At 42.3% G+C, this 124,950-nt stretch overlaps 5 protein-coding genes across 5 annotated transcripts; 1 reads left to right on the top strand and 4 right to left on the bottom strand.

The window, feature by feature from the left end:
* Nucleotides 1–9,953: 9,953 nt before the first annotated feature.
* cntd1 (cyclin N-terminal domain containing 1) lies at nt 9,954–19,517 on the bottom strand. The gene is made up of 3 exons (XM_038974631.1): nt 19,347–19,517; nt 17,176–17,338; nt 9,954–10,242 (listed from the first exon to the last, which is right to left on the bottom strand). The coding sequence occupies exons 1-3, from the start codon at nt 19,515–19,517 to the stop codon at nt 10,094–10,096; spliced, it is 483 nt and encodes a 160-aa protein (XP_038830559.1). The 3' UTR covers nt 9,954–10,093.
* A 1,289-nt stretch (nt 19,518–20,806) lies between these two features.
* On the top strand, nt 20,807–22,354 carry LOC120029792 (cytochrome c oxidase assembly factor 3 homolog, mitochondrial). Its single transcript, XM_038975065.1, has 2 exons — nt 20,807–21,050; nt 21,568–22,354. Exons 1-2 carry the CDS (start codon nt 20,852–20,854, stop codon nt 21,669–21,671), a joined length of 303 nt encoding a protein of 100 aa, XP_038830993.1. The 5' UTR covers nt 20,807–20,851; the 3' UTR covers nt 21,672–22,354.
* On the bottom strand, nt 22,294–88,924 carry wnk4a (WNK lysine deficient protein kinase 4a). Its single transcript, XM_038975064.1, has 20 exons — nt 88,835–88,924; nt 87,860–88,530; nt 50,254–50,426; nt 49,717–49,937; nt 49,208–49,365; nt 46,361–46,449; nt 45,960–46,179; nt 40,422–40,836; nt 37,149–37,306; nt 36,894–36,973; nt 35,492–35,627; nt 34,360–34,476; nt 33,210–33,383; nt 30,008–30,062; nt 29,651–29,794; nt 27,109–27,971; nt 26,916–27,012; nt 25,043–25,712; nt 24,548–24,857; nt 22,294–24,308 (listed from the first exon to the last, which is right to left on the bottom strand). Exons 2-20 carry the CDS (start codon nt 88,505–88,507, stop codon nt 24,306–24,308), a joined length of 4,731 nt encoding a protein of 1,576 aa, XP_038830992.1. The 5' UTR covers nt 88,508–88,530; nt 88,835–88,924; the 3' UTR covers nt 22,294–24,305.
* A 2,745-nt stretch (nt 88,925–91,669) lies between these two features.
* Nucleotides 91,670–95,627, bottom strand: vps25 (vacuolar protein sorting 25 homolog). Its single transcript, XM_038974814.1, has 6 exons — nt 95,526–95,627; nt 94,834–94,979; nt 94,069–94,122; nt 93,901–93,989; nt 92,777–92,852; nt 91,670–92,645 (listed from the first exon to the last, which is right to left on the bottom strand). The coding sequence occupies exons 1-6, from the start codon at nt 95,570–95,572 to the stop codon at nt 92,533–92,535; spliced, it is 525 nt and encodes a 174-aa protein (XP_038830742.1). The 5' UTR covers nt 95,573–95,627; the 3' UTR covers nt 91,670–92,532.
* Nucleotides 95,628–96,387: 760 nt separating this feature from the next.
* arhgap27 (Rho GTPase activating protein 27) lies at nt 96,388–107,406 on the bottom strand. Its single transcript, XM_038975325.1, has 17 exons — nt 107,239–107,406; nt 104,241–104,705; nt 103,474–103,713; nt 103,138–103,218; nt 102,868–102,993; nt 102,171–102,260; nt 101,248–101,315; nt 100,979–101,066; nt 100,750–100,851; nt 100,374–100,472; nt 100,094–100,202; nt 99,813–99,941; nt 99,524–99,622; nt 98,840–98,917; nt 98,589–98,720; nt 97,892–97,997; nt 96,388–97,729 (listed from the first exon to the last, which is right to left on the bottom strand). The coding sequence occupies exons 1-17, from the start codon at nt 107,311–107,313 to the stop codon at nt 97,552–97,554; spliced, it is 2,265 nt and encodes a 754-aa protein (XP_038831253.1). The 5' UTR covers nt 107,314–107,406; the 3' UTR covers nt 96,388–97,551.
* Between the last annotated feature and the right edge of the window lie 17,544 nt (nt 107,407–124,950).

The raw sequence follows: 124,950 nt of genomic DNA on the forward strand, positions 1-124,950 counted from the left end.
GAGCAGAACAAATATTTATTTTAATAATGGAGCATTTTCTAAATTCAAATACACCACCTGCAAAGATACATGTTTGGACAAATCCAGAATGAAGATAGTATCGGTAAGGTTGGTTAAATTCTCTGTGCTACACCAAACGGTGCCTAACCTGTAACTCCCAGTAATGGATACCAAAGATCTTTGGTTAAATCACATTATCTGGTGTAACAATCTATAACTACTCCTTACTATAAACTAGCCTACTGACATTATTATGCACAGCTCTTTGTCATGGTGTGATATATTTTTGTTTGGCTTGTAGTCAAGTGCAGAGACAAGCAGTACCTACTGAATAGAATATTACACAATACAATTACTTTCCTATGTATCCAACTGTAACTACATCTCATATTAGTAGCTGCCTGTTGAAGTTAAGACAATCCAGTCCAGCAGTTTGACAATAACTGATAACTCCCATTGTTAGAACCAGACCAGTGGTGTGGAATAATGCCAAGCATTGATTTTCACATGGAAATGCACATGCAAATTGGGATACTGTATCCATTTGTGGATGCAAACATGATACAATGTAACCTGTTGGCATTGACAACAATTTGCTTACACTGTACTGAACATTTGTTTTTGTAGGGGGTGGGGAGGGTGGCTACTGGCTACAGCTTTGGCAGGCAATTTCGATCAGGGTGGAGATATAATTTATGTGTCCGTTTAAAAAAATGGGATTTCACAAAGATTTAATTTAGCTTAATGTCAAGCCTACTGCCTAAGTAAGACAGATAACCCCTACAGTAGCCTTACCTTGCTTGACTCTCTCTCCAGCCTCACTAGCCGCTTCGCATCAGTCGCAGCAAATAGCCTGCCGACAACCGGTAGCCGCTGTAGAGAACTGCAGCCAGACGGTTTCTTTGAGATCCTCAAGCGAAATTGCTCGCTACAGCTGACGTTATCTTAGCCTACTACCACAACAGAGCGAATTAAAAAGCTACACCGCCTAGCCAAACATACTGAACTGAAATGTCTATGGACTTTCTATTTCCAATAGTCTAATTCGGTCATAATATAAGGACAAATAGGTCTAAAGGCCAAATAGAATACTGTCTACATGTTCACCCGCACGCGCCACTCGGAAGTAGCCAATCCCACCGCCGCAGGTAACTTCAACCGAGCAACTATAGTTGCCGGACCGATTCACAACAAAAAGTCATATGTGCCACAGCTGCAGTAGCCTATGTATGGATCGCTAGCACGCCTACCGGTGCAACCTCTGATTGACCAGAGCAGTGCACAGCAAGCTAGAAGCCGATGCATAAATCATGAGAATGGGAGGCACTAATGTCTAAACCGCTCATAATTATTCAAGAGGGGACAAGGTCGATGTCAATCAAAAACCTCGGCCCATTCCCCCCAGGATCAAAGCATTTGACATTTGATGTAAGGGAATTATGTTATAAAAATGCAGAGTCTGCAGGAGATTCACTCCAAGCTACCTGTTTTACTGCTAAACCTATAGGCAAGCCGCAAGTCAATAAACTATAGCTTAATATATTTGCTATAGGGCCGTAATAGGTCCTATAAATCATAGCCTACTGGTTCTTTCAAGTCAGGATGGAAATTTCTCTCTACATTTTATTGAGAAAAAACAGGGGGGGGGGGGGGGGTAACACATTGATCATTTTCTACTTAAAGGCTTCTCTAGATAGAAACATTGCTTATTGAACACTGTTGTTGTAAAAATATTGCATCAGCATGACATGATGCATATGCCTACATACTGGTACTGTATGTCAAATAAATTATATAGAATTTATTATTTTGTTGTAATTCCAAATGTGATCTGTAGGTGTAACTGGTGCACTAACTATAATGTGCACATACTATATAATGTGTCTGTGCTGTAGCGTACTATATTACAGTAGGATGGCTGAGGCTGCAGTATAGCAGTGATAAATGCCCCAGCCAGGTGTGTGCCCAGCCCAGGGCTGCAGGTTCAGTGTGGGTTTTGACAGAATCTATGTCCTAAATGGGACTCTATTCGCTAAATAGTGTACTACATTTTGACCAGAGCCCTATAGGCCCTGGTCAAAAGTAGTGCACTATAAAGGGCATAGGATGCCATTTGGGAAGCATCCAGAGAGAGGCAGGAGGAGAGATTAATTAGGGTTAAATTTGATTTGGAGCGATCAGCAGAGTCATGCAGAGCTGAAGCAGTGTTATGCCAGCGAGAGTGAAGTCTGGCCTCTGCATCCCCTACTAATCCACTGAAACTCCAGCACCTCTCTCTCACTGCATCCCAAATGGTACCATCTTCCCTATTTAGTGCACTGTTTTTGAGCCCTGGTCAAAAGTAGTGTACTAAACAGAGAATAGGATGCTATTGGGGATGAACCTCACTCTCTATGCCAAAGCAAAGTCTACCTCGCACACAGCAGCTCCACTGCACACACCTTCCCTCAGGTGCTTCAGGCAGCTGTAACCCCTCACACCGCTCCGCTCTGCACTCAGATGTTGTGCTGCCTGTGAGACTCCTGAAGGATCATGGGGTGCAGATTTCTCTATTCCCATGATCTCTCCATAGCATATCTGCTACTGAAGTTGGGGTAGGCAGGCATATTCTCAAGCTGTAAGGTTAGCACAACAACAATTTGACATGCAGTTAATTGTCCATTAAATGGGCAATCAGCAGTAGCTACATGATATGTACCCATTGATTCTTGAATAATATAACTTAGAAATGTCTCATGAGCTTAGTTCAACTGTCATACCCCATCAGAACCCAAAATATAAGCTTGTTTTACTCCAATGTTTATAAACAAAGTAATTGTAAACAAACACTATACAGCCTCTAAACATGGTTCAAACTATTATTTTGATATCATGGATGGTCAGTCCTTGCATTCATATCTCTGTACATGAATTTGAGAGTGGTTACATTTCTTTAGCCCCATCCCTCGGCTTTTTACCGAAACAGGGGCGGGAAGAAGCTATTGCGGGAAGAAGTTTGTATTGTATAAGGGTAAAGAGAAGGCCACCTCGAACTTGCACTGATATTATTGAAGTGATATTATTGAAGTAAGTAGAGATATGATAGTAGAGATGGTTTTTTTACATTCAAAAAAGGTCAAATGTTTTTCTTTCTGCCTCATAAGAAAACAGGGGGCAGGAAAACCAGCATGCAGGGAACTACTTGTGTGTATTACTTAGATTATTGTGTGAACTAGACTGTACTGTAGCCTATAGATGTGAGTGACCAGGTTGATAAGGCCTATGAATCTCATACACTGCATCAACAAAATCATGGAAACAGTAGCAGCATAGCAACCAGTTGCTAGGAAGATGCAAAAGGCAGGCCCCTAAAGAACTGACTTGCTTAGTTGGCAAGTGAGCCATAAAAAATCAATCCCCCAATGACTACCTACCATGTTTCCATGGTGACCATATGGGAAGTGATGGAGCTGTTTGGATGGGCTATGGGTATCCTATATTTACCAACATGAATGCGCTCAGATCTGACCTGTTGTATAATTTTTGGGAGACAAATTTCCACGAAAAAAATCCTGCATGCGCGCGACCGACACGCCCATACAACTCCACCTGAAGTTTTGTGAGCGTGCCTCATCTCTATGGAGACAAAGAGACGCATCAGAGGGAAAAACACAGAAGTTGGGGAATTAGCTAGCTACGTTAGCTATCTAGCGGCTCACTGACTGACTGAAAATGGATTCGATTAAATAGTAAGAGGAGATGATAATAATTTAGCTATTCTGGAATTAGTTAATAGGTTAACAGAATGGTAGAGCATTTGCATTTACTTAAGCATCTGCCACCACAATTCGACCGATCCACCTGTCTTAGCATACCTATTATATAACTAGCTAATATATTACATTATTATGGTGACGAACACGCCAACGAGTTAGCTAAGTTAGGTAACTAGCACATTTTTTGATATGTAAAATAGCTCCATGTGTAATCTTATAAATCAATAAACTTTACTTCAAATATTGACCATCTGTAACGTTGTATGTCAGGAGTCTTTGTCCACATAATGTATAGCTGGGAAAGACGCGCAGCTGAGAACCTCACCAATGCTGAACACATTTGTGAGGTGAAGAAGAGAGACCTTAAATATCAGGTAAGCTATGTTCCAAAGAGGTATTCCTAAATCTTATACATTAGCAGTTCTAAAATAATTTAAATGACATGAAGGTTTACAGGGCATAGACAATTGTATGATGGATGTTGTTCAAGTATGACCACAACAGATAACAGTGATAGCCTATGGTGTAGAGATTATAGCTGAATGAAAGTGATGATAATTAAGGCGATTATATGGAAATGAAGGTAATTATGTTGCAGGACCACCTACGCAGACGGGAACAGGAAAGGGCAGACGCAGAGGTGAGGAGGGAAGTACACAGAGTACGGACGCCTTCACCAACACCTCAGACAAATAGGTTCAAAGCCCGCAGGTATGAAAGACCATGGGCACAGGGAGCGCAAGACACCAAGAAGGTATTAACTCTTCACACTTCTACAGTTTTACAAGTGCCACATAACATTGTCTGTACATGTCATTGAAACAACATTGGTCCTGTATAGCTCCGTTTGTAGAGCATGGTGCTTGCAACACCAGGGTTATGGGTTTGATTCTCATGGGGGGCCAGTATGAGAAATGTATGCACTAACTACTAAGAGAGTCTGCAAAATGACTAAAGTAAAACGTCAACATCTCTACAGTTCATTGGTTGAGAGTGTAGCCTACTTTCCTCTTTATCCATCCTCTAATAGTTTCTCTCTGTCTTGCTGCCTGCAGTCCTCCAGCTCTGTGAAATCCACCAGATCAGAGATGAGAAACTCACAGAACAAAGGCTCAGTGTCCCGCTTTCCTGCCATCTCCAGCGGAACCCAGAGCAGTGTAACCCAAAGTAGAACAGCAGAACTGGCAACCACATCAAAGACATGGAGAAGAGCCATTGCCCCACTGGCATCCCACTGTAAGATTCTCACAATGCATTCTCTGCTGCATCCTCTTAGACCATGCCCCCCCCCCCTAGTAGTGCTAGGGGGAAAAACTATGTGCACGGGGGGGCAGGATCGAGTTTGGAAAACCCTGTCTTAGACAACGGACTTCCCTCACCAGTGGTTATGGGGTCCAATGACTACATTTACATGTTTTACCAAATTTATATACTTTCTTCTTTATGCTTTTTTCAAGGTAAGGAACAATCTCCACCATGTCACAAACACAGATCTGTGGCTATAAAAAACAGAGCCTGTAAGTTATCCACATGTGCAACTAAGTCAAACACTCTGAAACTAACACAAAGTCAAGACACACTGAGGGGGAAGAGAAAGATGGGGGCACCATCATGTGACCGTGCAGATAGTTCAAACATCTCTACAAGACACGATCTGGTCAAGAGGCCATTAGACAGCTGCTCCCTCCCACAGCCCCTGACCTCTTCTAGAAGGTCCTACACAGATTGGCCCCGTCTCCCCTCACTGCAGTACCACCGCTCCCCCAGCCCAGACGACCCAGAGCCCCATCCCTATCTCCAGCTGATCTCGGATCCCTTCCAGGGCTTTTCAGAGAGCAGTAGTATCACAGAGGAGTACGTACGCAGTGAGGACACCTACAGGGCTGAGCTCTGCTCCAGGAGTTTAGCTGACACCAGTCCTTTGTCTGTACCGGAGTCCCTCCCCTCGCAATGCCCCTCCAGCAGTGGCACCCTGGAAAGCAGCTCTCTCAGCCTCAGTGACTCCTTCACCGGCCCACTCAGCAGCTACTTCCGCACGCTGGGTGTTCTGTCCTCCGAGTCTGAGTCGGACGGGGAAGACGACAGCCATTCATGTCAGGATGCTGATAGAGAGAGCTACTACATCCCTGTGAGGTGGACTGCCTCTCAATCTCCCAGTGTCCGTACCGTCCGGAGTCCCAGGGGCCTGCAGTCCCAGCTGAGTATGGAGTCAACAAGCACCCCTGAAGATTCACCAAACAGTAGAGCTTCATACACTGGAGGAGGATATAGTCCCATGCCTTCACTGATGCAAGTAGGCCGACTGTCGATATCACCGTTGTCCATAACACCCTCTGTCACACAGAGAGCCAGCAGGGGGACTCTCACTACCCCGCAGCAGCTGTATGAACACCTCCCTGAGCTGGATCATCTCAGCCCCCTTAGCCCCAGGAGAGCTAACCCCATCTGGCTGGGCTCAGAGAGATGGCCGGTGCTGGAGGCCTCACCACCCAGGACCAGCTACACCCTGAGGCACTCCCAGCTGGTCAGCAGGATCCAGCAGGAGGAACCAGAGGAGGTCAGAGGAGAAGCTAGTAGTAGTGACAGTAGTACAGAGGACACTCCGTCCTCCAGCGAAGCCTCGCGCCATGGGACCTCTGGGCTGATGGATCACCTGACCATGGCCCTGATGGCCCTCCGTGACATCCGCAGGGAGGTGGCTCACATTCAGATGAGCAACGCACAGCAGGGTAGCGGTGCTATGGCAGCTCAGGAGGCTCAATCAGCACCGGCTACCAAACCAGAGACGTTACGCAAAATCAAAGAACGGTGAGAGGAGCTGGAGAATGGGACAAGTATTCTTTCCTTCTGTTATTGTCATTATGTCAGATGAGTATCCTCCATAAATATAGTTACTGGTCCCTTGATAAAGTTTGGCATGCACATTTATTTTGCTTACAGTTCTTTTATACAGATGTAGGATCTTAATTTGACCTACACTGAGTGTAAAAAACATTAAGAACAACTTTATAAAGTAGCATGAAATCATCCTATATTCTTCATCTCAATTGTAGTCTTCTAACCTCCACAGTCTGTTGGAGGAGTCGTCTGATGAGGAGGAAGGGGACCAGTGTCGTATCTGTCAGTGTGGTGCTGGCTCCCCGACGAACCCCCTGCTCACCCCCTGTCTCTGCTCCGGCAGCCTGCAGTACATCCACCACGACTGCCTGAAGAGGTGGATCCAGACTAAAATACAGTCAGGTCAGTTTAATGACTGATTTAATTGTTGAAATGAATCATGATGGTGTGGCTCTGAACTGATCGAAGGAATGAAGTGTGTGTGTGTGTGTGTGTGTGTGTGTGTGTGTGTGTGTGTGTGTGTGTGTGTGTGTGTGTGTGTGTGTGTGTGTGTGTGTGTGTGTGTGTGTGTGTGTTACCATGTGTTTCCAGGGACCACACTGTCTGCGGTCAAAACCTGTGAGTTGTGTAAGGGGAGCCTAACACTGCATCTGGACGACTTTGACATGGAGGAGTTTTACCAAAGGCATGGTCAGACACAGGTACACATCCCTTCTTTTGCATATCCCTATAGCATACTACCCAGCTATGCAATAACTGTATCATTCTGTTGTTGTGACTTATAATATAAATGCTTATCTGTGTGGTAGCAGGTTGACGTTTACGGTTATGAATCTTGCTCTGGAGGCAGAGCTGCGCAATTTCCGCTAGATGGGACAGCTGCAAAGTCAAAATTGGCTATATTGTTAAAATTAAATGAAAATGAAAATTTGCTTTTAGTTCATAATTTGACGTTAGGGTTAGGCATTTGGGTTAGCAGTGTGGTTAGGGTTAATGTTAGGGTTAGGTTTAAAATCTGATTTTATGACTTTGTGGCTGTGCCAGCTAGTGACCACTCTGCAGAGCTGCCTCCAGAACAAAATTCATGACGAAAAACGCTAACCTGCTGTGTGATATGGCATGCTAGTAGGAGTAAATATTAGTAGGTTGTTTATCTCATCCATATTCTCTTTTAACCTCCTCTGACTTCCCTGACGTCCCAGGTGGAGCAGACCAGTCCAGAGCTGTACATGTTGCTGACCCTTCAGCAGAGGTTCTCAGAGCTGCTGCAGGTGGCCCAGTCACGTAGCAACACCGTCTCTAGGGTAGGGAGGAACTGTTTCATGGTGATGGTGCTCATGCAGTGAGGGACTAACGTCCTGTTCCCCAATGGTACAGACTACTCCACAGCTATCCATTTATACATACAGTATCACAAGTTAATGCAGTTGTTACTCCTTCAGAAAGTAGATAGCCTATATCTATCTAAGCCTGTACATTTAAAGGTGAGGTATACAGTATAAGTGAGAGAGAGAGGGATTTAAAACAAGATGACTCACTAGGCTTCCCATAAATAATGGAGTATAACTAATTGGTACATTCATGATTAGCTGCTACAGTATGAGATAGATTGAAGGTCAGAAATGTTTCTTTATCTTAGATGGCTACCAGACTGTACCTGATTCAGAGAACAGCAGGGGCCAACAGTAGGTGACGACAGTGTTGATCATTTGGTGACAGAAATACTGTGCAAATCTAAATGGATCAACACTTGATAGCCAGAGTTCTTATATTGAGATGTCTGCAATTTACTAAATAATTGTCTTCTCTGTAAAATGGATTTGAGGAGTAAATCTGATTTTAAATAATTTGATTTGAAAGATTGTTAGGTTTAAAGGACAACTTTGATTGAAGAATGATTGATCAATGGAACCTGTTGTGTTTACGGGCCTTTTATTAAAAAAATATATCGACAAATTAAGATGTTTTATTGTCACATACACCGGATAGGTGCAGTGAAATGTGTCACACTCTCTGAATAGCTATCTACAGTTGAATAACAGCATTTGACTGGATGGTCTCTTGATTCTCCCTCAGGTTTGGAGGCTTCCTCTTCTTCCACGCACACTGAGGGCGAGAGCCAGCAGAGGGAGCCAGAGAGGCAATCACACGCCAGGGACACCTGACACCTTCACCCTTCTTCCTTCCTGTTTTTAAATCCTGGGTGAAGTGACGTTAATGATGAATTTATTATAACTTATTTCATGAAATGATTTTAACACACGATGCAGTGCATCTTATTCAATGGTACCATCTGGACAGAGGAGAAATAAACTTGACAGAAAGGTGGTGGGTATAATAAATACATTTATTCTTATCTATTTAAGTTAAATGAATTACTTATTACACTATTTATTACATTTCTATTATTAGGATTTTAACATCAGCTTTGCTTTTATATTGCACTATGTGTGTGTGTGTGTGTGTGTGTGTGTGTGTGTGTGTGTGTGTGTGTGTGTGTGTGTGTGTGTGTGTGTGTGTGTGTGTGTGTGTGTGTGTGTGTGTGTGTGTGTGTGTGTGTAATTTAACAGATATGACTTGATAGATGGAAGAAGGCTCTTTAATGCTGCTAATTGTTGGAACAGTAAACAGAGATAAACATCCAGAAAATAGAAGTTCAATTATTAAGGAAATCAACTAGAAAGTCAAACTCAGGGAGCTAGTTTTTATATCAGATGTTTGGTGTGAACCTTTCAATCTTTTTACATACACAGACACTGTAGTTTTACTGTACTGTTTTACTGTACAGTACTATACTGTCTATGTCTCAATGGCTTTCTTTCTTTCATAACTTCCTGTAGCTGAAGAAACTTACTTCATTGTCAAGTTTCAGACCAACGTAAAACAAATTAGCGTAAATAAAATCTTTCAATCGATGAATGTGTTGTTCGGACTCGACTCAAGTTGCTGTGACCATGGGAGAGTTGTTCTTGGTAATGTGCATCAGTGTAACATGTGTGAAATCACTGATGCTCTTCACTGAGATCCCTGTGATGTGACTCAGCTCCTCCACTACCTGGTGATCAATGGTTGGGCCGTTACTATTTCACTGAGCAGCATGCACTGTAGTAACCAAACACTAGCTTTTAGCTAAAGGTAATAATCCAACTTCAACATAATAGCTTAAACCTTACTAATAAGTATGGAAGAAATAAAAGTTAATAATATGACTGTTTACAAGAAGGATATATTATAGTAGCTGATCACCTGTTCCCAGTTAGTGACATTGAGGATGTATGCACCCACAGCAATGACACCAACACCAAGAAGCATGCAGTCTTCAGTCACCGACACAAAAGTCTTTCTGTTGGTTTTCACAGGGAACACATGCTTATTTATGGCTGTTACACTGCTGTTAACTAAACACACGGCCTAACATTGAGAGAGGAAAACTACGGCTGCCAATGGCCCTGGTCAAAAATAGAGCACTATAGGGAATAGGGTGCCTTTTGGGATGCAACCTACCTCTGTTCGTCAGATGGGCTCAGGCACTGGGTGGTGGCCTTGAGCAGGGAGTCATAGATGGCTGTCCTCTGGAGGTAGGTGAACTGGAGAACGTGTCTGCTGAGGTGATGCAGGTGCTCCACAGGGATAGAAGAGTCATTGTGCCCTGTAGGATATGGTGAGTAGTGAATAAATAGTTACATACCGGTAACACCAAGAGGCATTTAAAAAAATGTTTTTATTGAATATCCGAAACATACAATATACTTGCAGTGAAGCAGCTCAACAACTACACCATACCAGTCATCCAACGGACTCCCATTCAGAGCGACACACAGAAGCATCCAGGGTCAATGCCCTGCTCAAGGGCACGTTGACAGATCTCCCACCAGGACAAAAAAAGTTAACCCGAACCCTCCAAGATCACCCCACAGTTCCCCAATAGCTTTACCTCAAGCATTCGAGAACCCTCCCACAGTCAACCAACCCCCCATGAAGACATTTTTTTGCTCATATGATTTGAAAAACGAATCTTCAGGAGTAGTCAGCTGCATAAGTAAGTAAACTGAGATATGACTAAGGAGTTAATCAGGGCAATTTCTTCATAAATAGAAAGGTATTTACCTCTCCATGGTTGCAGGATCTTGTCTATTTTTACAAGTTTTCTATTGAAATTCATTGTGGAGAGCTTATTTATATATTTTGTGATATAAATACCAAGTATGTCTACTTCACCATCAGCCCATTATATACAGCTGAAGTCGGAAGTTTACATACACCTTAGCCAAATACATTTAAACTCAGTTTTTCACAATTCCTGACATTTATTCCTAGTAAAAATTCCCTGTCTTAGGTCAGTTAGGATCACCACTTTATTTTAAGAATGTGAAATGTCAGAATAATAGTAGAGAATGATTTATTTCAGCTTTTATATCTTTCATCACATTCCCAGTGGGTCAGAAGTTCACATACACTCAATTAGTATTTGGTAGCATTGCCTTTAAATTGTTTAACTTGGGTCAAATGTTTCGGGTAGCCTTCCACAAGCTTCCCAAAATAAGTTGGGTGAATTTTGTCCCATTCCTCCTGACAGAGCTTGTGTAACTGAGTCAGGTTTGTAGGCACACGCTTTTTCAGTTCTGCCCACAAATTTTCTATAGGATTGAGGTCAGGGCTTTGTGATGGCCACTCCAATACCTTGACTTTGTTGTCCTTAAGCCATTTTGCCACAACTTTGGAAGTATGCTTGGGGTCATTGTCCATTTGGAAGACCCATTTACGACCAAGCTTTAACTTCCTGACTGATGTCTTGAATGTTGCTTCAATATATCCACATAATTTTCCTCCCTCATGATGCCATATATTTTGTGAAGTGCACCAGTCCCTCCTGCAGAAAAGCACCCCCACAACATGATGCTGCCACCCCCGTGCTTCACGGTTGGGATGGTGTTCTTCGGCTTGCAAGCTACCCCCTTTTTCCTCCAAACATAACGATGGTCATTATGGCCAAACAGTTATATTTTTGTTTCATCAGACCAGAGGACATTTCTCCAAAAAGTACAATCTTTGTCCCCATGTGCAGGTGCAAACCGTTGTCTGGCTTTTTTTATGGTGGTTTTGGAGCAGTGGCTTCTTCCTTGCTAAGCGGCCTTTCAGGTTATGTCGATATAGGACTCGTTTTACTGTGGATATAGATACTTTTGTACCTGTTTCCTCCAGCATCTTCACAAGGTCTTTTGCTGTTGTTCTGGGATTGATTTGCACTTTTCGCACCAAAGTACGTTCATCTCTAGGAGACAGAACGCGTCTCCTTCTTGAGCGGTATGACGCTGCGTGGTCCCATGGTGTTTATACTTGCTTACTATTGTTTATACAGATGAATGTGGTACCTTCAGGCATTTGGAAATTGCTCCCAAGGATGAACCAGACTTGGTTGATTTCTTTTGATTTTCTCATGATGTCAAGAAAAGAGGCACTGAGTTTGAATGTAGGCCTTGAAATACATCCACAGGTACACCTCCAATTGACTCAAATTATGTGAATTAGCCTATCAGAAGCTTCTAAAGCCATGACATCATTTTCTGGAATTTTTCAAGCTGTTTAAAGGCACAGTCAACTTAGTGTATGTAAACTTCTGACCCATTGGAATTGTGATACAGTGAATTATAAGTGAAATAATCTGTCTGTAAACAATTGTTGGAAAAATTACTTGTGTCATGCACAAAGTACATGTCCTAACCAACTTGCCAAAACTATAGTTTGTTAACAAGAAATTTGTGGAGTGGTTGAAAAACAAGTTTTAATGACTCCAACCTAAGTGTATGTAAACTTCCGACTTCAACTGTAGGTAAACTGTAGGGTAATGTAAAAGTTGTATTTTTTAAAGATCCGAATACATAATATTGTGCACTAATCATAATTTGGTTTTAGTCCAGAGAGTACATAAAAGCTATCTAGATCTTCAATGAGACATTGCAGGGATCTAGCTTGCGGACTTAATATAAAACTTGAGTCATCGGCATACATGGACACCTTCGTTTTTAAGCCTTGGATTTATAATCCTCTAATGTTGTTATTGGATCTGATTTTAATAGCTTGCATTTCGATGGCCATAATGAATAGATATGGTGACAGCGGATACCCTTGTTTAACTCCTCTTGACAATTCAAAACTCTCTGAGAAGTAGCCATTATTTACTATTTTACACCTGGGATTGCTATACATTATTTTTACCCATTTTATAAGAGAATCACCTAATTTGAAAAAATCCAGGCATTTATAAATAAAATTCAGTCTTACTTTATCAAATGCCTTTTCAAAATCTGCTATAAATACCAGGCCTGTGTCACGCCCTGGCCATAGAGAGGCTTTTATTCTCTATTTTGGTTAGGCCAGGGTGTGACTAGGGTGGGCATTCTAGTTTCTTTATTTCTATGTTTTCTATTTCTTTGTGTTTGGCCGGGTGTGGTTCTCAATCAGAGACAGCTGTCTATCGTTGTCTCTGATTGAGAACCATACTTAGGTATCCCTTTTTCCACCTGTCTTTGTGGGAAGTTGACTTTGTTTAGGGCACATAGCCTTTAGCTTCACGGTTTGTTTATGTAGTGTTTATTGTTTTGTTCGGCGTCATTTTTAGTAATAAAAGGAAAATGTATGCTCACCACGCTGCACCTTGGTCCTCTTCTTTAATCGGCCGTGACAGCCTGGCTTCTTAGATGTTTCATGATGTTATATTATTTCTAGTAGTTGTCGTATATTATCTCCAATGTATCATCCATGTTAAAAACCTGTCTGATCAGGATGAACAATACCTGGTAAAACCTTTTTAATCCTGAGTGCTATGCATTTCACTAGTATTTTTGCATCACAACATTGAAGTGTAAGGAGCCTCCAGTTTTTTAGATAGACTGGGTCTTTATATTTGCCATCTGGGTCTTGTTTTAATAATTGAGAAATCAGACCTTTCTGCTGAGTACCTGAGAGACTACAATTTCTTTAGGAGTAGTTAAAACAATCTAACAATGGAGCTTTTAGTATATCAAAAAAGGCTTGATATACCTCTACCGGTAGGCCATCAAGCCCTGGGGTTTTTCCAGACTGAAAGTATTTAATAGCCTCAAAAAGTTCTTCCTCTGTAATTTGGCCTTCACACGGATCTTTCTGTACATTTGTTAATTTTCCATTTTTTATATTATTTGGAAATAATTCCTTACCGTAATCTTCATTCAGTTGGAGAGGATGGGATGGAAAAGAGAACATCTGCCTAAAATAATTAGCTTCCTCTTAAAATATAATCTCGGTGAATCATAGATGACTCCGTCTTCAGTAACGACTTTCCGCAAATTATTTTTGTTAGTGTTCCTGTATTGGCAATTCAGGAAGAATTTTGTGCATTTTTCTCCATATTCCATCCAGTTTACTTTATTTTTGTAATAGATTACATTAGATCGTTCTTGAATAAGTTCCTCAAGTTCTTTTTGTTTTTCCTCTAACTTATTTTGTATCTCTGTAGTATCATTTGTATTGCTATCTACCTGTACTATTAGTTCATGGATTTCCCTTGTTAGTCTTGTCTCTTTAGCCAGAAACTGCTTTTTTATTATTGATAAATATTGAATTGAATGACCTCTGAAGGTACATTTAAAAGGTATCCCAAACAATAAGGGGATTTGCGGAACCTATATTATACTGGAAAAATTCAGTTATATATTATTTTGTCTTAGTTAAAAATAAGTTGTCCTCCAGTAAACTTTGATTAAATTTCCAATATCCCCGTCCACGTGGAAAACCTATAAGAGTTATGTGAATGCCAATTAGATGATGATCCAATCGCATTCTGTCTCCTATTAAAACTTTTTTAACCTTTGATGCAAGAGAGAAAGAGACAAAGTAGTCAAGACGACTAGCTTGATGAGGGTGTCCTCCATGTATATCTCACTAGGTCGGGGTTTTTTAGTCTCCAAATATCCACTATTTCTAATGTGTCCATAATATTTGTGATTTCCTTAAGGGCACGGTGATGATAGTTTGTAGAGTGATTACCTTTACGGTCCATTGAGGTACTTAACACTGTGTTATAGTCTCCTACCATAATGATTTGATCATTTGTTGCCTGTAAGTTCAATAAATTGGTATAATTGTTTTTGAAGAAGTATGGATCATCCTGATTTGGACCATATAGATTAATGAGCCAAATCTCTTTTTCGGCCACTTTCATATTCAAAAAGATCAACCTTCCTTGCAAATCATTCCTGACTATTTGCACATTCAGATCGAAATTTTTGTTAATTAATATCATCACACCTTTTGAGTTCCTTTGTCCATGACAGAAAATTATTTCACCACCCCATTCCTTTTTCCACGCAACTTCATCTAAGGATGTAGAGTGAGTTTCCTGTAAACAGTATATGTTATATTCCTTTTCTTTTAGCCACGTAAAGACTGATCTTCTTTTTTTATAATCTGCTAAACTGTTACAATTATAACTGGCTATACTTATTTCACCCTACCATAACTAGATACTATTCTCAGTCTAAATTGACCATAATTAGTGCTTGTAAAGTCACTGCCATCAGAGATATTATGACGGTCAAAATTAGAGCATTCAAATGTCTGATATTTAGAATTCAAGAAATAGGTTCTAGCAATATTTGTTTTATTCCCTTGCCTGTTTGCCTGTGAGCCAATGCCACAGATGTTAGAAAAATGAGACAAGATATTATGTGTGTAGTAAATCTGAGTAGGTTGATGTGTATGATATTGGATGTGATTTAGTGAGTGTGTACGATGTCTGTATAAGAGTAAGACTATAATGTGTGCTGTCCAAATAAATAATAACTCCGCTATTTTGCATTGGTTGAGTGTCTATGTGTGTAACATGTAGTGTGTATAGCCTTAATATTGATGATAATTGTAATCCATATCGTATCACCGTCATAGCTGCATCATAATTACCTTTAACATCATTGAAAAACACATCCCAGCATTTCCATAGCAATTGACGTTCACATGATCATGAAAGAGACCTTGCATTACTCTTAAGACGGCTTCACTACAGTACAAATGTATTCCGTACAATATGTTATTATTCCCCAATGCCCCTATTCTGATATCTTCCCCTTGCTTGTTGTAAACATATATAAACTTGTAGACAAATACATAAAAAATATACACAAACAAGAAACATATTAAATTATAAAACAGTTCTCGACAATAGAGTGAGAGAAGAGAAAAGAGAGAAAGAGAGAGTGAGAGAAGAGAGAAAGATCAGGTGTGTGTGTGTATGTGTAAGTCCGTATATGTATGTGAGCATGTAATTGAGTACATGTGTGTTCATATCCACTTCATAGTGTTCAGATATTTTTACAGTTCCCATACTTTCTTTTTTTCGTACCCTGAAGTCCCTGTAGAATTTAGTACAGCCATGGTGTTATGGAGCTGTCTCGGAATAGCTGTCCATTTATAAAGAGTTTGTCCACAATGAGAAAGGCACGCTTACCCTTCTCCCTCTGTTGCCTTTGTACCGGATACAGTCTCTTACGACGTTCGTTTATCTCCCTTGGAAATTGGTAATTGAGACCGAATTTCGTCCCTTTAAGCTCCCTTCCCCTGCTTTGATCATCTCCTTTTGTTGGTAGTGTTCAAATTTTGCGATGATCGGTCGGGGACCCTTGGTCTTGTCGCTCCAAGTCTGTGTACTCGGTGGAAAGCCACCTTGTTTACAGTCTCTATAGGAAGTTTCAAGGCGGATTGCATGAATTCTCTGATCGCGCCCTCTGGATTATCGGATACGTCCTCAGGAACCCCCCCAAAAAAATTATTTTCACGCATGCTACAACTTTGTATGTCTAGTAGCGACTCCTTCATCACTGTTTTCCTGTTTTCCCTGAATAGACAATCCATGTTGGAATCGTGGATTTTTACCTTGGCTGTGAGTGCCTTGTTCTCTCCTTGGAGCGTGAGAATTTCACTATGGCTAAACTCCAAACTCCCCCTCAGCCCTGCTACCTCCTCACACAACTTTTCCAGAGGCATTTTACTTTATAAACCTTTTACAGCAGTGGGCTAAATCAGGGTCACAGAGTGATTCTTGGTAGTCTTAAACAAATCTATTTTGAAACAAAAGTATACACCTCACACAAATGGTTATGGGATTTTTTTTAAGAAGACCCCTGTACCATGTCAGATATAGAGATGAAATGTATTCAATTGTGAGTTTGCATCCCAATATTACACTTTATATACATTTATATATATATATTTTTTTTTAATGTAACCTTTATGTAACTAGGCAAGTCAGTTAAGAACACATTCTTATTTACAATGATGGCCTACCCAGAAGACAGAAGACTGGAATATAACAAAACTGTTTGACATAGAAACATTGGATTTATCAAGGTTTTTTTAAATCATATTTTTAAATGATATTAATAACGTTCTGCCCATGAGGCCAAAGAGGGCGCTTTTGGTCATTGCCTGTAGGAAATGGGTTCTACAGGCCAAAATAGGAATGTAGCATGTAATGTAGCACCTCATTACAGCAAAATGTCATGTCTCTTTTTATGGTTATCATAAGGACTACAGAATGTGAAATCCTTACCAAGCACCTCCAGGAGTATCTCAACATAAGTCAGAGGGTTGGGGGTGTTTATCCTGAAGTCAAGTGCTTTCAAGATCATCAGCTCCATGTCCATGATAGTTTGTTTGGAAATGCTGTGGCCCATCGAGTGAAGAAACTGCACTGCTGTGTTGTTGTCAACCACCTGGTAAAGTAAAAGGTGAGAAAAGTCTTATTGACATTATGAATGGTGATACAAATGGTGATCTACAGATTAGAGGTCGACCGATTAATCGGCATGGCATAGCTGATTAATTAGGGCCGATTTCAAATTTTCACAACAATCGGGAATTGGCATTTTTGGACGCCGATTATGGCCGATTACATTGCATTCCACGAGGAAACTGCGTGGCAGGCTGACCACCTGTTATGGGAATGCAGCAAGGAGCCAAGGTAAGTTGCTAGCTAGCATTAAATTTATCTTATAAAACAACAATCAATCTTCACATAATCACTAGTTAACTACACATGGTTGATGATATTACTAGGTTAACTAGCTTGTCCTGTGTTGCATATAATCAATGCGGTGCCTGTTCATTTATCCTCGAATCACAGCCTACTTCGCCAAACGGGGGAGGATTTAAGAAAAACGCATTCGCGAAAAAAGCACAATCGTTGCACAAATGTACCTAACCATAAACATCAATGCCTTTCTTAAAATCAATACACAGAAGTATATTTTTTTAAACCTGCATATTTAGTTAAAAGAAATTCATGTTAGCAGGCAATATTAACTAGGGTAATTGTGTCACGTCTCTTGCGTTCATTGCAGTTTGGGCCACCTGGCTTGTTGCGAACTAATTTGCCAGAATTTTACATAATTATGACATAACATTGAAGGTTGTGCAATATAACAGCAATATTTAGACTTAGGGTTGCCACCCATTCGATAAAATACGTAACGGTTCCGTGAATTTCACTGAAAGAATAAACGTTTTGTTTTCAAAATGATAGTTTCCGGATTTGACCATATTAATGACCAAAGACTCGTATTTCTGTGTTTATAATATTATAATTAAGTCTATGATTTGATATTTGATAGAGCAGTCTGACTGAGCGGTGGTAGGCAGCAGCAGGCTCGTGGGCATTCATTTAAACTTTACTGCGTTTGCCAGCAGCTCTTAGCAATGCTTGAATCACAGCGCTGTTTATGACTTCAAGCATATCAACTCCTGAGATTAGGCTGGCAATACTAAAGTGCCTATTAGAACATTCAATAGTCAAAGGTATTGTCACGATCGTCGTAACTTTGAGGAAGAGTGGACCAAGGCGCAGCGTGAGAGAAATACATCTTCTTTTATTTAGAGAAGACAAAACACGAAAAACGAACACTTTTACAAAACAAAACAACAAACGACCGTGAAGCTACAAACGTAAGTGCATACACAAGCTACAAACGTTAAACATAGACAATTACCCACACAAGTCTAATGCCTATGGCTGCCTAAAATATGGCTCCCAATCAGAGACAATGAATGACAGCTGTCTCTGAGAACCATTCAGGCAACCATAGACACACCTAGACACCTACACAACCCCATACACTCTACCAAAACCCCCTAGAAACTACAACCACCCAAGACGAGACAAATACACACAAACATCCCCCCTGTCACACCCTGACCTAACCAAAATACAGAAAACAAAGAGAACTAAGGCCAGGGCGTGACAGGTATATGAAATGCAAATGGTATAGATAGAAATAGTCGACGCGTCATAATTCCTAAAATAACTACAACCTAAAAGTTCTTAATTGGGAATATTGAAGAACTGGGAATATTGAGCCACCAGCTTTCATATGTTCTGAGCAAGGAACTTAAACGTTAGCTTTTTTACATGGCACATATTGTACTTTTACTTTCTTCTCCAACACTGTATTTTTGCATTATTTAAACCAAATTGAGCATGTTTCATTATTTATTTGAGACTAAATAGATTTTATTTATGTATTATATTAAGTTAAAATAAAAGTGTTCATTGTTCATTCAGTATTATTGTAATTGTCATTATTACAAATATAAATATATATATATATAAATTGCCAGATTAATCGGTAGCGGCTTTTTTTTGGTCCTCCAATAATCGGTATCGGCATTGAAAAATTATAATCGGTCAACCTCTACTACAGATGATAAAGGTTTCCCAAAACTCACAGCACTGTGCAAAGACAGTTTGCTTGCTATTTGCACACAAGAGAGGAGAATGAGATGGAACTTCTCACTCAGGTTCTCATAAACAAGGTCCTCGTAATTTCTTTTATGGACACCTGCTGCCCCTGCAGGTGTGTGTGGTGTTGAAAACAGATCCTCCAGGTGCTTTATCATAAACCTGTTAGCAGAAGATACTCATAAAATTGGTCTTATTTTTAATCACATTGACAGATAACTGATAGTTCCTATTTTCAAATCATGAATCCTACCTTTCAAGTAGTTCAACAGCATGATATCCAACCAAGGGGTCAAGTCTTAACTCTTCCGTGACAAGGAAAACGCATTCTGTGGGAAACAGAGCCAGAGGTTTTAGGCCTATCAGATTGGATTTCATGGCCTAGTCCTACGGTTCAAGTCTGTAAATGTTTTAGCTAGACAGTTTATTGTGGTAACTTTCGAGCATGGCACTTGCAACTCCAGGCAACCTGGCAAGTCAGTTTAAGAACAAATTCGTATTTACGGCCTACGCCGGCCAAACCGGACAACGCAATTGTGCACCGCCCTATGGCACTCCCAGTCACCACCGGATGTGATACAGCCCAGGATCGAACCAGGGTCTGTAGTGACACCTCTGGCACTGAGAGGTAGTGCCTTAGACCGCTGCGCCACTTGGGAGACAAAATGTTATGCTACTTGCTACTGTGTAGCAGAATAACTTAGTCCAATCGAAGCTAATATGAAAGATCCGACTCATCATCTCTTCTGTTTACGACGTGATTCAGTTGTTTATCAGTCGATCAGAAAATCAACAAAATAATAGCACATAACTTATAGCTAGTGTCCATGTACTTATGGATAATTCATATTTACATTCATTTTGACCCTAGTGGCCTCGTTTTTTTAATATTTGATATTAGATCGGTTTGGTCAACCTGTCACAGGTTACCTGTGAAGCCAAAATAACGTAATGTTACGTAACTTTAGCCTAAACAAACGTGGCGCCATTCGCATTTCCGGTGGCGTGTTCTTGTAATGGCCGTTGCCAAAGCACAGATAGAACAATGAGATAGTTGACCAAAGTTACGAACAACCGTTAGCCAGCAGCGAGCTAAAAACTTACCTGTCAATCTTTTGTCTTTAAAATCCCCACTGTAACGTGATAAATTGCTCAGTTTATCTTTGTTTCTGGTATTGAGATTTATGAGAAAGTCTGATAAAATATCAAAAGAAGCTTCACCAAACTTTAGGTTTTTGCTTTGGCTTGGCGAGAATAGGAATCTCTTCGCCATAGCTAACGTTACTAGCTAGCCAGAAATAAAATGGCAAGATAAAAATAAAAAAAACTTTGGATTTCGTTGTCCGCGGAGTTAATTTTTGAAAATGCAGTACTTTATTTTGCCATGAGATGGCGGTTGACACACTAAAAAAAACGAACCTTTCGCGTCGAAACCGGAAATGTCTGGGTGACCTATTATAGTGTTGCACAAGCAGATCAGGCTGTCGCAAAAATGGCTGACCAGAAACCGACAGTGGATCCCGAAGTCCCTTTTGCAAAGAGGATAGATCCAAACAAGGAGGATCTTACCAGGGACGAGTTCTACTTTATCAGACAAGTGGAGCTCGCGCAATGGAAGAAGAAATCGCAGCAACTCAGGGGGCGTAATATTGCAACAGGACTTGCTATCGGAGCCATTGTAATGGGTATTTGTATCCTTGCCAAACTCAGTCACAAAAGGTGAACTGCGTAACATGAGCTAATTTGCCACTAAACGGCATGATATAGCGATCCATTGTAATGTTGCCATAACTATTAGCAGTTAAAGTCAACCAGACATTATTCATGTATGTCCTTGAAGCTGTAAGTCATTGTAGATAGGTTATGAAATTCACGTTGTAGTGGTGAAGAACAGCATGACATGTGTTTGCATAACAGCCATGTACTGTAGCAAGCGAGTTAGCTAATTGGATAACTATGTAACGTTAGCTAGTAGCCAAGCAAGGATCTAACTAGAGTTAGCTAAGTAGCTCTCTCATCATGCCACTTTATTACAAGTTGCTACAGTGAAAGCTGGTGATGAGTGTAAAACATGTCTGCCATAAATGTATGTTGATGATGATGAAAACGTTCATCCTTGTGTTTATGTAGTTAAGCTCGACTATAGCTTCATACCCAGCACATACCTTGCCTCTGTCAACACATTTGCCTTGACTTTGCTCCTCCTAGATGGCTACACGTTTTACTCAGTGAAACAGGAGAAGATTATGGATGAGCTGGATGAGGAGGCCAAGGTCGCGAGAATGGGGGGGGCAAAGACAGGCGCCAACTGACTTGGCGATCAGATGGACTGAGCTCAGATCGACTGTGTGGTGTGCCACTGATCCTATCGCCTGTAGGCCTAATTGCACTGGAAGGGACTAATGCTGACAAATGCTGGTGCTACATCTTATTCCACTGCTAGCCACTGTCAAGGCAGCATCGAACCCTGTTTTGCCCTGGATATGTATACTTTTATGTGGTTGTGTTGCTGACTTAAGTGTCTTCATGGTGATTAAACATGCTTGTCTGTAGAAAGAATTATCTACTGCCCCCGATTACCCCCTTACCATTTCAGGATCCTGGGTCTTGTTCATTAGGCACCAAGCGGATGGCAACAGGAGGCAACATGTTTTTTAATGATTTCTGGTTTCTTAATGGTACCCCAATGAGTAGGCACCTATTCTCCTTCCTTTTCTTCCCAATGACTAGGCACTTGTGTAGAAATATTTGTATTCCCTTCAAATCAGCATCAAAGGATTTCTCCCAAAACTATAAAACTAATTCAACCTCATGTCTATCAGTAATGTTAATTCTACAGTGGCCTTGAAATAGGTGGGATTAGAAATATAACAGCTCAACTGGGACAAAGAAACATATTTATATTGAAATATATTTATGTTGATAAAGGATTGAGTTGTACATTTGTTATTATGTATTTGGTTTTTTCACAACAATAAATGACATCTTATAGCAAGGTCAGTGTAATGTTTCATACACTGATATTGCCACAGTAGTACGGAAGCGGAGAGGAACACTATCATTATTTCAACTCTATGTCAAAATATGATTTACAGAGTTTGTTGTAGCCACCAAAGCTACAGAGTAAAAATATAAAATAAGACATTGCAAGGAAAAGGCACAGATTGAGCATGGCAGGACAGCAGCTTTGTATGTTAAAGCAATACAATCAACCAACAATCATACATGCATTCAAAAATGTGGATTGTAATCACTTTTTCTTTCTTTAAATATAAATCTTGAGTATCATTGCAATAGAATTCCATATGTGTATTTAAGGCAATAGCTAATATGGGCTCACAGTTTAATTCATTTTTTAGGGTAGTCGTACTCTTCCCCACTTGTGCATATAAATATGCTACTTTACCAAAAAGTGTGATGAGTTACTACTAAAGTAGAATTTACTAAAGTGCATAGGGTGCCTGGTTTATTGCGCATTGCAGCAAGGTTTATCATTGTCAATGTGTTTGCACAAGAAAAGTAGCTTGCCAAAATGTCTTTGATTCATTTGTAAAAGTAATTTACAAATGCATTATTTCATATTTACACATTTACAATCATGGTGAGAACCAGTAGTCTAGACCTATGTTTAATTATTTTGGAAGAAAATATAATCTCAGCTAAAAAGTCAGGAGAGTTGAAAATCATCAACCATAAATTGCCTATTTTTTTTAAATTGATGTGGCTGATTTGGCAATACTTTCACTTGATTTGTTTTTAAAAGGAGTAGTTTTAGTCTTAGGTATTTGTCATTTATAGAGCTGTATTGTGCCTTGCTTCTTACTGTATAACCTTTTTATATTTCATATGAACACATATAATGTGAAATTCTGAAATATTCTGGAAAGACTGACACCTAAATGATTTCAGTGTTGTAGGTCTACCTATAGTACTGTATATGGTTGTTCGGAAAGCTACTTGTCATAGTGTTGCATTTTATTGATAAATGCTCACTATAATGTATATAAGGTACTGCCTACCATCTTTTAACATCTATGTTCACATCTTTCTACACATTGACAACAGTCGTCCTTCATAATGCTGTTGAATTCATCAGAAATATTGTTGCATCACTATTGTACATTGGAAAACAGGCAGAACTATAACAACATATCTGGACTTCTGTAGTCAGACTCTAGAGGGCAGTAGCGAGCTACAGTCAGCATCAACAGATTCCAAACACAGTCAAATGTGCAAAGAGGAGAGTGAATAATCTGAAATACAGCAAGAGTTACTGAGCTTCATCTCACTCCACTGCTCCCAATAAAAATGTGTGCGACAGTCAGATAAGCAGGAAAATAATGATCAACTGCCCCGGCCTCGATCCCATGATCCCAATATTGTAGCTGGAACAACCCTTACTGCTCTGTGGCTACAAGGCAGGACTACAGCTGATCATTAAGGCTCTATGTACAATGATCACACGTTTCTCACTAGCATTGCATAGTATGAAGAATGATGGTGCACTACTTGGGCTAGTACTATTGTGAGCCTTTTATACGCATTAGCTGAGGATTAGGCAGTTTTGAAACTTTTGACCATCTCATTTTAAACACTGTTCTGGTGGCGTCCTAGAACGGGTATGTTGCACTGAACCGTTGAATCTGGCAAGCTTCTCTTGGGGGTGACTGACAGCGGATGACAACAGTTCTGTTGTCCCTTCATAGCAGAGGGCTCAGCGACCTCTGACGGACCTGCGACCTATGATTAACCCTGTGACTATTGGATCAGCAGAGGAGCTTCCTGGTTTCTGGGGGATCTAGGTAAGTCTCCTCCAATGGGGGCCCAGATAAAGGGTTTAGAGGTGATGTCAGTTATTTCCTCCAGCAGGATGGGCATGATTATTTCAGTCACATTTTAGATGAGGTAGTCTGGGCTTATTCTACAGCAAGCATGGTTGAAGATTCTTACTGGTGAGAGAGGAGACAAGGAGATGCAATGATTAAATGTGTAGAGCATCATGCATTGCACATTAGGATTTCCAGATAAACTTAGATTTTAGACAGCAAAATAAATGTAAGATATGGGTCGTGATTCAATCAGAGGTGCGTTGTAGACAAGCACATTGCACTACCGACAACGCACCTCTAATTGAATCGTGGCCATGCTCTGTGTACAGTAAATAAAGACATAATGAGAGAACTCTAACCATTCTACTGACATCGGAAGCAAAGGTCACCCCTTTAGAGGGCTTCTCCGGAGAGCTGCTGCTGCTGTTGCTGCCACCCAGAGAGTTCCTCCTGATGATACCTTGGAGGGGGAGTATGTCCAGGCGCTGCAGGCTGTTTCTGCGGGAGGTGGAGGGGTAACTCCTCTCCTTAGAGATACGGCGTTGGCGACTGGAGAGCATGGCGGCAGGCGAGACAATCCCCGCAGGGGGAACCTTCCCCATCCTCTCATACAGCTCCTCAATCTCCCTCTTCTGGGTGGCCTGGAGACTCTGCACCTGCACCAAGTGTCTGAGAGAGAGAGAAAGAGAGAGAGAGAAACAGATAGGTGAGAACTCTGAGGACTTGTTTAAGTGATTTGGAATAGTTGAGATGCAAGTTGAGTTCAAAATAATCAAACTTGGATTCAAACCCTAAATCGATCTGGAATGAAAATGGGTAAATAACTGGAGAGATGCTGAAGGTGAAACACTCACTTCTCCCTCATCACCTGCAGCTCCTCCCGCATGTCCTCGTCCTCCGAGTCGTCACTGCTCATGTACGTGAAGTTGCGGCTGTAGCTCAGCCACAAGTGGTGCAGGGCCGAGTTGTAGGTAGGGCTCCCTGCACCTCCCTCCCACAGGCCACGCCCCTCTGAATCCACCACTGTGACGGACAGGCCGCTGTCTGCAGACGTACCCATCAGACTGAGGCTACACACTCTCCTCCTCCTCCTTCTTACTATCTGCTGCTCTTCCTTCTCCTCCTCATGCTCCTCGTCATCTTCTTCCCCCTCTTCTTCCTCCTCCTCTTCCTGCTGCTGCTCTTTGGTCCCGGCCCACCCTACCTGGACCTCACCGTCCTCCTCCACAGGGAGGTGTCGGTCTGGGGGGGAGAGAGTGAGGGAGGTGTTCAGGCTTGTATCTGCCCCCCCCTGCTCCTCTGTGCTGCTCTCGGAGGTGGTGGAGCTACCCACTGACTTGGGCCTGGTTCGGCCTGGGGAGGAGCTGCCCACTGACTTGGGCCTGGTTCGGCCTGGGGAGGAGCTGCCCACTGACTTGGGCCTGGTGGGGTTAGAGCCTTGTCCATCTGGTGCAGCAGGCATAGGGATCTCTATGCTAGGGGTGACCTGGAAACGACCCACTGTGACGGCAGCAGGCGGGGGATCTGTGGGGTGGAGGAGGTTTATGATTAATATCAACACAGTGATAATTATTATTTTTCACAATCTACAGTTTGTGTTTACATTCTGTTCCAGTATTGATATAATTTTCCATTGACATTGACTCGTACTTTCCAATTGATTCAAATGGATAATGTCGTCTCAATCTGAAATGTACTTTAAATGTCAAGCGTGCTGTTACGCGGATCTACCACGGATCGGATAGAATCCTGGCCTTAGTTTCATAACTTTCTGTCAGAAAAACCAATCCAACTGCCATATCTACTGCCAACATCTGGTTGTGTTCATGGTGCCATAAATGGGTGGGAAGCAAGAGCTAGCGGAGGTCTGGCACTAGGTGTAACTCTACTCTACACGGTCGGAAAACAGTTATTTTCTGCTGAATGTGGCCCTGGGATTTCTCAAAAACAGAGCCTGTTCTGTATGTCTGTTGAGCGAAATGGGCTGGGTTGGGTTGCTCGGGTACTGGAGCTGGGTGGGGTGGGGGTGTGAACACAGACAGGTGGGGAGGATGTGGGAGGAGAGGCCTGTAACGAGCGTAGAAGCCTTCTGATTGGTCATTTCTGCTGGGCAAAGCTTCCCACTGGTTACACACTGGTTGAATCAACGTTGTTTCCACGTAATTTCAATGAAATTACGTTCAACCAATGTGGAATAGACGTTGAATTGACGTCTGTACCCAGTGGGTTCTAACTGGTCAATACTGGTAGGCGGGGTATAATCACACCTACCTATTGGTCCCTTATTCAATGGAACATTCCATCCAGACATGTGGTTACGCAACAGATCCCGAGGCACTGCTAGTGCTTATAGGTGATAATGTCACCAAACACTGATGTGGACAGGATAAAACACAAAACAGAACTGAAAACAACAGGAAGAGCCAATTGGCCCTAACACAGTCATCAGGCCTTATTTAGACCAAATACAACATAAAACACTAGAGAAAGGGCCTCGTTGAGTGTCTGTGTATGTCTGGAGTGTGTGTGTTTTTGTATGTGTGTGTGTCTGGAGTGTGTACTCTGCATTTGTTTAGTGTGCTAACAGAAGCAACATAGGTCTGCCAGCGTCCTCCCCAACCCATCTCCTACCATCAACAGATCAACAGTAAGCTTAGGTAAGGGCCAGTACAATACAGAATACAGCTAGTGTAGAAGTAGAGAGGGGAAAGTCACTGTGAATCTTACCTGTGTAACTGGGGGATAGTCTGGGCTTGGGAGCACTGGCGTTCATCTCAGGCACCGTAGGTCTCGACATTGGTGTGGTTGAGCTGAACGATGATAACTTGGGAAAAGAGAAGGGGGAGGGGGGACAATACTTGTCAGAATGGCATTACTTCTCACTGTCAGACAGTCATGTATGGGCTGGTTGGTAACTTACTGTGCTCTCCGGGCTGTCTGGAGACGAAGGGGACAGATCAGACCCTGACGCACAGCTGGACACATCAGACTGGTCCTGAGGAACCATGTAGGACCCCTGGGAACTATTCTGTAAATGGCTTAGGGGGCTGGATGCTGCTTGCTGTGATACCATCTGTGGGCTGTTGTAGCCCATCGTGGGGGGAGATATGTGATTATGCTGCCAACCGGGGTGTCCATTTTGAGAGTACACAGGCACTGAGCCATCCCTCTGCATCTGTGGTGGAGTGTCTGGGCCCTGGTAGACACTGTGTTGCTGCCCTTGGCCAGGCGTCCCACCCTGGGTGTAAGGGAGCTCCACTGGAGCAGTCTGGTAGTGGGGGGAGTAGACGGACGAGTAGACCGACTGAGGGTGGGTTAGCTGGGGGTGGAAGCCTGCTATGGAGGGCATCCCCTGGTTAGCCAGGCTGTTGGCAGGGATGAAGGAGTGAGCCATGCTCATTGCCATGGAGATTACGTTGGCCAGGGAGAAGAGGGGCTGTGTATGGGAGGGCCACATGTTGGGGTTCTGGGGGTGAGGAGGGAGGGTCAGGGGGTTCCCCTCCCCGCTGTACTCAGAGGGGCTCGGAGCATCAGAGTGGGGGCCGCCGGGGGAGCCTGGGTCTGGGGAGAGGACGGAGGGGAACGTGGGGTTGCTGGCGACCCGTGTGAGGGGAGGATGGGACCCCACTGGTTTGGGGGCACCGGGGTTCACTGGGTAGGGGAAGGGGAAGTGTGTGTGGCCCATGAAGGGGGGCATGTGGTAGTACTGCTGGTGTTGCTGCTGCTGGGGGGGCTCTGAGGAGTACATGGAGGCTGGGTGGTGGTAGTGGTAGTGAGGAGAACCTGGAACATAGAAACAAAACAGAATAATACATGTTAGTTATTATTATTACATTCAAAACTTTTATTTCCTGAGAGGGAACTTCATGTGTGGTGACTGATTGGTAGACACAAAACAACATAACATTACCTAACTCAGAAACACGACTTATGTAAAAGGAACGCCTTACAAAACCTCAATGGGTTCGTTACAGTGTCCTCACACAAACCCTTATGCCAACGTCTCGAGAGACATTTACTAGCAGAATCCCCTAGGTTGTAAAAGAGTCAATTATATTATTGCTCCATCTCTCTCTCAGATTTTGGATTGTCTTGTCGTTCCTTCCGCCCCACTGCCAAGTGACATCAGACATTTAGAAAATAAATTCCTCATGTGCGGTATAAAGATGGATTCCATGGTAGGGTTTTGTCTAACAAAATCACTGTTTAAGAGAGCTAGGATGATGATTTCATTGCATAAAGGCCCTGATAGCCGGAGCAGTTGGTTGTATGTAGGGGCATGCGCTGTTATGTGGGCATGCGCTGTTATGTATGCATCCCAAATGGCACCCTATTTGCCCTGGTCAAAGTAATACACTATTTAGGGAATAGGGTGCCATTTGGGACTCATACTCATCTTGGCAGAGAAGAACACAAACCGGGCCCAACACCATCGTAAAACCCCTCCCTCCTCAGACCCCTTTCTTGGTATTGTCAGGAGATTTGCATGGCTCTGACTAACCATCCCTGCACCTCACACCCCAGGTCTGTGCCTCAGTGGTGCGGCGCCGGCCTTGCCCTAGGGCCTCTTGGGTAATTACTTCACTTGAAGAGCGCTTTTAGCCTCTTTTTGAGATGTGAATGCTCTCACTGTGAAGCATAAGCTTTTCTGGCCTAACTTGTACTACAGTATGATTCTCTGCAACATCTGTTTGCCAGCACACACACGCACACACACACTTTTCAAGAAAGTCTCCTCCAAAACTCCCACCACAAGAGAGGGAAGCATTTGAATTCAATTAAAGAACATACAACTGCCCCTCCACCCCCACTAGCTAAAGACTTCGTGGCCATCTGAAGGATATCTCCCTCCCTCCCCAGTTGTCTCTATTCTCTGCTGGACACAGCCACAGCACAGTCCGGTTTCGCAATGCCTTTTGGCCCCTCCACCTCATTTTTAGTTGCCTAACCTACAGTATATTTCTGTCTGCATTGACATGTTAGTGGCTTGTTTACTTCAGTGTCGGGAGTCGTGTTGGTTCATAACTGTAGAGCCATTGTTGAATTAAATGTCAAATCAATGAATGAAGAATGTTATGTCGTCCTAAAAAGTCCCTGAAGAGTTATCAATATCTCTGGCTAGTCTCCACTGTAGGGTTCTCAACTAAACTAAAGACTTGTGATGAATACACACGTTTTCAATTTCAGACTCTTCAAATGTCAAAACTAGTCCTTCCTCACTCCATTCATGTTCTAATTCCAAACAAATCCCTGTCTACATCCCAAATGGCACTCTATTCCCATAATAGTGCACTACTTTTGACCAGGCTCTGGTAGTAGTGCCTTAAAGGTAACAGGGTGCCATTTGTGAAGCAACCTCAGTCTACAACAGTTTTCTCTTTGTCAACAGTAAACAATGCCTCTTCACATGGGACCGTGGGGAGGAGGAAGAGGAGGAGAGGTGGGTCATTACAATACAGTACCTGAGGCGTTTTGGAAAGACTGGGAGCGTAATAGAGGTCTCCCTGCAGGTGAAGTCATGTCTGCTGGACTGAAGAAGTCTCCTCCACCAGTGGGCCCTAAGGGAGAGTCACATACCCCTACACTGGGGCCAGCCATGCTGAAGTCTGGGAGAACAGACAGACACAGTCAGACTCAGTCATTGAGATGGACATGCTCACCAGCAACAAAATGAAGGAAACTTATAGAGACAGACACATGCAGGTCTATTTGCCATGCAAACCCAATATAACATACATAGGCCAAGTGAGGCCCAGAAATATAACAAAGACCAAGCAGCAGAAAAGGAAGTTTAGAAGATTAAGGTTTGGGCATTTTACCAGGTAGAGAGTAGGAAGAGTGTGTCCGCTCCAGAATGTGACTGTGAAGATTAGGCTGGAATAGAGGACACAGATATACACCGTTATTATATCCACAGTATTAATTCATACACTACATTTATCATTGGTCTTCCCAAGGGGTTTGTTGTTGAGAAGTCAGTTGCATTTAGCCAGGGTAATTTTAATGATACGATCCATTTTAATAAGGACTCATTAAGGCAACCATTAACATCTATTTAGTGTTCTACTTCACTTTGGTCTAAATCTTTTAACCACCATAATCTGAACGAAAAACTAACTCTAAACCCTCCTAAACAGGAAACAAACCCTCTAGAGTCACAGCTCTATTTTATTTTCTTGAATTACTGCAGTGTAATGACTGGTCACGCGAACATGCAGTAACGACTAGGCAAAGACATAAATGTCCAGAGGTACACTTCGGTTCTTGTCTTCCATGAGGAGTTTTCTATCAACAAATAACTTCTCAGAACCCATCTGTGATGTTGTTAAGAATAGAATAATAGAAGAAGATATGCCTCTAACCTAAACCATAACCCTAGTACACAATCAGGACAGAGACAGACAAGTTCCAGAGTTGTGGTTACATTCTCTCAGACGGAACTCATTTTCTATGTTTTTTAAGGGGAAGAGGCCCGGGGTTTACATGGGACACAATTAGCCCAGAAAGGTATAAGGCCATAGGGGTTCTCAGTTAGAGATGTGGTCGGGTTAGCAGCCTGTTTTCAATCAAGTCCTGGTCCGGAGCCAGGAAGGAGAGATTTCCAGGACAGCCTGAGGTAATTATGTACCTAGGGGGTAGTGTATGTATGTATGTATGTATGTATGTATGTATGTATGTATGTATGTATGTATGTATGTATGTATGTATGTATGTATGTATGTATGTATGTATGTATGTATGTATGTATGTATGTATGTATGTATGTATGTATGTATGTATGTATGTATGTATGTATGTATGTATGTATGTATGTATGTATGTATGTATGTATGTATGTATGTATGTATGTATGTATGTATGTATGTATGTATGTATGTATGTATGTATGTATGTATGTATGTATGTATGTATGTATGTATGTATGTATGTATGTATGTATGTATGTATGTATGTATGTATGTATGTATGTATGTATGTATGTATGTATGTATGTATGTATGTATGTATGTATGTATGTATGTATGTATGTATGTATGTATGTATGTATGTATGTATGTATGTATGTATGTATGTATGTATGTATGTATGTATGTATGTATGTATGTATGTATGTATGTATGTATGTATGTATGTATGTATGTATGTATGTATGTATGTATGTATGTATGTGTGTATGTATGTATGTATGTATGTATGTATGTATGTATGTATGTATGTATGTATGTATGTATGTATGTATGTATGTATGTATGTATGTATGTATGTGTATATGTATGTATGTATGTGTATATGTATGTATGTATGTATGTGTACATGTATGTATGTATGTATATGTATGTATGTATGTATGTGTGTGTATGTGTATGTGTATGTGTATGTGTGTGTGTGTGTGTGTGTGTGTGTGTGTGTGTGTGTGTGTGTGTGTGTGTGTGTGTGTGTGTGTGTGTGTGTGTGTGTGTGTGTGTAGGAGGAGGAGTTACCGGTCCTCCCGACCCACATGAAACAACACATTGTTCTTCACTGTTCTCCTAGATCCATTTACTGGAAGGCTCAGCACAGCAGGCAGGTTGTGTTCTGAGGATAGGAACATGTCCTGGCAGTACAGACTCTTCTCTCCTGGCTGCCCCTATCTAGGTACATGTGCGTTCCAAATGGCACCCTATTCCCATTATAGAGCACTACTTTTGACCAGGGCCGATACACCCTTTCTCAGTAAACCACTCTGAACCTAAATAATGGTCTAGTTATATTATCTAGAGCTGGACTCTAGTCATAGACTAAGTCATAGACTGTTCTCTGTGCTACCGCACGGCAAGCAGTACCATTGCACCAAGTCTGGAACCAACAGGACACTGAACAGCTTCTACCCTCAAGCCATAAGACTGCTAAATAGTTAGTTAAATAGTTAACCAAATAGCTACCCGGACTATCTGTATTGCACTAACTATTTTGACTCATCACATACACTGCTGCTACTGCTTATTATCTATCCTGTTGCCTATTCACTTTATCCCTACCTATATGTACATATATACCTCAATAACCTCGTACCCCTGCACATCGACTCAGTACTGGTACCCTGCGTATATAGCCAAGTTATCGTTACTCATTGTGTATTTTATTCCTCGTGTTTTTGTCTTTATATTATTTTTACATTTTTCTTTCTGCATTGTTGGTAAGTAAGCATTTCACTATTAGTCTATACCTGTTGTTTACGAAGCATGTGACAAATAACATGTGATTTGATTTAGTGTACACACCGTAGGCATGGTGGTGCACTTCCACTAATGACGTCATAGGATTTATATGGGGGTTTAAGAGCTTTTTAGTACCACCATGTCCTGATTACAGTATTACTCCAGTTGCTTTTGTTCTGAGTACACCTTCTCCATTACTCCTTAACCCACATCTGTCTCTTAGGCATTTTCCCCACTAGGCACCTACTAAACACACTCTTCTACTATATTTATGACCTGCCCAGGATAAGCACAGCTGGGCGCATTGCATTTAAACTAATGTAATGTATAGCATACAAATGCCCCCTCACTGTATGACTTTATTACATAGCCTTAGCTCCCTATAGCTCACTATAGCTCCATAACTCCCTATAGCTCCCTATAGCTCCATAAAGCTCTCTATAGCTCCATAAAGCTCCATATAACTCCCTATAGCTCACTATAGCTCCTTAAAGCTCCCCATAGCTCCCCATAGCTCCTTAAAGCTCCCTATAGCTTGCTAATGCTCCATACATCTCCCTAAAGCTCCCTATAGCTCCCTATGCATTGACCACAAAAGGAAATTAAAAGATCCTCCACAATTGGATTCACATCCAATTCACATAAAATTCCTCCTCAATATATAATCACATAGCTAGTAGTACATACCACGATGACACCGAGTCTGTAAACATTTGAACATTTGAAAGTCAGTGAAATGGTTTTGATGATGTGGGAACCCAGAGCTTGTATTGGTACTGGTACTATTACTGGTATTGGTACTGGTACTGGTAGTGGTACTTACCTGGGACGCGGACAGTGAGTTGACCCCGTTGTGGTGTTGTGGGCGTGGTGCTCCGTGGCCGCCACCCACGTGGACCTTGTGCTCCTTCATCAGAGCCTCTGCCCTCTTGATGATGTCACCTATGCGCTGGATAAACCCCTCCTTCTCCGCTGGCAGGATGAACTCATTGTGAACCTGGATAATACAGACGCAATTAACACATTAATAACATATGAATAACAACATTTTTATAACATTAATAACCTAATAATAACACATTGATAACATATGTCTGTCTGTTTGTCTGCCTGCCTGTCTGCATGCCTGTATGTCTCTTTGTCCATCCTTCTGTCCATCCATCTGTCCTTCCATCTTCAGTTATTGTGTATTGCGTCATACGTGGCTTCTTGTCCAACCTTCATAATATGCTAATTTGTTGAAGCAGTCTGAGTCTATGTTGTGCAGATTCTGTGAATTGTGGGTTGGGTGGTTGGGTGGTGGGGTGTGGGGTGGTTGGGTGGTTGGGTGGTTGGGTGGTGGGGTGGTGGGGTGTGGTGAATGGCCTGGCTCTCCTGTCAGTATGTCTTAATTCAGCTCGTATAGTGCTGGTGTGCTGCACTAATAGGGGCATTTATGAGACCTGACCAGCTCTGTGCCAAGACTGGCCTAAACAAAAGCTCACTGTGTTTCATTCAGAATCGGAATAAACAGAACACTCAGTGAACGCAAAGTTCTGGAATCTACCACCAACAGAAGCCGAAAATACCACTACCTCATCATGCCTACGTGCTTTGTGTATCTCTACGCCAGAACCTCCCCAAGTTCGTAATCAAAATAAAATGAGACACACACATGTAAACTAAAATGGCACGTGTGTAAACTGCTTATCTCCTTGCCTCACAACCCCCTAACCAAGATAAATCTATATGACACAGAAACACAGAGACAAGAGTGTTTTAACTGGAAGTGGGACGTAGAGTCTGTGCTGCTGTGTGAGATAGAAGTAGATAGGAGTATCATTAAGATAAGCTGATAGTGCTTCATTTCTCCTGCATTTATTGGCTCTTCCTTCAGCATAATGAGTCTTTTACACGGAGATAATAATATGACTGTCGTTAAATAAATCCCTAAATGACCTAAGGCTATTCACACCCTAGAGGTGACAACAAACCATGACAGCTGCAATGTCCTCTGGGTTGTCTCCGTCCAGGTCGAACTTGAAGGTAACCATCTTGTCATTGTGAGTCTGCAGCTGACACTCCACCACCCGGTCGTCTTTGTCAGAGAGCTGCACATAGAGACACCATCCACCAGTGTTAGTTTGTTTATGTTATGTAGAATATAAAGACACTGGGGTAGCAGTAGAACAAAGATAAAGCACTCTCAGTGTGTGTGTGTGTGTGTGTGTGTGTGTGTGTGTGTGTGTGTGTGTGTGTGTGTGTGTGTGTGTGTGTGTGTGTGTGTGTGTGTGTGTGTGTGTGTGTGTGTGTGTGTGTGTGTGTGTGTGTGTGTGTGTGTGTGTGTGTGTGTATACGTGTATACGTGTACCTACTGTATGTGTATGAGGGTGAGCATGGTCTGTGTGGCTCAGTTGGTAGAGCATGGTACTTGCATCACCAGGGTTGTGGGTTTGATTCTCACAGGGGACCAGTACAAAAATGTATGGATAAGAGTGTCTGTTAAATGACTAAAATGTAAATGTTTGTTTCTGCTTCCCCAGGTGTTCTGGTCACAAGAGACATAGCAGGTGGAGGAAGAGCATACTGTACCACCAGCATAACCTCTAAGAGGATTACATAAACTGAATAACCACGTTTGTTTTGTATAACGACTGTGATAATGTAACTTCTGGTTACTTTTTAAAGGACATTCTACCCCAAAATGAATGAAAATGGAATTATGTTGACACCATCTGAAATATAATTTTCCCTTTAAAAGCATTACAACCTGTAGCCCAACTGATGCAGCATAGAGGCTTTGAATAAATACGCTGAATCATTGAAAAAAAATGCATAAAATGCTTAAAAGCGTGTCTCGGCAGAATAACCCCGCAAAAATAATTAAATGTAATCCTATTATTTTGAGTGGTGGCGACAATTTATTGGGCGCCGCTGCTAAATTATTATAGGGGAAACACTGCAAAGTATGCATATCCAAATGACACCCTATTGGTACCCTATTCCTCCACTATATAGGGAATAGTGTGCCATTTGGGATGGGCCCTAACTGTGGACTTGACAATTAGACTTGACAATCACTTGTATAGAATAGTCTTGATTGATTAATTGATTGATTTGTTTTACCCCAGTGATGCGCAGTCTTGAACGGGCCCTTCTCCGGAACAGCTTGCCAGCCGTGCGCCTGGCAGCAGTCTTGCCGCTCTTCTCTGATAGGCCCTCGTAGCCGTCACTCAAACCCGAGATCATGTCGGAGGCGTAGCTGTGAAGATGATTGGTGTGTTAGTGAATTTGTGTAATAACTGCCGTAACATTTATGAGTTAATACATGCTATGCTATTAGGAGGAATTAGAAATAACCATAACCACCTATCAAGTTTTAGGTCAGAAACAGAGCTAGACTGTTATACATGCCAAATATATATGCCAAATAAAGCCCAATGTGAGGATATATTAAACATCAGTGTGCTGTAATATGGGCCTACAGCAATTGGGACAAATCTCCTATAGAAAACAAGTACACAGTCATAGTAAAGGAACAACAAATCCACATATTCTGTTCAGCAGTGTAGTATTTTTATTATGAAAAAGTGAAAGTTGCACAGCCTGGGACATGCAGTACATTTTAAAAAGCTTAAATTCAGTCCTCTGGGTCTCTTAGTGGTCCCTGATTTATCCCTCCTCCATCCACTACTTCAGCAAAGATTTACAGACACTCTACTGGTTGGCAGGTTCCACTGAGCTTTCTAACCGTTCTCTAAAATCTGAAGTACTTTTGGGGAACTTCAGTTCACGGTGGACAAAACTGGTTGTTCACCCACTCAGGATGGAGGTAATGGGGAAATGGAAATGTTTTTGTTTACGTTCTTCTTGTTTATGACATACTTGTTTGGTTTTATGTGTTGGTGTTGGGTTTCAGTTTTTAAGTAGTGTTTTTGCTGACTAACTGTAAAAATGTATTTCCCACTTGGGAACAAAAGTATCATCTTTCTAATTGCTATGTATAGAATCATAAGTAGTGCATGCTGAAGATGTTTTGGAACACAAAATACCTTAGACAGAATGGGTACCAGATGACAACACACACAGGCACACACACGCACGCATTCACGCACGCACGCACACACAAACACCCCCTAGCCAGAAACATCTGATACTAAAGTAAAACAGACAGAAACCTCAAAGTCCATTGTGCTTCAATCACTAGACTGGGGAGAGGCTGTTGTTTCCCCCAGATCAGTCTGCTATTCGCACACACAGATGTGTACAGAGGCATAGGAAGCCTAGAGGTTAGAGGGTCAGGTGGGAACTTGGCAACTGGGGGTCTGTTTGTCTATTCCACTGCTGTTGGAAGCACATCCAAAAACAGATCAAGGCACTGACTGACCCTGTGCCTCTCAGCGAGTGTGTGTGTGTGTGTGTGTGTGTGTGTGTCTGGGGGTGATGGGAATGGCAGGAGATGAATGTCTCTTTCTAATAAAAATACACAATAAAGTATTTATTCTAGGGAAGAGGCTGAGGAGAGTACCTGTCCACAGGTGAGTTGAAGCCGCTGGGAGGGTGTCCTCCAGAGTGTCCATGCTCCGTATTACCCAATACTGCAATACTCTACAAACGGGAAAAGGAGAGGGCACAATTAAGCATTAGGCAACAGTCACAGAAACATAGTGAATAACGGTAATTCAAAAATAAGCAGGGACAGTTGAGGTAGAGTTGCTATTCGTCCCCTCTCTACTACTCTTACACTTGGATAACTAGCACACTATTTGTCCCATTCACTCACAGAGGGAAAGCGAAGGGCTGGGATGGGTTGGTGGTGAGGCTGTCCATTGAGGGCGGTAGTCCCAGTCCCGTTGAGGGTTGACCCGTTGAGGCTGACCGCTGTCTCCAGGGGGTCCTGGAGGCCAGAGGAGCTGAGATAGCCGTCTGTCTCACAGTCAGCTGTTACAACAAACACATGAAACATGAGCATGTGACTGACCAGGCAGGGCCGCATTCACTGACTGACTGACACACACACATACGCACGCACACACAAAATAACGCATTCACGCACATATACACACACATACAGACGCATGCACGCACGCACACTCTAAAAAATGCTGGGTTATTTGGATGACCCAACTGCTGGGTTGCAGGCATAGGGTCACTTAGTTGGATTGTTCTCTTTTAAAACAGAAAGGTTGGGTTGTTGATAGTTGGTAAAAAGCTGAGGGATGGGGCTGGAGAAATGTAACAACTCTCAAATTCTGGTTAAAACTTTTGATATCATGGATGGTCAGTCCTTATGTAAGGCTTGATCATCCATGATTTCAAAAGTTTTAACCAGTGTTTGTTAACATTTACTTTGTTTACAAACATTGTAGCAAAACAAGCTTATATTTTGGGTTCTGATGGAGTACGACAGTTGAACTGAACTCATGAGGCATTTCTAAGTTAAATTCTTCAAGAATCATTGGGTACATGTCATTATTTAAGTCCAAAAATGGATGTAGCAACTGCTGATTGCCCCTTTAAGGTTGAACAACTGGCACTTTTGTAGTGTTAATGAGGCTTACATAAGTGCATGAGTTCCACAAAAGCCTATGCATATCCCAGTGTTGGGATAGTTACCACTTTGTAACAATATATACAAAATAATGTTTAATGATTTTACATTGAACAAAAATATAAATGCAATATGTAAAATGTTGGTCCCATGTTTCATGAGCTGAAATAAAAGATCCCAGAAATGTTCCATATGCACAAAAAGCTTATTTCTCTCAAATTTTCTTCTTTGCCAAGATAATCCATCCACCTGACAGTTGTGGCATATCAAGAAGCTGATTAAACAGCATGATCATTACACAGCTGCCCCTTGTGCTGGGGACAATAAAAGGCCACTTTAAAATGTGCAGTTTTATCACGCAACACAATGCCACAGATGTCTCAAGTTTTGAGGGAGCATGCAGTTGGCTTGCTGACTGCAGGAATGTCCCCAGAGCTGTTACCAGAGAATGTAATGTTAATTTCTCCACCATAAACCACCTGCAATGTCGTTTTAGAGAATTTGGCCGTACGTCCAACCGGCCTCACAACCTCAGACCACGTGTAACCAGCCCAGGACCTTCACATCCGGCTTCTTCACCTGAGTCTGGGATCAGCCATCCGGACAGCTGTTGAAACTATGGGTTTCCACAACAGAAGAATTTCTGCACAAACTGTCAGAAACCGTCTCAGGGAAGCTCATCTGCGTGCTCGTCATTCTCACCAGGGTCTTGACCTGACTGCAGTTCGGCGTCGTAACTGACTTCAGTGGGCAAATGCTCACCTATGATGGCGACTGGCACGCTGGAGAAGTCTGCTCTTCACGGATGAATCCAGGTTTCAACTGTACCGGGCAGATGGCAGACAGCATGTATGGCGTCGTGTGGGCGAGTGGTTTGCTGAAGTCAACGTTATGAACAGAGTGCCCCATGTTGGCGGTGCGGTTATGGTATGGGCAGGCAGGCATAAACTATGGACAATGAACACAATTGCATTTTATCAATGGCAATTTGAATGCACAGAGATACTGTGACGAGATCCATTATCGTGCCATTCCTCTGCCGCCATCACCTTATGCTTCAGCATTATAATGCATAGCCTCATGTCGCAAGGATCTGTACACAATTCCTGGAAGATGAAAATGCCCCAGTTCTTCTATGGCCTGCATACTCACCAAACATGTCACCCATTGAGCATGTTTGGGATGCTCTGGATCAACGTGCACGACAGCGTGTTCCAGTTCCGGCCAATATCAAGCAACTGCGCACAGCCATTGAAGAGGAGTGGGACAACATTCCACAGGTTACAACCCAACCAACAGCCTGATCAACTCTATGCGAAGGAGATGTGTCGTGCTGCATGAGGCAAATGGTGGTCACACAAGATACTGACTGTTTTTCTGGCCCTGCCATTTTTTAAGGTATCTGTGACCAAGTCATGTGAAATCCATAGATTAGGGCCTAATTTATTTATTTCAATTGACTGATTTATTTATATGAACTGTAACTCAGTAAAATCTTTGAAATTGTTGCATGTTGTGTTTATATTTTTGTTCAGTGTACAAACATAATTAACAGGAATTACATTTACTCTCATGGCTGGCCAAAAATAACTACATGAAAGCCACGCCACTTCTGGGCCAGGCCTCCTGAAAATAACCTATGGATTACATTCATCCCAGAATGAAAGTGAATAAAAACCCAATTGATGGTTAAATTAACCCATGTTTGGGTAATCCCAACAACCCAACATGTTGGGTTATTCATGTAACCCAAATGGCTGAGTCAAAATAACCCAGCCTGTGTTCTGTCCAATATTTACCCACCTCTGGTTTACCAAATAACCCAAATTGGGTTGTTTTTAACCCAGCATTTTTGATTAGTGTGCACACACGGAGAGGACTCAGAGGATTCACTATTGATTAACACCATGGTGAGTACACAATGACAAATGTGGAAGAATGCTGCTCCAATATTTAAACTAGATTAACCTGGATTATTTGGGACCTGCAGTCAAAGAGAGTTTTAATAGTCTTCCTGCTGGTCACTAGAAAACATAAAACATTTGAGGACAATCGTACGCACGCACGCACACGCACACGCACACACACACACACACACGCACACACACTCGACTGGAGAGGTAAGACCATCTAGGACTGAATAATTAAGTTATCCTCAGGCTCACATTTCGTTCTCTCAGGGCCTAGTCAGGACCATTCAGCACAACAACAGTTACGAAATCAACAAATACTGCCAAATACTGCTATAATGGACATTGCTTTTATAACCTCAGAGGGCTATTAAAATTCCACACCAGGTGTCAAGGTTGACAATAGACCTTGTTGACCAGTGAGACTGTGACATGTGATACAGTCTAATTCTGTGTCTCAAATGGCACCCTATTCCCTATATAGTCCACTACTATGGCCCCTGGTTCAAAAGTAGTGCACTATATAGGGACTACGGTGCCATTAGGGACGCAGACACAGACGAAATCAGCTGCAGGTTAAGTTAAGTGTTCTCACAGTTGGCTGAGGAGCAGCTGGTGTGGTGGACCTGGAAGTGCTGATGCTGGTCTGCCTCTGGTTCCTCTGGTTCAGGGATGAAGCTGGCATTGATGCCCAAGTTTAGATAGCTATTGACAGGGGACAGGGTGTGTGTCAGAGGGTTCGGGGGGGTCTGACCCTGGCTCTGGGCAGGGGTGGGGGTCGGGTTGGGGACGACGATGGGGCACTGAGGAGTCTCCAACATTGATGGAGACCTGTTGATTTTCGGGGAGGGCGGCTGCAGTGCAGGCTCAGGCTCCTCCTCAATGGCCTGCTTCTTCTTCTCTGCAAGGAGGCGCAGTTTCTCCCGTTGGCGCTTGATGGCATTGACACGGTCCCGGATGGCCTTGGCCACCAGCTTGAAGTCGGCCTCACACACGAAGCCCAGCACCACCTGGGAGACAGACAAGGAAGGGACATATCAAAGTCAGGGCACAATAGTGTGACAAACAGGGAACATTTCACGGCCCATGAACCAGCACTGTCTGTGAAAAGAGGTCTGATGCACTTCCTAACCGTGCTTTTCTGTACTGTACATATGTAGGATCTTAATTTGAGCCCATTTGCTACAGCATGAAAATAATCCTGCAGCAACAGGAAATGTGAATTATGTGGATTACGTTGATAATTTTTTTGGAAGGGAAAATCTCAGAATCTTCAGAAGCCTTTTAAAACCTTGAATAAACCACACGTTTTACATTTTGTGCAGGAAAGTTCTCCTGCAACAGGGTGATCCAATTAAGATCCTACATCTGTACATCACACAACATGAAATGAAAAGACGACAAGCTCATCACGGCTGTGTATGCCTTGTCTGAGCCAGTGGGTGGCCAGTAGCCTAGTGGTTAAGAGCATTGGGCCAGCAACTGAAAGGACGCTGGTTTGAAAACCTGACCGACTAGGTGAAAAATCTGTTGATGTGCCCTTGAGCAAGGCACGAGTGTGTGTCAGTAGGTTTTTGCTCCACCCTTCTACTTGATTTACTCAAATGTAAATTTAGAAAGGCTCATAGGGCAGGAGCCTACCTCCTGTTTCTGTAGCATGAGACAGCTTGATGTACGTAAGTACACATATACGTATGTGTAATGTCCATCATTAGGAGAAAAAGAGGAGGACCAAGGTGCAGCGTGGTACTTGAACAAAGAACAAAAAACAATAAACCGACGAAACAGTCCCGTATGGTGACAACACAAACACAGGAACAATCACCCACAACCCACAATTACAAAACAGGCTACCTAAATATGGCTCCCAATCAGAGACAACGACTGACACCTGCCTCTGATTGAGAACCATATCAGGCCAAACTCATAGAAATAGACAAACTAGACATACAACATAGAATGCCCACTCATATCACACCCTGACCAAACAAAACATAGAAACAAACAATGCAAACTATGGTCAGGGCGTGACAGTATGCTATCTTAATTTGACCAGTTTCTCACAGCAGTAAAATAATCCTGCAGCAACAGGACATGTGAATTATTATGTGGATTATAATAAATTGACATTCTTGCAGGGTTGATACCTTTTTTTGTTCAAGTCTGACAATTTAAAGGGGAAATTACAAACTTTAGAAGCCTTTTTAAAGCTTGAATACACTACAAGTCTGCATTTCCTGCTGTGCAGGAAAATCATCTGCAACAACAATGATCAAATTAAAATAGTAGACCTGTACACCCCCTGGACAGGATGCTAGTCTTATCATTTGCTGTGTAGATAATCAATATGTATTGAGCAGATGCTGTCTATGTATGGAGGGGCTGATCTGAGGCCCTTTGATATTCTTCAAGAATCAATGTAAAAGATACAGCTGTAAATCACAGAGTGGACCTTTAAAGGATGGCATTACATCCAAACCTGTCCCACTCAGAACACAGTGTTCCAGTCTCAGACCGGCGGGGAAGACAAGGACTGCGTCCCAAATGGCACCCTTTTTCCTATATAGGGCACGGTGTCTCCGGGATTTTGCTCCACCCTTGTAATGAATTAAGGTCACTAATAAGTAAGGAACTCCCCTCACATGATTGTCCAGGTCTTAATTGAAAGGAAAAAACAAAAACCCGCAGACACTCGGCCCTCCGTGGAATGAGTTTGGACCCCTGATATAGGGAATAGGGTACCATTTGGGATGTACCGAAAGTTGGTCATTTGCCTCCCTCCTCTCTCACCCTCGCTCAACACCTTGTCAGATTACGCTGTTAGATTCCCATAACCCAGATTATATGTCCTGGAGCAGGGTTTCCCAAACTCGGTCCTGCCCCCCCCCCCGATGCATGTTTAGATTTTTGCCCTAGCACTACTTATAATAATCAAAGCTTGATGATGAGTTGGTTATTTGAATAAGCTGTGTAGTGCTAGGGTAAAAAGTGTGCACCCAGGGGGGGCCCCAGGACCAAGTTAGGAAAACCCAGTTCTGGATGATAATAAATGGGATCTTGATGAAAAGGCTACATGTATGGAATTGTGGCTGGTGGCCAGGCCGGGTCCTTCTCATTAAAAGTGACCTCTGCTAAAGGGGCTGGAGGACACACGTGCTATGTCCCAAATAGCACCCTAGTGTGTGGGTCCTGGTAAAAAGTTGTGCACTATACAGGGAATAGGGTGCCATTTGGGACCAAGCCAAGGAGAAGCTGCTTCGTAATGCGTCCTGTACGAGAGACAGCCATTATATTATTAAAGCCCTGACCTCCGCTATCTTCCTGAGCCACGCTCTCCTCTCACATTTCTAGCGCTGATGATTAAACGCTGACCTGTGCCCTTGACAGACTGTCTGCAGCCGGATCCACTTCACTTCATGGGCTAAGCATATGTCAGTGTGTGTCCACAATTGTAATCGAATCATAAACTATGTTGTATTAGATTCCTTGTGTTTGCTGGTTGGGGTCTGTTGCAAATAGCAGTGGTGTAAAGTACTTAAGTAAAAAATACTTTAAAGTACTATTTAAGTAGTTTTTTGGGGTATCTGTACTCCTAAAGAAAAGAATGTACTTTTTACTCTATACATTTTCCCTGACACCCAAAAGTACTCGTTACATTTTGAATGCTTAGCAGGATAGGAAAAAAATCGCACACTTATCAAGAGAACATCCCTGGTCATCCCTACTGCCTCTGATCTGGCGGAGTCACTGAACACAAATGCTTTGTTTGTAAATATGTCTGTGTTGGAGCGTGCCCCTGGCTATCCGTCAATAAAAAAAATCTGAAAATGGTGCCGACTGGTTTGCTTAATATGAGGAATTTGAAATTATTTATACTTTTACTTTTGATACTTAAGTACATTTTAAATCAAATACCTTTAGACTTTTACTCAAGTATTATTTTACTGGGTGACTTTCACTTTTTCTATTAAGGTGTCTTTACTTTTACTCAAGTATGACAATTGGGTACTTTTTCCACCACTGGCAAATAGAATATCTATATCATCAGAATCCATACAGGATATTCCATCTTCAACTCATCCTGTACTCATTATCACCACTGTATGGTTTGCTATCTATACATACAGTCTGGATATGTGAGTGTAACTTTTTTGTTTGTCTCTAAAAATAAGAATGGCTGTGTTTTCACCTGGTGCAACACCGACACTCCAACAATATGTAAGCTGATTCTACTACCTACTTGCATAATAGCTATAGTATTACACCTAAGTTGTTTCCACTGGTCCTTAGCTTGTGAGAGCCACAACTGGAAACCCTTCTTTTAATCATTAATGTAGAGGAAGTAAAGGTAAAAGAGGCCATGATGTTAGGTAACTGCGAAGGTCAAGTGTTGTGGGAATATACCCAGCCTACAGTGGTAGGTCATATAGCTTTCCCACACAGCCTATTACTGAAACAGAGATCAACTCATGAGTGGTACCAAAGGGAGTGGATATAGTATACCAATCTTACCGTATATAAATCTCAGCTTTATCATTTACTGTTTTCAATGCTCTGCTGAGAGCTCTGCTCTGAGTAAGACTTACAACGTATGTGAAAATTTGATCATATTACTCCAGTGCTAGCCTCCCTACACTGGCTTCCTGTTAAGGCAAGGGCTGATTTCAAGGTTTTACTGCTAACCTACAAAGCATTACATGGGGTTGCTCCTACCTATCTTTCCGATTTGGTCCTGCCATACATACCTACACGTATGCTACGGTCACAAGACGCAGGCCTCCTAATTGTCCCTAGAATTTCTAAGCAAACAGCCAGCTGGAGGCAGTGCTTTCTCCTATAGAGCTCCATTTTTATGGAATGGTCTGCCTACCCATGTGAGAGACGCAGACTCGGTCTCAACCTTTAAGTCTTTACTGAAGACTCATCTCTTCAGTGGGTCATATGATTGAGTGTAGTCTGGCCCAGGAGTGTGAATGTGAACGGAAAGGCTCTGGAGCAACGTACCGCCCTTGCTGTCTCTGCCTGGTCGGTTCCCCTCTCTCCACTGGGATTCTCTGCCTCTAACCCTATTACAGGGGCTGAGTCACTGGCTTACTGGTGCTCTTTCATGCCGTCCCTAGGAGGGGTGCGTTACTTGAGTGGGTTGAGTCACCGACGTGATCTTCCTGTCTGGGTTGGCGCCCCCCCTTGGGTTGTGCCGTGGCAGAGATCTTTGTGGGCTATACTCGGCCTTGTCTCAGGATGGTAAGTTGGTGGTTGAAGTTATCCCTCTAGTGGTGTGGGGGCTGTGCTTTGGCAAAGTGGGTGGGGTTATATCGGATGGGGCCACAGTGTCTCCTGACCCCTCCTGTCTCAGCCTCCAGTATTTATGCTGAAGTAGTTTATGCGTCGGGGGGCTAGGGTCAGTTTGTTATATCTGGAGTACTTCTCATGTCTTATCCGGTGTCCTGTGTGAATTTAAGTATGCTCTCTCTCATTCTCTCTTTCTTTCTCTCTTTCTTTCTCTCTCTCAGATGACCTGAGCCCTAGGACCATGCCTCAGGACTACCTGACATGATGACTCCTTGCTGTCCCCAGTCCACCTGGCCGTGCTGCTGCTCCAGTTTCAACTGTTCTGCCTACGGCTATGGAACCCTGACCTGTTCACCGGACGTGCTACCTGTCCCAAACCTGCTGTTTTCAACTCGCTAGAGACAGCAGGAGCGGTAGACATACTCTGAATGATCGGCTATGAAAAGCCAACTGACATTTACTCCTGAGGTGCTGACTTGCTGCACCCTCAACAACTACTGTGATTATTATTATTTGACCATGTTGGTCATTTATGAACATTTGAACATCTTGGCCATGTTCTGTTATAATCTCCACCCGGCACAGCCAGAAGAGGACTGGCCACCCCTCATAGCCTGGTTCCTCTCTAGGTTTCTTCCTAGGTTTTGGCCTTTCTAGGGAGTTTTTCCTAGCCACCGTGCTTCTACACCTGCATTGCTTGCTGTTTGGGGTTTTAGGCTGGGTTTCTGTACAGCACTTTGAGATATCAGCTGATGTAAGAAGGGCTATATAAATTTGATTTGATTTGATATTACATGCAGTATGGCAAATAAACTTGCAACTTGAAATGTGAGCTGCTCACCATCTCCTGCGCCACCTCCTCTGGCACGTCCTTGTAGAGTTCAAACAGGAACTCAATGGCGTTGTTGTCCTTGTACTTCCCGTGGAGTTTCTTGGTGTCGTCCATCCGGAGCCACAGCTTCAGGCCTGACTTCACCGTGTCGTCCTCCTCAGCCAACTCAACATGGACGCCGTTGTTCTCCTGGAAGAATGTGTGCTCTAGCAGGTCCTGGATGGTGTACCTGATGTAAAGGAATAACACAACTATTAAATTCAATCAGTTCCTTTTCATTTGACACATTAATTGAACACCAAAGGATTTGATGTATAGTTCTTAGCAGAAGGAGCAGAATTTCATTTCACCATTTGTGTAATGCCTCATATGTTTTATGTAATGTAAGGATATTATGAGAAGCCCAATACCTTTCATCTTTGTCCATCCGGATACATCCTTCGATGATCTCTTTGAGCTCTGGGACCTTGACTTTGTAAAAACTGTCTGGTTTCATCCCCTGTGAGGAGAAGCAATCTGGTTAACATTGGTTATTTATCTGCTTGGTTTAAAATGTAAGGTAACATATGGTAACCAATGGTAACCTAGGGGACATAAGAGTAACATAGGAGAATGTATAGATAGGGTCAAAGTATGTGCTTTCTCAGATGTTGCCTCACAGAAACATGTAAGACATTCCTCCCTCATGATAAGTGAACTCACAACAGTGATTGGGGAGAGAGAGAGAGAGAGAGAGAGAGAGAGAGAGAGAGAGAGAGAGAGAGAGAGAGAGAGAGAGAGAGAGAGAGAGAGAGAGAGAGAGAGAGAGAGAGAGAGAGAGAGAGAGAGAGAGAGAGAGAGAGAGAGAGAGAGAGAGAGAGAGAGAGAGAGAGAGAGAGAGAGAGAGAGAGAGAGAGAGAGAGAGAGAGAGAGAGAGAGAGAGAGAGAGAGAGAGAGAGAGAGAGAGAGAGAGAGAGAGAGAGACGGGGGGCAAGGAAATGGGAAAGACCAAATAGTCTGTTTATCTGTTCGTGTTAGTGTTGTCCTTTTAAATGGCAGTGTGGCTACAAAAAGAATACAGACCTCTGTCTCTCATCAGTGCAGCGCAGTGAGCAGTCCATTATGGGTCTGCAACTGTTTCAATCTCCCTGAGTCAACGCTGATAAGAGAATGGAGCAAATCCCCTCATGTTTTAAACATCCAAGGTTAACATCACAGCTGTCCTAATGTTACCCCATGTTTATTCTAACATTAAAATAAAACCGTTGGGTAAATAAAGGTTGTTGGTTGGTTAGCTGGTATACATTGTTGTAATTGTGCAACAATGTGGACTTGTTATGTTTGCGATTTGCCAAGTGGCAGACACAGGCCTGCATTTTCCTTGTTAGCCTATTTATTCTGAGACAGAGGATCGAGCTGTAAAGGACCCTTTTCTCTAAATCGCTTCAACTCTTACAAACACTTGATTACAAGAATGGACAACAAAGGACACTGCCCTTCAATTGGCCTCCACTATAATTATAATATCCCTATGGCTTATCAATTTAACAAAGGAACAGACAGTATACAAGCAAGCAAACCAATTGAGTATTCTCTTTTGATCTGACTCTGTTCGAATGCACTGCATACTTCCACAGTGGTCATAATGTCTCTGCTTGTGAAAGTAAAAGTGTATTATTATAAAACCTGCACTTATGACCCATACACACTCTCTCAGACCCACTCTATAGCCTCTACAAGGCTCTGTTTGCTCTGCTGTCTGTCTCAAGAAAGAGTGAGAGAGAGAGAGAGAGAGCGAGAGAGAGAGAGAGAGAGAGAGAGAGAGAGAGAGAGAGAGAGAGAGAGAGAGAGAGAGAGAGAGAGAGAGAGAGAGAGAAAGGCGCTGTTTGTGTAGAATGCAGACGTCATTTTCAAAACACATCATTCTACCATCGCCTGCCCAAACCCACTGTGGCGTCACCACCTTGTATGCTCCAGCCCAAAGCCCAAGAACACAGCTCTCAATGTAGAGGTTCCTGTCATTACTGACTCCCTCTCTGAGTAGTAAACACCTCTGTCAGGGAGAAGCTTGGCCTTTCATCGAGTTACTTACTTCTGGATTGCGTTAATAAGGTTTTGAGAGTAGTATGCGCCCAAATGGCACCCTATTCCCTATACAGTGCACTACCTTTGACCAGACCCATATAGGGAATAGGGTGTCATTTTAGACATAGCCACATAGTTTGCGCCAGTTCAGGGAACAGAACCTAAAACTGGAAAATAACAAAAAAATTCTTGGAACGGAATCAGAACCGGGAACGAAAGTGATCTATACTGTTCCGGAACAAAACCGTTATTTTAAAAGCATGGGAACCATATAATAATGCTATTTTATGTTCCGGGTATTTTTTTACAGTCCCACAAAAAAACGCAACAAAGCGCCTATGCAAAGCCCTCACTCTGTCACTCAGAAATGTATTCCAGTGTTTGCCTGCCAGCTGGAAATCTTTGGCAGTCTGTGTGTGCTCAGACCACTCCCGGACAGTCCTAGCAAAATTCTTGCTTGAAAAAATGCTCTTTCCTAAGAAGCTATTTTTGTTTCTATTTGACCATTTTAATTGAAGAAAATCATAGCAAGGTACTTAATTGTTACCCCAAAATGATTTGATATTGAGATAAAAACGACTGCATTGGATTTGTAACAAAAACATTTAAAAAATGGTGCTTTCATAATTTCACGTGGGGTCACTTTGTTTCTGAGGAGTGGAGTCTAACATAAAAACTTCATCCCGAAATCTACAGATGTAGGATCTTAATTTGATCACTATTTTGTTGCTGCAGATGAGTTTTGTGATTTACATAAATTAACTGAAAACCTACACTAACACACGCTCATTTTGACCAGGTAATAGCCTAACCACCGATCAAGCAACATTATAGACTAAGCATTCAAATCCTGTTGATGGAGGATTATTTTGATGCGACAATACAGGCCAAATTAAGATCCTACATCTGCAGGACATCCAGAAGGTTGTTTTGTCACTTCCATTGTGCAAGGGGAGGAAAGCAAACGTGTGCACAATTACGCTATTGAAGAACACTGCAAGGAGAGAGGAGACTCTGTGTGGGACTATGGTCCTGTGTGGCTCAGTTGGTAGAGCATGGTGTTTGCATTTGCACCACCAGGGTGTTGAGTTTTGAACCCTCAGGGCCACCCATACGAAAATGTATACATGCACTACTTACTGTAAGTCGCTTTGGATAAATGGGTCTGCCTAATTGCATATATTCCCACTTACGCTGGTGACTTTACGGTAGATCTGCGCTGCGTTCTGGCACTCGGAGTAGGGATACTCTGATGTGGCCATCTCCAGGATACACATCCCAAAGGCATAGACATCCACAGCCTCATCATACTTCTCCTCATACATCTCTGGAGCCATGAACTCTGGGGTACCTGGAGGAAAGGAGAGAGACAAGTCAATACCAATCACAAGAAAACATACACACACACACACCGACAAACAGATTTACACAAACAAATCTTCTGTAGGCGACAGACATTTGATTACACTGGACATGCATCATAGGGTTGGGATCTGTGGCAGAGTGATCTAATAATGAGCATCTAGAAAGGGCACTCAAAGTCAATGGTCCTAAACTAGAAAAAAATAAAACTTGAAATGAATCCCTAAAACTTGATGACCCCAGTTGGGTGAACCCCATAGCGACAACACCTGACCTTAAACACTCCCCAACATATAATTACATATAGAACTAAATAAAAGTATAGGCTCTCTGTGCTCACCAATGACACTTTTAGCGAAGGAGGCTCTTTTGAGTGTGGCCAGGCCCAGATCTCCAATCTTGACGGAGCCGGTGGGGCCGGTGATGAAGATGTTGTCACACTTGAGGTCCCTGTGGATGATGGGAGGTGTGCGGGTGTGGAGGAAGTGGAGCCCCTTCAGGATCTGACGGCTCCAGCGCTGCAGTAGCTTCAGCTTCATCTCCTTAAACCTCTTCAGGTACCTGCAGGTAAACACAGGCTATTAGGATGAATTACCTAAAGAGGCTCATATACTAACTGTTTTCCTTCCTTACCTACAGTACAGGCCAGACCAGAGAAGACTATCAGGAACCCATCTTTAAGTCTACATGGAAAACTATTTTGATCAATCCTTGTTTTCTATGAAGATTCTATGATCATGATAAAAGATAGAAAATATTAAAACGCTAAGAATTTGTGAGAATAAATTTGTAGAGGAAATGGAGCAAAAAAGGCACAACAGTCTCCTCTACTACAACGAGTATTGGGGCCAGGTGGGGGCAGGAAGGACAAGCTCACGTTTTGAGGGTGCCTGACGTCATGAGCTCAGTGACCAAAAGAATGCACTTGAGGCCCTTGGAGTTGTCCTTCCAGGAGTCGTAGAAGCGGACAATGTTTGGGTGCTGCAGACCCTTCAGCATCTCCACCTCCTCACTGAACCTCTGCCGCTCCACCTTGGTCAGCTTACGCGTCTGCACGGAACACAAAATAGATATATTCTAGAATGATTACATACACAGTCAGATTTCCATTCTATTGGCAGAGCATATTGCAGGGAACACACACAACACACTCCATCCATCAGGCCTGACTTTGTGACTATAGTTTATTATCAAGACTCAATACAGAATTTATAAGCTTATCAAGCTGTGTTGAAAAATATGTAAATGTGTGTGTCCTAGAGCTAGAGGAAGAGAAAAACAGAACCACTGACATTTTTACCGTAGTTGGTCATTCATCTTGCTGAACCAGATTCCAGTGTTACATAATTATATTTTTCCATAGAAACTTTAACTGTGACTTCTACACATTTTAAGAGGAGGTTTCCAAAAGCTGTGAGTAATTGAACCAAACACAGTGTAATCACGGTGGGTAGGTGGGTGAATAAAACCTGTTTTGTGCAGAGTGAGGTACACTGTTAAAATAGAAAGACTCAAAACTCTGAAACCAGGAAAAGTAGTTCACCTAAGCTGAGATCTGGTGTTTCTGGAGGGTGTTTGAATGTAAACTTAATGTAAGTGTTATGATACACTGAATAGATATCAAAACAGAATGGAAGTACTCTGAAACACCCAAAGTGGCTCTTCAATCTGAATCATTGTGTTTTTAGGAGAGCGTTCTGAAAACACTTGTTGATGTTTCAGTGCATGTAAAAGGCAGCAACAAAACACAAAAGTAATGTTTTAGCAGACTGTGTCTCTCATATTATCAAATGGTTTTAAATTGCAAATTGTTAATAGCATAAATATTGATTGATTATAAATAACAATTTAATTTTCAGTAAATATTTTTAAGAAAACACTGGGAATTGAATAATTTTCTTAGAGCAGACTTTGGCAGTAAATATAGGCTACAGCTGCCAGGAAACTTTGTGAGATTATAAATAATGTTACAATCAAAATGTTTAGGGCTATGTAGGTTATAGCAGAGGCAGCATGAGTTATAAAGTGTGCCCTCATCACTGGTATTCATGTGAGAAAGTGGATGTGAACATTTTAGCCATTTAGCAGATGCTCTTATCCAGAGGAATTAGGGTTAAGTGCATTGCTCAAGGTTACATTCTCACCTAGTCAGCTCTGGGATTCAACCCAGCAACCTGTCTGTTAATGCCCCAACACTCTTAACCACTAGGCTACCTGCCACATTTTTTTCTGTGTTTTGTTTAGACAGATTAGAAACAGGAGGAGACAGAGACAGAGAATGAGTTAAAGTTGGACAGGCAAAAGCAGGAATTGAACCCCTGACTGTTGGGACAGCAAAATGCCAAAATTATTTGGAATTTTACCCACTTAACCACACACCATGTGAGGAACTTAAATATATCAGAAGACAAATGTTTAGATGATTAAAGGCAAAATGTGAACTTCAAACATTGTGCTGATGTACTGTTCAGAATTCCCCCAGCCTGGGGCATGGAGGTGGAGAGATGGAACTCGTGGCAGGTGTGCCCTCTAGCAAACTCTATGGTCAAGTATAAAAACAGTCCTTCACAAACTCAGAGAGGTGAGAGCACACCAAGTGCTCAGATGAACTAGTCAACAAACAAACAAATCCAAGAAAGTATGCGTCAATGAATACGTGAGTATACAATGTTATCACATTGAAGAAGGAAACCAAAAAGGAATCCACTCAATAAGAAAATGTGTTTTGTGTAGCATTTTGGCTGCTAATGATAATAGTCCAAGTAAAACAGTTCTTTTGATCCATTGATCAGCTTTCTTGATGCCTCAAGAAGTTAATTGACACGTCATTGTTTGCACCTTTCGTGCACTTGTGTTTTATGCAAATGAAGGCCTGCTTTTTAGTTAATACTGCTGGCTTGTTTGCCTACAAGATTTACGAGTTGTATCTGCTCTGATGTATACCCTACATGCTGCACTACATAGCCACTGTCATTTTAGCCTGCTCTAGCTTTGGCCTACCACAACACATGTTATTGCATTCCACTTTTGACATTAATATTGTCATCTTGTTGCTAGATTTGCATTGCTTAATTACTTATTCTATCCACTGGCTGGCCGATCCTAACTAAAGCCAATGCATACTAATGCCAACTGAACTGTCAATCATCATCTAGCTCAACTGTATTGTGATTCAATTCATCTGAACAACCTTCCATACCATTCAACATCATCTGAATATAAAGACTCAGGTCAGAAACATTAGCATAATGGACGAACGGTGGATCGCATTAAGCATTTCACTGTAACGTGAATTGTATTCGTTGTATTTGGCGCATGTGACAAATGCAATTTCATTTGATTAAGCCCTTAGCTGAAGTTTTGCACAAGTTTTGTATGTGTGCTACTGCTAACATTAGCAGTCATTGCCTGAAATATTGTTTTTATGGATGTGAAATATTATGGCATATTAGTTGAATTTGAGGAATAACATGAGAAATACCTTACAGATCTATAAACTGTCTTACTTTATCAATATAAACATCTGAAAGACCTGTTCATGTTTTGTGATTTGATAATTAGCAAATAAAAGATACAACTTTTGATGCTTCAATCATGTCTCAAATACTTTTTTTACTCATGAATTATTATCCTGGACCAACTTTTGTGTGCTTTGTTAGAGCATAAAACGTTTGACCTTTTGGAATTACCAATGAGGAGTTTACCAGTACATGATATAAGAGCAGGGAATATACATTAAGGGGAGGGACTCCCATTTTACAGTATTTGGAAACTGCAGAAAAATGGATCTAATTCTGCACTAGACAGGATTCAAAACACAATCCTAGTGTTTGGGAGCTTTAGGGAGAGGAAACAATACTAAAAGAGGGACCTAACTCTGCACTATACAGGACTCTAAACACCATAGGGTTTTCAACCTTTTCCAGGTCTTATGTGGTGTTACAACACGTCATATTTCAGAAACACCTCAGGATGAATGTTTCAGTACATCTTAAATCTGTTCTAATACCCTGACAACCACGTGTTTCAATACTCCAGCAAATTTTTGTCTCCTTTAAGGTGGTGGCAGCTCAGTTGCCACTAGTTTTAGTGTTATAAAGCACTTCATTTTAAAAGTGTATGAATGGTTTGATTGAGTCTCTAGTGTAGTGCTGCCGGGAGGCTGCAGTGGGTGGATAGCTGTTTGGAAAACACCAGAGAGACCTCTAGACTTCTACAACCATGAATCCTGCATTGAGGCTGTTCTGGGAAAAACTGAGGGTATGTTTATGTTTACAATTGACTGACCACGACTCCTTCCTCCCCTTTAGAGAAGGGGGCTGCCACTCATGTTACCAGGCCCTGTCTGCCTCCAATGGCACCGTATTCCCTTTTATAGTGCACTACTTTTGACCACGGCACAAGGCCCTGGTCAAAAGTAGTGCACTATATAAGGAATAGGGTGCCATTTGGGATGCACACCCTATCAACACTGGGAGCACACGATCTCAGAGAGGGAGGCATGCAAGGGGAGCCCCAAAAAAGCTATTCCCACACCAACCGACGTCCATCAATTGCCAAACACTAATTCAATTAGAAGATTGATTCCAACATGGTGCCTCTGTTTTCAACACAGACCACTTAGGACTTTTGACCAATGATTTTGTATGTATTTATGTGGCGAATTGGTGTGACAGGAGTATGATGTGACTACAGGTGATACATTCTAGGACATGTATGTTAGGATTACAGTAATTGATGGGAGACAGCTTCAGTGTCCTTGATGGTAAATTCTGAGTAAACTGATGGCATTAAATAATGATCCCACTGATCTGATTGGGTGTTTCCCCTGCCTCTGTTTTTATACCGATGAGACCCACTGCATGGTACAGACTGTCATTGAGTTGCAGCTGCAGAAGTCTGTGTACATGCACCTTCATTTGTGTGTGCATACAGTACATGTGTGTCTCTATGTTAGGACAAGTGTGTTTCAACCTGACTGGCCTGTTTATCTCGAAGATCCCTCTACAGAACAGCGCACTGTAGTGTGTATGTGCATTTAGCCTCATGGCTAACACTGTCCACTTGGAAGCCTTGGCAGCTCCTTAAACCACTGAGTTTACCAGAGAGCTCACTCACTATACCACATGGCAAGCACAACACATTCAAATACAGAATACAGAGAATACATTTAGGCAACTTCAGATGCTTTCCTGGAAGAGCCAATGTCTTATTCAGGTCTTCCTAAACTAAAGCCTGCAAGAGCCTGAAAAAATGTTCTGCTTGCTTCCAAAGGCGTCCTGTAACGTGTGTCTGATTACGGACTGATTATGTTGACTCATTCAAAAGCTGTATCCAATGAACACCTATTGAATTTGGGATCGTTTTTTTTTCATAAAATGTGTTATAAATTAAATGTATTCATGTTATTATTACTCACATAGAACAAATGTCAGGAATAATAAGGAATACCAGAATGTGAGTAAGTAAAAGTGAAAAAATCAACTGTGCTGACTTTCTGCTATCATTTTCTGCTATCACGGGATAGGTTTGTTGTGTGATGGACTAATTTCACAGTGATATAATGATACATTTTAAGCATGAACACATGTATACAAACTACAGATAATTATGTACGATGAGTTGATGTGCCTTGTGTGAAAGTAAGACAATTTATGTTGTCAAATCCACTTAAACATGATGGGTCATCACATGCTTTCCAGATTCAGTTAATAGCACATCTTTAATATGGTTGGATTTAACACCGATACAATACAAGTGACAGACTAGCCACTTAACTTGGTCTGAACATAAATAAAAACCAACAGTAAGCGATCACACATGCTATGTTGTCTTAATGAGAAACCTTGGCTGGTCTGGAACAATATAGTATAGTGGGGCCTCTGCTATTTCCTAGAGAGAGATTACAGCACTGACAGAGAATGCCACTTGGGTGGATATCATACAAGGTCTTATCCTGTTTTTCCACTGCTGTTCACTGCTGTATCAACTCAATGACAAAACACAGACAAACACCTCATAGATGTTGCACATTAAGATATGCAACATAACCAAATACATCATGTTGTGCCATATTTATATGGCCTATGACAATGCATTAAATTGTAACATTGATCTAATCGAGTGTTTTTTTAACTTTAGTTTATTTGGTAAATATTTTCTTACATTTTTCTTGAACTGCACTGTTGGTTTAAGGGCTTGTGAGTAAGCATTTCATGCTAAGGTCTACACATGTTGTATTCGGCGCAGGTGACAAAGTTTGATTTGATCTGGTTTATTTCCTTTCCTGAATACAGTAAGTCTACACATCTCCCAAATGTATTGTTGTACTGCAGGTGTCACGTTCCTGACCTTATTTCCTTTATTTTGTCTTTGTTTAGTATGGTCAGGACGTGAGCTGGGTGGGCATTCTATGTTATGTGTTTCTATGTTTAGGTTCATTGTTAATTAGCCTGATATGGTTCTCAATCAGGGGCAGGTGTTTTACGTTTCCTCTGATTGAGAACCATATTAAGGTAGGCTGTTCACACCGTTTGTTTGTGGGTGATTGTTCCTGTGTCAGTGTTTGCGCCACACGGGACTGTTTCGTTTGTTAGTTTGTTCCTGTTCGTGCGTTCTTCGTTGTCTGTAAGTTCTCATGTTCAGGTCTGTTTACGTTGTTTATTGTTTTGTAGTTTGTTAAGAGTTTTTCCGTCTTCGTCTTTCTTCAAATAAATCATCATGTATTCTACCCAAGCTGCGTTTTGGTCCGATCCATGCTCCTCCTCAGACGAGGAGGAGAACGAACGTTACAGCAGGGGTGTAAAAATTGAATTGGGGTCGCTAAATGTCTCCTCTCTCTATGTTTGGCTAGAGAATATCAGAGAAGAGGCGAAGCTAGAGGGTCCACTCCCGTCACAATCTGTCCATGTGGGAATAGAGCGTTATTCAATGCATTTCTATTGGCTTATTGGACTTAATAAGCAGACCGCCTGCCTTTCCGCTTTGCGAAAATGACTCCCATTGTTATTGCGTAGAAAAGACCATCTCATCATTAAATACAGTGTCTCTGAGAATCTGTATTCATAGCCACTGAGAGGAGGGAGGAGAGGGAGGTGTGTGTATGTTGATTTGGGGTCTGGATGGATGGATGGATGGAAGGGCTGCAGGAACTATTAAGGCCCTGTGCCAACTCCCTCCACAGTTACATAAGCAGTGTTGATGGTTGGACCGTTGGTATTAAGAACTTCCTGGCTGTCAGCAGCACCCCTATTATGCAAACTGGGAGACGGATGGACAACAAGTGTCAGCCAACCCAGCACTAAAAGAGGCGTAGACTCTATGGCTTTACTTCAAAGGACAGGAAAGAAAGATCATGTAACACTGTCCTCATATAACATCCAAAATCCCAAACAAAGATGTAACAGCACTGCTGTGATATCCATGCTGTGTGTGTGTGTGCAGTATATGGAAGATGAGGTTATTATCAAGGGAGAGAGAGGAAGAGAGAGAGCGAGAGGAAGACGAAGAGAGAGAGCAAAAGCGAAACATCACAGCATGTTTGGTCTAGAATGAATGCAGTACCAGTGCTGTGGCTATCTTCTTTACGTGTCTTTCACCCATTACTACAATATGTATAGGCCATACATAATCCCCAGAGGCTCCTTTTTCCCCCTTTATTTAACTAGGCAAGTCAGTTAAGAACAAATTCTTATTTACAATGATGGCCTAGGAACAGTGGGTTAACAACCTTGTTCAGGGGCAGAACAACAGATTTTTACCTTGTCAGCTCAGGGATTCAATCTAGCAACCTTTTGGTTACTGGCCCAACACTCTAACCACTAGGCTACCTGCCGCCCCATACAGATAGAGATTTCATACACAATGTTGATAGCATCAGAAACAACAAAGTACCCTAACCATCAGGGGTTAAATGGCCTCTGTTCTGACTAGCACCCATCTTGAACGTTGGGTGACATCTGACATGTCAAGCTGGGGATTGAGGCTAAAGGGAGAGCAGAAGTTGGTTGACACGAGCTCACATGCCTTTGATATCCCTGGTCAGGAAACACCCCGAGAGACAGACCGCGCAGTGTGAGGAACTGAGGTACCAGTGTACACTTTCCAAGAAAAACCTGACTTGCTCTCTGAATGGAGCGGGGGAGAGAGGGGAGGTTAGGTGGTTAGGGAGGTTAGCCATTAATCTAATAAGAAATCCAGATTCAGCCCGCCCTCTCTCTCACCGGGCTAGCACTCTGAAAACTTCTGCTTTAGTGGCACCTAAAGCAATTAACTACACAAGCAAAAGACCAATGGACCCAGATTCAAGATTTCTGTCCTTATGTGCATCCCAAATGACACCCTATTCCCTATAAAGTAGTACACTAAATAGGGAAAAGGGTGCCAGAGGGGAACTATTTAGGCTACCGTTGACCTGGACATTTGGCCTTGTTTGGAGGTTTTACTATATATTAGGCTAGTGTGTGAAAGGAAAAACTGTACTTGTGCCTGACTGACTATCCTTGGAACTGAATAAATTGTGTCATAAAACACTATCTTTTAGAGCCATCCATTCATTCTTCAAGACAAAGCCAGCAACTCCTATTCCCTCTGTAGGTCACTACTTTTGACCAAGGCCTCGGCCAAAAGTAGTGCGCTATTAGGGAATAGGGTGTCATTTGGGACGCAGTCATACAGATCTTAATTTGATCATCCTGTTGAATAAGAACTTATTTATTTGTGGGGCAAGAGTTGCTAAGATGTTTGTGTTGTAAGTCTCATGGAAGTCATGCTTCAAATAAATAGTGAGCAGTAAGTACACGAGTTAGTCATGTCTATCCTGGAACAAGTCAGGATTTCTCAGAGATGTGGAAACCATTTACCATCTAGTGTGGGAAGGATTCCTCAAGTCTACTGTCTCTATATCCTCCTGGGTAAGTTCTGAGTGGGGCTGATGCTGCCCTGATGATCACTCTGACCTGTGAGGTAACTGGGTCAGCATCCAAAACGGAACCCTATTCCCTATATAATGTACTACTTTTGACCAGGGCCCGCCGCATAGGGCTCTGGTCAAAAGTAGTGCACTAAATAGGGAATAGGGTGCCATTTGGGACACACTCTTTGTCTGACCTTAGGGTTACTATCTCTGATAGAAGTAAAGGGAGAGGACGTTCTGCATACCATCTAGTCTGATAACGCTAAGAGGGGAGGAAGCTTGTAAAGTCCCAAAGGTAATTAATCTGGGTTTTATTGCCCAAAAAGACCGCAGGTTTCTATTACTACTTGCTGAGTGAACATTCTCTAATTCTGTCACGTCTGCTCCCGCTCTTCCCCCCCTGGCGCTTAAGGGCGCCAGGCTGCCCTGCATCACGCACTCCTTCCATCTATTACGCACACCTGCCATCCCTAGTCACGCACATCAGCAATATTGGACTCACCTGGACTCACTCATCTGTTTATTTCCTCCCCTTTATTTGTCAGTTCCCTTGCTCTGTTCCCCACTGCTGTATTGATTGTTTTTTGTCTTTGTTTTCTTGTATGTTGTTCCTGTCTCGTTCCATGTCCGTTCTATATTAAATGTTTGACTCCCCGTACCTGCTTCGTCTCTCCATCATCATCCATGTGACACATCTATTCATTTTGACCCTGCTTGACCCTGAATGAAATAGATCATACAGCAAAAATGTTAACATTGTTGCTACTGTTTTTACAGGGTCAGACCAGGGTAGATAAAAGTGTTGTGTATAAATGTAATGCCATCCAAGGGGAAATGACCAGAGAGAACAAACACTTTGTCCGGAACTGCCTTCCCATGAAACACAGACAGACAGACAGACAGACAGACAGACAGACAGACAGACAGACAGACAGACAGACAGACAGACAGACAGACAGACAGACAGACAGACAGACAGACAGACAGACAGACAGACAGACAGACAGACAGACAGACAGACAGACAGACAGACAGACAGACAGACAGACAGACAGACAGACAGACAGACAGACAGACAGACAGACAGACAGATAGATAGATAGATAGATAGATAGATAGATAGATAGATAGATAGATAGATAGATAGATAACAAGTACAGCCTGCAGAGGTTACTCTTATTAAACAGACAGCAGTGCTGCAGCTATGTCCTCTGCAGCTATGTAACCTGATGAAAACAGAGTCTTTGTCCCTTGACCAGAGCCCTAAAGTGGTGCACTTTAATAGGGAATAGGGTGCCATTTGGGACACACACTGAGGGTGGAATGGAGAAGGCTGGTTATGCTTCATAGTAGCCTATAGGCATTATAAATCACCCAATGACTCTTCTATCTGCTCCTAGACATGAAAAAACCTAATGATACACTTCAACATGATGATGTAATCCTATCGAACAGCTGAGAGAACAAATGACGGCCTTTATGCATAGTTGCATATTACCCTCTGTAGTTACTGAGAACACATTTTATTTTACAATAACAACCTGGAATTCACAGCCTTGTCTCCAGCCACATCCTTCCCTCTACAGTACTTCGCACAAACTTATGAAATCTGAAGGAGCCCATACATACTTGGCAAACACAGGAAGAACATTTTAGCAAATACAATTATTTTCCATCCTAAAAAAAACTGTGAATGTGTACCACTGGTTGTTAGAAGCCTATTTCCACTGGCTTGAGAGACCGAATTTCACGAGGCTAATGTGTCAGAATTCAATAAATAGGTTACGTATTATGTGAGGTTTCTTACACCTCTGGAGCTAGGTAAGCAACACAGGTTTTGCTGTTCAGTGTATTGGAGCAGAAAACTTAACAGGCTGTCAAGTTCCTTCAAGGTTATGTCTTACACCAGTCGTAAAGGAACTGGGAGGAACACAGAGCTCTTAAACTGGGCTTAAAGGAGTCTCTTGCCTTGCACTGGCCAGGTAACAGTGGGCCCGTTTCAAATGGCACCCTATTCCCTATACAGGGCACTTCTTTTGACCAGAGCCCCATAGGCTCTAATCAAAAGTAATGCACTATGTAGGGAATAGGGTGCCATTTGGGATGCAAACTAAGTCTCCTGCATGACACTGAGCCATTACTTCCAAAAGTAGTGAGTACATGTTGTTTTGCCTGGTATAATAAATCCATTCTCTGTTCATATATAATGTGAGCAAGGTATATCCCAGTGATTACAGAGGGCTGAATAACAGACACAGCATAGCCCAAAAATCAGGCCACTCAGTTGCCTTTTTCCACGAAAGTGTGATGTCTAATGTTGTACTACCCATTAGTAGTGTCCATTAGATTAGCAAGAGGCAAGTACATTTATCGTATAGCAAACCAGGAAAGCCCACTGTGTGTACACAAAGATGCCCTACTAATCATGAATGCTACCAGGTTTACAGCAAGCAGTACCCTGTAATCAAATCAGAGGAGTTGGTAGGAGGAGATATAGGAGGATGGGCTCACTGTAATAGCTGGAATGGAATTAATGGAACGGAGTCAAACATGTGGTTTCCATATGTTAAATCTGTTTGACCCAATTCCTTTTAAGCTGTCAGGTAGCCTAGTGGTTAGAGCGTTGGTCCATTAACTGAAATGTTGCTGGCACGAATCCCAGAGGTGAAAAATCTGTCAATGTGCCCTTGAGCAAGGAGCTTGACCCTAATTGTTCCTGTACGTCACTCTGGAAAAGAGCATCTGGTAAATGTATTTATGCCATTACAATAAGCTAGTCCTCCTATAGCTCCTCCCACCAGCCTCCTCTGAATCAAATATTATAAAAAATATATTTATATTATCTATTGGGTACTTTCTAAGAACAAGGATGTATGTATGTACAATATTTGTGAGGGACCAAGAAATAGTCTGAGAATAAGATTTAGAACCATGGTGTCTGGCATTCTTTAGTGCAGGTAATTCGCCTTACCACATGTGGAAATGTCCATATTCCACAGTCAAGATGTGTGGTACTCTACCATACAGATGTAGAATCTTCATTTGAGCCAGTTTGCTACCGCCGGCAAATAATCATGCAGCAACTGGAAATGTGAATTATTATGTCGATTATAATTAATTGCCATTTTTGCAGGGGTTGATACATTCTCCGTAAGGGAAAATCAAGTCTGACATTTCTATTGGAAATTATACTTCAGAAGCCTTTTTAAACATCAAATACACTGTTTAACAATGCAACAGGGTGATCAAATTAAGATCTGTATCTCTGCCTCCCAAAAGGCACTCTATTCCCTACATAGTGCACTACTTTTGACCGAGGCATTAGGGAATAGGGTGCAATTTGGGACACTACCTCAGTTCTATTTATCACTTTTACTAAGGGGTAATGTTACAGAGAGAGGACAACACTGTATTGTCCGGTGCCAAGCAGGGATATAGTTAACAACATGATGGTATGCAAGAGGAGAGGAGAGCCCTTCATAGTGCCCTTCAGAGCCACAGGAAGGAAGCCAACCACCTGAATGATTAATAAACCAACACTGGATACCTTGATGCCTGGGGATTCAACTCTATCCAATGACGTCGCCATCCAATGAGATAGTGGCAATAACTACTAGCATTGTGTCAACATGGACATGATATATTTTACTTTGGGCAACATTTGTTTAGATGTCCAGTTGTCCACCTTTCCACACTCTATCTGGGTTACTTTCTTTAAAAAGAGCAAGGTTGGGTTGTTGATGCTGGGTTATTTATGCTGGATTATTGAGATATGACCCAGAGCGTCAGATCAGAAGACTGAAGAAGTGGATTAGCAGGGGTGTGGCTTTCAGATAGTTATTTTTGGCCACCCGTGAGAGTAAACATATTTCCGGTTAATCTGTTCTGTTGTATTGTTATCACATGTTAATGTTGAACACTGACACGTTTGTAACTTTAATGAGGCTTATTAAGATAGTTACCATTTTGTTACAATAGATAACATTATACATTTTATATAAAAATTTCTCATGCACAAAACTATTGAAGTAAAATGTACATTTGCAGTGTAAAAATTTAACATGATGAACAGGAAATATATTTCCTCTCACATGTGGTCAAAAATAACTATCTGAAATCCACATCCCTAATAATCCACATCTCCAAAAATAACCTAAAGATTGCATTAAAGAGCAACTGAACACGCCGATTGGTACGTGTGTTTTTCTGTTGCTCATTAGAAAAACAAGGTTTCAGTCTTGAAGGTGTGTTTCCTGTCTGATTCCGCATTTTGTTAACAACATTTGTCCCCCATGAGACACCGTAGAAGCGGAAGCCTATTTCACTTCCTCAAAATCCTCAGAATGAATATATGATCATGTACAGTGCCAGTCAAAAGTTTGGACACACCTACTCATTCAAGGGTTTTTCCTTATTTTTACTATTTTCTACATTGTAGAACAGTGAAGACATCAAACCTATGAAATAACACGTATGATATCATGTAGTAACCAAAAAAGTGTTAACAAGTCAAAATATATTTTATATTTGAAATTCTTCAAAGTAGCCACCCTTTGCCTTGAGGACAGCTTTACACACTCTTGGCATTCTCTCAACCAGCTTCACCTGGAATGATTTTCCAATAGTCTTGAAGGAGTTCCCACATATGCTGAGCACTTATTGGCTGCTTTTCCTTCACTCTGCAGTCCAACTCATCCCAAACCATCTCAACTGGGTTGAGGTCGGGTGATTGTAGAGGCCAGGTCATCTGATGCAGCACTCCATCACTCTCCTTCTTGGTCAAATAGCCCTTACACAGCCTGGAGGTGTGTTTTGGGTCATTGTCCTGTTGAACAACAAATGATAGTCCCACTAAGTGCAAACCAGATGGGATGGTGTATCGCTGCAGAATGCTGTGGTAGCGATGCTGGTTAAGTGTGTCTGTCCAAAGGACAGATTTCCACAGGTTTAATGTCCAGTGCTCGTGTTTCTTGGCCCAAGCAAGTCTCTTCTTATTATTGATGTACTTTAGTAGTGGTTTCTTTGCAGCAATACAACCATGAAGGCCTGATTCACGCAGTCTCCTCTGAACAGTTGATGTTACTTGAACTCTGTGAAGCATTTATTTGGGCTGCAATCTGAGGTGCAGTTAACTCTAATGAACTTCTCCTCTGCAGCAGAGGTAACTCAGGGTCTTCCTTTCCTGTGGCGGTTATCATGACAGCCAGTTTCATCATAGAGCTTGATGGTTTTGGAACTGTACTTGAAGAAACTTTCAAAGTTCTTGAAATTTTCTGGAATGACTGACCTTCATTGTCTTAAAGTAATGATGGACTGTACTTTCTCTTTGCTTATTTGAGCTGTTCTTGCCATAATATAGACCAAATAAGGTTATCTTCTGTATACCACCCCTACCTTGTCACAACACAACTGATTGCCTCAAACGCATTAAGAAGGAAAGAAATTCTACAAATTAACTTTTAACAAGGCACACCTGTTCATTGAAATGCATTTCAGGTGACTGCCTCATGAAGCTGGTTGAGAGCTTGCCAAAATTGAGCAAAGCTGTCATTTTTTGAAATATATTTTTTTATTTCACCTTTATTTAACCAGGTAGGCCAGTTGAGAACAAGTTCTCATTTACAACTGCGACCTGGCCAAGATAAAGCAAAGCAGTGCGACACAAACAACACAGAGTTACAAATGAGATAAACAAACAAAGTCAATAACACAACAGAAAAATATATATACAGTGTGTGCAAATGTAGTAAGATTAGGGAGGTAAGGCAATAAATAGGCGATAGTGGTGAAATAATTACAATTTAGCAATTAAACACTGGAGTGATAGATGAGCAGAAGATGAATGTTCAAGTAGAGATACTGGGGTGAAAAGGAGCAACCAAAAATACAATATGGGGATGAGGTAGTTGGGTGGGCTATTTACAGATGGGCTGTGTACATGTGCAATGATCAGTAAGCTGCTCTGACAGATGATGCTTAAAGTTAGTGAGGGAGATATAAGACTCCAGCTTCAGTGATTTTTGCAATTCGTTCCAGTCATTGGCAGCAGAGAACTGGAAGGAAAGGCGGCCAAAGAGGAGTTGGCATTGGGGATGACCAGTGAAATATACCTGCTGGAGCGCGTGCTACGGGCGGGTGCTGCTATGGTGACCAGTGAGCTGAGATAAGGCGGGGCTTTACCTAGAAATTACTTATAGATGACCTGGAGCCAGTGGGTCTGGCGACAAATATGAAGCGAGGGCCAGCCAACGAGAGCATACAGGTCGCAGTGGTGGGTGGTATATGGGGCTTTGGTGACAAAACAGATGGCACTGTGATATACTACATCCAATTTGCTGAGTAGAGTGTTGGAGGCTATTTTGTAGATGACATCGCTGAAGTCAAGGATCGGTAGGATGGTCAGTTTTACGAGGGTATGTTTAGCAGCATGAGTGAAGAATGCTTTGTTGCGAAATAGGAAGCCGATTCTAGATTTAATTTTGGATTGGAGATGCTTGATATGAGTCTGGAAGGAGAGTTTACAGTCTAACCAGACACCTAGGTATTTGTAGTTGTCCACATATTCTAAGTCAGAACCGTCCAGAGTAGCGATGCTAGACGGGCAGGCGTGTGCGGGCAGCGATCGGTTGAAGAGCATGCAATTAGTTTTACTTGCATTTAAGAGCAGTTGGAGGCCACGGAAGGAGTGTTGTATGGCATTGAAGCTCGTCTGGAGGTTAGTTAGCACAGTGTCCAAAGAAGGGCCAGAAGTATACTGGTGTTGTCTGCGTACAGGTGGATCAGAGAATCACCAGCAGCAAGAGCGACATCATTGATGTATACAGAGAACAGAATCGGCCCAAGAATTGAACCCTGTGGCACCCCCATAGAGATTGCCAGAGGTCTGGCCAACAGGCCCTCCGATTCGACACACTAAACTTTATCGGAGAAGTAGTTGGTGAACTAGGCGAGGCAGTCATTTGAGAAACCAAGGCTGTTGAGTCTGCCGATAAGAATGCAGTGATTGACAGAGTCGAAAGTCTTGGCCAGGTTGATGAAGACGGCTGCACAGTGTTGTGTTTTATCGATGGCGGTTATGATATCGTTTAGGAACCTTGAGCGTGGCTGAGGTGCACCCATGACCCGCTCGGTAACCAGATTGCATATCGGAGAAGGTACGGTGGGATTCGAAATGGTCAGTGATCTGTTTGTTAACTTGGATTTCGAAGACTTTAGAAAGGCAGGTTAGGATAGATATAGGTCTGTAACAGTTTGGGTCTAGAGTGTCTCCCCCTTTGTAGAGGGGCATGACCGCGGCAGCTTTCAAAACTTTAGGAATCTCAGACGATACGACCGAGAGGTTGAACAGGCCAGTAATAGGGTTTGAATCAATTGTGGCAGATAACTTTAGAAAGAGAGGGTCCAGATTGTCTAGCCCAGCTGATTTATAGGGGTCCAGATTTTGCAGCTCTTTCAGAACATCAGCTGACTGGATTTGGGAGAAGCAGAAATGGGGGAGGCTCGGGCAGGTTGCTGTGGGGGGTGCAGAGCTGTTGACCGGGGTAGGGGTAGCCAGGTGGAAAGCATGGCCAGCCGTAGAAAAATGCTTATTGAAATTCTCGATTATCGTAGATTTATCGGTGGTGACAGTGTTTCCTAGCCTCAGTGCAGTGGACAGCTGGGAGGAGGTGCTCTTATTCTCCATGGACTTTACAGTGTCCCAGAACTTTTTGGAGTTTGTGCTACAGGATGCAAATTTCTGTTTGAAAAGCTAGCCTTTGCTTTCCTAACTGCCTGTGTATATTGGTTCCTAACTTCCCCGAAAAGTTGCATATCGCGGGGGCTATTCGATGCTAATGCAGAACGCCACAGGATGTTTTGTGCTGGTCAAGGGCAGTCAGGTCTGGAGTGAACCAAGGGCTATATCTGTTCTTAGTTCTACATTTTTTGAATGGGGCATGCTTATTTAAGATGGTGAGGAAGGCACTTTTAAAGAATAACCAGACATCCTCTACTGACGGAATGAGGTCAATATCCTTCCAGGATACCCGGGCCAGGTCAATTAGAAAGGTCTGCTCGCTGAAGTGTTTTAGGGAGTGTTTGACAGTGATGAGGGGTGGTCGTTTGGCCGCGGACCCATTACGGACGCAGGCAATGAGGCAGTGATCGCTGAGATCCTGGTTGAAGACAGCAGAGGTGTATTTAGAGGGCAGGTTGGTCAGGATGATATCTATGAGGGTGCCCGTGTTTACAGATTTAGGGTTGTATCTGGTAGGTTCCTTGATAATATATGTGAGATTGAGGGCATCTAGCTTAGATTTTAGGACAGCCGGGGTGTTAAGCATATCCCAGTTTAGGTCACCGAACAGTACAAACTCTGAAGATAAATGGGGCGAAATTAATTCACATATGGTGTCCAGGACACAGCTGGGGGCTGAGGGGGGTCTATAACAAGCGGCAACAGTGAGAGACTTATTTCTGGAAAGGTGGTATTTAAAAGTACAAGGTCGAACTGTTTGGGCACAGACCTGGATAGCATGACAGAACTCTGCAGACTATTTCTGCAGTAGATTGCAACTCCACCCCCTTTGGCAGTTCTATCTTGGCGGAAAATGTTGTAGTTGGGGATGGAAATTTTTGCATTTTTGGTGGCCTTCCTAAGCCAGGATTCAGACACCGCTAGGACATCAGGGTTGGTGAAGTGTGCTAAAGCAGTGAATAAAACAAACTTAGGGAGGAGGCTTCTTATGTTAACATGCATGAAGCCAAGGCTTTCACAGATACAGAAGTCAACAAATGATAGCGCCTGGGGAATAGGAGTGGAACTGGGGGCTACAGAGCCTTGGTTAACCTCTACACCAGAGGAAGAGAAGAGGAGTAGGATAAGGGTATGGCTAAAGGCTATAAGAACTGGTCGTCTAGTGCGTTGGGGTCAGAGAATAAAAGGAGCAGATTTCTGGGCGTGGTAGAATAGATTCAGGGCATAATATCCAGACAATGGTATGGTAAGATGTGAGTACAGTGGAGGTAAACCTAGGCGTTGAGTGACAATGAGAGAGGTTTCGTCTCTGGAGGCACTAGTTAAGCCTGGTGAGGTCTCCGCATGTGTGCGGGGTGGGACAAAAGAGCTATCTAAGGCATTTTGAGTGGGACTGAGGGCTCTACAGTGAAATAAAACAATAAGAACTAGCCAAGACAGCAGTAGACAAGGCATATTGACATTAGAGAGAGGCATGAAGCAAACACAGGTGTTGATCAGGAGAGCTAAGACAACAATGGGTAAATGGTGATGAATGGGCAGAGCGGGTCAGTTAGGTACATACAGGACCTGAGTTCGAGGCTGGGGCCGACAGGTAAACAAAATGAGGTACCGTGTTATTGAAACAGTCCAGGGGGCATCAGCTGTGTAGCCGAATGATCATAGGGTCAAAAGAGCAGCAATAGGTGAGTCAGGGTGCTGTTCGGTAGTCACTACTATGCTAGGAAAGCAGGGGACACAGCGTTCAGAAAAGCTAGCGGGCCAGGGCTAGTAGATGGTTCTTCGGAGACATCGTAACAGAATAGCCTGTTGAAACTACATCAGGCAACCACGTCGGCAGTCCAGTCGTGATGGATCGGCGGGGCTCCGTGTCGACAATAAAAGGTCCTGTCCAAATGGCAAAGGAGGAGTTGTAGCCCTAGAATTAGCTGGTATATGGGCCTAGCTTGAGGCTATCTCAAGGATAACTGGTGCTTGCTTCGGGACAGAGGCGTTAGCTAACAGTAGCCACTCGTTTGCAGCTAGCTAGCTGCGATGATCCAGTGTAACGATCCAGAACGGCAGGAATCCAGTGATTAGTAGAGAGAAGCAGCCCGATATGCTCTGGGTTGATATCGCACTGAGCAGACAGGCAGGTGTTGTCCGAGCTAGCTAAGGCTGGCTGGCTGGTGACCGAGAAAAAGGTGAAGACCGCTAGCAGCGGCTAACAAAGACTAGTAGCTAGTTAGCTGGCTAGCTCCTGATGGAAGTTCCAGTTATAAGGAATAGAAATAGCAGATCCGTACCACATTGGGTGAGGGGGGTTGCAAGAAAGTCTATTTAGTTCGTAGATAGAAAGTGAGATTAAGATATATACGAAGAAGACCGGCTATTTACACAGGATAAGACAAGGGATAAGACAAGGACAAACACACACGACCTACTGCTACGCCATCTTGGATGAGATCATCAAGGCAAAGGGTGGCTACTTTGAAGAATCTGAAATATAAAATATATTTTGAATTGTTTAACACTTTTTTAGTTACTGCTTGATTCCATATGTGTTCTTTAATAGTTGTGATATCTTCATTATTATTCTACAATGTAGAAAATAGTAAAAAAAAAGAAAAAGAAAAGAAAACCCTGGAATGAGTAGGTGTGTTCAAACTTTTGACTTGTACTGTAATTAATAAATGTTGAGGTTTTTGCAGAGGATGTTTTAGTTGCGCAATTATACTTAGCTAGATGTAAAATTGCGCAACTAAAACATCCTCTGCAAAAACATCAACATTTATTAATTACAGTACAAGTCAAAAGTTTGAACACTCCTACTCATTCCAGGGTTTTCTTTCTTTCTTTTCTTACTATTGTTTTTACTATGTTTGGTGCAGTATATCTCAAGTTGCGCAACATTTTGTCTTATGTCAACAAAGTTGGAGATGCTGCTATTCACCACGTTTGTGGAAAAATTGACATTGTCAAATCAAAACCCAACCTTAATTTACACATTGTGACGCATGAAGGTTCCAAACTTTGTTTTAGACGAGACTGACTATGACCAAGATTATCCTATTTAGACTTTGTAGTAAATTTTGACACTAGAATAACTGTTTCTGACTCATATCGATGCCACATAGGCCGATTTCAAAGGCAGATGCTGGGTTGCTTTTCAAAGGCAGTTGCTCAGATGCTGGCTTAACCCAGCATGAAAGTGAATAAAAACCAAACTGATGGTTAATTTAGCCCATGTTTGGGTATTCCCAACAACCCAACATGTTGGGTTCTTCATGCAACTCACCTGGCTGGGTCAAAATAACCCAGTGTGTGGTCTGTCCAATATTTACCCACCGCTGGTTAACCAAATGTCAAAAATTGGGTTGTTTTTAACCCAGCATTTTTTCGAGGAAAGTATGAGCAGGGGGGACTTTAGCAACCCTAAGGGGTGTCTTGCACTGTTAAAGTATTAGCTGTTGACTGAGAAAACACGTTTGAATGTTTGTTGTTCTGTTTGGCCATGCGATGTGAGGTGTTGGTCCCAAACAGGTTATAGCCATTAGTGTGTCCAACACTCATTATGCCATTAACCCATTCATCACTGTAGTCACAACATGTACTGCAAATTGACCGAGGGTTACCCGCAAGGTGGGGTTTTGCGGCACCCTTTCCCACTCGGCTGTGACTGAAGCACTGGGTTTGTTTTGGGAATGGTGACCTAGGCCCATCTAGCCCCCACACTCTTCCTGAGTAAACACACATGACCAAAACATTTGGTCTCAGAGCATTTTGTATTAATCTGTATGTAAAACCGAAACACTCCATTTGGTATGATATGTCATGTTTCGTATGGTATGTATTAATTTGTGGATGTCCATCCCCCATTTCGTATGGTATGTTACGAATTACAATTCATATTATATGTTACAAATTTACTAAACGTACAATATGTTACGAATTTGCAAATGTACAATATGTTACGAATATCAAAACGTATGGTACAGTATGTTACGAATTCCAGCAATGGTGGCAAGGTGGCTAATGTTAGCTAGCTGTCTAACGTTAGCTAGCTGTCTAACGTTACCTAGGCTAGGGGTTTGGGTTAAGGTTGGGTTAAGTTTAGGAGTTAGGTTGAAGGATTAAGGTTAGGAGAAGGGTTAGCTATAAGGGATAAGGTTAGGGGAATGGTTATCTAACATACTAAGTAGTTGCAAAGGAGCTAAAAAGTAGTAAGTAGTTACCCTACTTTCTTTTTTGCCTTAAGTAACCATCTGTCTTATGTAACCATATCAAACGTAACATATCATTCTAATATGAGTGTCCCGATTTAGAATTACTATGTTACGTCTAGTCTATGAGACCAGGCTGGACCACATGTTTACCCCCCAAAACAGCACCTCCTCGCTGCAAAAAAAGCCCATGGTACACAAGCGCCCACTGTCAAAACCACGGAGCTGTGGCGTGATGGTTTTTCCTAGAGCCTAAACCAGTTTTACCACTTATGTGGGCCTACAGCACCATGGCAGACGATGGATGGTTTTGATATGGATGGCCAGAAACTGAAGACAGATCAAAAGAATGAACATCAGTGACTTAAGTGGTAGGAGCAGGAGGGGGCAGCCAATCAAAAACCAGGATTAGGCCTATCTTTCAGAGATCGGGTAATAGGCACGGAAAAAAACATCCAGTACAGCTTAATTTGAAAAAGAGAGCAAAAGCAGAGCTAATCATCCATGGATATGTGGGTCACCAAACCATTTTTATTCAAATATTTTTATAGGCTGGAAAAGTTATGATATGGGTTCTGGCTCGTTGATTTGAATCCTAAAAAAAATATGAGTCCCACTAAAGTATTGATACACAGAGAGGGTTTCTTGTTATGGTGATGACTCAATAGGGGTGTGCCAATGCCAAGGCTACAGTCATGTCCGTAAAAGCAGTAAGAACAATAGCTAAATCATTACTACTGACAGATTAAGATATAGTCTTGGTCTGTTATGTTCCAATGAGTTTTCTATGAGCGGTCTTTCTGGTCTCCCATTGGTCAGAGCCAGGTTCTACCTCCAGATGAGAGGAAAGGCAACAACATGTAGGGGGTTAAACACTTAGCTAACACTCAAGTTCAAGTTTCAAGTTTTAATGTCACGTGCACATGTACAGTGAAATACCTTTCTTGCAAGCTCTAAACCCAACAGTGCAGTGATCAATATCAATGTAGCACTAAAAAATAACATAAGGTAGAACAAAAACACACTAGAAATAAAAATAAGAAATATGAAGAGCACAAGAAAGTAAGCATCTATATAACAGGGTCAGTTCTAATACCATATTTATAATGTGCAGGGATACTGGAGTAATAGAGGTAGATATGTATAGGGGATAGATGACTTGGCATCAGGATGTATGATAAACAGAGTAGCAGCAGCGTAAATTAAGATTGTATGTGAGTGTGTGTGAGTGTGCGTAGAGTCAGTATAAGTGTGGATGTTATATGTGTTTTTTTCGGTTAGAGTGGCGGAGGTGATGTTCCCTACCCTCACTACCTGGGGTTGGCCCGTCAGGAAGTCCAGGATCCAGTTGCAGAGGGAGGTGTTCAGTCCCAGGGTCCTAAACTTGGTGACGAGCTTGGAGGGGACAACGGTGTTGAAAGTTGAGCTGTAGTCAATGAACAGCGTTCTCACATAGGTATTCCTCGTATCTACGTGGGTGAGGGCAGAGTGGAGTGCAGTGCGTCGTCTATGGATCTGTTGGGGTGGTATGCAAATTGGAGTGGGTCTAGGGTGTCTGGGATGATGGAGTTGGTGTGTGCCATAACTAGCCTTTCAAACCACTTCATGACTACAGATGTGAGTGCTACAGGGAACAGAAATGATGGTAGTCATCTTAAAACATGTGGGGATTAGAACACTTAGCTAACACTCAACACAGCCATCAAGATGTTCTCTCCATTCGCTCATTCTCATTAACTGAAGCGGAACAATGACAGAAATTATAAAGGAAACGTTTAGAAATTATTTTTGAAAAAATATTATTGTCAATGGAATAGTCCTGTTTACTGGTATACTAGAAGGGATTAGGATAGGGCATAGGGTTTGCTGTAAATTATCTGAATAGGGGCATCGACAATAGGAATATTGATTACTTGATAGCTGAGAAACTTCAATGATGAGCTTACAGATGCAGTATGTCCATATCCTAACACTTACTGAAATACTAGCAACTATCTGATATTGTGTTCTATTTTCAGTACCAATTGCAAATGCTGCTAGAAGAGGGGTGTCAAACTCATTTTGCCCACGGGCCGCAATTCGTCTTCACCGAGGTCCAGAGGGCTGCATTGAAAATTAGTTACATTTCCTTGCAGTAAAAATGTGCAAAAATAGTCCTCAATCCATTGTTTCTGGAATTGTCAATGCTCCCTGTCTAGCTTTAATTTCGGTGATTATTAGCAAGCTGGACACAGAAAATAAACAGTATGAATGTAGGTTCATTATAATTTCTACACAGTTTCGATTTGGCTTTAGTTCTTTTAAATAATCCTCAATTTGTCCCCCCCCAAAAAAAGATATATACACTACCGTTAAAAAGTTTTAGAACACCTACTCATTCAAGGGTTTTCTTTATTTTTACTATTTTCTACATTGTAAAATAATAGTGAAGACATCAAATTTATGAGATAACACATATGGAATTACATAGTAACCAAAATAGTGTTAAACAAATCTAAATATATGTTTTATTTGAGATTCTTCAAATAGCCACCCTTTGCATTGATGACAGCTTTGTACACTCTTGGCATTCTCTCAACCAGCTTCATGACGAATGCTTTTCCAACAGTCTTGAAGGAGTTCCCACATATGCTGAGCACCTATTGGCGGCTTTTCCTTCACTCTGCGGTACGACTCATCCAAAACCATCTCAATTGGGTTGAGGTCGGGTGATTGTGGAGGCCAGGTCATCTGATGTAGCACTCCATAACTCTCCTTATTGGTCAAATAACCCTTACACAGCCTGGAGGTGTGTTTTGGGTCATTGTCCTGTTGAAAAACAAATTATAGTCCCACTAAGCGTGAAACCAGATGGAATGGCGTATCGCTGCAGAATGCTGTGGTAGCCATGCTGGTTAAGTGTGCCTTGAAATAAATCACAGACAGTGTCACCAGCAAAGCACCTCCACACCATCACACCTCCTCCTCCATACTTCACGGTGGGAACCACACATGCAGAGATCATCCATTCACCTACTCTGCGTCTCAAAAAGACACAGCGGCTGGAACCAAAAATTGCAAATTTGGACTCCACCAGACTAATATACATTGCTCGTGTTTCTTGGCCCAAGAAAGTCTCTTCTTACACTACGCTGACAGACACAGCAAACCTTTTTGCCACAGCTCGCATTGATGTGCCATCCTGGATGAACTGCACTACCTGTGCCACTTGTGTGGGTTGTAGACTCCGTCTCATGCTACCACTAGAGTGAGAGCACCGCCAGCATTCAAAAGTGACCAAAACATCAGCCAGGAAGCATAGGAACTGAGAAGTGGTCTGTGGTCACCACCTGCAGAATCACTCCTTTTTTGGGGGTGTCTTGCTAATTGCCTATAATTTCCACCTTTTGTCTATTCCATTTGCACAACAGCATGTGAAATTTATTGTCAATCAGTGTTGCTTCCTAAGTGGACAGTTTGATTTCACAGAAGTGTGATTGACTTGGAGTTACATTGTGTTGTTTAAGTGTTCCCTTTATTTTTTTGAGCAGTGTATATTTATTTTTACTCAAACCACCCACTGGTCAGATTGGACCCCCTCTCACGAGTCCACGGGCCTTATGTTTGACACCCCTGGCCTAAAATACCTCTCAAAACAAATTAAGCACATCTGAATAACCACAAGTTTTTTTTTGCCCATCTGGAAAACATAAATTGATCAGCCCCTCCTTTTCTACGAAGTGCACACACACACACATGTACACGCACGCACACACGTCTTGTGCACCGTTTTCTCTGAACCATGTAAAGCTAACACAAACAAACAGAGCTCCTGACTCACGTCAACATGATGTGTTGACATCTATACTGCACCATTGTGGGGCCCCTCCACTTTCCCCAGTGAGTCAATGAACCATGAGGTAGGTGCAGATAAGATGGATCCAGTTATATTGTGGGCTCTGAGAGGATAGACAGTGTTGATGTTGTCAGCAGCTAAACTAATAGGAGACACTCCGATACCATGCCTCTGTTTTGACACTGAACTGAACATTTGACACTGAACATTAACCACTCCGTCAGAGATAATGGACACACACACACACACACACACGCACATGCAGGTGCATGCACACAAATGCAGGTGCATGCACACACACACACACACACACACACACACACACACACACACACACACACACACACACACACACACACACACACACACACACAACATGCACACACACACTAATGCACACACAGATGCACACACACATTCGCAGGCCAGTGGCTGGATTACAATAGCATGATATAGAACAGTAGTAGTTATATGAAAACGAATGATTAGAGTTTTGTCCTTTTAACCATGATGCAACTCATCATGATTTTTTGAGCATTTCTTATACCAATAGACCAGGGGTGTCAAACTCATTCCACGGAGGGCCTAGTGTCTGCAGGTTTTTGGTTTTTCCTTTCAATAAAGCCCTAGACAACCAGGTGTGGGGAGTTCCTAACTAATTAGTGATGTTAATTCATCAATCAAGTACAAGGGAGGAGCGAAAACCCGCAGACACTCGGCCCCCCGTGGAATGAGTTTGACACCTGTGCAATAGACTATTCGAAGAGGGAAGCAAGCTCTTTTTTACTGAATGTTAATTACAGCAGCCCAATTGAACTCACGGGTGGTTTGAAAGAAGAGCGAACACGTGACGGCATTACATGCTGACCAGATCGGACACGACGCGTGCACGAGCATCTCAAAATACATTTAGAAATCCATGTTATTCAATTATTGCAACCACACTGCTCGCGCACGCCAACGAGCGTCTGCGTTGTCAAGGGCTAAAATAGACGTCATTCCTATTTCTGACGCAGATCGCGCTGCAATTCCTGCCTCTCCCATCTCCTCATTGGTTTATAGAAGCAGGTACCCACGTGTCATCTCCTCATTGGTTATACCCACGTGGGTGATTGAAAGACAAACTGTTATGCCGGTTGTCGTGGTAATACTATGAAAGTGTAGATGCCAATCACCATATAAGTTCAAATATGAAAAAGCCTGGAAGGAGGAGAGATGACTAGAAACGATTCGGTTGGCCGTTTTATGTGTGGATTAATTGTCGGAGTAGAGGACCTTGTCCATTTCAGGTAAAATAACAACTCAATGTTTATATCCCAGGACAAATTAGCTAGCAACAGCAAGCTAGCTAAATATGACAAATTAGCTAGCAAGTGCAAGCTAACTAGGAACCCAAACCGGCTGCGCGCGTGCGCCATTGTGCGCTATCGTGCATACATTTATTTTGTTCCCCTACACCAAACGCGATCACGACACGCAGGTTAAAATATCAAAACAAACTCTGAACCAATGACATTAATTTGGGGACAGGTCGCAAAGCATTAAACATGTATGGCAATTTAGCTAGTTAGCTTGCACTTGCTAGCTAATTTGTCCTATTTAGCTAGCTTGCTGTTGCTAACTAATTTGTCCTGGGATATAAACATTGAGTTGTTATTCTACTCCGACAATTAATCCACACATAAAACGGCAAACCGAATCGTTGGCAACACTAGAGAGAGAAAGAGGAGGTAGGCAAATAACATTTGGGGAGATATTATGAAAGGTATATATGCATCAGCCTACTAATTATACAAATATGCCCTATTATATTATAAAATTAAAATTAAATTCGCTAGCCTATACTTGTAACTTTGTATGTTCTCTTATGCTTTATCATTGTTTGAACGATGTGTGTAATTCCAGTCCATAAAATACAGTATAATACAAGTTTCATGTATTTACGCAAGAGAGCATATAGCTAGCTACATCTATGGACTTTTATGTTTTTCTGTTGTGCGTAATGTGCAGGAGCCTATATCGTATTGGATAACTGCACAATAATTTTGGCTTTTTGGGGCTTGGGCTCATAAAATGTATTTAATATATGGCTCATCAGGTTCAGGTAGCATCTGGTTTGAATTTTCATGGTGATCAAAGCTCTAATCAAATCCAGACATATTTATATGCTTTATAATGCTTTTGAATGACATTTCTGGTTTTGGCGGGAAATACCTGGTTACCTGGGAGAAAAGTGATTTATTCTCAGGATGGAACATTTGTAAAGTACGGGAAGATATTCAACCCTAGCATGCACCAAAAAGCAGAGCTTAAATGTTAACACCAGAGCTTCTATATTTTACACCTTCCAGAGCCCACTTTCACTGCTCTGTTACTGGTTCCAGCATTACCGGAGCCTAGGTGATGTGATTCTTCCCTCTCACTCTCCTGCTTTTCTTCTGCTTCACTGTTACAAAAGACACACATATAGTACGCCTGAGCACATAGGCTACATGACGATAACTCTCTTGCATCTGATAGTAAATGCTTTCCATATGCTTGACAATGTTGATTCGATTAGGGGAAGAATAATAAAGATGAATGATTTCACCCTTTCTTTTTCTTCACCATTTTTTGCATTACACACATGGCTTGCTTATAGGAGCCGTGGTAACTTATCACGGCCGTCGTAGGGAGGAGACCAAGACGCAGCGTGATAAGCGTACATTCTTCTTTATTTAAAGAATGAACACTGAACAAAACAAACAAAATAACAAAACGAACCGTGAAGCTAATATGGCTAGTGCAGACAGGCAACTAAACATAGAATAAGAACCCACAAAACCAAAAGGGAAAATGGCAACCTAAATATGATCCCCAATCAGAGACAACGATAAACAGCTGCCTCTGATTGGGAACCAATTCAGGCCACCAGAGACATACATATGCCTAGACTTACCAACACCCCTAGACATACAAAAAACCCTAGACGATACAAAACAAGCATACCCACCCTCGTCACACCCTGACCTAACCAAAATAATAAAGAAAAGATAGATAACTAAGGTCAGGGCGTGACATAACTGTAGAGTACTGCCTCCAGTTCAGCACGTGTCAGTCAGCTCGATACACCCAAGCTATAGACTTGAAATAGTTTCTTTGTATTTTTATTGATTAAGGATCCCCATTAGCTGCTGCCAAGGCACAGTTACTGTATATACAGTTTAAAATATTACATGACATTACAGTTCATAACACTTACAATACATTTAGTGTGTTCCCTCAGACCGCTACTCCACTATCACATATTTACATTACAGTGTGTGTAGAGTGCGTATCTTATCATGTGTATGTGTGTCTGTGCCTGTGTGTCTCTTCACAGTCCCAGCTGTTCCATAAGGTGTATTTTTATCCGTTTTTTCAAATCTGATTCTACTGCTTGCATCAGTTACCTGATGTGGGATAGAGCTCCATGTAGCCATGGCTCTATGTAGTACTGTGCACCTCCCATAGTCTGTTCTGGACTAGATGATTGTGAAGAGACCTTTGGTGGCATGTCTTGTGGTCTATGCATGGGTGTCCAAGCTGTAGAAAGTTTATCAGTAGAAAGATAACAGCATGGTACCACCCCTCTCTGGGGCTGTGTGTGACAAACAGCTGGAGGAGTACAAAACAGAATTCCAAGAAATAGTGCACTATTACCACTGTGTATGAAAGGAAACATGAATTGCAGTCATATACTAACAAATCTACACAGTTGCCTTAAAAGTTGCTAACTACATTTTATGAAGAGGTACTTTTTCAGACAAAGGGCTCTTTATCGGCCACACCTTTAAATGCGCACAATGCCTTATTTCCTTGGTATGTGTTTGTTATTCAACACCGTCCTCCTGCATCTGCATTAATAGGCTCAACGCGAGTCAAGATTTCAAACCTAATTTGTTTTGAGTACTGTGTGCTGTATTTTGTCGAACACACCCAAGTCAAGCCCTGTATTCTGAACAAGTCTCTTTACACATGGCAAGGGAAGACAAGACAGTTAGATTCAGGCATTTGTTGTTTGTCCCCAAGCATCATTAATGAGTCTGTGATGAAGGATTCCTGAATAAGGTTTTAAAGGTGGAACAGAAGAGTTTCAGTGCTGCCGCTCTTATTAATGTGTTATGAAGGGCAGAGGAACTGGACAGTGGGAGCGTATTCTTAAACAATAGCAGGTCTTACAGTCTGTTGTGCAATCCTTTTACTGGGTCCCTATTAGTGCACCAGACTTGAATGGTTCCGTGATGTTAACTGAGTTTCGTGGATGGAGCTGTAGTCTAGACTCATAGCTTCTAAGGCTCCATAATAAACCAAAACCAGAAACATCATAGGCCTACTCATTGTAGGAATAAAGGTGCTCTGATTAAAATCCATCATTGCAAGCATAGCTTCGCCGCAGCTCTTTATTGAAATCAAAGGAACTGAAAACACAATTTTGTAGCGCTTTGTAGAGTTCAGGACCCCATCAACATTAGGAAGCAGCTGGAACCATGGCGACCAACAAAACTATGGAATAGGAGGTGAATGCAATGAAAACATTGTGGCCTGCTTAGTTAACACAGACTCTTTCGCCCATGCAAAATGTGAGCCAACCTCTTCCTCTAGCAGTGAAAGGGACCATGTTAGGTGTCATGTCTTTTTCATTGGCCCGGCTGGCTGGCACATGGTTTCTTGAATCCCTGGTTGACACAGTAGTACAGTTTATTCTGGTTTACCTGTGGGTGAGGGTTGCTAGGTGATAGCTCCCATGTGGTGCTTCTCCCCAAAGCCATATTATCCTACACAGTTCCATTATATAAAAGAGTTAATACCTACTTTACAGAAGTAACACAAACAGGTCATCAAAATTTCATTCCCACATATCAAATTTACTGTTTATGCTACAAAACTAATTTGATAGAGGTTTTAGACTGGATAACTACTACCATATCGCCTGTATGGTCTACTAGATCATTCACCTACTTCAGAACTATATCATTATTTATCTCAGTGTAATTTTCACCCTTCATTATAACAACCATTTAATATTATCTTCACATTGTACAAATGGAATGTGTGCTGTAGTTCTAATAGTTCTAATCTTATTGATGACATAAGCCAAATATATGAACCAGGACAAGAAAGGTATGAAACCATGGCATGGGAGAGGAGGGGGTGTGCATTTAGAACTGTATTATTAATAGGGCTTTAGACTACTTCAACTGATCGTTTCTTACTTCAATAGAGCTTTCCTGCTTTCTGTCAGCCGTTGCCACTAACTGTCATCTGACTGTTTTTTGGGGGTTTGTCAATGCCCCTGCTGAGTAGCCATTGGAGAAGGAAGATGGTGGGAGATACTGATAAAAACTAAAGCAGTAATAAGGGGCGGAGCAATTAAGGTAGCTTCCCCCCGAGGTTAGTCTAACGTAGTGGTAACCACACCAACAACGGCCACCTTTAAAGCTCATTGGAGGTGATTAGAACAGATATAGCCCTTGGTTCACTCCAGACCTGACTGCCCTTGACCAGCACAAAAACATCCTGTGGTGGACTGCAATAGCATCGAATAGTCCCCGCGATATGCAACTGTTCAGGGAAGTCAGGAACCAATACACACAGTCAGTCAGGAAAGCAAAGGCTAGCTTTTTCAAACAGAAATTTGCATCCTGTAGCTCTAACTCCAAAAAGTTTTGGGACACTATAAAGTCCATGGAGAACAAGAGCACCTCCTACCAGCTGCCCACTGCACTGAGGCTAGGCGACACGGTCACCAACGATAAATCAATGATAATCGAAAATTTCAATAGCATTTCTCTACGGCTGGCCATGCTTTCCTCCTGGCTACTCCAACCCCGACCAACAGCTCCGCACCCCTCGCAGCTACTTGCCCGAGCCTCCTCCGCTTCTCCTTCACCCAAATCCAGATCGCAGATGTTCTGAAAGAGCTGCAAAACCTGGACCCGTACAAATCAGCTGGGCTAGACAATCTGGACCCTCCTCTCTTTCTAAAATTATCCGCCGCCATTGTTGCAACCCCTATTACCAGTCTGTTCAACCTCTCTTTCATTTCGTTCGAGATCCCTAAAGATTGGAAAGCTGCCGCGGTCATCCCCCTCTACAAAGGGGGTGACACTCTAGACCCAAACTGTTACAGACCTATATCCATCCTGCCCTGCCTTTCTAAAGTCTTTGAAAGCAAAGTTAATAAACAGATCACTGACCATTTCGAATCCCACCGTACCTTCTCCGCTGTGCAATCCGGTTTCCGAGCTGGTCACGGGTGCACCTCAGCCACGCTCAAGGTACTAAACAATATCATAACCGCCATCGATAAAAGACAGTACTGTGCAGCCGTCTTCAGCGACCTGGTCAAGGCTTTCGACACTGTCAATCACCATATTCTTATTGGCAGACTCAATAGCCTTGGTTTCTCAAATGACTGCCTTGCCTGGTTCACCAACTACTTCGTAGATAGAGTTCAGTGTGTAAAATCGGAGGGCCTGTTGTCCGGACCTCTGGCAGTCTCCATAGGGTTCAATTCTCGTGCCGACTGTTTTCTCTGTGTATATCAACGATGTCGCTCTTGCTGCGGGTGATTCCCTGATCCACCTCTACGCAGACAACACCATTCTGTATACTTCTGGCCCTTCTTTGGACACTGTGTTAACTAACCTCCAAACGAGCTTCAAACGAGCTTCAATGCCATACAAACAAGCTTCAATGCCATACAACACTCCTTCCGTGGCCTCCAACTGCTCTTAAACGCTAGCAAAACCAAATGCATGCATTTCAACCGTTCGCTGCCCGCACCCGCCCGCCCGACTAGCATCACTACTCTGGACGGTTCTGACCTAGAATACGTGGACAACTACAAACACCTAGGTGTCTGGCTAGACTGTAAACTCTCCTTCCAGACTCATATCAAACATCTCCAATCCAAAATCAAATCTAGAATCGGCTTTCTATTTCGCAACAAAGCCTCCTTCACTCACGCCGCCAAACTTACCCTAGTAAAACTGACTAGCCTACCGATCCTCGACTTCGGCGATGTCATCTACAAAATAGCTTCCAATACTCTACTCAGCAAATTGGATGCAGTCTATCACAGTGCCGTCCGTTTTGTTACCAAATCACCTTATACCACCCACCACTGCGACCTGTATGCTCTAGTCGGCTGGCCCTCGCTACATATTCGTCGCCAGACCCACTGGCTCCAGGTCATCTACAAGAGTATGCTAGGTAAAGCTCCGCCTTATCTCAGCTCACTGGTCACGATAACAACACCCACCCGTAGCACGCGCTCCAGCAGGTATATCTCACTGGTCATCCCCAAAGCCAACACCTCCTTCGGCCGCCTTTCCTTCCAGTTCTCTGCTGCCAGTGACTGGAACGAATTGCAAAAATCGCTGAAGCTGGAGACTTACATTTCCCTCACTAACTTTACACATCAGATATCTGAGCAGCTAACCGATCGCTGCAGCTGTACATAGTCCATCTGTAAATAGCCCACCCAATCTACCTACCTCATTCCCATATTGTTTTTATTTACTTTGCTGCTCTTTTGCACACCAATATCACTACTTACACACCACCATCTGCTCATCTTCATCTGCTCATCTATCACTCCAGTGTTAATCTGCTAAATTGTAATTACTTTGCTACTACGGCCTATTTATTGCCATACCTCCTCATGCCATTTGCACACACTGTATTTCTTTTCTTTCTATTGTGTTATTGACTGTACGCTTGTTTATTCCATGTAACTCTGTGTTGTTGTTTCTGTCGCACTGCTTTGCTTGATCTTGGCCAGGTCGCAGTTGTAAATGAGAACTTGTTCTCAACTAGCTCACCTGGTTAAATAAAGGTGAAATTTAAAAATTTTTTAAAAAAAGGGGCCTTAACCGCTCTAAAGCCTCCCTCCTGTATAAAGAGAGAGAGAGGAGAAACCAAACCGAACCACTGAACATGGCAGCTAGCCAGAGGAAGGCAGGTAATATACTGGCCTCTAAACAAAAATAAACTAAATTCTATTATGAGTAGGTGAAGAGAGGGGAATAAGAATCAGGTTAAAAAAACCTTGTCTACAGTACATCCAAAATGGCACCCTTATCCCTTTATAGTGCACTACATAGGGAATAGGGTGCCATTTTGGATGCACACCTTGGCTCCTGGACCTTTGCCTCCTGGGGGAGATCAGACTGGCTATTGTTAACTATGCCTTGGGCTCTGTAGCTCTGTAGCCACCACTCTCCTCCTCAGTGGCAGATCTATTTTTATGGGATGTGTTTCATACGTAAACAACACCTGGCCGATAGGCATGCATTTCTATACAAACAAAGTTTTTAAAAAACTTGATTTACCACAATACTTGGGAGTGGTAGCAAAATGACTCAGTAGCCCCTCTCTGTCTCTCGATTTAAAACAAAGGAACATTCAGCTGAGATAAAGGGGGGCCACAACTTTTCCCTATAAGAAGTCTTCCCTGACCCACTTCCGCTCAACATAAGGCAGTACGCTAAGAGTTCATAAAGAACTTAAGAATACACCTTTAAATCCTTGACTCATCTTGGCACCACACTGGAAGCTTTAGCTAGCTGCTTCCAAAGCGGAGCATATCTCTGTCATTGGCTCTGACTGCTGCTACTCAAGCTGTTGGGAAGCTGCATGCGTGTTGTATTAAACTGACAGACAGCCGCTTCTGCAAGTCATCATAATAGGGTTTTAAAACAGACTAGGAGGGAGGGGATGGTGGGAACTGGGAAGGGAAATCGCTGCTGGAGGAACTGCTCACAAAGCTACCCTTTCAAGAAGTGTGTGTGTGGAGGGGTTCAGACAGATACCATAAAAGGACCCTCAATACAAATGATTCTTACATAACAGTGAGTGAATAATCTAATAGCAGTCAGTCAGTAGGGGTCTCTTGTGGGATTGAGGATGTGTGGTTGAGAGAGGGAAGAATTCGTCATCTGTGACTTTCGGTAGTTAGTCTGCCTCAGTTCCTGGTTCACACGTGAGCGGGGCAGAGCGAGAGAGAGGCAGGGAGCTGGTGTGCTGGTGTCACTGGTTGTTAATGAAAACACAGTTTAGAGGGAATCATGGCAGACAGACAGACAGACAGGCAGGCAGGCAGGCAGGCAGGCAGGCAGGCAGGCAGGCAGGCAGGCAGGCAGGCAGGCAGGCAGGCAGGCAGGCAGGCAGGCAGGCAGGCAGACAGACAGACAGACAGACAGACAGACAGACAGACAGACAGACAGACAGACAGACAGACAGACAGACAGACAGACAGACAGACAGACAGACAGACAGACTGGCAGACTGGCAGACTGGCAGACAGACTGGCTCAGTTGGAGCAGCAGACCGTTGTCAGGTTGATATGCAAGAACGGCCCTGACCCACAGGAGCCAGCTCAAAGTCACAGAGATTATGGATTACAACCAATTTTTCAGAATGCTCTGGACTGAAGCTTTCATCACAGTGTGACCCATGAGTTGTTGGGGGATTGTGTACTGAGATTGTATGCCTATGAAGTATGAATTAGACCTATTCTTAAGTGAAGAGAGAACGTATAGGCCTAGGACTCTGAGGTGTCTATGTCCCACCTGGTCCACTGTCACCAAGACAGGAGCAGCTGGTGTCAGCAATGATCAAGCTATTTATCCCTAACCATTTAAGCAATTCACCATGAGAAAAAAGGTCTGATGACATCATGATCACTTTTGTTTCATGCACAGCAAATTCTCCAGTGTTAAATCAACAGTGAGAGTTTTAAATTAACAATGAAAGTGTGGACCCATATAGACACTGGAAAGTGTTAAATTAACACACTGCTTGGTGTAAAGCTTTATTTCCTAGAGTGCCTTGCCTTTTGAGTGAATTGTAGAGTTACCACCCATGACCGTATTTCTTAGTGACAGACACATGATTGTTGCATATACAGTAGCTGCCATGGCGCCCTAGTAGCAGCCTAAGCATAGAGCGCCAGTAAATCTGTACATATACTGAGTGTACAAAGCATTAGGAACACCTTCCTAATATTGAGTTGCACCCACTTTTGCTTTCAGAACAACCTCAATTCTTTGGGGCATGGACTCTACAAGGTGTCGAAAGCATTCCACAGGGATGCTGGCCCATGTTGACTCCAATGCTTCCCACAGTTGTGTCAAGTTGGCTGGATGTCCTTTGGGTGGTGGACCTCTCTTTATAGACACGGAAACTGTTGAGTGTGAAAAAGCCGCGTTGCAGTTCTTGACACACTCAAACTGGTGTGCCTGGCACCTACTACCATACCCCGTTCAAAGGCACTTAAATATTTTGTCTTGCCCATTCACCCTCTGAATGGCACACATACACAATCCATGTCTAAATTGTCTCAAGGCTTAAAAATACTGATTGAACCAGTCTCTTCCCCTTCATCTACACTGACTGAAGTGGATTTAACAGGTGACATCAATAAGGGATAATAGTTTTCACCTGGTCAGTCTGTCATGGAAAGAGCAGAAGGTTTTTGGCTTGCTAGCTAGCTAGCTGGCTAATGTTTTGTTTGAAAAATGCTTTTGGACACTTTTTTGTTTCACCTACCAATTCCTGATCTTTTGAGAACATAATTTGAGGAGTCGATTGAAGCGTGAGAGGAATGGAAAATAAAGGAATACAGCAGTGCTGAGGCAAAGGGCTCATAGTGACGACGACTGGCTTCTATTCTGAACTTTGTGTGGTGAGCTTTCTGGCGCCCAAAGCTGCTGAGGCGTCACCCAAGTTGGTGCTACACAGAGAGGAAGAGGAGAAGTCCAGTGGCTATAAGAGTCCGGCTGGTGCCCTGACTTTCCCTCTACAAGATCATCAGCAGACGCCATCACCATCATCTACTATCCTCTGACCAGCTCCCTACACTCAAGCCATAAACTGACCCTCACCATCTTCGGAGAAAGCAGCTTTGATGATATATTGATTGTTTTGTTTTTAAGTGCTTGAAGATTCTATGAAAAGTGCTGTAGAAATGTAATAAATTATTATTATTATTATTTTCAGTCCTACGGGCTTCACCAAGTGAGATCCTGAGCGAATATGTTATCATTAAAATGTAATTATTTAACCCGATACAATACATATTTCATAAGGCCTTATTTTGAGGGCCTACAGCAAAGGGAAAATGTGAGAGTGCGTAGATCCGCGAAGGAATTATATATAAAACGAGAAAAATATTCATGCTGTTTGTATGTGGCTGCTATGAAAGTGAACTGTGTTTGTGTGTGATCACGGGTGTATTCATTCCGCCTAAATAAATGGAAGCAAACAGAATGAAACAGGAATAAACATACCTGAATTTGTCCAATAGAAACTCTCGATGCAGGCAAGAGTGTGCATGGGGGTATTTAATGTGTCACTGTCTGTCACCTTGATTACTCCAATTTTTCTCTCGACCTGTGCACCTGCGTTGTAGACTTTCATTCATAGGCTAGGATGTAGCAACCTCATGATGGGTATAGGGAACATTTCAATAGGAATTAAATCAAACCAAATTACACGTCACTTTGCAAGCCAGCATAATGTGACAGGTTGCGTGAATAACCCAACATGTTGGGTTGTTCGGATTACCCAAGCATGGGTTAATTTAACCATCAATTGTTATTTTTATTCACTTTCATTCTGGGTTGACCATGCAGCTCGTTCTTTTTTAAAGTAATCCATAGATTATTTTCAGGAGGTGTGGCTTATAAGAGGTGTGGCTTTTAGATAGTTATTTTTGGACACCCGTGAGAGTAAATGTCATTCCAGTTGATCGTGTTAAGTTTGTACACGCAATGTTACATTTTCCTTGAATATTATTGCACATTATATAGTCTAATACAAAATATATTTTAAAAAGATTTACATACTGAAACAAAGGGGTTACTATTCCATTGGGGATATCACATTGGGATTTGTATAGGCTTTTAAGGAACTCATACACTTCTGAAAGCTCCATTAAAGCTACAAAAGAGTCAGCGTTCAACCGTAACATGTGATAACAATTCAACAGAACAGGTGCTCCGGAATGACATTTACTCTCATGTGTGGCCAAACATTACTTACTGAAAGCCACGCCCCTACTAAGCCAAGCTTCAATTCTTCCTTGTTCTCCCCAATTTCGTGATACTACGATCTTGTCTTATCGCTGCAACTCCCCAACGGGCTCGGGAGAGGCGAAGGTTGAGTCATGCGTCCTCCAAAACATGACCCACCAAACCGCACTTCTTAACACCCGCTCGCTTAACCAATGTCTCAGAGGAAACATGTTCAACTGATGACCGAAGTCAGCCTGCAGGTGCCCGACCCACCACAAGGAGTCACTAGAGCACAATGAGCCAAGTAAATACCCCCTAGTCAAACCCTCCCCTAACGACGCTGGGCCAATTGTGCGCCGCCCTATAGGATTCCCGGTCACAGACGGTTGTGACACAGCCAGGGATCAAACCGCAGGCTGTAGTGACACAGGGGCACTGGGATGCTGTGCCTTAAACCACTGCGCCACTCAGGAGGCCCAAGCTTCCAGTTTTCTGATCACCTGGGTCATATCTTAATAACCCAGCATCAACAAACATCAACATGCTCTTTTTAAAAAACAACCCAACTAAGTGATCCAATCCCTGCAACCCAGCAGTTGGGTCATACTAACCCTAACCCAGTATTTTTTTGAGCGTAAGCCCTGCCCTCAAAATAAGCCCTTATGAAATACATATTATATTGTGTTAAATTTGAATGATAACATATTCACTCTGCATCTCACTTGAAGTCCATAGGACTTAAAATGAATGTACGCAACCATAGCCGCGAGAAGGCCCAGTGCACTACTTTTGTGAAAAATGTGTGCACTGGCTACGTATGTATGCAACAAGCATGTCTCTGTCACTAACAAATTAATGAATGAAAGGCAAGGCATTCTGGGAAATATGCAAATAAATCTTTACACTAAGCAATGTGTTAATTCAATACTGTTCAGTGCCAAAGTAAATTTCCTGCAATTGTACACATTTTGCCATGGGGCAGAGTGAATCTTTTCCAATTTTATATCAAATTTCCTGCAAATCTAATGATTTTGCGATGGGGCATAGAAAAAAAAAATTACAGCTAATTTCCTGCAATTCTACACATTTTGCCATGACTTATGCCATGTTAATGATATCTGAGTGAGAGTGACTAACAAAATCAATGGGGACTCCATGGAGGTCAGGGCTCCTGGGCACGTGCCCTGCGTTACCGGTCGGTAATCGGCCATGTTTACTACAAATTTAGATAGCTGGCTAGACTAATTTATCAAACAAAAAATTGATAACTGACATGGCCAATTGAGTGACTGTCAGTGACTAACATAACAAGATAAACATTGCTGAGGAAAACCACATTTCGAACTTGCACCTTGTGTATTCTACTTTTCGAATTCTCAACAGTAAGTTTCAAAAAAAAAAATTGGGGTGGGGGGGCTCCCTAGCTGCCTGGGGCCCTAAGTGACTGTTTATGTCCTCCTGAGTGGCGCAGTGGTCTAAGGCACTGCTTCTCAGTGCTAGAGGTGTCACTACAGACCCTGGTTTGATTCCAGGCTGTATCACAACCAGCTGTGATTGGGAGTCCCATAGGGCAGGGCACAATTGGCCAAGCGTTGTTCGAGTTTGGCTGGGGTAGGCCATCATTGTAAATAAGAATTTGTTCTTAACTGACTTGCCCAGTAAAATGAAAAATATGCCTGGAGCTTGCCATGCTTTCAGTGTTGATTTAACACTGGGGAATTTGCTGTGTGACAATAAAGTGTCTGTCACTCACCTGCAACTCGCACCATGCCACTTCCACAGTAGTCTCTGTGTCCAGTCCTTTATAGACGGTCTTGAACGATCCCCTCCCAATCTCAATGTTGAATTTCAGGTATCTTCCATCAGGTGAGGTGGCCACAGCTTTGGTCTCAATGTCCTCCCTCTCCTCCTGTTCACATTTGCTTTCATACGGACTGCGTGACAACACTTTGTGTGCTTTATTTTGAACAAGCTCATTTTCTGAGTCCGAGCTGGCATCTTGTGTGTTGGGGCTCCGGAGCGAGCTCCAGTTGTTGTCCAGCGGGGTGACGGGGTCCGAGACTTGGGTACAGGGGGGCGTGCTGCCGGTAATGCTCGCGCCCGGGCTGGAGACGGATGGAGACGCCGGTGGAGTATCCGTTTTGTCGTCTTCTTCTACTCTGGCCTCGGTTAACGTTAAAATATTATCCGCTGACCAGGACAGAGCCTTTGATAGCGCCCCGCCATATAGTTGTGGGTCAATGTCCATGTTAATTTTGTGAAGCCCATAAGAGTTTCTCCTGGTCCCCAAATTGTAGGTCAGTGGCATCGACGGGACTCGACCAGATAAGCAGTCATCGTTTAGGTCGACAGAGAGGCTTGGGAAGCCGCGTCCAGCTATTTCAACCTCCGCTTGTGACATTGTAGCGGTTCTTATTCCAATTTCTGAGGATAGAAAATATATATTTTTAAACCCGAAATAATAAAATTAAACCGGGCCGCTACTTTACTAAGACAGCATGCTATTTTACACGTCTTTCAGCAATTGATGCTATTTTACATTGTAGCTTAGTTTAAACGTTCTAGACATTAGCCTACTTGTGGAAAATAATGGTAAAATGTACTTGTGGCACGTAGCCTATTAGAGTACCCGAGCTGTAAAAAAGTACTTGTGGCACATAGTTTACAAGACTATTTTTAAATATTTAGGTTACTATCAAAAAAACTATTCTCAATTGAAATAGCCTACCTCAAAATGTGTTCAAATTCGGAAAATTCACATAATACTTCTCAGATAACCCGGGAAAACCGGACCGTCCATCGTCGTTGTACGTGTGAGTTGTCAACCGTATCTCTAGTAAAGGCAAAGCCGCTGTCTGTATCAAGAGGGTTGTTCGGATCGTGCGCTCACAGACCCGTGTGCGCTTTCAACGACGCCCCCATAGACAGTCTTCTGTAGCCTACCTGGACAAGATCCTCTTCTTAAATAACTGACTTCATGAGATATAAATCCATTCGTGTGTATATAGCTTATTTTCTTTGGAATAGTTGGTAACACTATTTTCTTGTTCTGAATTAAGAGAATTAAGAGAGTGGACAATAAGCACGTCAATTACAAGACTGGTATCAATTCAATTTCATTTCAATTTAAGGGCTTTAAGCTGAACAAGACATTTGACAAGTAAACAGTTTGAATTGAATTCCTAACAGAAATTCCTAACAGACCCCAAACCTTAGCTCTTCTAGCTGCTACTTTTAATTAGCTCCCTACAGGAAACATGACTTGGATTATCTGGATTCGAGCTATGCCCTCACAGGCTCCCACAGTCCACCACATAGGCACAGACAGTGTGTTCTGGGCAAATTACAAGATGTGTTATTCTGTTAAGGTTGTTGTTGTTACAAACTGGATCAAACTGATAGCGCATATGACCAATTATGTATTCATAAACTTTGTTTGAACTCTATTTTCAAGAAGGAATGCATGAATGTGAGAGGGCACAACATGCTTCTGGCAACTCATTCTTCCCTCGTGCAGTTGTCCTTATTCAGTGAAAGAAAGTCAGAGTTATGGGATGTGTCCCAAACAGCAGTCTATTCCCTATAGTGCACTAATTTTGATCAGAGCACCACTATATAGAGAATACAGGGCCATTATGGATGCAGACAAAACATTGTGTGCCATGATGAGAGTGGGAGAGACAGAAAAGGGGGAAAGAGAATAAGGGAGAGCCTGTAGAGGGAGCTTGACTCTAGTCGGCTGAAACAAGACACTTGTTATCACTAAGGCCACAGTTAGCCACACCTGTCACACGGACATGCACTACAGGGAGTTATCAGCAAACACACACAACAAGACTCCCTCAGCTCAGCTGAACCAAGGACCAAGCCTATGGAGACATACCACGTTTCATTTTATTTAGCCTTTATTTAACTAGGCAAGTCCGTTAAGAACAAATTCTTATTTACAATGTCGGCCTACCCCGGCCAAACCCTAACCCGGACGACGCTGGGCAATTGTGTGCCACCCTAAAAATGGTTAAGTGTGTGTGTGAACTGTCAGCTAAGCTTCCTGCCATCCAGGACCTCTATACAAGGCGGTGTCAAAGGAAGGCCCTGAAAATTGTCAAAGACTCCAGCCAACCTAGTCATAGACTGTTCTCTCTGCTACTGCACGGCAAGCGGTACCGAAGCGCCAAGTCTTGGTCCAAGAGGCTTCTAAATAGCTTCTACCCCAAAACATGAGACTCCTGAACATCTAAACAAATGGCTACCCAGACTATTTGCATTGCCCCCCCCACCCCACCTTTACGCTGCTGCTACTCTCTGTTATTATCTATGCACAGTCACTTTAATAACTCTACCTACATGTACATATTACCTCGACTAACCGGTGCCCCTGCACATTGACTCTGTACCGGTATTTTTTGTATATAGCCTCTCTATTGTTATTTTACTGCTGCTCTTTAATTTTTGGTTACTTTCATTTATTTATTTTTTGCTATTTTTCTTAAAACTGCATTGTTGGTTAAGGGCTTGTAAGTAAGCATTTCACTACAACTATTGTATTCGGCACATGTGACAAATAACATTTGATTTGAATTTGTGAGGTTCTCCAACCCAGCTGGTGACTGTAATAAGTAGCTCACCAGAGTAACAGCCCAGTCAGCGTGTCTGTCTAGTGATTCCTGGGAAATTAGTAGCAATACGGTTGTGTAGGCTATATCTTGCTTGCAATAGCTTGGTTACCTAGAGTCTCTGGGCTTGTTCTGATCTACAAATCACTGAGCATCATAAATAACCACTCATTATTATTTGTAGATCAGTCAGTCAGTCTCAAACACAACCTTTAGTATTGTTTTAACAAAATATTAGAAGCTGCAATGTTCTTTCCTATATAAGACTGGTGCACGGCAAGCAGTACCGGTGCGCCAAGTCTAGGACCAAAAGGCTCCTCAACAGCTTCTACCCCCAAACCACAAGACTGCTGAACAATTAATAAATTCACCACCGGACAATTCCCTCCCCCCCACCCCTTTTGTAAACTGCGGCTACTCGCTGTTTATTATCTATGCATGGTCACTTTACCCCCGCCTACATGTACAAATTAGCTCAACTAACCTGTACCCCCGCACACTGACTCAGTACCGGTGCCCCCTGTATGTAGCCTCATTATTGTTATTCTTTTTGTGTTACTTTTTATTATTACTTTTTATTTTAGTCTACTTGGTATACTTTTTATTTTAGTCTATTTTGTAAATATTTTCTTAACTTTTCTTGAACTGCACTGTTGGTTAAGGGCTTGTAAGTATGCATTTCATGGTAAAGTCTACACTTGTTCTATTCGGCGCATGTGACAAATAAAGTTGATTTGATCATTCATAAAGGTGTAGTAAACGTGTAACTGTATTTATCTTTTGACACTAGGGGGCACTATAATACAACTAATGAATCCAAACTCCCCTGAGCTGAGATACTGTTACATGTTACCACTATTGACATTCATTTAATATACAAAATTGATTGCCACTTGTAATAACTCAAATTAGACCTTGACATGTACAGAATTGTCCTCAATCACAACTGCAAGTAGGACAACATCTCTCTCCTATTTATTTTCTTACAGTATTCCATTGGTTAAAAAAAAAGGAGGATGAATAGAATAGAGACAGTGTACAGGAGTGTCATAGGTTATGTACTAAGGGTTTACAGCAGTCAGTCTGTACATGAGACATCCAGCATCATTTTTACAGCTGAACTAAATCAGGATTCTATTATTCCCATGTGTGTCCTCTTCCGGGGGGTTTTAAAACTCCCCAAATGTCTCCAGGGTGTATTGACTGGGATTTCTTGAGGATCTTTGGAGGTAAAGAAGAACAGCAATACAGCAGAAGTCCATACCACCATCACACCTAATCGCTGCAAGTAGATTTGTTAATAACCAGGAGGTTAAGAATAAAAACAAGCTATAAATACAAAACAGAAGAAAATAGTAAGGGAAAGATACAGATTGTGGGGAAAGTCCCACATCAAACATCCCAGGTGACTACCATAGAAGTCGAAATAAAGTCACCTCCTAAACTGTTCCTGCAGATGGAATTTACTAGCGAGATTGGTTCCCTTCCAGTAAGAAAATGCTTTAAACTTAGGTGAACCAAATAAGGCAACTTCCTAAACCAAATAATGACTATTATTATCATCATCAACCACGTAGATTGGGTGCTGAGGTGCAAATAATAGCCTTTTAAACAGCGCAACCCTCATTAACCTGGTCCCAGATTTGGTTGCACTGTCTTGCACCTCCTTTGTCACGCCAATGACCACAGGGAGTTGGCAGGACAGCACAAACAGATCTGGGTCCAGGCAAGCAGTACTCTCACAGCCAATAAGGATAAAGGTTCCCAGTCTGAGTTGAGCACTTGATCAATCCCACAATGCAATGTCTCTTCAGAAGAACTTGACCCCCTTCCCGTCGTCCATGGAGATGACCTCTGCCTTGCCGTCCATCTGCAGGGCCTGCAGCGAACGAATCAGCATCCAGTCTTCCAGCCCATGGAATTCTGGGGAAAATGGGTTACATCTAATTACATTTGCTGTACAGCTCAACAGAAGGCATAAAATAGTGCAGATGTCTTTAGGTACTGATGAATAGAAGGAAATATGTCAGAAATGCACATATCTGTTCCTGTACCTTCGCTTTCTGTGTCGTCACCGTTGGCGAGCTCGTAGAGTGTAAACACTGTATTGACCATGCCGTTTTTAGAGACCTGAAATGATTGGGAACATGAGCTCCTTTCATCAAGAAGTATCAACAGAGTACAGATGACACAAGGATTTAGACTATTACTTGCTGGAAAACTACATCATATCTTCAATAATGATGCTACATTGCATGATTCTTCGAACAATGTAAAAGGAGCTATAGGCTACTGGGGGATTTGAGTGGTGTAAAGTACTTAAGTAAAAATACTTTAAAGTACTATTTTAAGAGGGCACACACGTTAATTGAAATGCACTCCAGGTGACTGCCTCATGAAGCTGGTTGAGAGAATGCAAAGAGTGTGCAAAGCTGTCATCAAGGCAAAAGGTGGCTACTTTGAAGAATCTCGAATATAAAATATATTTTGATTTGTTAACCACTGTTTTGGTTACTACATGATTCCATATGTGTTATTTTATAGTTTTGATGTCTAGACTATTATTCTAAAATTCCAAAAAGTATCCACAAAGTTCGTAGAAACATGTCAAACGTTTTTTAAGTAATTTTTTGGTGTATCTGTACTTTACTTTACTATTTATATTTTTGCCTACTTTTACTTCACTACATTCCTAAAGAAAATAATGTACTTTTTACTCCATACATTTTTCCGGACACCCAAAAGTACTCGTTACATTTTGACAGGAAAATGGTCCAATTCACTTATCAAGAGAACATGCCTGGACATCCCTACTGCCTCTGATCTGGCGGACTCACTAAACACAAATGCTTTGTTTGTAAATGATGTCTGAGTGTTGGTGTGCCCCTGGCTATCTGTAAAATATATATATATATTTAAAAATATATATTTGTGCCATCTGTTTTGCTTACTACTTTTACTTTTGATACTTAAGTATATTTTAACAATTCCATTTACTTTTGATACTTAAGTATATTTAAAACCAGATACTTTTAATCAAGTAGTATTTTACTGGGTGACTTTCACTTTTTCTATTAAGGTATCTTTACTTTTACTCAAGAATGACAATTGAGTACTTTTTCACCATTGCCTATATAGTGCATTACTTTAGACCAGGGCCCATAGCAGACCTACTCACCCACTGGTAAATCAGTTTCCCCCATTCCTCTGGCCTCCTCCACATGACTAGACACCGTGTCTTGTTCTTGTCTAACCATTCCAGGTTCCCTGCAAACAATATCCAGTTCAAATATTTTTGTCAGAATAATTATCAATATCCATCCTTCAATAAAAGCTACCCTGTTACCTTTTTTCCTCAATTCCTCAAAAACAATTAGTATGGCCTCCATTGATAGTTTTCCTGAAAGATCAGTTAAGGTTTCAGAGGAGAAACATTCAGTGGGTGTAATTTCAGAGAACATCCTTATTATATTTCCCTAGCCTCAAAGTCTTATTTATTTATCCCGTATTTTACCAGGTAAGTTGACTGAGAACACATTCTCATTTACAGCAACGACCTGGGGAATAGTTACAGGGGAGAGAGATGAATGTGCCAATTGGAAGCTGGGGTTTGATTAGGTGGCCATGAGGGCCAGATTGAGAATTTAGCCAGGACACCAGGGTTAACACCCCTACTCTTACGATAAGTGCCATGGGATCTTTAGTGACCACAAAGAGTCAGGACACCCGTTTAACATCCCATCCGAAAGACGGAACCCTACACAGGGCAATGTCCCCAATCACTGACCTGGTATATTTTATTAAGGGCAATGTCCCCAATCACTGCCCTGGGAAATTGGGATATTTTGTTTAGACCAGAGGAAAGAGTGCCTCCTACTAGCCCTCCAACACCACATCCAGCAGCATCTGGTCTCTCATCCTGGGACCAACCAGGACCAACTCTGCTTAGCTTCAGAGGCAAGCCAGCAGTGTGATGCAGGGTGGTGTGCAGCTGTGCAACAACAAATGACAGGACAGTAGAGCAAGAAATGGCCTCCTGTGATTTATTTGGTTTGAACTATGACATGCGTGTCAGTAAGTGAAACTCAGAACATGGTAGATAAAAGGATACTATCAATATTCTTGTGGTTGAACACAGGGCTCTCTTGGGCTTCCATGATGTCCAGAGTGTAGAGCTTGTGATGGCGGCAGTAGGACAGTGCGAGGGAGCACCAAGCTGCAAGCTGTTTCTGTCTGGTGTCAACATTGGGCTGTAACCTGTCAACCACCAAAAGCAACCATTACTGACATCGCACCAACTTATATTGATTGACATGTAAGTCAAGCGCTAGAAGTAGGTAGCTAGCTAATCACTCACTAACGGTTATCCAAGTTTAATTTTGTTTGAAAGAGATGTGAATAATACTCATAAACATTAGCTGCGAACACAACCACATCATACAGTATTTGTGCAAGTTAGCAAATTGAATGTACATTCAAGATAATTTACAGTAGCTAGCCACGGATTGCAATACATCATAACGTTAGCTAACTAGCTTGAATGATAAACTAAGTAGCTACAACGTCAATACGAATGACTATCTATCTAGCTAGCTAGCTACATGTTGAGAAAATCATTGCCATTGCTATCATGCATATGTTCGCCATGTGGCTAACGTTAGCTGATCCACATCACTAGCCAGCTAGCATCATTTTTTTTTTAAATAGGTCAACAATTAACTAACTTAATGCAATGGCATCCACACAATACAACATTTGTTATACGTGGGTATCACCATTTAGTTGTGAAAATTGTTAACTTACGTAAAAAACGGAGGAAAATTATATTGCCAGGGCCACTCAAAACTCATTGCAAAATGATGTAAACACAAGCTGAAACCCGGAAGTGCAACCTCTAAATCGTTCCCTACTAGAAAATCATATCACACCATAGAGATAGATAGAGGACTCATCATTGTATCTGTGCCATTATAGTTTCTAACCGCAGAGGCACAACATCGCGAGACTTCCCGGGAACGCTTGCAAAGCAGACCAGGGTGGGGTTTGGGGATAGAGAAGTCAATGAGAGAAGTGAAACATTCTTCCTTAGTTGTTCATTTTCTCGAAATCTAAAGGCACAGCCTAGATTCGAGCCAATGTCTTAAGTAGTTCGGCTCTAACCTCGTGAAAGTGACAAACTGACATGTTTACATTTCCGTCAAAAATAACTTTATATGGGAGTGCCTTTGATTTGACGGCCTGCACATGCGCAGTTCAGCGCGAGACGACCAAACACGCATGACATCGCCTATAAGTGTGATGGGGGATTTCCAATTGAGAAGCAATTTTAGGCTATCTTCATAGCCTCAATGACGCTGTCACAGACGCTATCTCCATTTTGAAATTGTACATTTTCTTCCCGATTGGCTGATCCCTTCTGATGACTCGGTTGGACGTGAACTCCAACAGGGTCACCAGGATCAGGCAATGAAGTTGGAAGTCCCACCCATTTGACTACATTAAAATGGTGGAAGCCCTCAATCGCGATGTCCATGCTTATACGGCCTTTTGGCCACTAGAGGCCTCTATCTTTCACACACATCAGTGGATAAGGGCCAGGCTAAGTTACTTTACGTAATTAACCATTTGAAACAATAAATGTTGACAAAACAGTGAGTCATGTTAGTTGACATGTTTTTACAAAGTTATTTTATTAAAGGAACACGTGCATTTTCAGTAATTTACAGCATAAATATGCTATTGATTTCTATGTACAGAAGAAGAAAAAAAATTATGCTTCTCACAACTTTCTAACTATTCATTTAGGTCTGGCCTTTTCCAACTCTATTAATGCTAACAAACTTAATGAAATAGCATAGCCATATGTCATTATCATTCTGTGTGTTCATTTACAATGAGGATTTGTTTAATTAATACTAAATGTGCCTATTTAAAAAGGGTGGCATCTGATTATCCAGTACAAAATCTAGAGAAGCTGTACAAGGGAAGTTGGTGTCTAATTCATAGCAGGTTGTGGGTAGTACATATTTGATATATTTCTATATTACAGTTACATAATGTACATTGACTGAATAAGACATTATTAGCATAACACAGGACTTCTAGGCTATTCAGAAACATGATATACAGTAACCTCAGATAAACATTTCAGTAACTTTTAAACATTTTGATTTCATCTTTAAAATGCCTCTAAAAGGGTTTGTTTGGTCGTGTGTAAAAACAAAGTATCAAAGCATCTTCAGGTTGCCTTGAGAATTGGGGTGTTAAGATAAAATCATGTTATTGTGAATTAAATTTTTTTACATGAAAGGAAGATTTCAAAGTAGGCCTATAGCAACAACAAATGTTTTGATACTTGACATAAGTGATGACATAAGGGTGTGTGTTATTTTACATAATAAGGAATGCAGTGAAGTGGTAGAAATTCAGAGAACAATCTGAATTGGCAAATGATTATCCAACTAAGATATTAGAATAAATGCAGTGCAAATATTTGACATTGCTTTCAACTAGGCCTAATGCAAGCAGCTCCTCTATGGCTGCTTCCCAATAATCTTTCCTTTCTCCTGAAGTGTGCACTTGTTCACTTCCCTTCATGATTTGAAAGGACATGACTGTTAGGCCTATATGTAAACTCCCTCTAGCCCATGCCTACACCAATCCAATGCTTTTAAATTTGTGGGGAATAGTGAATGAGTGCACACTTCAGAAAGAAAGAGAGACTATTTGGATGCACCCTCTGTCTGGTGGTGAGTGTGTGGTTTTTCTCCTACTGCAATATTACTTAAATTGACCACTGACCTCTGACTGACAGAGGCTTATGATTGTTTCAACTGGAATGGAAGATGTATTCGTATTCGTTCAGGACTAGCTCCACTATCTGGTTCTGGAAAACCATGTGCATGGCGATGTTGGCTGACTCCATCTCTGGCCGGAGCAGCGTGGGACCAAAGACGATAGCCACGTTCTGCACAGTCATACGGTTCTCTTCTCCATAGTTTATCACTCTGAGAGAGAGGGTGGATAGAGAGGGAGAGCCGAGAGAAGCAGAATACTATACGTTATCATAATATCATCAATAAAATTGGGCTCTGGTCAAAAACAGTACTCTTTATAGCAAATAGGGTGCCATTTGAAACACAAGCAAAATGTGATTGTGAAAGACCTACTTGCGTAAATGGCTGAAGAGGAGTTCCATGGTGTAATGGTTTGGCCGAGGGAGAGACTCCACCAGCTCTCGCATGTAAGACACTTTGAGGGTGTAATCAACAGTTCCTGAAAACAAGACATGATAGAACAATAAATGGTACACTAATGTATAGATTCAATGTATATCTCCAATAGTTCATAAAAAGGGAAGTGGGGGGCCTCCAAGTCGCCTAAGACACTGCATCGCAGTGCAAGCTGTGCCACTAGAGATCCTGGTTCGAGTCCAGGCTCTGTCGCTTGTCCTATCACGCTCTAGCGACTCCTGTGGCAGGCCGGGCGCATGCACTCTGACACGGTTTCCTCCGACACATTGGTGTGGCTGGCTTCCGGGTTAAGCAGGCATTGTGTCAAGAAGCAGCGTCGTGTTTCGGAGGACGCACGCATCTTAACCGTACGGGAGTTGCAGCGATGGGACAAGACTAACTACCAATTGAATACCACAAAATTGGGGGGGAAAAGGTGTAAAAAAACAACAAAAAAACAAAGGGAAGTGGGGTGGTAAACATGATTAGTCCTTCCTTGATAGTGAAGTAATAGCATAACTACACTGGGTAAGAAAACTGAGGTGCCACTGTGGGGCCAATACTTAACAGTTTCAGGCTATTCTACACTACGTGAGGTGACATTGTGGGTCACGGCCTCTGGCCTGCTGCTTACTTATGGCCTGGATGAAGTGGCTGAAGTGGCTGAAGGGGAAGAGGGGTTCAGGAAGCTCCCTGAAGAAAAGCTTCAGAGCCCCAGTGATGACGTGGATGTCCTCCCACTGGCCATCCTCCAGGTCCAGTTCCTCTGTGGAACAGAATCGCATCACACAACAGAGTCAAAGAACAGGACACACAAATACAGACACAGACACAAATGCATACACACACATACTCGCATACAGAAGGTAAAGAGATGGGCATTACCATGATCTGCCTTGAAGCGTAGTTTCTGAATGACAGCTAGGTTCCCACTGACTCTGTAGAGTCCATCCATGTCCAGACCTGTGAAGACAAACACACATCAGCATTGGGTTCAATCAACTACTGTGGTAACTTTTTTACTTTTACCGTATACATTGTGCTGAGTAATACACCGCTATTTCAATGTTACTGCTACAGTTGCTACAGTTGAATGCCAAATACATTTAAACTCAGTTTTTCACAATTTCTGACATTTAATCCTAGTAAAAAGTCCCTGTCTCAGGTCAGTTAGGATCACCACTTTATTTTAAGAATGTGAAATGTCAGAATAATAGTGGAGAATTATTTATTTCAGCTTTTATTTCTTTCATCACATTACCAGTGGGTCAGAAGTTTACATACACTCAATTAGTATTTGGTAGCATTGCCTTTAAATTGTTTAACTTGGGTCAAATGCTATCAGAAGCTTCTAAAGCCATGACATGATTTTCTGGAATTTTCCAAGCTGTTTAAAGGCAGTCAACTTAGTGTATGTAAACTTCTGACCCACTGGAATTGTGATGCAGTGAATTATAAGTGAAATACTCTGTCTGTAAACAATTGTTGGAAAATGTACTTGTGTCATGCACAAAGTAGATGTCCTTCAACTGTAACATAATCATCATCACTGTGATTACTAATCATTACCTCTCTTTTCCACTGCTCGGATACATTTCTCCACAAAGCTTGGGATAGTAGTTTTCTCCTGGGCACACAGTGCAGCCAGATGACAGCCAAACACATTGTCTGAGGGAAGGATGATGGATGTTAGTTTACCCGTATCACAACAGAAGATTTGTACAAACTCATTCAAATCTCAATCTCCCTGGATAAGTAACATAGTTGTGACAAATCCTGACAGTAAATGTAATGTAGCCTGATTTGGAGCAAGTTCGGCCTGTGTAGCATTGTAGGAATGAAGACCCTATGAGCCCACCTCGGATGTAACCCTTCTCCTTGACGGACTGCAGCGTGGGTCGTTTCAGGAGGAAATTGATCAGCTTGGTACGAACCTTCTTCTGATCTGTCTCTCCCCCAGAGGAGGTGGCCGTGCTCGGTCTGGAAGCTGGGGAGGAGGAGGGGGGGGGGGGTCAAGGAGATCGAAGAGGAGAAGGGGGTTAAACAGCCACGAAACATGAGCAATTTGACCTGGTGGAGGCTATTGCAGCTGAAACGTCTGCTATTTGAAGCAGGAATAGTGCAGTTGGGAGAACTTACACATCCTCCTCTTGTCCAGGGTGCCTGGTGACCTGTCATCTCTGTCTGTACCGGAGGACTTCTCACTGATGTCCCCGTCCTCCTCCTCAGATTGGTGGTGATCCTGGTCCTGCAATGTCATTGGCTAACATGCATGATGTTTGAATCAGCAGCCATTAAGTTAACCGTCCTAAATTGACCTTGATCAGGGAGTTTTTCTTATTTTTATTCAGTACATATTTTTCTCCATGCACGTTAAGGTGTGCAAGTTAATTTACTCCTAAACATTCAAGAAACTTACCAGCTGTCGAATGGTGTCGACTAGAACTTTGTGCCAGTCGTTGATGATACTCTCAGTGTCGTACTGTATCAGAAACTCAACACCATTTTTGTTTTTCAACTGAAGAGACAACATACAACAGAGGTTATTATGACTTTTACATTTGCTTTACAGTTTTATAGGGAGGGCAACAGTCTTAGACTAATGGAAAATATATTCTCACATGATGTTGCTTCCCAGAATCACTTATCCAATGGGCAGGAAATGGTGAATGTATAGTCAATTACATTTTTATTTAATAAATGGTACGCCCAAATGAATAATTATCTTTGATGTATTTAGTACAACTCCTAAAACACCTGTATTATGACTTCATAGCAACCAACTGTCAACTCACCTCTACAACGTTCTTTTTGCTGGATTTATCCCTGGGAGCCCAGCCAATCGTTGCACCTCGTAGCTCCACTGTGACCTCTGGTGTGATCTGATTGGTCTTGTTCTGTCGAGAGAGAAAGACATCATGGAGGACAGTTGATGAAAACTGACAGTACTGCATTCCATGAAATCAGACAGTGATGTAAGAGTTCTTTATCTGTGCAGGTAACAGTTGTGCACCTCTCACTCACCGAGGCTCCTGTGGCTGCAGACTTGGGGTCTTTGTGGAAGGTCAGAACCCCTCCGTGAAGAACCGTCCATGACTGGGCCCAGTTTTTCCTACAGGAAGGCCACTGAGTATGAGCTTTACTGTACTTCAGGGAATGTTGCAGTGTGGAAAATAATTTGGTAATGTAATGGATGACTATACATTCAAGTTCATGACTGATAATTCCATCACTTGCTTCCATGTCTTTCATGTCAGCAATTATGCCCAGACTTCGGATGAGGTCAGAATTACCTTACTCTTTTCCCGTTCTCTGACACTTTAGTTTTGTTGAGAATTCCAGCTTTTTCTAAACTCTGTACCTGAAAAAGGATCCAAACATAACATGCTTTTAATTATGCGAAGCCAAGTGTTCAAGTGAGACATAATTATTGATGCATTGATACAGTACAATCCTGTTAACCTCTACAAACAGAAATGCACCAAAAAGCGACAGGAGGACAGTATTTGACAACTGTGGCTAAACTCTGACAACAAGCTCCTCTGTAATAGCTTGATAACAGACACCTCTACCTCTATGTTTTATAATGAACAGCATGGATGGTATAAAACCACAGGCACATTTTAGACTATTGCATGCTCTCTTTCACTGTGTAGTGAGGTGTGATGAGGTGGTACGGCAGTTGGTGGCTCTGTCTGAGAGTTTCCCAAAGGTGTTGTGACGTCAGCTGCCCTCAACAGGGAAAAACTCATCTATTTATATACCAGGAAATATACCATTTCCCAAGTGACATCTGTTTTCCACTCTCTCAGGTGTAGCTATGCAACTACTATTCTGCTTACAAATTCATCAATATACAGGTACAACACACCCTTAGCCCTTAGATAGATAGCATGCGGATGGATACAATATTTATCAGGGCAGTGGTGAGATATTTTTTTTAAAACACATTGTGCCACTGAGGCTCTGATTGAAGGGGCTTCTTCTGAGTCTAAACCAATCAGCTTTCAGGAACAGAAACAAAACACCATTCAGAGGAAAGACAGGTCAGGTCAGAGTGGTCATAGCGCTCTAGCTGGGGCAACTTCACAGAAGTGTCATTTGAGTAAGAACAGAACTGTCATTTTCAGTCGACTCAGGGCTGATCTAACCTAATGAGGATCAGCAGACTGGGGAGGACAATAAAGGAGGACAGGAGAGGAGGAGGGGGACTCACGTGATGCTGCCCCATCTCTGGAGAGTTGTCTGCACTGGAACCCTCGCTGCCGTAGTCCGAGGCATTTCTTCTGTGATTCGGGAAGAACTTCTGACCAATAGGGGAATAAAGGACACTTTACTTCGTCACAATGTGACCAAAACGACATCCCATCTAAACAGAATTGTTTAATTCATATTCCATTATATCAATTGAGCATAGTTCCTGACTTCCTAGTGTCTGCAATCAGTTAATCTTACCACAGAGTACACAATCTACACTTTTATATGTGTGGTATAGACCACTGTATTGTTACGACAGCAAAGGTCACTGGCTGAACACAGTGATCCTAAGAATAGAAGTGAAACATAATAGGTGTTCCAGGTGCTTGGCTCTCTCTCGTTTAGGAAACAGTGTCAAAAGGGGCGCTGTATGCGAGCTGAGAGGGTCAGGTGTTCATATGGTGTTCCCAGTCACTTCACTCTAAACACTGCTGTCAGAGCCAGCTGACACTCCTACTGTAGCTCTTATAGCTCTATTGTGGTGGGCTCTGGCTAGGGGGATGTGAGATGTGTGTGTTTATTTGCGTGTGTGTGTGTGTGTGTGTGTGTGTGTGTGTGTGTGTGTGTGTGTGTGTGTGTGTGTGTGTGTGTGTGTGTGTGTGTGTGTGTGTGTGTGTGTGTGTGTGTGTGTGTGTGTGGGCACTAGCAACACTAACCCTTTCCTCCATGGTTGAGCTGAAGTGAGCTGGACCCATGGTGTGTCTCCAGTTCTTCATAGATAGAGACCCCCCGTCCAGCGCAACACCGTTTCCCACCTTAGACTGGCCTGATGCTACAGGCGCCTGGTGGGGTCAAATGATAGAGGAGAAACTCTATACAAGAAACTCCCAAATAAGTAATTCATAAGTTAGAAATTAGGCATTGATTACCTATCTAAATCTGTATGGTAGAATGAATTGCCATGGGTGTTTAATCTTGATCTCTACCTCAGGCAGGTTCCACTGGGATCTGGAGCCGTCTCTCAGGTAGTAGTACGTCTGTCCTCTGTCGTCCAATGATTTGATCCACTGTTACCACACACACACATGTCCAGTTAAATATCCATATTGCACTGCATCATCATGGAGAAAATGGACTGCATATACTGCGGTGGTATCTGACTGAACGCCACCCGAATCAGGTGGCCCGGTAATATTCCTTCAAGCTGAGTGGCATGGTTTCCCCCTAGATTTCATTCCTGGACAGTTCTCTCTTGAAAAGTCTATTTTTACCTCAATGAGACTAACCTGAATAAATAATGGATAAATAAAGGGTCTGTGTACCTGCTCAGGTGAGTGTTTGCTGGAGAACACCCATGTTCCATCAGGGTCTACATTGAGGTTCCAGCCAGTTGGGGCGCTCCTGTCCATGCTGGCCCTGGGGATGACCGCCTGGATCACATGGCTGGGGTTGTAGTCATTATGGAAGGAGTGAGGGTCCACTGGGGACAAAGCCAATGGCTTCTCTTCAAGGGATTCAGGTAGGTCAGCCTCGGCTGGGTAGTCCTCCTCAGGCAGGGGAGGCTGGACACACACACAGACGCACACATACATCATGCACACACACATGCGTGTGAACAGACACACACCCACAGACAGGACAGACAACACAGAGATACATACACACACACGTTGTGAGAATGTTACATTCAGTGTTCTCATTGTGCTGCTTCAAAACAGATCGAGACCAGGACAATGGATAACCTTCCTCCTAGGTTCCTTTCAGCTTTTCAAAGTTCCTAATTTCAACTAAGCAGTTTAAACAGCTTTTAGCTTATTCTTTCACATCTCTTTAGAATTGTGAAAACACAAGAATGCAGTTCGCAAAAAGTTCACAATGAGGTCAACGTGAGAATGCACAGAATGCATTGCCTAATAGTTTGAGGAAAATGACATCTATGAAAAATAACTGTCTGCTATGTACTGTAGGTGTAGGACTTAGCAGGAGCTTAACTTCATTAAAAAGATGAGTGTTGTATTATTTGTAGATTTCCCATGGGTGAAACTATAATAGACTAAGTAAGTGAGTGTCTAAGTGGAGCAGGCCTTACCGGCCCTTCCTCCAGAGAGCTGTGCCCACTCAGCGGCTCCATCAGAGGGGGATAGGGGCACTGTGGCTCTGGGGGCTCCCAAGACGTGTCCCCCGATACTGGGTTGTAGAAGTACTGGCGGCCGCTAGTCACATCCAAACACTGCTCCCAGTCAGCGGTCCATGCAGGGGGGGAGACAGAGGTGGAAGTGGGGGACTGAGAGGAGGGCGAGGGAGACGAACACACAGGCTCCTCAGCGAGAGCCTCAGGGTCTATGTGGGGGTTGTCCCAGGTGGTCTGCCCCGATTCAGGGTGGTAGTAGTACTCCTGTCCACTCTCCTGGTCAGTGTGCACCTCCCATCCCTCAGAGTCCAGGTAAGGAGGAGAGCAGGGAGGGGAGGAGGCCGAGGGAGGGGACTCAGAGACGTTTCTGTGGAGCTCCGCTACATTGACGTACACAGCGTTCTGGGCACTCTCATTGTCAACCTATGGGAAGAGCAGGGAATATGGGTCAGGGGTCATCTGGAAAAGTTTAGAACTACAGAGTGACGCCAAGCCTTGTCCCAGATCTGTTCATGTGTTGACAATAACCATAGGAGTTGGAAAAACAGCACAACCAGATCTGGGACGAGGCTGAGGTCAAGTGACACTCATTCTAGGCTGTCAGAATACTTAATGCAGCAGAGAGACAAACCTGTGAATAAAAAACTAACATCAACTTTAGTCTCACAGCTCTATAGACAGTTGGTTCTGAGTAGATAAAAGAAGCTGTGATATTTCTGGAGAGACAAAAAGCCACCTATAGCACTCAGAAAGAGGGTGACAGAAGTCTTTCTTCCGGTGCAGTCAGCTCAGAAAGTAAAATTAAAGCTAAACAGAAAGCATTGAGCTCCAGACCACAACCCACCGGCTCGTCTAAATTTACAGACACCCACTATTACCCAGTTACCCACAGACACAGACTCTGCATTGCCAAAAGTGGAGGTGCAACACTCGACAAACTAAAACTCTATGCCTACTTCACAGTCCGCCCAGGCATTACTGTGCGACATTGTCTTTCGTCTAAGGGTGGTGGTAATGTTCCAGAACAATAACAACTGTCCACAAACAAATATAGAAGGCCAATATTCAGGTTTCATTCAAAAGTTCGACAATGGTTACTAATCAACTACAGCAGGCGCACTTTCAATTCTCCACAATACAGAACTGAAAAAAAATAATAACTCACACTTTCACTGAATAAAATCAAATTCAACTGTTGACTGAATATAAGTTAATATTACATTTTATTCTTCCTCTTATCTGCGACCCACAGTTATAGAAACCCTTTTACAGTAGGAGGCAAAATATATCACCAGTATGTAAATATAGGCCTAGTCAAGACCAATACACATGGTTAGGTTAGTTAGCCTACATGTTAGTCTTGTTGTCATTGTTGTTGCAGACTGCCCCAAGAAATTGCCCCTCAGATAAATAAAGTTGTTTTAATTGTATTGAATAAATGAGTGAAGGAGAGAGATGTAAATGCCTAATGTACGTCTGTGTTCATCATTCCAGAAAACATTGGCACACTCACTTACTCCTGCTAAAATCAATGTTTTTCATTTATATTTTGGTCATTTAACCAGAGCGACTTACAGGAGCAATTAGGGTTAAGTGCCTTGCTCAAGGGCACAGACAGATTTTTCACCTAGTTGGCTTGGATATTCGAACCAGCAACTCTTAACCACTAGGCTACCTACTTCCGTTGAAATGACCCCCATCTAAAATAGACGATCTGATCCTACATTTTCAGAGGCCCGAGTCTAACCTGGAGTCTTTTCTTATCTGTTCCAGTGGCCTAAGTTTCACCTGCTGTATTCCAATGAGGGGGTGTCTGACTGACTTTATGATTCCTGGGACGTCCCTCTGGGAACCCTGATGGATATGTTGTCATCATCATGGCACTGTGAGAGGGACTGTTGATCTCTCCCTCCCTCTCCCATAGTCTATATTTACCAGGGACCTTGATCAGCTGTGCCTTCTGGTTGGAACTATCACACCAGGATCCTTTAGACTATGAAAACCTACCACTGGTTTGATGAACGGTGACAGGTCGGAAGCCTATTTATATGGGTCAAAGGTCGGAAGGCAGGTATGGATAGAAATTAGTACATTTGACTATTTTCCTCTGGTTAATAATAATACATTTTGTATCAGATATGGACTCGGTGTCCCATCTAGAGGTTTTTGGCCTGTCATTAGCATCATTATTGATCTCATTATCACCACAAGGTAATCTATACACATGACCAGGCAATTGAACCGAAAATAGATCAACAAAATACAGACAAGCGAGAGGAAATTAGAGAGTTGCATCATTGATCTCTCGCTGTGTTGATTCTGAAATGCCCCCTCCCCTGCCCACTGGAAAATACATCTACCCAGAGCAAACACCACACAGTAAACACACACTAGCCAGAAGTGAGAAAGTCGGTCTTTGTGTGGGCAAAATGTCAGTGTCACCAATAAACATAAACAACAGGCAAAACCCTCAATCTACCCATTTCATCAACACACACAGTAAGCACCTTACAGTAAATGTAATACCCATATGTGAGAAACTATGGTTTTGTGTTGGCAAATTTGTCAACTTACACCTGGCAAAACTCTAACGTCAAGAGTGCTTAATGGATCTATGCACTAACCATGCGGAAGGCGGCATTACTTGTGTTACTGAGCATGCTCTCTGGGGTTGACGTACACGGCAACAGAGGAAAACAAAGTTGAGCTGAAGCAATATATCCGCAGAAGGGTGAGACAAAGTAGACTAAACAGGAAGCAAGAAAGTGATAACAAGGTAGACGTAAACACTGTCAATGTTTTATATACACTGTACAACAAACCCAACACACTCTGATCTACATTCAGAACCAGACAATTTAGCCATAGATCCATCAAAACCAGTGCACTGACAGTTTTGGTGAGGCTGCATTGTTGCATTTAGAGACATACGCTATATAGTTTGTTCTGGACCTACCTGGTTTGCAATTGGTAGAGCCAAGCCCCCCCGGGTCTGATACCCATGCCGGGGCTTTGCATAAAGATCCACCATGTTTATGTAATCCTAATTAGTAGAGCCATTTAATACAGCTGACCAGAGCAGAGCTACACAGCTACACTAGCTACCACAGGACTGAACTGACAGGAGCAGAGGCAGGCAGGCACACACACCGTGCGCACACACACACCAATGACAGAGATGCCTCGGAAAGGAGAACTGCCTACTCTCTTACAATGACAGGGGGAGGGAGGGGTGTTTCAGATGGAGGGAGGCAGAGAGAGAGATAGAGAAACAGAGAGAGCGAGAGAGAGAGAGAGAGGGAGGAGGCAGATAGAGAGATAGAGAGATAGAGAAACAGAGAGAGCGAGAGAGGAGGCAGATAGAGAGATAGAGAAACAGAGAGAGTGAGAAAGAGAGAGAGAGAGAGAGAGAGGGAGGAGGCAGATAGAGAGAGGACAGGTCATTTTAACCCACTTCCTTGCTGTCTTAGCAATGATGGAAAAGGAAATGTTGGCATGGAAACAAAGCTTTAGGAGAGTGCATTCCTTTACTCAAGTGGTGAATTAGATTAATTAGCGAGGAAGCCAGGGCAGAACTAAGAGGATACTGAAAAAAAAAAACTCTGGGTTTAGCTAGTCCACTGTACTCACAAAGGTCATGGTATGACTGTTATAACTCTGGTTTGGGTTATATCTCCTTCTCTTTGTGAAGTAGTCTTTACATTAACATTAGAAATTCCTTAATCTCCCTGAAAGTAGCATTAACAGTAAGAATCTGACTACTACTATTGGTTTCCAAATCAAATGACAACAAATATTTAAGAATTGCTTGACAAATTTACATAGAAAAGTACAATTGTGCTCTGTGTAGAGGAGAAATGTACACATTTCAATGGACAATGTTGCTATAAAACTAGGAGGAACCCAGAGTAGCTGAAGCTCAGACTGCAGAGTAGGTGGGTGTTTGACTTGAGACAGGAAACTTTAGTGAAAGGACAGTTGCTCAACCATCACTTCCTTCCAGGGAGGATCAGACTGTTCACAGATCAGACTGCTGACTGTCTGAAGCCTTTGGCTGAAATGTAGTACCATAACATCCATACTAACACAACTAATAGTATCATAATACGTATCATACCACTGCAACAAATAGCATCATCATAATTCATCAACTAATAGTATCATAACACACAAAACCAACAGTACAGTGCCTTCAGAAAGTATTCAGACCCCTTGACTTTTTCCACATTTTGTTACTTTACAGCCTTATTCTGAAATTGATTAAATAAAAAAATCTCCACACAATAACCCAATGACATTTTTGCAAATGTATTAAAATTATAAAACAGAAATACCTTATTTACATAAGTATTCAGACCCTTTGCTATGAGACTCGAAATTAAGCTCAGGTGCATCCTGTTTCCATTGATCATCCTTGAGATGTTTCTACAACTTGATTGGAGTCCAACTGTGGTAAATTCAATTGATTGGACATGATTTGGAAAGGCACACAGTTGACAGTGCATGTCAGAGCAAAAACCAAGCCATGAGGTCAAAGGAATTGTCCGTAGAGCTCAGAGACAGGATTGTGTCAAGGCACAGATCTGGGGAACGGTACCAAAAAATGTCTGCAGCACTGAAGGTCCAAGAACACAGTGGCCTCCATCATTCTTAAATGGAAGAAGTTGGGAACCACCAGGACTCTTCCTAGAGCTGGTCGCCCGGCCAAACTGAGCAATCAGGGGAGAAGGGCCTTGGTCAGGGAGGTGACCAAGAACACAATGGTCACTCTGAAAGAGCTCTAGAGTTCCTCTGTGGAGATGTAGAACCTTCCAGAAGGACAACCATCTCTGCAGCACTCCACAAATCAGGCCTTTATGGTAGAGTGGCCAGACGGAACCCACTCCTCAGTAAAAGGCACATGACAGGCCGCTTGGAGTTTGCCAAAAGGCACATAAAGACTCTCAGACCATGAAAAACAAGATTCTCTGGTCTGATGAAACCAAGATTGAACTCTTTCGCCTGAATGCCAAGCGTCACATCTGGAGGAAACCTGGCACCATCCTTATGGTGAAGAATAGTGGTGGTAGCATCACGCTGTGGGGATGTTTTTCAGCGGCAGGGACTGGGAGACTAGTCAGGATCGAGGCAAAGATGAATAGCGCAAAGTACAGAGAGGTCCTTTATGAAAACCTGCTCCAGAGCACTCAGGACCTCAGACTGGGGTGAAGGTTCACCTTCCAACAGGACAATGACCCTAAGCACACAGCCAAGACAACGCAGGAGTGGTCTCTGAATGTCCTCGAGTGGCCCAGCCAGAGCCCGGACTTGAACCCGATCGAACATCTCTGTTGAGACCTGAAAATAGCTGTGCTGCGACGCTCCCCATCCAACCTGAGAGCTTGAGAGGATCTGCAGAGAAGAATGGGAGAAACTCCCCAAATACAGGTGTGCCAAGCTTGCAGCATCATACCCAAGAAGACTCAAGGCTGTAATTGCTGCCAAAGGTAGGTGCTTCAACAAAGTACTGAGTAAAGGCTATAACTACTTACAGTTGAAGTGAGAAGTTTACATACACCTAGGTTGGAGTCATTAAAACTAGTTATTCAACCACTCCACAAATGTCTTGTTAACAAACTATAGTTCTGACAAATCGGTTAGGACATCTATTTTGTGCATAACACAAGTAATTTTTCCAACAATTGTTTACAGACAGATTATTTAACTTATAATTCACTGTATCACAATTCCAGTTGGTCAGAAGTTTATATACACTAAGTTGACTGTGCCTTTAAACAGCTTAGACAATTCCAGAAAATGATGTCATGGCTTTAGAAGCTTCTGATAGGCTAATTGACATTATTTGAGTCAATTGGAGGTGTACCTGTGGATGTATTTCAAGGCCTACCTTCAAACTCAGGGCATCTCTGCTTGACATCATGGGAAAATCAAAATAAATCAGCCAAGACCCCAGAAAAAAATTGTAGACCTCCACAAGTCTGGTTCATCCTTGGGAGCAATTTCCAAATGCCTGAAGGTACCACGTTCATCTGTACAAACAATAGTATGCAAGTATAAACACCATGGGACCACGCAGCCGTCATACCGCTCAGGAAGGAGATGCGTTCTGTCTCCTAGAGATGAACGTATTTTGGTGCGAAAAGTTCAAATCAATCCCAAAACAACAGCAAAGGACCTTGTGAAGATGATGGAGGAAACAGGTACAAAAGTATCTATATCCACAGTAAAACAAGTCCTATATCGACATAACCTGAAAGGCCGCGAAGCAAGGAAGAAGCCACTGCTCCAAATCCGCCATAAAAAAGCCAGACTACGGTTTGCAAACTGCACATGGGGACAAAGATCATACTTTTTGGAGAAATGTCCTCTGGTCTGATGAAACAAAAATGGAATTGTTTGGCCATAATGACCATGGTTATGTTTGGATGAAAAAGGGGGATGCTTGCACGCCGAAGAACACCATCCCAACTAGAGGTTGACCGATTATGATTTTTCAACGCCGATACCGATTATTGGAGGACTCAAAAAAGCAGATGCCGATTAATCGGCCAATTTTTATTTATTTATTTGTAATAATGACAATTACAACAATACTGAATGAACACTTATTTTAACTTAATATAATACATCAATAAAATCAATTTAGCCTCAAATAAATAATGAAACATGTTCAATTTGGTTTAAATAATGCAAAAACAAAGTGTTGGAGAAGTAAAAGTGCAATATGTGCTATGTAAGAAAGCTAACGTTTAAGTTCCTTGCTCAGAACATGAGAACATATGAAAGCTGGTGGTTCCTTTTAACATGAGTCTTCAATATTCCCAGGCAAGAAGTTTTAGGTTGTAGTTATAGGAATTATAGGACTATTTCTCTCTATACGATTTGTATTTCATATACCTTTGACTATTGGATGTTCTTATAGGCACTTTAGTATTGCCAGTGTAAAAGTATAGCTTCCATCCCTCTCCTCGCCGCTACCTGGGCTCGAACCAGGAACACATCGATAACAGCCACCCTCGAAGCAGCGTTACCCATGCAGAGCAAGGGGAACAACTACTCCAAATCTCAGAGCGAGTGACGTTTGAAACGCTATTAGCGCGCACTTAGCTAACTAGCTAGCCATTTCACATCGGTTACACCAGCCTAATCTCGGGAGTTGATAGGCTTGAAGTCATAAACAGCGAAGAGCGGCTGGCAAAACGCACGAAAGTGCTGTTTGAATGAATGCTTACGAGCCTGCTGGTGCCTACCATCGCTCAGTCAGACTGCTCTATCAAATCATATACTTAATTATAACATTATAACACACAGAAATACGAGCCTTATGTCATTAATATGGTCGAATCCGGAAACTATCATCTCGAAAACAAAACGTTTATTCTTTCAGTGAAATACGGAACCGTTACGTATTTTATCTAACGGGTGGCATCCATAAGTCTAAATATTCCTGTTACATTGCACAACCTTCAATGTTATGTCATAATTACGTAAAATTCTGGCAAATTAGTTCGCAATGAGCCAGGCGGCCCAAACTGTTGCATATACTCTGACTCTGCGTGCAATGAACGCAAGAGAAGTGACACAATTTCACCTGGTTAATATTGCCTGCTAACCTGGATTTATTTTAGCTAAATATGCAGGTTTAAAAATATATACTTCTGTGTATTGATTTTAAGAAAGGTATTGATGTTTATGGTTAGGTACACGTTGGAGCAACGACAGTCCTTTTTCACGAATGCGCACTGCATCGATTATATGCAACGCAGAACACGCTAGATAAACTAGTAATATCATCAACCATGTGTAGTTATAACTAGTGATTATGATTGATTGATTGTTTTTTATAAGATAAGTTTAATGCTAGCTAGCAACTTACCTTGGCTTCTTACTGCATTCGCGTAACAGGCGGGCTCCTCGTGAGGCAGTTGGACTAGTTAACCGTAAGGTTGCAAGATTGAATCCCTGAGCTGATACGGTAAAAATCTGTCGTTCTGCCCCTGAACAAGGCAGTTAACCCACCGTTCCTAGGCCGTCATTGAAAATAAGAATGTGTTCTTAACTGACTTGCCTAGATAAATAAAGGTGTAAAAAAATCAAATTAATTCTTATTATTTTTTTTATATCGGCAAAATCGGCGTCCAAAATTACCGATTTCCGATTGTTATGAAAACTTGAAATCGGCCCTAATTAATCGGCCATTCCGATTAATCGGTCGACCTCTAATGCCAACAGTGAAGTATGGGTGAGGCAGCATCATGTTGTGGGGGTGCTTTGCTGCAGGAGGGACTGGTGCACTTCACAAAATAGATGGCCTCATGAGGAAGGAGAATTATGTGTACATATTGAAGCAACATCTCAAGACATCAGTCAGGAAGTTAAAGCTTGGTCGAAAATGTGTCTTCCAAATGGACATTGACCCCAAGCATACTTCCAAAGTTGTGGCAAAATGGCTTAAGGACAACAAAGTCAAGGTATTGGAGTGGCCATCACAAAGCCCTGACCTCAATCCTATAGAAAATTGGGCAGAACTGAAAAAGTGTGCGCGAGCAAGGAGGCCTACAAACCTGACTCAGTTACACCAGCTCTGTCAGGAGGAATGGGCCAAAATTCCTCCAACTTATTGTGGGAAGCTTGTGGAAGGCTACCCAAAACGTTTGACCCAAGTTAAACAATTTAAAGGCAATGCTACCAAATACTAATTGAGTGTATGTAAACTTCTGACCCACTGGGAATGTGATGAAGGAAATAAAAGCTGAAATAAATCCTTCTCTCTACTATTATTCTGATATTTCACATTCTTAAAGTGGTGATCCTAACTGACCTAAAACATGGAATTTTAACTAGGATTAAATGTCAGGAATTGTGAAAAACTGAGTTTAAATGTATTTGGCTAAGGTGTATGTAAACTTCAACTGTATGTAAATGTAATACTTCAGTTTTTATTTTGAATAAATTTCAAACATTTCTAAAAACCTGTTTTTGCTTTGTCACTATGGGGTATTGTGTGTAGATTGATGAGGAAAAAAATTAATGTAATCAATTTTTTAATAAGGCTGTAACCTAACAAAATGTGAAAAAGTCAAGGGGTCTGAATACTTTCCGAAGGCACTGTATCATGTAATACAGTTCCTGGAACATCCCAAATATTTCACCTCTATATTTGGTACCTGGGCACAAGGTGTTTTGCTATTCAAATGTGCCCGGGCCAGCAGCCTCACACTATGCTTATGCTATTACGTAAGCACAGAGGAGGCCTGTATTTCAGACTCACAAACAAGGACCTGAGTGGACGACACACTTCATTGATGCAGGCAGATAACTTAACAGGGGATATGGCCCATTCAAATTCAAGTAATTTAATTCATGATTTTTAAAAAGTTTGTAAAAGATCATACATCCTCTGTTTTGTGAGTGTTTCAAATTAAAATTCCAACCAAAAGAGTGAAAGAGAAGCACTGTGGAAGAGGAAACATTGTTATGTTGTTGAACTAGGAGATGATTGCAATGTTTTGCATAGTCTCTAATTGCCCTAAAGGAGAAAAATATGAAATTTCTCTCATACCCTAGCCTTGAGCAATGCTATGAATCAGCAATCTGCCTGATTACTTAACCGCTTTAGCAATCATCCAATCAAACAATAGGGAAGCAAATTGGGGCCCTAATCACACCACAAAAACAGTCGGCCTATTGAATGAGTCTGACTCCTCCCCCGTTACATCACTCCTCATGGCCTAGAATCCTGGATTACCCCAGAGAATGCTGTGTGGAATTCTAGTTCTACCTCCTACAATCTACATACAGCACACCAACCTTATCACTTCCCTACCCATCTCCTCAGGCCAGGCTGAGTGACGCTCTTCTGACTGCCACGAGGCAGAAAAACAGCTTCAGTAGGATCTGCAAGAAAACAGATCTCTAGAACATAGATATTCTAGAACATAGATGGTACATAGAGATGTATACAAAAGAGAAACAATATGGTAATGTCTGAATATACTGTGGTAACATTATAAGAGCCCAATAGTTAAAGATACGTGGTAACAACTGCTGACCAAGAATGCCTGCAATACTGTACACAGTAAAGCTACTTAGCTAAAATACATATTTACTTAAGGTAAGCAGATCTCAGGAGCTTTGATAGCCAAGTCCCAAACAGTTAACCCTATCATCACGAATATAGAATATGTAAAAAAATATATGTAAAAAAAACATGCATCAAGACGACATGAAAGACATTCCGGATCTAATATGATTACTTGACCAAGAAGACAAGATACTTGAGACATTGGCTGCGTTTAGACGGGCAGCCCCATTCTGATATTTTATTCCACTAATTGTTCTTTTGACGAGTCACATCAGGTCTTTTCACATCAGATCTTTTTCGGCACTGATCTGATTGGTCAAAAGACCAATTAGTGAGAAAAAAACATCAGAATTGGGTTGCCTGTGTAAATGCAGTTACTGAATAGTCTCATTACAGCTGAGGAGCAGTCAATGGGAGCCGCTAGAGGAGATACTACACAAGTACAGAGAAAAATTATGGCTTTCCACCTCCCACTCAAGTGGTGTGTGTGTGTTTACCAAAGCAATACATCAAGTGATGCATGAACATGAAGATAACACTATTACTATTCTTTTTCACATGAATAGTTTGTTTACAACAATAGTTAAGGAATTGCTGATTAATTGGATCATATAAGCAATGCATTCCTACATTCACTTTCATGTCAATTGAGTTCATTTTTATTTAACTAGGATAGTCCACTCCACTCGATAGTCCAACCATCATGACAGTCTCGGGATCATGACATTGCGTGTTAGCCTAAATGTTGGATTCATCTAAATGTATTCACCCATCCTTACTCTCAAATAACATCCCCATGATTTCAGTTAAGAAGCCATGCCTAGGATATGTCCAAGATGACCCCCTATTCGCTTTGTAGTGCACTGTTTTTGACCCTATGGTCTCTTGCAGTGCTAGAACTGTTGCTCTGGTTCACACACTAGTACCAATAAACCAAGACTAACCACTCACCACTACCAAGGCTAAATGACCACAATAAAACATAATATCCCTGAGCAGCACAGGTATAATTCAAGGACAAACACTTCAATTGAATCAGAAAACATCTCACTCACAGACAGTCCCAAATGGCACCCTATTTCCTTTAAAGTGCACTACTTTTGACCAGGGCCCATAGGGCTCTGGTCAACAGTAGTAAGCAAAGTAAAGTGCACCATATAGGGAATGGGGTGCCATTTGGCCAGTGTTGCTGCTGAGGAGGGGAACAATCAGACAATGGACTCACCTGTATGTCCTTCCCCTGAACAACACGCTACCCAGTGTTCTATTCTGTCAGAGAGCAGGAACAGTTTCCTGGCATGTGACTTTGGTCTGCAGAACAGAGCAACTTACAACAGCTGCTGTACTGTCTGTCTCTAGGTTATGTTGTGATCTGTTCAGACTCAGAGGCTGTCTGTTCAGGGTCCCCCAGTGCCTCTCGAAGTCCTAGTCCCAATCACAGCACGGGAGAATGGACACGCACACACAAAGGTTCACACACACAGTCAGCTGAAAGGACAGTACACCCTGCCAAAACCACAGAGGGGTTGAGATAGTGTATGTTGAGTCGAAAATACATTTTGGCATCTCTTTTACAAGATCTTTGGGACATTGGTCCTGTTGACACATGAAAACATTGGACCGACATCGACATGTCTAGTTTGGATGATCAAGGCTATAGACACAGCTCGCATTGATGTGCCATCCTGGATGAGCTGCACTACCTGAGCCACTTGTGTGGGTTGTAGACTCCGTCTCATGCTACCACTAGAGTGAGAGCACCGCCAGCATTCAAAAGTGACCAAAACACCCAAAAAAAAAAAAAAAAGTAATAAAAAAATAAAATAAAATAAAAATAAAAATAAAAATAAAAAGTGACCAAAACATCAGCCAGGAAGCATAGGAACTGAGAAGTGGTCTGTGGTCACCACCTGCAGAATCACTCCTTTATTGGGGGTGTCTTGCTAATTGCCTATAATTTCCACCTTTTGTCTATTCCATTTGCACAACAGCATGTGAAATTTATTGTCAATCAGTGTTGCTTCCTAAGTGGACAGTTTGATTTCACAGAAGTGTGATTGACTTGGAGTTACATTGTGTTGTTTAAGTGTTCCCTTTATTTTTTTGAGCAGTGTATATATATATTTTTTTACATATAACGATTTTTAGATTGCACTAACACATCCCTTAATCAACAGTGGATGGATCCCCATGCCAATAAGGGGCAGAACAGCCCTAGGTTCTGTCCCAAATGGAACCATATATTCCCTATATAGTGCACTAATTTTGACCATAGCCCTATGGGCCCTGGTCAAAAGTAATGCACCAAATAGGGAATAGGGTGCCCTTTGGAACACTACCCTTGTTGCTGTATAGCAGGGGTGCCACAGGACCATTCAATGCCACTCATCCAGAACAGTTTAGCCAACTAACCATATCAGATGAACCAAAGGTACAGTGGGGCAAAAAAGTATTTAGTCAGCCACCAATTGTGCAAGTTCTCCCACTTAAAAAGATGAGAGAGGCCTGTAATTTTCATCATAGGTACACTTCAACTATGACAGACAAAATGAGAAAAAAAATTCCAGAAAATTACATTGAAGGATTTTTAATGAATTTATTTGCAAATTATGGTGGAAAATAAGTATTTGGTCAATAACAAAAGTTTATCTCAATACTTAGTTATATACCCTTTGTTGGCAATGACAGAGGTCAAATGTTTTCTGTAAGTCTTCACAAGGTTTTCACACACTGTTGCTGGTATTTTGGCCCATTCCTCCATGCAGATCTCCTCTAGAGCAGTGATGTTTTGGGGCTGTTGCTGGGCAACACGGACTTTCAACTCCCTCCAAAGATTTTCTATGGGGTTGAGATCTGGAGACTGGCTAGGCCACTCCAGGACCTTGAAATGCTTCTTACGAAGCCACTCCTTCGTTGCCCGGGCGGTGTGTTTGGGATCATTGTCATGCTGAAAGACCCAGCCACGTTTCATCTTCAATGCCCTTGCTGATGGAAGGAGGTTTTCACTCAAAATCTCACGATACATGGCCCCATTCATTCTTTCCTTTACACGGATCAGTCGTCCTGGTCCCTTTGCAGAAAAACAGCCCCAAAGCATGATGTTTCCACCCCCATGCTTCACAGTAGGTATGGTGTTCTTTGGATGCAACTCAGCATTCTTTGTCCTCCAAACACGACGAGTTGAGTTTTTACCAAAAAGTTCTATTTTGGTTTCATCTGACCATATGACATTCTCCCAATCTTCTTCTGGATCATCCAAATGCTCTCTAGCAAACTTCAGACGGGCCTGGACATGTACTGGCTTAAGCAGGGGGACACGTCTGGCACTGCAGGATTTGAGTCCCTGGCGGCGTAGTGTGTTCCTGATGGTAGGCTTTGTTACTTTGGTCCCAGCTCTCTGCAGGTCATTCACTAGGTCCCCCCGTGTGGTTCTGGGATTTTTGCTCACCGTTCATGTGATCATTTTGACCCCACGGGGTGAGATCTTGCGTGGAGCCCCAGATCGAGGGAGATTATCAGTGGTCTTGTATGTCTTCCATTTCCTAATAATTGCTCCCACAGTTGATTTCTTCAAACCAAGCTGCTTACCTATTGCAGATTCACTCTTCCCAGCCTGGTGCAGGTCTACAATTTTGTTTCTGTTGTCCTTTGACAGCTCTTTGGTCTTGGCCATAGTGGAGTTTGGAGTGTGACTGTTTGAGGTTGTGGACAGGTGTCTTTTATACTGATAACAAGTTCAAACAGGTGCCATTAATACAGGTAACGAGTGGAGGACAGAGGAGCCTCTTAAAGAAGAAGTTACAGGTCTGTGAGAGCCAGAAATCTTGCTTGTTTGTAGGTGACCAAATACTTATTTTCCACCATAATTTGCAAATAAATTCATTAAAAATCTTACAATGTGATTTTCTGGATATTTTTTTCTCATTTTGTCTGTCATAGTTGAAGTGTACCTATGATGAAAATTACAGGCCTCTCTCATCTTTTTAAGTGGGAGAACTTGCACAATTGGTGGCTGACTAAATACTTTTTTGCCCCACTGTATGTACACTGAAAAAAAATATGCGCAACATGTAGTGTTGGTTTCATGAGCTTCAAATAAAAGATCCCCGAAATGTTCCAGACACACAAAAATAAAATTTCTCTCAAATGTTTTGCACAAATTTGTTTACATTCCTGTTCGTGAGCATTTCTTATTTGCCAAGATAGTCCATCCAACTAACAGGTGTGGCATATCAATAAGCTGATTAAACAGCATGATCATTGTACCAGGTGCTGGGAACAATAAAAGCCCACTAAAATGTGCAGTTTTGTCACACAACACAATGCCACAGATTTCTCAAGTTGAGGGAGCGTGCAATTGGCACACTGACTGCAGGAATGTCCATCAGAGCTTTTGCCAGATAATTGAATGTTAATTTCTCTACCATAAGCCGCCTCCAACGTCATTTTAGAGAACTTGGCAGTACGTCCAACCGGCCTCACAACTACATACCAAGTGTATGGCGTCATGTGGGTGAGCAGTTTGCTGATGTCAACGTTGTGAACAAAGTGTTCCATAGTGGCGGTGGGGTTTTGGTATAGGCAGGCATAAGCAACGGACAACAAACACAATTGCATTTTATCGATGGCAATTTGAATGCACAGAGATACCATGATGAGATCCTTTAGGCCAGAGATACCGTGACGAGATCGATTGTCGTGCCTCAAGTTTCAGCATGATAATGCACAGCCTCATGTAGCAAGGATCTGTACACAATTCCTGGAAGATGAAAATGCCCCAGTTCTTCCATGGCCTGCATACTCACCAAACATGTCACCCATTGAGCTGTTTGGAATGCTCTGGATCGACATGTATGACAGCATGTTCCAGTTTCTGCCAATATCCAGCAACTTCGCACAGCCATTGAAGAAGAGTGGGACAACACTCCACAATCAACAGCCTGATCAACTCTATGCAAAGGAGAAGTTTCACACTGCATGAGGCAAATGGTGATCACACCAGATACAGATTGGTTTAATGATCCACGCCCCTACCTTTTTTTCTTTTTCTCAAAGGTGTCTGTGACACTGCTGGTCATCTATGAACATTTGAACACCTTGAAGAACAATCTGGCCTTAATGGCCATGTACTCTTATAATCTCCATCAGGCACAGCCAGAAAAGGACTGGCAACCCTTCATAGCCTGGTTCCTCTCTAGGTTTTTTCCTAGGTCCCTGCCTTTCTAGGGAGTTTTTCTTAGCCACCGTGCTTCTACATCTGCATTGCTTGCTGTTTGGGGTTTTAGGCTGGGTTTCTGTATAAGCACTATGTGACATCTGCTTATGTAAAAAGGGCTTTATAAATAAATGTGATTTGACCAACAGAAGCATATCTGTATGTTAAATCCATTGATTAGGGTCTAATGAATTTATTTCAATTCACTGATTTCCTTATATGAACTGTAACTCAGTAAAATGTGAAATTGTTGCATGCTGCGTTTATATTTTGGTTCATTACCTTTACCTAGAGCGCTTCAAATCAGGAAGCAATGGAACTAGCCTACAGTACATGTCATGTACTGATAGAATGAGTAAAGACTTGACAATTACCTAAATGTGAGTTTGATTACCAGTGTGCACAGCCTATACACACACTGCATGGCATGGTTGTCAATGCCACCTAACCTAAGCCCTAGCTAGCTGCTTCTTCTGAGTTAAACTCTAAACCCCCACACATTACCATGGAGACGGACCTCCATTGTGGGGAAGTGGGGCTCCACTTGAGGGGTCCTGGCACGTCCACATGAGTTGCAACCTTCTGAGTCCTAAATGGCACCATATTCCCTATACATTTCATTGCTGAGCACTATGGGTCCTGGTCAAAAGTAGTGCACTACACAGGGTGTAGAGTGCCATTTGGGATGCCTCCTTCATTGTTCCGACAGACAGGGGAAGTGAGGGTGTCATTCATTCCACTGAGGATTATTGTTGAGAGCCACAAACCTGCTCTCTGCCTTTCTGTAATTTAGGGCTAGTTACTATGGTAAAACAGATTTTAGAAAATAAACCAGTATCTGCGGTGGCTTTATCTAAGCTTTTTAAATAGTCTTTCTACATTTACACGTTTCAGTTTGTAAACTAGATCAAGTTCTATTATAGCAATTTAGGCCTACTATACTAGTTTAGTCAGCAATCATAATGTTTTCACATTGCCACGTGCAACAATGTAATAACTTTAAAATCGTGAGTGGAGCAGAAAAAATTTAGCTAATTTATAGGCTACACCCAGATGGATACAAATTGTTCCATGCTTGACTGTACATCCTGATACTAGAAGCGGCCTACGTCACTTTACCTCGGAACAGGTGAACCAAAGATGACATCGGACTCATGGAAAGTGAAAGGTTTCTCCGAAAAACGATGTTGCGCCTGTCAAGCCAACCAACTTTATTCAATGTAATTTCCATTCGCTAAATGTCCATATTTTTTTTAGGTTGGATAATTGTCGTCAACGTAACCGGTGCTCTGGCAACATGCAGCAACTGGAAGCAACTACAACCAGCAGTTTGGAAGTGGTTGGTTGTTGGTAGCCTACATTTCGGATTAACTCTTTCCTTTCTGGTTACATTACGTATGTAGCCTATCGATTCGAACCAGCAGAATTAACCAGTTTCTAACCTGTTCTGTGGTTGCCCCAACAACTCTCCCCTAAACCCGACCCACATTCACGTTAATAAAAAGAAAAGGTAATACGAGATAGAAAGACGATTCCACTTTTGTGAAATCTGACAGATACTTATAATTGTTCCAATCAAATTGCATAGGTCCATACGCACCTAACGGTGATTTGGTCCCGCTTAACGTATTCCAGACAGTTGCACCAACCTGACCAGATAGAACACTTGAATCAGCTGGTCTGGACACTACAGTTGCATTCTAGGGGCACCCCCTTACCCGTTGGACTGGCACACAAAAGGGTGTGTGTGTATTCATATGTAGATGAGCTGGCATAGAATAATAAATTGAGTCTACTACAGCCAAGATATGCCATGCTATGTTGGGATGCTATGTTGGGAATCTTTCCATACATTAGCAGGGATTTTATCATCTCATGCATGTTTTATGGATATATTTCTTATGGATAAACCAAGTTAACAGCACAACTTTCAACCAAACACATTGCATTCTGTTAACAACAATATCCCCATGCATCTTTAATGCAGATCACAAGCCTTACTTACTGAAAACATATTTTGACTCATGTTTATGGATCCCAGAAGGTAATACAGTATTTCTCTGTATGTGATAGTTTGTGATTCATTAGCTGAGTCCTGTTGACCACATTAACTTTTGGGAAATCTGACACAAGCAATACACCTAGTTCTCATCTGTGACTGTGAATCATTGTTTGATTCCCAATTTGCACCCTATTCCCCTATATAGGGCACTACTTTTGACCAGGTGCCATTTGGGATACAAACATTGAGTACAGTAATAATTCCTCTATGAATCATGGAACGAATCAGACCAGTCCTTTTCTTAAAATAAATACAACAGGGTAACTAAAATGAAGGGTTCATGACTGGTGCAAAACTACCTCACACTCAACATCAACAAACAAAATAACTGCTCATTGATTTCCGGAGGCAGACCCAGTGAGCCACCTAGTACTGGGTGGTGAAGCGAGTGTGGGAAGTTAAGTACATGGGAACATTCATGGACAGCACATAACGCTTTTAATGCCAACACTAAGAATATCAATAAAAAATACCAACAACAACTGTACCTCCTGCGCAGACTGAGACAACCGAATGATAACACCCGGATACTCTCCAACTATTACACCTGCCATATAAACTTTCTGTTTCCTGGCCTGGTACGGTGGCCTGTCAGTTTATAATAAGGGTATCCTTAGGCGGACTGCGAATCTGGGGTCCAAGCTCTGTGAGCTGCAGTGCAGGGGGCTTCAGGGCCTCTATGATAAACAAGGCCAAACGCATCATAGAGGACCCCACACACAATCTTGCCCTATGTTTTGAACTGCTGCCCTCCGGAAGGAGATTAAGGGTCCCATTGCTTAGTAAGAATAGGAGCAAGGCATGTTTCACTCCATCAACCATTGGGCTGCTGAACAATGGGACATAGGACAGATGCAAGCCCAATAAATAGTTAGACAGTAGGCCCCAGAGACTTTGATTATGTGGAAATGTTTCCTGACTTTCCAGTTTTCTGGACTGCATGTACACTGAACAAAAATCTAAACGCAACATGTAAAGTGTTGGGCCCATGTTCCATGAGCTGAAATAAAATATTCCAAAAATGTTCCATACGCACAAAAAGCATATTTCTCAAATTTTGTGCACAAATTTGTTTACATCCCTGTTATTGAGCATTTCTCTTCTGCCAAGATAATCCATCCACCTGACAGGTGTGGCATATCAAGAAGCTGATTAAACAGCATGATCATTACACAGGTGCACCTTGTGCTGGGGGCAAATAAAGGCCACTAAAATGTGCAGTTTTGTCACACAACACAATGCCACATATGTCTCAAGTTGTGAGGGAGTGTGCAATTGGCATGCTGACTGCAGGAATGTCCACCAGAGCTGTTGCCATCTTTAATGTTTATGTCTCTACCACAAGCCGTCATTTTACAGAAATTGGTAGTACGTCCAACCGGCCACACAAACTCAAACCAAATGTATGACTGTGTGTGCGAGCGGTTTTCTGTCAATGTTGTGAATAGAGTGCCCCATGGTGGCAGTGAGATTATGATATGGGCAGGCATAAGCTAGAGACAAGGAACACAATTGCATTTTATCAATGTCAATTTGACTGTGCAGAGATACAGTGACGAGATCCTGAGGCCCATTGTCGTGTCATTTGTCCACCTTTATCATGATAATGCACGGCCATGTCGCAAGGATCTGTGCACAATTTCTGGTAGCTGAAAATATTCAAATTCTTCCATGGCCTGCATACTCAGACACGTCACTCATTGAGCATGTTTGGGATGCTCTGGATCCACGTGTACGACAGCGTATTCCAGTTCCCACCAATAGCCAGAAACTTCACACAGCCATTGAAGACGAGTGGGACAACATTCCATAGGCCACAATCAACAGCCTGATAAACATTATGAGAAGGAGATGTGTCGCGCTGCATGAGGCAAATGGTGGTCACACCAGATACTGACTGGTTTTCTGATCCACGGCCCAACCTTTTTTTAAGGAATCTGTGACCAACCGATTCATATCTGTATTCAGATCCCATTGACGGGGGCTGTAGTGGAGTGGGTCGAGAGCTTCAAGTACCTTGGTGTCCACATCAACAACCAAATATCATGATCCAAACACACCAAGACAGTCGTGAAGAGGGCACGACAAAGGCTATTTCCCCTCAGGAGACTGAAAAGCTTTGGCATGGGTCCTCAGATCCTCAAAAACTTCTACAGCTGAACCATCAAGAGCATCCTGACTGGTTACATCATCGCCTGGAAACTGCTCGGCATCTAACCGCAGGGCGCTACAGAGGGTAGTGCGTACGGCCCAGTACATCACTTGGGACAAGCTTCCTGCCATCCAGGAGCTCTATACCAGACGGTGTCAGAGGAAGGCCCTAAAAAGGGTCAAAGACTCCAGCCACCCAAGTCATAGACTGTTCTCTCTGCTACCACATGGCAAGTGCTACCGGAGAGCCCAATCTATGTTCAAAAGGCTCCTTAACAGCTTCTACCCTCAAGCCATACGACTGCTGAACAGTTAATCAAATGGCTACGTGGACTATTTGCATTGACCCCCTTTTTACGCTGCTGCTACTTGCTGTTTATTATCTATGCATAGTCACTTTACCCCTATCTACGTACAGTGCCAGTCAAAAGTTTGGACACACCTACTCATTCAAGGATTTTTCTTTATTTTTGACAATTTTCTACAGTGTAGAATAATAGTTTAGACATCAAAACTATGAAATAACACATATGGAATCATGTAGTAAGCAAAAAAGTTTTAAACAAATCTAAATATATCTTATAGGTGAGATTCTTCAAAGTACCCACCCTTTGCCTTGATAGCTTTGCACACTCTTGGCATTCTCTCAACTGGCTTCATGAGGTAGTCACCTAGAATGCGTTTCAATTAACAGGTGTGCCTTGTGAAAAGTTAATTTGTGGAATTTCTTCCCTTCTTAATGCATTTGAGCCAATCGGTTGTGTTGTGACAAGGCAGGGTTGGTATACAGAAGATAGCCCTATTTGGTAAAAGACCAAGTCCATATTATGGCAAGAACAGCTCAAATAAGCAAAGAGAAACAACAGTCCATCATTACTTAACAACCTCTTAAGGATCTGACACTTTTTTTCAATTTTGCAAGGATATGCATTTCTTGATACCATTTGAAAGGAAACACTGAAGTTTGTGGAAATGTAAAATGAATGTAAGAAAATCAATCACTGACTCTCAATCTTACCTGATCCGAAAGAGAAGGGGCTGTAACATCAATCGGACCACAAGTTTGATCCAGGCTTTGCTGTTCTGCTGGTGTTTTAGTTGCACCCAGAGATCCAGCCGGTTCTGTTCCCACTATGTCTGTCAACTCTGAGAGTGG

This window comes from Salvelinus namaycush, chromosome 35 (genome assembly GCF_016432855.1).
Source record: "Salvelinus namaycush isolate Seneca chromosome 35, SaNama_1.0, whole genome shotgun sequence".
Classification (NCBI taxonomy): domain Eukaryota; kingdom Metazoa; phylum Chordata; class Actinopteri; order Salmoniformes; family Salmonidae; genus Salvelinus; species Salvelinus namaycush.

Excerpts from the sequence above, each read along its gene's own strand:
- cntd1 (XM_038974631.1), bottom strand. The coding sequence starts at position 19,517 with ATGATAAAGCACCTGGAGGATCTGTTTTCAACACCACACACACCTGCA. Across the intron at positions 17,339-19,346 it reads AACTGTCTTTGCACAGTGCT|GTGGTTGACAACAACACAGC; the intron begins GTGAGTTTTGGG and ends TTACTTTACCAG. Across the intron at positions 10,243-17,175 it reads GATACTCCTGGAGGTGCTTG|GGCACAATGACTCTTCTATC; the intron begins GTAAGGATTTCA and ends CATATCCTACAG.
- LOC120029792 (XM_038975065.1), top strand. The coding sequence starts at position 20,852 with ATGGCTGACCAGAAACCGACAGTGGATCCCGAAGTCCCTTTTGCAAAG. Across the intron at positions 21,051-21,567 it reads AGCCATTGTAATGGGTATTT|ATGGCTACACGTTTTACTCA; the intron begins GTATCCTTGCCA and ends TGCTCCTCCTAG.
- wnk4a (XM_038975064.1), bottom strand. The coding sequence starts at position 88,507 with ATGTCACAAGCGGAGGTTGAAATAGCTGGACGCGGCTTCCCAAGCCTC. Across the intron at positions 49,366-49,716 it reads CTTCGCTAAAAGTGTCATTG|GTACCCCAGAGTTCATGGCT; the intron begins GTGAGCACAGAG and ends CCTTTCCTCCAG. Across the intron at positions 30,063-33,209 it reads ACTCACTGTCCGCGTCCCAG|CCTAATCTTCACAGTCACAT; the intron begins GTAAGTACCACT and ends CCTCTATTCCAG.
- vps25 (XM_038974814.1), bottom strand. The coding sequence starts at position 95,572 with ATGAGTTTTGAGTGGCCCTGGCAATATAATTTTCCTCCGTTTTTTAC. Across the intron at positions 94,980-95,525 it reads AATTTTCCTCCGTTTTTTAC|GTTACAGCCCAATGTTGACA; the intron begins GTAAGTTAACAA and ends GGTGGTTGACAG. Across the intron at positions 92,853-93,900 it reads GGAAACTGATTTACCAGTGG|GTCTCTAAAAACGGCATGGT; the intron begins GTGAGTAGGTCT and ends CAATCATTTCAG.
- arhgap27 (XM_038975325.1), bottom strand. The coding sequence starts at position 107,313 with ATGGTGGATCTTTATGCAAAGCCCCGGCATGGGTATCAGACCCGGGGG. Across the intron at positions 103,219-103,473 it reads GCAAACACTCACCTGAGCAG|TGGATCAAATCATTGGACGA; the intron begins GTACACAGACCC and ends GTGTGGTAACAG. Across the intron at positions 99,623-99,812 it reads GGAGAAGGGTTACATCCGAG|ACAATGTGTTTGGCTGTCAT; the intron begins GTGGGCTCATAG and ends TCCTTCCCTCAG.